This window comes from Nelumbo nucifera, chromosome 2, assembly GCF_055504915.1.
Source record: "Nelumbo nucifera cultivar China Antique chromosome 2, China Antique-T2T, whole genome shotgun sequence".
Taxonomy (NCBI): Eukaryota; Viridiplantae; Streptophyta; class Magnoliopsida; order Proteales; family Nelumbonaceae; genus Nelumbo; species Nelumbo nucifera.
The window spans coordinates 52527404-52671582 of record NC_142650.1 but is presented as its reverse complement, the minus strand read 5'-3'; the positions used below and the strand labels follow the sequence as shown (position 1 = coordinate 52671582).

Sequence of the window (144179 nt, the reverse complement as noted above, 5' to 3'; positions counted from 1 at the left end):
TCTGTGCTCATTGGCAGTGCAAGTTTTGCCTCCAAAAACCTGATACAAAATTTGCACCACCATCTTCTTTATTTTTCACAAACAAAGAACCTAAAGAAAAGTCAAAATTTACACTCAGTCTATTTGCACTCCCGTGCATTTCCACCATATAAATCAAATTTGAATTACAAACTGAATCATAGGCTGTATTTGGTTGCAATGCAAATAAATTTGTAGTGATGTAAAATTATGACAGCGCAAATGATTTTAGTATAATTTCTGATCTATTTTTTTTCTCAAAATTTAGCTTATTTTGTTTGATTGCAGTATAAATGAAGTAAATTAAGATGTGAAGCAAAATTAAGTAAAACCTAAAACAAAATTAAATGAGAATTTGCATTTTTTAAGACAAATTTCTTAAAGTATTCTCAAATTTTTTGACAATTATCTAAAACCTCTCCTACCGTTAACTTTCTGTTACACTCCATCACATATGATATCACATGACTGATATATTTTTAAAAATTCCTAAAATACCCTTTTACCTCTCACTCTTTTTACCTCACCAACGACATCTTCTTTACTCTCTTCTTCTCCATCAGCCTACTTCCTCTTCCACCATTGGCATGACAAGTTCAGACGCCTACCCCTCTCCATGTTCTTGTAGCAGGTGATATCGAATCGCATTCCATGCTTCTTCAGACTAATCATTGCCACGTTCGTTAATCTCTCTCAATCTAAAACCATAAAACTTTTCATAGAGAGAAACCATATAGAAGATAATATCAAAAAATTAAGGATTTATGAGTTTTACAGGGAAAGGAGTCTAAAGACAAAAAATTGCACACAGATTGAGTTCCCCTGTGTATGGCTCAAAAGCTTCACATTACTTGTAGGACAATATGTGAACAAAAAACTCCAGAAACGAAAATCTAGAAAATGTAGACAAACAAGAAATTTTGTAAAACCATTTTACAATTTCCTCTCATTAACTGATTTTTCTCTCCTAGTAAACATCCATTGACTGGTTTTTCCTTCCAGTCTTTCTGTTTCATTCCGTGGTGTCTGATCTGCTTCATAAACATCCATCCACGTCATCAAACTCAGGCCATGTCGAATTGTTCTTCATATATCCACGCATGAGAATGAAAGACTTTCATCTTTTCCTCCTTATTATGCTTGGTTTGAAGGAAAGAATAGTGAAAGGAAAGGAAAGGTAAAGATTGTATAAGTTTTGTTACCTTTTCCTTCCTTTCCTTACCTTTTCCTTCAAACCAAACATAGTCAAAGGAATGGAATCGGACCCCTGAAAAGAAGATCCCCCTCTCTGCAGACAATCTGTCACAAACACACACACCCATATTTCAGAAATGCAACCCACCGCTGAAAATGGGTTTAACCTAATCAGTGACTGCCGAATCTTCAAATCTGAACAAAAAAAAAAAAAACTCCAGAAACGAAAATCTGGAAAATGCAGACAAACAAGAAATTTTGTAAATGCATTTTACAATTTCATCTCATTATAAGGTATGCACACCAAAAACAGTTAAAATAGAAACGAGAAAACCATTTCATCCTTCTCCTAGAATCCGGTCAATCCCAAGATAAAATTGTTGCTCTATTCTCAGATTTTGGTACATTTTTACCCACCTCTTTCCCCTTACACCACCATAGAGAGAGAGAGAGAGAGAGGGGAGAGGTCCAAATTCCTTTCCCAAAAAGGAGTTGGAGAGAAATAGGCCAGAGGGTGTGCACCCACTTCCAGCCCAGACGATCATACACCTCCTTCCCCAATTTACCAATTGGTGAGGGATAATTTGGTCATCCGAATGACATTATGACACATGGCAACCAATTGACATCTCGGCGTTGAGTAAGTAGATCACCTTGGCAAGTCAGCTTGTAAGCACCTTGTATAGGCCGATCTGGAGTACCTTGGCTTGGCTGGACTAATAGGCCTCCCGAGCTAGGAGTGACCTACTTTCGAACTGATCGAGCTATGGGAAGTGCCACCAATGACCTATAAGGAAACTTGCTGACTTGTCGCATAGATCCGTTGCCAGATCGGGGTCTCTAGAGTATTAATGAGTCGACTGTTAGGCCAGTCTACCTGCATCTCGCGCATCAGAGTTAATTGGATGGACCTCAACCCCCCACACGGATTACATAACCGATGCCATTACTCTCTCGACTTAATGAAAACGGTTCCACAATAACCTGAGACCCGTTGCAAGAGGTCTCTGATCACCATACCTATATAAAGGACTCATGTTCACCTGAAGAGGTACGTGCGATTAAGCTCTCGCACTCTCTAAATTCTCAAGAATCCCTAAAAAATTCTTCGTTGACTTAAGCATCGGAATGCTCACCTTGGGTACAAATAACCCAGACACTCTAACTCTTTCTCTTATAGAATAGCACATCTCGGCTAGCTTTAGCTCAGCCCAAACTCAGCTCAACCACCGACAAGGCAAGCATTTGATTCGGCATTTGAGTCATATGACATGTGAGAGTCATCAGGTCGTGCACCATCACCAATCTTCCCAAAGTCTAAGGTCTTGTTATCTAAACTGACTCCCTGTGTTTGTTATATGTTAACAACCGAATGATGGCTGTTTAGTGCATGTCGTAGCCCTCTCCATGTAAAATTTATGCTTTGTTGCAACCACATGGAATTCACAAGTCTGTTACATGGGCCGATGGTCCATGCTTGAATATCAGATGAAAATTTTTTTATCAGTTGGGTTTTGTTTTGAGAATTTAAGAAATAATGGAAGGTAAATTTGACATTTTCCTTTTTTCGTCAATATTTAATGATGATAGTAATTGTCAGAAAACTTAGGGGTATTCTAAGACAATATGTAAACAATAAGAGTAGAGTTAGTCAATTTTCTAAATCTTATGATTTCTTTAAAAGTTTTGCCCTTTTTTATCCATGCATTTATATTAGTGCAAATTTGCATTGCAACTAAACAAAGCCTTAGTCTCAAAATTTTGCCAGTGGTCGACAGTAGCAGAAAAAGGCAATTGAAACTAATGGTAAATTGCAATAAGAATAAAGTAGAGGAGCTAACAAAAGGAGTAGGGATGCCGATCAATGTTTTTAAAACCAACTCGGAGGTTGATCCGGTTTTCCCAATGGGTCACAGGTCACCGGTTCGACCGGGCGGGCCGAACGGTTCAATCCAATGATGTCATACTTAAAATAGTAAAAAAATTATATATTATGTACACACACATATATATATATATATGTATATATATATAAAACCTATATAAATATCTAGAAAATGATATAAAATTATAAATAGCTAAATAAATGTCTGAAATATGTTAAAACTTATAAAAATGCCTAATATCTATGAAAAATATATATCCAAAAATGAAAAAAAAATGTGAGAAAATTTGAAAAATGTAAAAAGAGAAGGGGGCTCGAGTTGGGTCTTTTGGGGAATTTTTCAATTTTTTAAACCTAAAAAATGGACTAAAAAGTATAGGTCGACACTTGAACGCCTGCTTACCGGGTCGCCAATTTGACAGTTCAACCGTTTGGATTGTCCGGTTCACTAACTTGTCAACAGTTTTTATCAAATCACAGGTTTTATGAGAATCAGACCATGAAAATTGACCGGGTGACGGTTCCAACGATTCGACTTTGTGAGTCAACAACGGGTTAAAAACCTTGATGTGGGATTATGTGGTAAATCAGTAAATCTGACTTGATCCGATCGATCAAGTTAGGGTTGGGTAAGGTTTAACTGGATTTTTGGGTGAGGTTCAGGTTGAGATTTCTTTGTGCTAAATTCAACCAATTCACACAGTAGCATTGAAACATAAAAATACCCACCACTGTATTGTTTTGGTTTTTCTTTATTTTGTTGTAGGTAGTTTCCTTGGGTTCTGTTGGTTCCTTTATTCTCTTTGTTTTGTGTTGGTTTTTTGCTTTTGCTTTTTCGTTATTGTCCTTCTCTGTATAACAAAAATAAATAAAAAATAAAGCCTCCACTGTGTATGTAGGTATTATTTATGGGGCAGGTTTGGTTGGATCAAGTTTGATATCCATTCACTTAATCACTTAAGCGATATTTGGTATCGATTCGGTTTTTCAAAAAAAGAAAGGTACCACATCAGAGTTAGATCGGCATTTCCGTTTTTTGTATAAATTAGAATGTTTGGTTCAGGCGTTTTTTAAAAAAATGCTAAAAAACGGTATCACCTCGTAATCGAAATAAGCTCAATACAAGAAACGCCAATATTGACCTTTCATGTGTCGGTCAACCGTTTTCCAACGGCTGGATGACGAGGGGCCCATATGTATCCCATGTGTCAGTTAATGTTTAATGAATATGAATGTTCCGGTGCTTCTCGGTGCACTGATTCTTTTTTGTGCAACAATTTTTCATAGGGTTTTGATGGTTTTCCATCCATACCTTGTATTGTGTTCTTCACCGTTAAACCCCCCACCGCTGCAATTCCTCACCATTGTCATCACTGGTAAATATACATACTATTTTTCTCCCTTTCTATTTTAACATGAAAACCCATATCATTTCATTGTACCTTCATTCTAGGTTTCTAGAGTTGGAACGAGATCACTGTAATTCTTCATTGTTCGGCCATCACGGTAATGGCAGTAAGCATGCATACTTCTCTTGTTTTTCCTTCCCATTTTCACGAAGAAACTCATCTCACTGTACCATCACGGTAATGGATGAGTTGAAGAAACTCATCCATTTTTTTCTTTGCATAAAGCCTTAAATCACAGGTTTAGGAGGTTGGAACAATTGGTAACTGAGGAGGAATCAAACTTATGAGGCTGAAAACACTATAAAAAAACTTACTAGTCTGAAACCACTAATTAAGGTTAAGGTTTTTGTTCAAAATACTAAGGAGCAGAAAATGGGAAAAATATACGAGTAATGCATGCCATTATTCATGCTGAGGTGTTGGATCTAATCCAACAACAAATTTAACCATTGGATTTCAATTTTATTGATAAACAATGTAAATAGTCATATGAAGAATCTAGGCCGTTGGATTGGCATTAAAACAAGTGGAGGATATAAGACTCACATGCATCGCCATATTTCACACCGCCTGGTGAAAACGGTGGTAAAAATCACCATACCAAACAGCAAAATACTTGAAAAACAGATGATACATGTTAGTTGTGCGTGGCCATTTTTTTTTCGAAAATCAGGCAAAAAACACCCACGCTACCAAACACCATCTTCGATGAATTCAGGTTGGCTCAATACAACCCCTTGACATCCACAAATAAAGGCAACAACTGATAGGTAGCGTTTACGCTTAAACTTTTAAAATGTTAATGTGTAAACGTGGTATGCTGTCAATTTACATTTAGTGGTATAAACCATTAAATGGGGATGTTTTATGCAGATATCTATCTATCTATATTTCTACTACTTATAAAAGTGCGAATGATGAGGTATTGACTTCTGAAATTTTTCTTTACTAAAATACCCCTCCTCTTGAATTTAGTTCATCTCCATTGAGAGAACAAAAAATGTAATTAAAAGAATACCATTAAGTACATTCAATTATGTCTCATTAAGCCTCATATTTAAGTCATTAAATAAATCACATTCTCTCTCATTGAATCCAACATTCATACTTTTGTTTATCATCATTAAATTACACCAACAAATCAATACACAATAATTATTAATAGAATGAAGTTCTATATTTTAAAATAAACATAGAAATGAAATCATATTTTTCATCTTGGTGGTGGGTAAGTAGTTCAACCATTTGAGTCAAATGGATAATTTCATGATGTCATAAATAAATAATACAAATTTAGAAATATAAAAAATACTTTTGTTTATCATTATTAAATTCCACTAATAATCCATACACAATAATTATTAATAGAATGAAATTTTATATTTTTAAAATAAACCTAGAAATGAAATCATATTTTCCATCTAGGTGGTGGGTAAGTAGTTCAACCATTTGGGTCAAATGGATAATTTCATGATGTCATAAATAAATAATACAAATTTAAAAATATAAAAATATAGAAAAAAGAAAATTTGAAAAAATTGGACATGTTTCTATTATTATAGATTTGTCATATTAAAAAATAAGTATGATTTGATAGGCATAATTTTATTATTGATAGGCATCAAATATACAACTTAAAACTGATGGGAAATTAGACCATCTTCCTATCTAGGGGTGGGTTAGTGGTTCAACCTTTCAGGTCAAATAGGTTAACCTATGATATATAATTATAATAATATAAACAAAAATAAGTATGATAAATAATAATTATTTTATCAGTGATATAAATGAAATGCAAAATTTAAAACCAATTTGAAAATGAAACCATTTCAATATCTAGATGGTGGGTAAGTCAACATTTCGGATCAAATGAGTCAATCTATGATGTCATAGCTAAGTAACGAATATTAAACCAATAAGGTCATTTGGTCGTTAACTATTATCATCATCATCATTTGATATTGCCATATGCAATGCACAAGTACTTTTACTATTACGGTACAAAGATATATAGATCTGAATAAATAATGGAGGCTTTGTGTACCAGAGTTCTAGGCCAGGCCCAGCCTGAAAAATAAAACACCTTAGAATTCTAGTCATAGGCCCAGCTTGATCAAAACTTTAATCCCAGCCATGTAAATTTTCAGGTTGAGTTGGTTTTAGATTTGGATTAGGTCCACCAAAATTGAACCCTTAAGCCCAATCTACATTATCTACTTAGGTTATGTTTGATTGCAATGCAGATCTGAATCAGATACAAATTTTTGCATCTAGTTGAGTATTGCATTTGTTTGTTTGTAAGTATGATTTGAACTCCAATGAAATTTGTACCTATTTTTTTTTTTTTTTTTAGTTTCATTTGCACTCACCAGTATTGTAAATTTTACATCTCAAAAATTGGTGTAAAATTTGTACTGCCTTTTTTCTATTTTACCACTATTCTCTTACATATAAAGTGGGACCATATGTTTTACATTCTAATTTAGTTTTTACAAACAAACCAGACAAAGTTAAATCTAGAATAAAAGTAAACCAGAATTTAGACTCAAGTTATTTGTACTCTCATGCCTTTACACCTTTGCACTGCAACCACCAAATGCAGCCTTATTTTCAGACCCTTTGTCAAGTCTACACGGTGACCTAGTCTAAACCATGCATCAATGTGATCCTTTTCCTTAGGTCGCATGACAAACTTGTTTCAGCCCTAGCTGGCCTAATGAGGTCAGTTGTTAGTTAGCCACACAAACAGCCCTTCAACTTAGCTCACATGACATAGCTATGATTATTATAGTCGACCTATAAGCATGGCTTGCATATTTCCCCTCTTTTCTTCGTTATTTTTGTTATTACTTTTCTCTCCCTAATCAACTGAAGTTTTTCTGAGATAACCCCTAGTTGGGGCTGCGTTGCAATGCAATTAAGACTTTTCTCTAGCCCATAAAGGATCTCTCACCCACATTTTCTGTTTGTGGACCTAATATGGTCTCTCAAATAATTATTCTTATCGACCTCTAGGACTTAGTTCACTTTCTAGTAATTGACAGGCTAGTAGCTTCATTCCTCTTCTCTGCAACCCTGTAATCAAGCCTATAGTGGTGCAATTTGGGTTGGGCCAACCTGAACCCAACCCAAAAAGGAAAGGTTGGGTTGGGATTGTAAAATGCAAATCCAATATAAAGTTGGGTTAGATTAGGGTGATGGTTTCGGCAGTTTAACCAACCCAAATCCAATATGTTATATTTGTAATTATAGTATCACATATTATTGTACACTATGTATGCATATGTATTGATGTGTATAGTTTTGTGAGAGGGGAAGAGAGATGACGATGATGGTTTACTGTAAAATATCATTATATAATATGATATCTATGTATCACTTTTACATGTAACATGTAGGCTTGTATGGATATGATATTGGCCCTGTTTGCTGTGTCTTTCCATATGGGCTGTCGATTGTTTTGAAGTTCACTAGTCTATATTTTTGTTTTTTCTCATTTGGTTGGGAAAAAATCTATTCGTCAAAAGATACCACCCATAAAAGACGTGTGAAACCCGTTTTGGGCTATTTTTGGGAAGCTCTAAATAGATCATTTAAATTTTTTTTTTCAACGTGTCTTCAATCTGAAAGACACACAGGAAGACGTACCTTAACCAAAGGGTCTTCAAACTACCAAGGTCTTAATGCAAAAACACATATCGTCTTTTGGCTGTCAGATCTACCGAAAGATCTTTCAAAAAAGACTTGCCAAAAGACACCATTGTTATTTGATGGATAGGGTTGCAAATTGAACCCAACCTAACCTAAGTTACAGTATTTTTAAAAATAAAATCCAAAACAAGGCTTATGATGGTACAAATAAGCTCCATGGTTTAGAAGTTTATGTAAAGTTGGCCCCAAAGAAAAATTTCCTAGCCCTGCCTCTCAACTTTTGCTCGTTGTCCATTTCTCCTGGTTGTATAATTTCCCACTCAGCTCATTTGAGAGGTCATTTCAGAGAAGAGAGGTGTTTTAAAAATAAGGTTAAAAAATGCAACAAGATAGAATCATTTGGTTGGGTTGTTGGGTTTGTATGTTGAAGCAGGTGTGTTTTATCTGAAAAAGTGAATAAGCTGCCTCAACTGCCAGTTTTGCATGCATGGTGGATTGAACACTAGTGCTCAATTGATCCAAAAATGTGTCCATCAATACAATCAGCATAATTAGATCAACTTAACTGTTCTGTGAAAATGCTTTTGTATATATCATTTGGCCTTTGGCAAAGATTTAAACAAAACTCCAAATATAAGCTACAAGTTGGACGCTTTAGCAGTTGCTGTCTTCTCATTTTTCTTCCTTTCTGATCAAGGCAGTGTTGTATGAGGCTCATTGGATGAATACAATCTGTTTTTATTTCTTTTTAGGCAAGCTTGGAGATGCTCAAGGCATCAACCATTCAATGATAAGACATGTCTAGGGGCCATTTCATAAGCGTTAGGGCCTCGGGATCTGCTGATTACATATTAGCAGGATCCAGCAAATCCTCTAATTGAAGTTCAACATGACAACATGTAAATTCAAATCGCATGTATAGTCGCATGTGATATTATTCAGCAATATATATTCAACTCACTCCAGGTGAATTATTCCTATCAGGGATCTGTTAATATCCATCAAATCCCCAACAAAAAGTCACCGTTCAGTGTGTGAAATTCAAATAAATTAACTGTTAGGGGTGTTCGACAATATGATTTTTATTTTTTTTTGCTTTTAAAAACAAAATTATACATATGGGATAGCTTTCCTTTATTAAATAAATGTTTAGATTTGATTTGTTTTCAAAATCAAGAAAAGTATTTGATAAATCATTTATTGATAACTTATCATTTATTGATAACTTATCATTTATTGATAACTAGCTGTTATAAACAAATGTTCAACTATTGGGGAAGCATTAAAATGAAGATTCCCTCAATGGTAGGTGCACACATAAATCAAGACTTACTTTTATAAATGTTTATACGTATGGATCAGCATGATGGGATAAATGCTGATTTAGCAATGACATGACACCATTTATCAAATAAACGGAAGCCATATATCCACACATGGGATAAATGCTGATGTGGCAGTTGTTTTTGTTTTCAAAAATAAAATTAACCCGTTATTTTTGTTTTGCCATTTTTTGTCAAGCAATTCAGTTAAAGCATTGTTTGATATCAAAGCTATTGTAGGAGGCAACGAGTTTATGTAGAAAATCGAAAGAAAGGCTGAATCAAACGCAAACTCCCAATTTCTATTTTCTGCTTATTCCCATTTCAAAACATATAGGCTCCGTTTGGTTTGTGGGATGGAGATGAGAAAATGAGAATATTCCAAAATCACAGATTCGGGGTCGCACCAAAACAGTGCGACTCCGGTGAAAAAACTCGAGTTTTCATTTCCTTTCTCCCTCCCTCCTCCTGTAAAACAACCATACTAAAGGTCTAACACGCATTAACAGAGAAATCCGGCAACACAGTCCTGTTCAATAGCACCAGCGCAGGTGTCCGACACCAATGCTGCCGCCAACATAGGGGAATCGACACAACAGCAAAAATCCCTCCCAACGGCCAAAATCCAAAGCAACTTCCCCGTTCGGATGGAAAAAGTCAACGCTGAATGGAAACTTACAAAGGAATCCACTGGTACGCCATCACCGCTCTTGTCATTTCTGGTTCAGTGGTGACAGAGTAGTGGAGACAAAAAGTGAAGAAGAAAAAGAAGCAAAAAAAGAAGACAAAGAAAGAGAGAGAGAGAGAGAGAGAGAGAGAGAGAGAGAGGGATTAGAGAGGGGACGCACAGATCTATCACTGCTTGCAGCAGCGGTGGCAAAACTGAGCGAGAGAGAAAATGAGGGAAGAGGGGAAGATCAAGGAGAGAGAGCGGGAGAGGGAGGCGAGAGATGGGTTCAGATCCGCCGCTTCTCTTCCTAGTCGCTGCTCTGTTCGGTCGAGAGGAGAACGAGGGTGAATAATGAATTCCTTCATAAACTTCTCCCCCTTTTTACATTTTCCCATCCCATCGCATCCCAATAAAACCAAACAATAAAAACTTAAATTTTTATATTTTCCTATCCCATCCCACCCAAATCATACAGAGCCATAGACACCAACACCATGCTTGTAGAACAAAAACACTTTTCCTAACAACAAACATGAAAAAGATGATTTGACTTTTTTTCCAGAAACCATTCAATGAAATATAAAAATAAACGCTTAAAATACCCTATATAGAACTATCATATGACATAGCAATTTCTGTTGAGAGAATGACTCAAATACAATTAATCGGCTTCAGTTAAGGCCCATTTGAACACCGTTCAAACAGCATAGCGAATATCTCCTTAACTGTACTTTATTTCATGGGGAGATATTCCCAGCTGTGCACCGACTTAAGCCAAGTTCCAAATACAAAATATAAGATATGCTAATCAACTCAATTATAGTTTTAGTGGTTAAAATTGGAATGATCCAATTATTTAGTTGGGCAGAATTGAAATACCATTCCCATTCCCCCATCCTTGCCAATAAGAATCCATTTTAGCTGATTATATTCTAATTCTGATTCTAATTCTCATTGAAGGAATAAATTGTCCCAATTCCAACTGCAAAACCAAATGGACCATCAAAACTTCTCTAATAAATAATTCATTTAATTTATAATTTATTCATTAAAAAATAAAATAATGTCGTTTTGTTGAACCACTTCAACTATTTTTGTTCCCCTTGAATTGAGAGGGCATTGAGACTTTTATGATTACTAATAAGTGAGCACATGCTTTGCATATTACAATTCTAGATGATGATGATGGTGATGATAATAATAATAATAATAATAATAATATCCAAAATGCTTTGTAAATTTTATGTATTTTTTTTTATTAATCGAATGCAAATTGCAAAATCGAAATCTAATTATATAAACACCTCATCCAAAGTTGTTATAATTTGATCGAGTTGTGAAATTTCAAGTATCATTGACAAAACTATCTACTTGGCTTGATTCTTTTTTTGTAATGTCTTATCTTTTTGGTGTATCTTTCTTTTTGTTCATTAATAACGTAAGACTTAAATAGAGGGAAATGAATGAGGTGAAAAGTAGTATTTCAATTTACAATTTAAACCTTACAATTAAATTGAGATTAAATTCAAAACTGAATATTTTAATAAAAAAAGTTCCACAATCTTATTCATATTTTTATTAGTAGTGTAAATATAGAATTATAGATGCGTTCAATTTTTCTATAATTTTTTTTGTAGTTTTGTGTGTAAAAATAATTCTGATATGTCACACTTATTTTATGTTTAATATGATAAATATATAATATTATATATGTGCTTGAATGTTTTCTTTTGGAAAAATTTATGTATTTTTTTATATTTTTATATTTTCTTAATTTTTATTATTTATTTATGACATTAAAAGTTAACACATTTAACCCAAAAGTTGAACTATTTATTATTATTTTTTATATTTTATTTTTGGCCAATTCTAAGATATGTATTTCATTTTCATTGTCAATAAAAAATTATTGTTTATTATACTTATTTTTTTAATTTAATTGATAAAAATATCATAAATGTGTCTATTTTTTTTCTACATTTCTGTAATTTTCTATATTTATTTCTATTTTAAAAATTTTATTACCTAACTATGACTTCATAGGTTAATCAATTTGGTTTGAATTATTGAATTGCTTAGCCACCACTTGGATAAAGAATGGTTTTGTTTTTGAGTCAAATTTAAAATATATGGGTTTATATTGTTAAAGTTATTGACATAGAACCGATTAATAACATTTATTAGTTAAAAATAACTTAAATATAAGATTTAATAAGAGAAAATGAGATTTAATTCCTTAAGTATAAAACTTAATGAGAGGGGATTAAATGAGGTGGAAAGTAATAATTGAACTTACATTTTCAACACTTACAAATAGAAATGGGTTAAATAGATAAATATGAACATTTTAGTAAACATCAAATTGGCATTAAAACTTTTATATCTTTTGTCAAACAAAGAAATATAGTATAATTTTAATGTAAAAAAAATTTTACACTGCACTTTTATATATAATATATAGGGTAAATTTTTTAAACTATCCTTATAGTTTAGCTAATTGATTAAATGTAGACTTACTGTTTGAAAATTGATTAATGTATCCCTTTATGACAATTAATTAATACTTTCCTTACATTAACATTCCGTCCTAAACCATTCAAATGTGTCTCACATTACTGTTATAACTTCCGAAAATATCCAATTTACCCTTTTTATAACTTCCACTACCAGAACGAGCATCTGCATCCATAACACGAGAAGGAACGATGCACCGGCTCCGGCATTGACTCCGAAACTGCAATAACCGTACCTTATAGTTTATTAATGCCATTTTTAGTTGACACTCACAATTGGCATCTGTGACAGTAGTTGCATCAGAAGATAGTCCAGCTTAGATGATCATCCAAATTCGCTGATCGGAGAGAGAGAGAGAGCAGTGCCTAGGAGGGAAACGTTTTTTCTGTTAATATATGAAGCTTCAGCCTTAGCAATGGTGTCGGACCAAGAAATAGCAAACGGGGTGGAGACACTGCTCCGTCAGTCTTGCCCTAACACTGTTACTTCCGTTAATGGCGTCGTTCAACAGTTGTAGGCGAAGCTAGGGTTAGACCTCTCTCACAAGGCAGGATTGATTAGAGCCCAGATCGACCTTATCCTCCAATCACATGCCCAACCCCATCCTCATCCCAAAGACCATTTTGCTCTCCAGCACCACCCTCAGTTTCAGACCACCCACCCCCAAATCCCTCACCATTTCGCCCTTACCCACCACCACCCCGGGGAGCTCAACTTCGGATGTCCTCCCCCGCAGCCGCACTCGCACTCGCAACGGTCCCCGCCTCCGCTGTATCTTCCGGTGACAAAGGCTGATGCTCTTATTCAGAACGTTATTGCACCCGTTCCCGAAATGCCGAGGAGGCGTGGGCGACAAAGTGGTGGAGGTGGAGGAGAATGAGATCAGAAACCTTCACGGGGTTCACGAAGCCCCATCACCGTCGTCATGTTGCCGCTGCTGCACGACATGAATGAATCAAGCGATTCCACGACAGTGGAGAAGAGGGCTTTGACGGTAGAGAACGAGGGCTGCTGCCCAAACTATGGTGGCGATATAGGAATGGACCAGGCGGTGGTGGGACGGCAACCAAATGATGGTAGAGAACGAGGGCTCTAACCTTGCTATGCCGCCATCAGATCCTCTTTTTCGGTGCTTGTTCTCCTTCCCTGTGACTTACTTAATTGGAGAGCTTACAAGAACTTCGAAGGAGTCGGTTTGGGGCTTTTTCTTTTCCTTGTTTTGGATGAAAATGCAGGGAAGGATGGGCAAAGGAGGAAGAATCCGAAGGAAAGAAAGAGGAGAGAGAGAGAGAGCTAAAGAGATGAGTGGTGGTTGTCATGAAACAGGGGAAGGGATATGCCACAATCTCCACATTTGAGGGATAGGCCCGCCATTGGAGAGCTTCGGATGATGATTCACTATAGAATCCATTTGAGAGGCAGAGTTCATCATAGGTTCAACCGTGCAAATGAAACGTTTTGTTCAGGTAGTGTTACCTAAAACCGGTCTTTATCAACCAACCGGTCTCTACCATCGACGACAACGATGAAGATGATCCCGAGCAAGAGATATCGGCCGAAGATAAAAGGGGACGACAACCAATCTCCGCCGTTAACAACACTTGCCCACTCGTATTTTGGACATGCATTCTCTCTTTTTTCCCTTTTTTTCATTTTATTTTGAAAATTTAAAGAATTATAAAAGGCAAAATAATCTTTTTGATATTAATGATTGTTAAGGAACGCTAATGGTAAGAAAAGTATTAATCAATTGTATTAGTTAATTTTCAAACAATAACCATATACTTAGTCAATTAACTAAACCATAAGATTACTTTAAAAAATTTACCCTAATATATATCCTCGAGGTCACAGGTCAATGAGCCTCCGATGACACGTTCTCGGGCCAATGCTAATTGACAAATCAACCATGCCGAAACGTATTCGGTTTCATTTGTTGCTAGTATTTGGATCCAATGCAAACAAACAACTGTTCAAAATCTTGGAGAATTTGAGAGAGGCCCATTCTCCCTTTCTATCAATCTCTAAGTAGACCTAGCGAGAAGACATTATTATCTGTCTACACATGATTTTTGTGCGGTTCTCAGACATGGTTGGCCTCCTACTTTATTCCAGGGCGCAGAGGAACGGGCACAAAGATAAATCCCAGTTCGGAAGACGGCTGGATGAGACGATTGATGTCGTCAGTGTTATGGGCCAAATGGCCAACTTGATATATCACATCTAATCTATTCCTTAGAAAAGCAACCGAACGTGTTGTGAATTGTGATGATGATAGTCATCACTCCAGACTCACCACTCACCGGTCACGTCTATCCTCCACGGAGCCACATGGAGAAAAAACAAAAATAAATTGTTTAGAGAATTGGAGGTGTCAATGGGTCGGTTCTATAAAACTTAACTAATTATCAGTTATGCTAATTCTTTAATTAAGGTATCCAGTTTATTTATTCTTTTTCTTTAGTTATATTGTATTGTATGTAAAAGGACAAGTTTTACAAAGAGTAGGGTCCATTTCCTTTACGGGAATAGGGGTCTGGAATTGAAATCAACTGTTTGTATGGGTGAAATTGAAATCCCATTCCCCCATTTGAGGGAATGGCTATTCACTCCCCCTTCATCCCTTCCCTTAGGAATAAGAATCCATTTCAGCTGATTCTAAATTCAATTCTGATTCTCTTTTGAACCAAACAGGTGGGAGGAATAAATCATTTTGATGGATTTTAATTCCAACTCTGAATCAAACCAAACAGACCCTAAGATATATAATTTTATCAACATATAAACACTTTACTATTCACTGGCGTTTTTATTAAGGTTATATTATCAAAAATAAGAAGCTCCAAATTGTTATATCACAAATGTCATATATAATCATTATTCCCATCAATAATCGTTCAGCTAGCGTTAGGTCTATTTTATAGAATCGATTAATAATCGGTGCAAAATTTATTCAATCACCATCTTACAACCTAGAGTTGACTTAGTGACAGCATTATGAATTTTTAGATATGCATTTTTTTATATAAAGGCTTAGTTTGGAAAGAGTACAAATACAAATATGTAGAGTGTAAATCATTGTATTTTATATTAATTTGTATGTATTTGTACAGTACATATTTTATTAATTTGTATGCAGAGTGCAATTTTTTCCCTGTAATGTAGATATGTTTTTTAATTTGATTAAAAAATAATCTTATTTTTAAATTAGTAAAATAAGTATATTTTTATTAGTAGATTGACTAATTAGCCAAACATGCCAAAACCTCTTATAAACTCTCTTAAAGTTGATGCTTGCCTTAGGTTTTATGTAGATCACAAAAGTTAAATCTAACTATCATAGCACGCATTTTTACACTAATACAAATAAAAATGGTTAATGAGTATGTTTTTATCTAAATAAAAATGATTATTGGTTTTTTATATAAATATCCTATATATTACAAAACATGATAGGAAGGAGGTTTTCATTAATGAGTATGTTTTTGTCATCGTAAACAAAAAACAAAAATTTTAATTACACATTTCTTGTATTAATTTTTAACATAAAAGAAAAAAAGCATAACCACTAACGTGTTTTATGTTTCATTTTTAATTTTAAAAGTTTATTCTTGTAGATTGCCTCACAGATGAGAATTTGATTCGATCACATTTACAAAGAGGCGAATGGAATTGCAGATGCACTAGCTAATGCTGGGTATCAACAAATGCACTGAGTTGTGCCTATCTATCTGCTAACCAATTTAGCTCTAGCTCTTGATAATTGCATTGGTCTACCAATACCCAGGTCCCAGGTATAGTTAATTAATTGTTTAGATTTTCTTTTGTATTTTGGTTGGGATTTTGTGGTTGCAGGAGAGATAATTTGTTTCTTGGGTTTGGGGCAAGGTGGTCTATGTCGTCACTGTTTTTTTTTAATTATAATGTTTTTATTAATAACATTTTAAGGTGGGCACCCCTCTACCTAGAGTAGGGATGATAATTTTTTTCCATTCACAACAGAGACCCGATTTTCCCGATCCGATAGGGTTAGGGATGGGAATTTCTTTGGTAGGTGGGGATGGAGACACGAATTAATAGGAATCCCAATCAAGTCGGGGCGGGAGGTTAATTAAGGTCCTCACCCCACCCTATATATAATTGTGTGTGAGAGAAAAAGAGAGCTAGAAATTATTTATATTATTAATATATATCAAAATATATTTAAAATACTATTTATATTTTAATATTTTTATTTATTTTTCAAAAGATACTGTTATCTAAAATATTTCGGAATTCAGGACCCCATGGAGAACTCGTCCCCACTGCGATTGGGGATAAAGAACAACTTGACACCCATCCCCATCCCGAACCCACTCATTGCCATTCCTAACCTAGATTAAAGTTTGGAGTAAAAAAAAAATTGTTTTCAAACCATTTGTATTGCCCGATTTTCTTAAAATCACAGCAATGAAATCAATTTTAAAAATGAGTGGATCACGATATTTTGGCTAGAGATAATGTTTCTCAGGCAAAATTTGCATCAAACATTAAAAGCCATAAACACAGCTGGGAGGACACCTATGCATATTAAATGCATGATACCAGCAAAACTAATAATAATGAATCAACTGCTATCCTGAAAGTGGTTACCAATCAGGTGGCATTGCTCTAAACTCATGGGGGTTTGATTGATCAAAACTTTTCGTGTAGGATACCCTTCTCGACATGGGAAGGGCCATTGGGTAGGGTAATCCATACTTTTTTTTTTCTCCAACTTGTCCAAGTTAGGTCAAATCAAATTATAGATGCCATCCAAACACCCAGACCAACGCAAGAATGGTTAAGCTGCACCTGTTAGCTGTTTTAGGGGCTGTTTAATCAATAAATATTAAATAATATTATCCCACGTCCATCATGCATGCAAAGTGAGAAATTGGATAGAAAATTTTTTGTCCCATCCAATTCTATTCAAACACGTCATCATTTTCAAATTAATTTGAAATTGACGGACTTTGGTTCTAATGGCAGATGGACGTCAAAATTTTATCAAAAACAATTAAACTGAGCCTACCTCTCCTTTCTACTGCTCTCTTCCCCTCCCTCCCAACCGCCCCATCACCCTCACCGACTTTGAAACCCATTCACCGATGCTGCCATCCTTGCTGTTGATAACTTGATACCCCTCGGCTGAGGTATGTTTCACATAATTATGACTCAGATCAGCCTATTCTTCAGAACAACCTGTCACTCTTGGCTTCTTCCTTAGTGAGTGGCTGAATTCAAAATACACAGGGATATGTGATGAATAGGCACGGTGTTAACATGTTATATTAATAGTTAAAAAACATATAAATTGTATACTTGCTAGCAGTTGATTTGATCAGATTCATTCTAACTCTGATACACATTGTGTTCATCTTCATTGCTGGAATACTCCCTTACTACTCCCCAATAAATTAAATACAGGCAAGTCGGTGATAGAATAACACGAAACTTAGCTAATTATATATCTTCTTTTTTCAATAATCAACGAAATCGTTCAGGTCAATAGTGTTGTTCCGGGATGTGATCCGATCAGACCTGGTTGTCCCCATTAATACTTGGTTTTATTCTGGGTTTGCGTATTGGAGATTGAAACAAACACCCTTCCATCTGACACCATAGAAGTTGTCCAAGTTACAGGCTTCAGATGATAACTGATCACGATTTCCACGGTTGGCATAGTGAAGCTTTTGACATTTGAATCATGCATCTAATTTACCATTTGTTTATTGAAAGAAATGGCAAATTGCTAACTACACCGCATTAACAAGTCTACAGTCACCAAATAAATGTAGTAGAAGTGTTTGTTGTTATTGTCGTTATTTGGTCAATGACATAATCCTTCATTACCACTCTAGTTTTGTATTTCCTTGATAAGGATTATTATTGAGAATCAATAACAATATAACTCAGCCTGGTTAATCCATTAAATGGAACTCATCCATGGCATGTTTAATCATCCAAAAGTCACAGAAATGCAAGATCACAGTTATATTTCAAACAGAACCAGGCGTTGCCGTCAAGAACCAGTTTATGTTTGCTATTGCTGACCCATATTTATAGTGGAAGATTCCTAAAACGATAATTTGTTTGGAGAAAGTTCTTAGAAAAAATGGAGGACCCAGATCAGATTTCAGCTTTAATAGGCATTGTTGTCAACCAAAATTGAAGTGGTTGGCAAAGTCATCTTCCACTATGGGAAGCAGCTCAGTTGCAAAGTTGAGAGTATCAACGGCAAGGATGGAAGCGGCTTAGTTGCAGTGTCGTCTCCGACAACGGTGAATGGGTTTCATGCTATGAGGTCAGTGAGGGTGAAGGGGCGGTGGGGAGGGAGGGAAAGAGAATAGGAGGGAGGGGAAGAGAGCAGCGGAAAGGAGAGGTAGGCTCAGTTTAATTGTTTTTGATAAAATTTTGACGTCCATCTACCGTTAGAAACAAAAGTCCACCCGTTTCAAATTAATTTGGAAAAAGGTGACATGTTCGAATAGAATTGGACGGGACAAAAGAAACGGGATTCAGCCCGTTCAAACAACCCTCGTAATAAAGTATAGAAGTACAGAGATATTTAAGATGAAAGCTATTCGGAACATGTCATGAATCTTAGATTTTCTCCTCACAGAATCGTCCCACACCCACGTCACAGCATTGGCAGCCCTAGACCTGTTCATGGGCCGGGTGGCCGGGTCGGCCCCCAGACGGGTTTAAACACGCATATGGGCCTGCGGGCTTAACCTCGGGCCAAAAAGCCCGTCCCGCAATAAATTCGAGTTGGGCTCAGAATTTGTCAAAATAATCCGGGCCGACCTATAACTAAACCTAAAAACTCAAGTTGAAGATCCCCTTTTTTTTCACCTCTTTGCCTTTTTCCTTTCTTTTTCTAATCGAACCATTCTTCTCCAATCTCCACATCCTCCACAGTTCTCATCTTCACACTCTCAGGTAGCCACACAACCGGCGAGGCGGCGAACATTCACCGACGCAACAACTCCGGCAATGAGTCCTCACTCCTCTCCTTCTCTCTCCCTCTCTCTCTCTCTCGCTCGCTCTTTCTCTCTCTGACTCTCTCGTTCCTCTTCTCAAATCTCACTTTTCTTTCAAATCTCAAACACCGATGACAGCAAGGCGGCGAATATAGGCACCGGCTGCGATGATTAGTTCTCACTCTCTCTCTCTCTCTCTCTCTCTCTCCCTTTCTCAAATGTGAACACATTTCTAACGAACACAATCGGGCTTCGGGCTTTTTATCAGGGTCGGGCTTGGGCCCAAGTTGTAGGCCCGTTGGTCAGGCCAGGCTCGGGCCCAAGTTGTAGGCCCGTTGGTCGGGCCGGGCTCGGGCTCAGGCCTAACAAATTTTCATTAATGAAGAGTAAAAGCCCGACCCATGAATAGGTCTAGGCAGCCCCTAAAACAGTCAGAATATAGTTTATATGGACTTTGCCAATGCATGGATGGGAGTTCATATTGGCACCCTAGAGAGAGGGCCCAAGACGAGCCCCAGAACATCTCAACTGTGTAATGAGTCCCAATGCATATTGAGATGTACATGTGGAATGCCTTTGGCATAAGCTCTGCGGGGCGCCAATGTTAACTCCATGGACGGATGGATAATAAATTGTACCAATTGGCTGAATTGAATGGCATCGCATTCTCTTTTGAATAAGTTATTAAGCTATATGAGCTCTTTTGTGGGTGAATAGCATATTGGGCCGATTATTATATCTCTACATATTTTATTATACACAATTATTTACGAGATAAAATGTTAGTCAGTTCTAGGGCTATTCATAAGAAGGCCCAACCTGACCAAACCGACCAATTCGGACCGATTCAATCCGAGTCGGCCAAGTTTTCATCAGCACGGGTCGGTTTCGGGCTGTGCAAATACCTAAACCGATGATTCGGGTCGGTTTTGGTTTTCACACAAGAAAATCGAAACCAACCCGAATCGAACTGACTTAGTTCTAGTTCAAACATGAAGTTTCAAAGCCCATTAGGCCACTTAGTTTTTGAATGGTTGCAAGAAACTTTGGATTAGTGAATAGTGATTAATGAACAACTTTTGTAATTAACTTTTCGTTTAAATTTTATCATAAGAAATGGCTGAAATGATGTTCAATTTATGACTGTTTTTAAAATTAGCAAAATTTTATCACAAAGATGAACTTAGAACCGAAACCGATCCAACCTGACTCAAATCGACCATATCAGTTTTACTTAACACTGGGTCGGTTTCGATTTCTATATCAGGTAACCCAATGGCTGAAATGATGTTCAATTTATGACTATTTTTAAAATTAGCAAAATTTTATCACAAAGATGAACTTAGAACCGAAACCGATCCAACCTGACTCAAATCGACCATATCAGTTTTACTTAACACTGAGTCAGTTTCGATTTCTATATCAGGTAATCCAATAAAATCAAATCAGTTGGAAAAAGTACAATAAACCGACTCAATACAACCGGTAAACAACCCTATTCAATTCAACCACTTCAATTGTTATCAGATGCCTCTAACCAATGATAATGAAGTAGGACAAAATGCCTGACTTTGAAACTTGGGAATCAGTTGAACAATGGGTGGACTCAGGTTAGGATTTTTTTTCTAATAAATTATGGCTCTTCCAAAAGCCCAATTTCTTCAAATCAAGTATCAGGTTTTCACCCCCAAGGGGTGGAGGCCAAATTCTGAAATCTATATTAGATATGGTGTTATTTTTGAAATTGAAATTTTGATTTCATTCACCATCTGTTCCAAACTTCCATCATCACTCTCTGTCACTGACCTTTTCGTGATGTAACATGTTGGACCCACTTGATAGAATTGATTCACATTGATTAATGCAACTAGAAGAGCTTTTCAACTTGACGAGACACACGAGCCTAATCAAGTTTCAACTTGATTAGCTTAGCTTGCTAACTGAGTCCAGTTCGAGTCTAATAAAAGTTCAACTTGACGAGACACACGAGCCTAATCAAGTTTTTACATATACATATATAATATTTTTATTTTTATATATAATAATAACTAATTATCATAATTAATATTTTTTAAATATCAAATAAAAAATAATATATATATATAATTTTTTACTTTTATAAAGTATTTGACTCACAACCAACCTAGGCTGAGCTTAAGGTCAAATTGACTTGAATCCACCCATAGATGCAACTAATAATTTTATTTATTTATGAGCGATCACTAGTAAAATTAGAATTCTCATCAGCGCCCACAGTCCATCCCAGCTGTGTCTGGAAAACATCTACCCATGACAAATACAAAACATGCTTACAATGCATGATGAGATGTGCATGTGGGGGCCTGTGGGGTGCCAATCTGATCATGTGAAATCACTTGGTGGGGGCTCCAAGGTTTTGGCAATTGCACACCAAAAATCGCAAAAACTGCAATCCAGATTTCATACCTACAAAAATTGCAATAACTGATCATGGGCAGGGTTATTGTGAATAGGAGATCTGAATTGCAAAAATTGCTATACATTTGTAAAGACACCCTTAAGATTAATCAATCAATTGAAATTAGACTTTGATACTCTTGATGGTTCTACATAACAAAGTGCCTTATCTCAGAGTCCAATCCCTTGGGTAAGCAAGTAATTCTCATGTAAGGGAGCCTTCAAGATATACTTTACAATCAACTTCTATCATGAATCATCTAACATCAAACTAAAGTGATAATTAGGATATGCGAATCACCCCATTAGGTATAGAGGTCATGTCTGTCATAGACAAATCAAATGAAAAGAGGGGAAAAAAACATGCATATGTACAAGAGGTTAAAAGGAGTGTTATGTAGGGCGGTAAATGGGTCAGGTCTGGGACAGACCCAATCCCAACCTGGCTGACATAGACCTCAGGGGGTCAGTAAGGTAAAAGACCCAAAACCGACCCTATCAGTAATTTGGCTTTTGAGGTCTACATGATGAAACCCAATTTTAATTCTTAGTCCCTTATTTTTTTGCCTTTCTTCTCAAATTCAAATATCTTATATATTTTCAATGAAATGACAATTTGAGATATTTTGTACGAAATTATTATAAATAAAGCATGAAAAATACACCTAAAATGTTGGAACAGTGAGGGAGCCAGGAATTTTCTCTTTGTCCCGATTTATATGTGTAACTGTATCCAAGGTGTGAATATGCACTCCAAAACACACTTGTTGGGTATTGTGTTTTTTCGGCTGTTTATTTGGATAGTTCATCATCTGCACTTACATAAAAACAGGGTAAATTCAAAAAATATAAATCCGTATTTAAATTATAATCCTTATCATGATGCAAAGTCCAACTTTATCCGTGATCATCCCTAGAGAGAGATAGCTTAATTGTTTTCATTTATATAAGTTTGGAGGTGGGGAAGGACCCCACCTTATTACATGGCTTCACCCTTGGTAGAAAAAATTTTGAGGGCAAAGGACCCCTAATGTAACACCGCACCTGGTTGGAGGCATTGCGTATGTTTATATACGTAATTGCTATTTGATTATAATCAGGACTAAAATACATATCCAAACCCTCTATAATATGGTAATGTTGGTTCGGGTTTTTTGGGTCGACCCGGACCATTTGCAGGCCCATTGTTACGTCTTATCCCACTGTGATTTCAAGGCCCGCTACCATTCGTCTTTTTGTAATCAGACCCTTTTGAACCCATGTGATTCTAAAGATAAAAGGGTGTTGCAGTGATCAGTCACATCTCTAATTCACCTGGCATTTAAAAAATTAATTTAACAGATGGAATGATTTGGGAGGCAGTCTGGAGTCTGTACCCTTCCTTTTTCTTTTTATATTCATTTACTCTTTTACTAATGCTGTCAAAGAATCATTAAAAATTAATGCATGTATTTAAGTAGAGGTGTCAATAGACCAGTTTTGAATTGGACCCTTTCAAATCAAAATCAATTTGGATGGACTGAAAGGACCAACAAGATATATTAAATTGGACTAATCTAGACTTAATGGTTCAAGGTGTTTATTAGATTAGACCTGGTCCATCGGTAATGAATTTATAATAGATAGGGTTGGATTGAGCTAATATCTGATCCATTAATAGAAGATAAAAAATATAAGTATCAATGGTTTAGGTTTAGATTTAAACCAATCTAAATTAAAATAAATTTGAACAGATTGAATAGTCTAGACATTGAATTGGATCGACCCAGAATCATCCAAAATATTCATTGAATTAAATTGGACCTACTGTATGTATTATGGACTCACACTAAATCGGATTCAACTAAATCCAATCCAATTGATACCCCTATATGTAAAAATTATGCAAAAAAAAATACAAATATGCATAATTAATTAGTCACAAAATTGAGGGGTTACTAGGGCACATCACACATGGGACACGGCCCTTTTTGTTTTCTTGAACCAAACATATTAATTTATTTCATTAAGCATTGATACAATAAAGTTCTACAAACATTAGTGTCTTCTTGTGTTCCATGTTTATATACATATTATTTCCACATGCCATTTTGTGTATTATATAGCAAAATGGTTGGTCCATGACCACCTGGTGGATGGCCTTTTTGGTTGCATGGGTGCTTCTGTAACCCCTTCTTTTAATAATTTTTTATTTACTTCCAAAATTTATTCACACTGCCTGTCCTAAATTAATATGCTGCATCTAAAAACACTATCAGTTTAAGTTCTTTTCATGGAGCCTTGGATGCTTCCCTACTGATACAATCGATGCATCTTTTTGAAAAGTACCTCATTAAAACTAATGCATTAGATGTTTCTAACTTTGTCTTTAAAAATTACTTTTGGACTAACCAGCAAAGGAAGTTTTATTTGCTACAATGAATCTATATTCAATATCTAGGCTCCATTTGTTTGCTCCCTAGATTTATTCCAAACTTCCAGTAGTATATAATTGCATAAAAATATTGCAAATTCTGGTTCACTTTTGTTTCGACTTTTATTTCACTTTGCTTCATTTCCAGTGCAAATCATGTTTTTTTTTAACCGCCATTGATCTGAACAGTCAGACCATTCAGCCTGTAAACTGTTCAGACAATTGGTTCCATTTCATCAATAAACCGTTCCTTTGCCAAAAATTATTGGTTTGATCAATGACCCACTGAACCGAACAATCGAATCGGTGACCTGTTAGACTTGAATAATGATTCTTGACCATTTTTTACTTTATTTATTTAGGTTGTGTTCAGTTGCTATAAAAATAAATTTGCATTGATGCAAAACAATGTCAGTGCAAATGATTTGAGTGTAAATTCCATGGCTTTCAAAACTGGACCGGACCGGATGGTCGGACAAGAAAAACTGGGAATTAGTTAGGTAATCGGTTTCGATTCACCTAAAACCACTTTTTGATCAAAAACTGTTGATTTGTTCTGTGACCTGTTGATTGGGGTGGTCGAACCGTTGACTCAAACAATAGTTTTTTGCCATTTTTTTTAGTAAGAACGAACCATCTGTTCGAACTGGATGGTCGAAAGGTTTTACTCGGGAACCAGTCCCTATAAAAGTTCCTTGTCTGATCCAATTTTAAAAACCTTGGTAAATTCTTACCTATTTTCATTTCAAATTTTAGTTTATTTTGTTTGATTGCAATACAAACGAAGTAAATTAAGACGTAAAGGGGAATAAAATAAAACCCAAAACAAAATTAAATGAGGATTTGCATGCTTTTCATTTACACTTTCCATGCATTTGTACTAGTACAAATAAAATTACACTCAAACCAGAATTTGCTTTGAACTCATTTGCAATTGCAATTCCATAGTTTTGCATTAGTGCAAATGGAACTGCAATGCTAACAATGGAAAATTCAAAAATATAACTTTTTGCACACCAATCGTTGATTATTGGTGCACCATTAGTTGTGGGACCTTTTGGTTTTTGAAATATAGATCCAAATAAAAGAGAGAGAGAGAATTTTCATTAACAATTTTAATCACATGATCTCAATAATCAAGTTAGGTTAAAGTTTTTTTCTTTTTTTAATAAATACGTAATTTAGGTTAAGTTAGGGTCGACAAATTTACGTGTAGTGTGTGTCGTGGTGATGGGGTATTTGTGTTAGGGTTGACGTCAACCTGATCCAACTAGACGCAATGGAGGCAATCAAGGTGTCCCTAAATGGAAACGCTTACTTTAGTGATCAGCGCCATAAATAGAAAAATGCAAATAGAAGAGCTGAAGAGCCTACCTCTTGGCTGAACTGTTCGGGTTATATCTAATTATCTATACCTGTGCGACTTGTGAGTGTTTCCTCAAATTGACCAATAAGATCATCCCACGTAGACAACCGTACGTGAACAATAAAGCAGAGTCCTCTATCAAGATTTTAGAGGCTCCAAGCGGTTTTCCGCTTTTTTGAACTAGAGACTAGAGAAATTGCTCCATCAGCTCTAGCTAATCACATGCGTTGCACGTGAGGCTGCTGACGTGGCGCAACCCCATTTGCGGGAACACAGTGGTTCCTGTTACTTAGGTCATAGAGGAGCATTCAGACTCCGTCTTTAAATACTACCAAGAAGGCATCATGACTCATGAGTGCAAGCAAGATCTCGTGGTTTTCTGGTGCAACTTTATTACAAAATCGTTCTGGTTTTAGATCTGTGGCGGATCGCACCACCTCCTGAAATCCGTGAAGATGTTTCCTCGAATGTGCGTTAATCTGGATATGCATATACTACAGCCAACCAAATCTACGTAAGTCTTATTTTTCAGAAATTTCATACTACTTTGTAATCCGTTCTCCCTTATTGTTTATTAACTATAAACAGATAAGATACTAGATAGAGCTGCTGCTCATCAAGAGCTAAAGCTCGAATGATCTGAGCCCAAACCCAATCTGTATCTCTTCAGGCGATCGCGAATCGATCCTAGCCATGGAAAAGTAATTACCTTGAAGCTGAAACTAGCTAGGATGGGGATGGGCTCAAGGTTAGCTTAGATATTACATTATCCGTGTATTCTCTTCATTAATCATCTGGGTTGCTCTGCGCTCTACACAAACTTTTCTCTTTGTTGTGATTTTAAGAAAAAATTACGCCGGACAAAATGGTCGGGAATTTGAAAGCGCTGTTTTCTTAAAACAAAAGCACATAGAGAAACCTTTCAGCCGTATATATAGTGTTTATATCTTTTCCAAAATGAGAAAACAGAATTCAGAAATCCATTAATTCTTGCATTTCTAGATCAAAAACATGATTTCTTGGTAGTTTGAAGCCATGCTCCATCATCCATGAAGCCAGAGACCCACGTGTTGAGTGAGTGAGAGAGGGACTCAGCGGATGGAGTTCCAAGTTGAGTTGAGTTATCTTGGCTTCAAAGCACTATTGTAGGGGTTGCAGCCTTGCAGGAGATCGATCAAGGATATATACATAAAATAAGGAGGTGGGGGGTTCCCACTTGCTTTACCTCAAACGAAGTTAAGAGCTGCATGCCATGCTCTGCTGCAGTGGACATGCAAAGCAAGGGCAGGCACGTACGACTGGTGAATGACCAGACTTTATAAAGCTCAGATGCACAAGATGCTAAACAGGGCAGACCCTGATGTTTTAGCGCCTTGTTCTTTTGTGATTGGGTCGTGTGATCACGGGCACTGATGTTACCATTTGCTCCTTTCTTGCCTTATATATGATTTTGTTGTCTCTTGCATTTGACTGTTGTTGTAGTGTTACTAGCGAATATCTTGCAAGTATGTTTGGCTGGGAATCTCTTTTATTATTATTATTATTATTATTTACATTAATTTATACTAAGGGGTATGGGGGGTATGTGGACAGTGCAAGTCCATGTGTAGTCTACTGACACTGACCTTACCACGGAGAGCCTGCATTTACGCGGCTTTGATTAAGGCTCCATTTTTGCGAGTCCGGATTTCCTGCACTCCGTTGGTGTAAGAGGGGATGCTCTTTCATTCAACTTTTAACACATCAGCCACACATAATATCCACGTCTCACATGTACGAAATCATCAAAAGGTAGGTCATTCCTTCCGTTATGCCTTTTTTTTTCATTTTTCAAATGTAAAAAATAAAAAAAAAAGAAAGAAAACAGGTTTGAATGCCCAATATGAGTCCGATGATGAAGAGAAAATTGGGAAAAGTAAAACCATTGAAGAAAAAAAAAAACCTACCTCTTTCGTCAGCAGATCTCACTTAGCCAATGGATATCTCATGCTCTTTCGTCATTCATTGATACAGTGGAATCAGTAAGAAACAATAGATACCTCATATCTATGGCTGGACCAAGATTTCATTTTATCACTGATTGTAACATCACCAATCAGGAAAAGAATCACCTATAATTCCTATTTTGTCAAAAAGGTTACAAGGTTGTAGAGAGATTCATTAAATCACCTTTTGAAGCACTTAGCTTGTTTGAGCTTCTCATCTTATACTGCAACTTGAAGAAGAAATAATTAGGGTTTTCTCTTCAATATTTTTTCCTGTTTGTTTTTTCCTCTTTGTCAAAAAATGATCAGCCATATCTACTTTTAAATTTCTTTTTAATTTTTATATTTATATTAAATAAATAAAAGTATAATGGGAGGGGCAATCAGCCGTTTAACGACTTCACCAATATGAGACGTGACTGTTGTAGATAAGTGACGTGTAAAACAGTAAATAGAAAAACACCCCATCCATCTCACACCAAGAGGAGTGCAGGAGATCCCGCCTCCATTTTTGGTGGGACACGGATGACCATCTTAGGGGTGTTTGTTAGTCATTCAATTTGATAGTGGAATGCATATACAGATAGGGTTGTCAATGGGTAGGATCAGGTCTGGGTGGAGACATGGTAGCACCATAACCGACCCGGAAAGAAATGTCAAGGTCCCAAAACAGAAGTAGTCCCTATAGGATTTGTAATTATAGATTTAGAACCAAATTCATTGGGTCTAATTTAATGGACCCAATTATAATAAATCTATTGAAAAATATTATATATATATATATATTAAATTATAATAATCGGGACAAAAAAATGAACTGGAACCAATGCATCGATTTAAATTTTGGAACCAGAACTGAAACAATCGATTCGGTTTCATTGGATCTATTGGGTCAGGCTCGACCCATTGATAGCCTTAGATGCAGAAAGTACACTCTTTTTAAGTCGTGGTGCTTTTTAGATGGTGATGATACGCATTTTGGCAGCTCCCGACTGTCAGGTGACTCGGATGCCTGGCTGAATAAACCCTACCTGGTTGAATAATCCCTACCTGGAATGTGGCTTGGAGGCCTATCTGAATGGTTCTTACCTAGAAGGTGGCTTAGATGCCTACCTGAATGGTGACAAGCTGGAGAGGTGCTCTGATGCTTAACTAAATAGTGACGAGCTGGAGAGGTGGCTCTGATGCCTAGCAGAGTGGTGACGAGCTGGAGAGGTGGCTCTAATGCCTATTTGAATGGGGATGAGCTGGAGATGTGGTTCTGATGCCTAACTGAATGGTGACGAGATGGAGAGGTGGCTCTAATGCCTAGCTGAATGGTGACGAGCTGGAGAGGTGGCTCTGATGTCTAGCTGAGCGGTGACGAGCTGGAGAGGTGGCTCTGATGCAACCCGCATGGAAACAGTGTCAGAGTGCCTAGGTTGTTTTACTCGGGGTGGGCACTCTGATACTTAAGTTAGCGAATCAAAGACTTTAAGATAGCTAAATGTGAGAGAGTTGGAGAGCTGCGAGAACTAAAAATTGTGCATCTACTTGGGTCTTAGGGGCTTATGCCCTTATGTAGTTGGGCTACCATGGCTCTCGCAAAACGCTCTCGAAATCCTCGACCTACGACGTAGGGATCTGTTCCGCTTTGGAAGGAGGATAACGTGCCAGTTAATAAGGCTTATCCTTTCCCTCCGATTCAGGCAGGATAAGGATAAAGTCTACGGTTACGCGGTGTGATCCCGAAAGGTTAAGAGACAACTGGCAAGCTTCTAGAGAGGTAGGTCGCCAGGTCAGCAGCAGAGGTAGGTCGCCAGGTTGGCGGCAGAAGTAGGTTGCCAGGTTGGCGGCAGAAGTAGGTCGCCAGGTCGGCAACAGAAGTAGGTCACCAGGTCGGCGGTAGAGGCAAGTCACCAGGTCGTCAGGTCGGCGGCAAAGGTAGGTCGCCAAGTTGGCAGCAGAAGTAGGTCGACAGGTATGCAACAGAGGTAGGTTGCTAGATGGGACCCCATTTTGACTAATGCAAGTTGTTGCCTAGGTGATGTTGAGATGTAGTCCAACTGTTCTAATATACTATATGTCATAATGTCAATGAAGGGTCAAATCTGCCCTCATCAGATGGGTTACTAATAAAACATTGATTCAATATATTTTAATGAAAATATATATATTTTAAATCTCAATTCTTTTAGAGTATACTATATATACAACTACAACATAGAACATGTGGTGAAGCAATACATAGGAATGACAAGTATAATCTCGATCCTCTGATCACAAATTAATTCTTGCACTTTTTTCTGTCATTAGATGTTCCGGATGTGTAGTTGTGGCGTACGTCTTGTGATATATGTGATCAGTAGATCCGGACTCATTAGTATAGCAGCTTTCTAGCTAAAAGCCACGTTCAGTTGGTGACATTTTAAATGAGCTTTAAAGTTGCTTTGGTGAAAAATGGGGAGAGACCAAATTGATCGACTGGGCATTTGACATTACTGTTAGCGATGTTTGGTGAAAAATGTTGGTCATTTATATGCTGTTAAAGCTTCTTTTAGTAGCTAGCTAGCAAAAGCGTGTGTTGGTAGGGATCAGCTTCCAATAAAACACTTTCATTACTGTCCCAACTTGCCATTGCAACCCTACAGTAGGAACATCTAAGGGTCTGTTTGAATTAGCCAACAAAACATATGTTTATATTCTCATGATAAGCATCCGAGGGTCTGCTTGGTTTATAGTCAGAATCAGAATTGGAATCAGCTTGAATGTATTTTCATTCCCAAAGGAAGGGGAATAGGGGAGGGAATGGTCATTCTCTCAAAAGGGAGAATGCCATTCCACCAGGATGGGAATAGGATTTCGGTTCTCATGAGAAGCATCTGAGGGTCTATTCAGATTCTGATTCTAGACCATTATTCCTGCAAACCAAATGGACCCTGAGTGTTTTTTTGAATCTCAACACCAACCTCTACGTGGGCACGTGTGTGTGTCTAACGTGCCTCCACCTAAACCTTGTATGGTGATGATTATTTAGAGAGATGCATAAGTATATATAGACATATATTTTTTTACTGTTTTTTATTACATATTACACATTACAAAGCATTAGTGTCTTATTTGACGAAATTGTATATTTATCACTTTTAAACTTTAGAAAAATTTGAAAATTATAAACATAATTTTTTATCCACCTTAAATGATGTTTTATTTTACAATTATATGTTAAAAATGAAAATATATTTATTATTTGAAAGAATAAAGTTATTATTTATATAAACATATTAAATAAATATTTTTATAAAATTTAATAAAACTTCATAAGTATGTACACGTTTTAGGTTGCTGGTATTGTTGATTGTTATATCTCTCTTATATAACCTGTTAAAGTGTACATTTCTCATGTGTTTATACCTTTTTTATATGATTTTTATATATTTTCTAGTGTATCCAAACATTTTGATATTTGTCGTTACTCACTAGTATTCATACATTTTGTGTGTGTGAATATTTATTTCTACTAGAGAAACATTATTTTGACATTATTATATGTAGGGCGCACATGAGGTCCCTCACCTTACCATGATATTGCAGTTAGCCAATTATGATCCTGCACCTCAATATTCGACTAAGGTGAATTGACCCTATCAACTATTGCTTCATATTGGGGTGGCAATTGCACCAGATTTAGTCCAAATTGATCCGATCCAATATGAGTTCAGTACCGATGGATAAGGTTCAATCCTGATAAATATTTTGGACCAGTTCAATTTAATGTTTTAATTGTCTAATTTGTCCAAATTAATTTTATTTTAGATCAGTTCCAACTCAAATCTGATCTATTGGCACCTGTATTCTTATCTTTTATCAATGGATTGGATATTAGTTCAATCTAATATAAATCCATTATGGATGAACTAGATCCAATCCAATCCACTAAATATTTTGGACCATTAAATCTAGGATTGATCCCCATCCTGTATGTCCAAATTAATTTTTATTTGGATGGGGTCCAACACAAAACCGGACCATTGACACCCTAGCTTCATCAGGTAAAGAGTCATTGGTTCAGGTTTCATACATATTATTTCAATATATTAAATTCATGATATACAATAAGAAAGTCACCTTTAATTCATTTTATTAATAATATATAATATTTTAATATTTTTTAATGTAATCTATCAATATATTTAATGCCCTGAATTCGAAGATAAACAAATAAAACCCGGATCTAATTCGATGTGATCCGTTTGCAGCTAGTCAAGATAATATTTCACATTTACACCACAAAAGCTACACTTATATCATTATCTTTATTTTTTAGAGCATTAAAATTGGTATAAATTCTCTGGTTTTCAGGCAGAAGAAGACCGAAAGAAAGAACACCGAAAAGAAAACAAAAGATGAACAGATTCTGCAGTCCATCGCGTTGAGCAGGAAGTCGATGGAATGCCAAACAAGATTGCCATTAAGATCCGATGACAAGTTGAGGTCAGCTCTACTCTTTCTCTATCACATTCTAGAATTTCGAATAATAGCATTTTAATTTTAAATTGAGATGATGTGGTTTGAATAATATCATTTTAATACTTATCGTAAGGAGGTGTTTGATAACACTTTTTAGATTTTTGAAGTCCGAAAATGTTGCTTTACAGACATTAGAGGTGTTTGGAAATATATCTGAATTTGGGTTTGAAAATTATTTTCAGATTTAAAATAATAAGACATGGGTCAGACACTGAATGCATTTAGATGCATTTCAAATCTGGCCAAAAGTCCAAAATACCCTTGAAAATATTGATTGCGCTTCTACTTCTCACCATTCATCTTTTCCACTTGACGTAGAGGCAGCGAGTTCCAGCCTTCTCTCTCTCTCTCTTTCTCTCTCTCTCTCTCTCTCTCTCTCTCTCTCTCTCTCTCTCTCTCTCTTTCTCTCTCTCTCTCTCTCTCCTTTTTTCTTCTTTTTCTCTCGCCACTGCAATCGAATAGTCGAATTTAGGGGTAAAATAGTAAAATTAGTGAATTTTAGATGTTGAAGGTTTGATCCAACAAAAACAACATTCTTTATTTAGGGCCTCTAAAAAGTCAAAAAAAAACTTGTCTCTTTTCAGATTTCAAACACTTTTATTATATTTTTAACTTTTCATATTTCAGATTTCAGATTTATCAAACGCCACCTAAGTATCTTGATCTATCGTGGTCTATCAAACTATTAAATGAAAGATTTCAAGGTGGTGTTTGACAAGTCTTTTTGAACAGTCTTTTAGGGTTCCATAAGCTTGGAAAATCGAAAATTGTTTTTTTTTCCTTTTTTGGTAATGAAAAGCTGATAAGACTAGCATGTGTTTGTGCAAAAAGACCCAAAAAAATAAGGCTGCGTTTGGCATGTCTTTTCGCGTGATCTTTCGGCTATTTACAAGCCGAAAAGATCGATTTTTTGTCTATTTCCATTTGGCACGCAGAAGATTTAACCGCTAAAAGACGCAACGTTGAAAACACGCGAAAAGCCCATTTTGGACTGATTTTAGGAAGGTCCAAATGAAACTTCTAGCAGTCTTTCACGTTTTAATCTCGCATAAAAAGATGCACATCTACCAAACGTGCTTCGGGCTGCTGAGATCTTCATGCAAAAGCTTAATGTGTCTTTTGACTGTCAGAGTTAAACAGGCCCTAAAACTGCTAAATTTTGAAAAACTTCAAATAATTTTTTTTTTTATCTTCTCGAATGATAAATAGCCTCTAAGCACTTTTTAAAAGCCCAGTAAAATGAGCCTCTTGCTAAATGATCTTTGTTTTTTAAAGACAGCCCCAAAAATTCAATACATCTTTTGGCCATCATGCTGGAAGATTTTTCTACAAAGATTTGCCAAATAGAACCAAGTATAGAGGATTTTCATCCATTTTAGTTTTTCCATGAACTTTTTGGGGCAAGTCCATACCTGTTCTAGCTGCCCGTCTTTCATTGCCAAACATGAAAATGCCAAACTTTGGTCTACTAAATACTGGAAAACCTGAAAGATCCTATAAAAAGACTTTCCAAACACCCCGTAATTAATTGATCCCACCATAGAGATTACTTGTACCAAAATAGGTGATTGCCACAAACTCTAACCAATAAATCGTCAATTTTCGCTTCAAGCAATATCAACGTCTAAAGAAAATCATCAGATACCTGGGCCCCACAGTACAGTATTCCACATTAACGGTGGTGATTGTACCCGTGCACCCAGACTAGAATTTTTACGTAGCAGAGTAGCAGACCACAGACGGATGTGTTTGTGTATCTGTGATTTTTCAAATGATTTCATTTTTCAGGACTGAAGGTATTAAAGCGAAGAAAAAGTCAGAGCCGGCGGCCAAAGCCTCTAACTTTTCTGATCTGATTCACCGAGCCGCATCTTCTTGCTTTCATCGTCCACCCAACAGAGGGCGCAAAGCAGGACCAGGGTTGGAAGATAGGATTGTATACAAGGAAGGTGAAGTTGAAACAGGTAGCGAAGTGTATACAGATGAAGATGAATCAGAAGCGGGGCTTAGGGTTTGGGAAGAGAATACTGAGTTGTTGGTGAGCTTGGAGAGGATGAAGGAAATGGAGGTGTTGATGGGAGAGGTATTCGAAACGGTGGCCGCTTTGAGGAACGCGTACAAAAGCTTAGAAGAGGCTCAGTGTCCGTGGGATCCCAAGAAGTTGAAGATGGCAGACGTGGTGGTAGTGGCGGAGCTGAGGAGACTCATTAGGTTGAAAGAGGAGTTTCAGAAGAGGTTAAGTAGAGCTGGAAAAGGAGGATTGCTTGGCCAAGTTTCCCTGCAGGAGGCTATAGCGCCATACGAGTCTGCAATGTGGGAACTTAAGAAACAGGTGGAGACCAGAGAGAGAGAGGTGGATAACTTGAAGGAGAAGCGGCGCAACGGTGGAAAGAAAGGGAGGTTTCACTCGTTGCAGTCTAAGAGGAAAGTCAGTTGCATTCATAGTCAAGGTACCATTCTCTTTTTTCTAATATTACAACAATGAGGATGTGTTTGGGAGTGTTTTTTTTTCCCTCTAAAAAGGCTTATGAATTGAAAAAACAACATTTTGATCTAGGCTATTGAAAAAAGCGCTTTTATTAGTGTTTCGCTGACCACCACATTGGAGCACTCTCAAGTCTCAAGCCTAAATACATTTGAGTGCGTTATAATTGTAAGCTGCACTCGGATCTGGAATTTGGGCTTTTTCTGGCCTGTTTTACTCGTCAGAACAGTGTTGGATTAAGCACTTTGATCTCAACATAATCTCATCCTGTAAGCCTTTGCTTTTGAGCTTTGGGATTGTGAAAAAACAAAATTGAACCAAAAGTAAAACACAATTTACTTTTTGTGCTTTTGGACTTTGAATGCACAAATCTTCAAACCTTGTCCAAACGCAACCTTAGTTCATACTTGACTGACAACGCATCTCTCTCGGACCAAACGACCTGCAGTTGGGGTGGCGCCTAGTGTGGAACTGTTCGAAGCAACAATGAGGCAGGTGAAAGACAATTATCAGTCATTCACGGCGCTCCTCCTCTCCCTCATGCAGTCCGCTCACTGGGACATTGCGGCAGCCGTCCGATCCATCGAAGCGGCCACCAGCCCAAACACCACTAGCATCGTCAAAGCTCATCACGCCAGCTACGCACTGGAGTCCTATGTGTGCCGGAAAATGTTTTACGGTTTCGACCACGAGACGTTCTACATGGACAACAACGTCCCTTCATTTCTCCACCCCGACCAGTTCCGCCGAGACTGTTTGGCTCAGTTCCAAGATATGAAGGCCACGGACCCGGTTGAGCTCCTGAGCATATTTCCCACTTGTGGCTTTGGCAAATTTTGCTCTATGAAGTTCCTCTCTCTCATTCACCCCAAGATGGAGGAGTCTCTGTTCGGACATTTTGAGCAGCGTCGAGTGATTTCGACGGGCAATCACCCGAGGAGTGAGTTTTACGAAGAGTTCTTAGCAATGGCGAAGGCGGTTTGGTTGCTTCACTTGCTGGCCTTCGCTCTCGATCCGGCTCCATGCCATTTTCAGGCAACCAGAGGAGCTAAATTTCATCCTCTGTACATGGAGAGTGTCATCGAGTTTTCCGGCCGGCGGGAGCCGCGTGATTGGATCGTAGGATTTCCGGTTACTCCTGGGTTCAAGCTTGGAGACAGTTCGATCATAAAGGCTGAGGTGTATCTTGTCCCCAGAACGTGATATCCAGAGACTAGAGTCTAGACAGCTCGGAATTTGGAACTGGTCCGATGATTCAGTGTTGCATAGGTAACCGGCTCGGGTTTTTGACTCGGCTCGACAAGGTGGAAAGTAGAGTCAACTAGGGAGTCAGTGAGTTGACTCAGGAAGTGAGAAGTCATGTTACAAATTATTATAGATTATGTTATACTTTTTCCTACTGTAGCAGAACTCTAGGTAGTAGGAGTTTCTATAAATTATGCTTAGAGGGAAACTAGGGGTGAGCATGAATTGGTTAACTTTAGTTTGGAGGTAAAACCTGAAATCCTAAAAATTAGGGGTGAGCATTAATTGGTTAAGTTTAGTTTGAAGGTAAAATCTGAAATTTAACCTTTCAAGGTTCTAGGGTCTATTTGTAGAACTTTTTCATCATCCAAAAAATGGAATATGTTCTTTAAAAACATTTTAAATTTTGTAAATATTATGTTTCATGTTACTTATTACATACATTGAAATATTAAATTAAGTGATTTGATGTTGCCAAATTTGGGGTTGAGGGTAGTTGAGTAATTTTCGAGGTCCAAAGGTTGATGGTCCCACTTGCTAAGAGTGAAAAGACGTCGGAGGCCCGCGAGTGTTTCTAGGGGCAAAGACTCCAACGATCAAGTTAGTTGAGGGATCAAAGAGAGTAAAGATCACCACAAGAGTATAAGTGATAGCTCAAGTATTCATGCCTACCCCTGGTTGTAATGTCCCTTTTATGGTAAGAGTCGCCTGGAGGGGGAGAAATACATAATGTGTAACTGTCCCATATATCATGGTCACTTAGGGGGATCTGGAGAGGGATCGGTCAGCCACGACCTCATGTCATTGGCCTAGGAATAAATGTGCGTAGGACGTGCACCGGCATTAAGTGCTCATCAAATTGCTAAAGGCAAGAATTACTTGAATACCCTTAGAAAACAGTTGCTAGTCGATAATACCCCTAGCCGATGCCACGTGTTAGAATCCAATGAACTGACCAAATATACCCATATCAATTGCCCCCTACCCTTGAGGCTGAGGCCACGACCTCATATCATTGGCCTAGAGTAAATGTGCCTAGGACGTGCACCCGCATTAAGTGTTCTTCAAATTGCTAAAGGCAGGAATTACTGGAATACCCTTAGGAAACATTGCTAATCGATGCTACGTGTTAGGAATAGTCTTGTGAAGCTTTATTATTCATGGACCGCGATCAAAATTGATCGGTGTGATCATGACTGAATCACCGTGTCTCGTACGGATGCTCCTTGGTTGATCTTAACCTCCGTATACAGGACGGACATTGGATTTATTGATCGAAAAATCGTGTCCAGGACAGACCTGGCTTCTACAGCTCAGAGGACGTTTTGGAGTGGAGTGAGATAGCGCTAGTTCAGTTACTCTTTTGTTAGTCTGGAATACGTGAAAGGTTGTCCAAAGTCCAAAACGCTTGCGGAATTTTATGACATGACAGTGGTGAAACCTATACGGCTATACCCAAGGGCCAAGAGTTCTGGGAGGGGCAGAACTGCAGAAGAGGCAGGGGAAGGTTTGTGCATGTTGGCTGATTCTTCCGCATGTTTCCTCGCTGTGTTTAGTTGCTTGCACAGTGAGTTAGAGTTTATAAGGGTTTTGTGTGGTTTCTTGCTCTACTTTGGTCTAAGGTTTGGTGTTTTGGGATTATTACCTAAAGGGCCTGGGCCCATTTCTTGGAGGTTTGACTTAGGCCCTTTACTGGGGTTTTGGCTAGTGTGTAGTGTCCTTGTGCCAATGGCTTGAATGCTATTCTCAGTATACATCTTGTATGTTCTTTTCTTAATGAGTAATACCTTACAATATTCAAAAAAAAGAAAGAAAATACAGCCCACAGTTCATCATGAATACAAATATCCACAGTTCATGAAAATGACAGAATATGTGCCAACTGCCAACTCTTGATATCGGGCCCGAATTTATAGGTGGTTTAGAGAACTAGATTCAATAGATGTGGCTCTAATATGCCATTTGCCCACGATTTTGGTCACTTTAGACAAGCAGACTAACTCATAGATTACTAGGGGTGCAAGACTGCAGCCAGACAAGCTGGGCTGGGTGTCAGCTTCTTAACCTAGGCCCAATTTTAAGAATTTGATAGAGCTCCACTTGAGTTTAAAGTTAAATCCAAACTATCAACTCCAGGCCCAGGCCTAACTGAAATTTGATGCAGTCAAGTTGGGCTCAGGCCTGAGCTGGGCTCAAGTTGGTCTGTCCGTTCACACTAAAATTTAATACAAATGTGTGTATATGTATGCCTGTATGCATATGGTTTACGAAAAAAAAGGTATGCATATAAAAATATATATTTGTGCGTTCATATATGTATCTGCATAGTGAGACTAGGTCCAAACTACTTAAGAGCTAGGCTCAAGGCCGACTAAAAAAATAAAGGGAAATTGTCTAAAATTCACCATGAATTTTCAGCATTTCTCTTAAATTCACTACAACTTTTCAAAATGTCTAAAACTCATCATGTCATCAAGCTTTTATTTTCCAAAACTCACCTTCCGTTAGTGCACTGTTAGTGCCTCTTAATAAAGGTGTCCACATCAGCATAAATAACAATTTTCATGACCAAATTACCCTTGAATAGCGAGTTGGAGAAAAAGGGTCTTTTTCAGTTTTCAATTTTTTGCACTTTTAGTGTTTTGTTATAATTTCCAATGTTTTTTATAATTTCTGTTTTTTTACATTTTCTATTTTCTACAATCTATAAATTTTCTTGTCTTTTTTGTTATTTATTTGCAATTTCTGTGTCTTTCTATAATTTTCGGTGTTTTTTCTACAACTTTTCCTATATATATGTATATATTTTATATTTTTCTATGAAGGCTAAAATGATAATATATTAACACCATTAGTCTGTTTAGTGTCGAGTTAGTGACATGGTGAGTTTTAGACATTTTGAAAAGTTGTGAGTTTAAGAGAATTGCTGATAACTCATGGTGAATTTTAAGACAATTTCCCAAAAATAAAAGAAAAAGACCAAACTTTTGGGCTTAGGCCTAACTAAAGGCCCGAAAATCCAATCCCAATCTGTGTAAAATTGTAGGTCAGGTCAGTTCAAGCTCGAATTGGGCTTACCCAAATTGCACCCCTATAGATGACCTAAGAGTGAAGCAAAGATCCCTTTATTGTCTACCACTTCTTTTTTTTTTTTGAAGAATTAAAAAGGAGAAAGGAAAGTACTTTCCACCCAAAGTACTTCATTTTCCTATAGAAAATTTTGCACCCACTTCGGTTTTGCATCTGTTTATTTGTGTCAATCATTTGCACTCTTAGGCTATGTTTGGTTTAAAGGAAAATGCAGGGAAAGGAAAGGAAAGGTAGGAAAACCTTTACAAACCTTTTCCTTCAAACCAAACATAGCCTTATGGTCTTACCTAATATAAAATTTGCTCTGTGTCTCACTTGTACCCATTGGCAATGCATATTTTGCATATGCAAAAATGATATAAAATTGGCGCCACTTACTCCTACCTTAATTCTTTCTCATACAAGGTGGAGACCATATTGATTTGCTTCCTACTTTACTACTTTCAAACGAATATCCTTTCACCCCATGTTCTTTCATATAAATTGGGACCATACCATTTTACTTCTTAAAGACAAACAAAACAAAGGCAAATCTAAAGCAAAAGTGAATCAGAACTTACACTTTTAATAAATTGCTTTATTAAAAGAATGCATGTAATACTATGGTAAGATAAATTGAGATACGCTTTTAATAAGTTGCTTTATTTTTATTTAGTAATCTTATTCGAAGGTTATCCCACTACATACATTTCAATCTCAAATCAAAGGTTCAAGAGAGAAAAATATTATATTGTCAAATAAAAAAATCCCAACTTATCCGAATACATTTAGCAAATTAGTATATTTGATTACAGAAGAACAATGTAATCAAACAAAGACCAACAAGAAAATCAGTATATTCCCATAACAAAATGATCCAACAATAAATCAACATGATGAATTTTGAAAGGGACTTTGAAACCAATAAGTGACGAAAGGGATCAATCTTACTCTTTTGAATAACTAGACAGAATGTTTTCGACCTGTAAAACTTGGCTCCTTACTAATTTTGCATTATATTTTTAGTTCTTTTTAATAATCTCCGTTTTTTCTATATCAAGTATAATATGGATAACTGCATTATCCTTATCATATAACTATTTGGTGATCATAAGAAGAACTTGGGGTCCATTTGGTTCATAGTCGAAATTGGAATCGGAATTGGAATGGTCCATTCCCATAATTTCTTTGGTTTAGACAGGAATGATTCTCAAGGGAAAGACAAGGAATGGCCATTCCTTCAAATGAGGGAATGTCATTCCAGTAGGAATAGGAATGGGATTTCAATTCCGCCCAATCAAACATTTGAAATCGGAATAGCCCATTCCGATTCCAATTCCAGATCCCTATTCCTGCAAATCGAACGGACCCTTAATTAGCTATGAAAACGTCAGCAAAAGTTGTAGAAGTGGTTCGTTATTACTTATATCTTGCAATGCAATATCCTAAAATCTGTTTGCATGAACAAGGATTTTCTTTTGTCTTCTTTCGGTATTACATAGTATACACATTATAGGGAACTCAGGGATGAGGACAAAGCAGGGTGCAAGTACGACTCATTGGCCATACCATGAAAACCCTACAACTCCGCAGGTTTGATCCTTCTCTTATTAAGGACATCAAGTGAACATCTAAACTATTAGGTCATCTGCCAAGATCTAAGTGGACAAACTACAGCGTTCGGCATGGACAAGCTTAGATTTGGATTGTCTCGTTTTGTTGATGTGTAGTGCTTTTGTATCTCTTTGAATTTATTGTTTATAAGGGGATGGGCTGAGTTTGAAAGGGAGAGCTATTTGTTTATAGTTAATAAAATTTCAACGTGACTCCCTCTCCAGTTGAGTAAACAAATGAAAGATCCCATGTCTCAAACCCCAAACCTACTGCATGCATGAAAGTGGATTCCCACAACCATGTCCATAGAGAGGTCCATGCTTGATTTGTAAGATATCCTCCAAAGGTTTGATTTAGGGGGAATTTGGTTTCAGAATTAATTTTTTAATGTTCAGTCAAATGATCATCAGTAGAAAAGTAAGAAAGTGTGGTTTTCCATCTTATAAAACAGCCCCGATAAGTAAGTTTAAGAAATCACTCTCAGGTAAAGTTATTCATCACTAATGACATATATTATTTACAATATTGGACTACTGCTTAGGGGTGTTAGCGAGTACGACCTCCAATATAGGCCGTGAACTGCTATCAAGGTCCAAACCTTAGCAGACTTCGTCGAAGAGTGAACTTTCAGCTCCGAAGTCCCCAGGCCGGTTAAGCATGAGGCCCCCAGTTCGGGCGAGCTCAGAGCTCCCAAGCTGGTTGAGTCCGAGCACCGTGAGGTAGTAACCAGTACGGCATCTCTCCTAGTTAGGCCAAGCGCGAACTGGGATGAGGAGCCCTGGATCGTTCACATAGATGGCTCCTCGAACCAGTAGAATACGAAGCTTGTGAACCGACTATGATAGCCTACTTAGCCAAAGTAAGAGAGGCTCTCCTCAACTTCCAATCACACTTCATCAGACAAGTCTCGAGGTCGAAGAAAGCTTAGGCCGACACCCCGTCCCGGTTAGCCAGCACCAGTGATAATACCATGAGAGCAGTGTACATAGAGAACCTGCTTAGGCCTAGCATTCTCGGGGGGGGCAGAGGAGGTTCGCTCCTGTCGGTCAAGCAGAGCCGAGGTGGATTGACCCGCTCGCGAGCTTCCTGCTACACAGGACCCTCCCTACAGATCGCAATGCCGCCAGAAGGGTAGAGCGTCAGGCGACCAAATACGTCATGATTGACGAACGACTGTACTGAAGATCCTACACACTCCCCTACCTGCATTGCTTGCGACCTTCCGAAGCCGAGCTCGTACTCCGCGACACTCATGAGGGCCTGTGCGGCGGACACTTGGGGGATAAGGCCCTCGCCCAAAAAGTGCTACGACAGGGGTACTACTGACCAACAATGAAAGCATATGCTATTGAGCTCGTCAGAAATTGCGACAAGTGCCAGAAGCACGCCAATATCCACCATTAGCCCGCTGCTGACCTCAAGTATCTCACCAGCCCGTGGCCTTTCGCACAATGGGGCACCGATATACTCGAACCGTTTCCACTAGCGACAGGCCAGAGGAAGTTCCTAGTGGTAGCAGTGGATTATTTCACCAAGTGGGTAGAAGTTGAACCTCTCGTGACGATCACATCTCGAAATGTCCAGAACTTCTTTTGGAAGAACATAGTGTGCCGCTCCGGATTACCTCGGGTACTGATTTCTGAAAACGATAAGCAGTCTGAGGACATTAAATTCCAGAACTGGTGCCAAGACATGGGGATCCGACAGAACTTCACTTCAGTTGCACACCCTCAAGCAAACGGTCAAGCAGAAGTCACGAACAGAGATATCCTTCGTGGACTGAAGGCACAGTTAGACCGAGCTAAAGGACTATGGGCAGACGAGCTACCCAATGTTCTATGGGCTAAACTAACCACAAAGATGACCGCCATAGTAGAGACCCCCTTCAACCTCACCTACGGCACCGAAGCAGTCATCCCATCTGAGATCGAGGGACCCTCGCTACGACTGGAAACATTTGATGATAAGGCAAATGAAGATGAGCTATGTACCAACCTCGACCTACTCGACGAAGCAAGGGACCTCGCATATATCAGGACCACAGGTTACTAGCAAAGAGTAGCTTGGTACTATACCGCCAAGGTCAAGAAGCGGAACCTCTGCGTCGGCGACCTGGTCCTTCGTAAAGTTATGGTACCTAAGCCCAGCGTTGGCAAGCTCGGACCGAATTGGAAAGGACCCTACCGAGCGAAACGGGTGCTCAGGGAAAGAACATATGAGCTTGAAACCCTTGAAGGGAAACAAGTACCTCGGGCATGGAATATTGTCAACTTAAGGCAGTATTACCTGTAACTACTGAGTAGACCACGAGTCACTCTCAGAGCCTAAGGGCCAAAAATGCCAAGCTAACAAAGACCTTGGCGCGATAAGACCCAGTCACCTCTATGGCATGGGCGAACTACTGAGTAGACCACGAGTCACTCTCAGAGCCTAAGGGCCAAAATGCCGAGCTAACACGACCTCGGTGCAATAAGACCCAATCGCCTCCATGGCATGGGCGAACTCCAAAAGTGGACTATAAGCCACTCCCTCAGCCTAGGGATAAAACACCGAGCTAACTAAGACCTCGGCACGATGGAAGACTTAGTCGCTTCACAGGTAAAGGCAGAGTATTAAGTATCAGAGGCGTAGGCAGCTCGGGTCTGAACCCTATGAAGCATAGCTCGTCTCAGTATATTGGCTAAACCTGACGAGGAACAACCTACGAACATACAGTTCGGGCATACATGGTAATTACTTTGGGGTATACTATAAAAATACCTCAAGCATTAAGGGATAGCTTGGGGTAACAACTACCGAAAAATCCTACTTCGGGTATGTAACTCTAACAGCTCGAGTGACAAAGTTGCTTCAACAAAAAATAAAGAGCATACCATATTTAGCAAAAAAAGATAAAAATTCCAATACTAATTCATAAATAAAAACCGGGCTTAATAGCCCAGAGAGAGATCAACAAAAGTAAATAGGGCACAACCGCCCAAGAAAGAGATTTTAAAAACCGGGTTCTGACACTCGGGAACCTCCGGGGAGTCAGGCTCCTCCTCCTCCGCCTGGTCTGCCGTCTCAAGATCGAGGCCCTTCATCGTTATGCCATCGTGGTTGAGCCCAAAGAACTTCTTTCGGACCAACCAGTGGCAGAGCTTGAATCCGGAGCAGTACGAGCTCGAGCCATACTCCACTTGGAGGTCGTGATACTCCTGGGAGTCCTTGAAGTCCCAAACCGCTTTAGCCCGCTCGGCCTCCACCATGGCGTCGAAGTTCCGAGTTTGGTTCTGAAGTGTAGACTCCAAGTCTCGAACCTGTTGGCGAAGAAGCTCCCTCTCTGCCGCCACCCTCGATGACTCCTCCCGGTAGCGAGCGCTCTCCTCAGAAATCTTAGCGATCTACACCTCTTGGTCCCAAACGAGCAGCTCCTGGGCCTCGCTCCCCTTTTGAGCCTTGAGGACTTCACCTCGGGCCCGGTCGAGCTCGCCCTGGAGCTTCTGCACAGTTGACCTCTGATTACGAGCATCGCCGGAGTGGATGTTGGTCTGGAGGACCATGGCGTGGATGGCGGAGTTCACCTGCCAACAGGAGACCAAGGTCAGAAAAGAAAAAAAAAAAAAGAAAGAAGAGAAAGGACACTTACCACCATGCAGTGGGTGGATGCAAACCTGGCGAGCTCCTTGGGGTCCATCTCTCCCTAGCTAGAGACCTCCTCGTGGCAGATCGCCCTTTGACTCTTTCGTGCAGCCACGATGTAGTCATTAACACCCTCCCAGTTCCCGGTAGGAAACTGCAGGAAGGGGAAGGGGCGGGATGGCCCAGACGAAGGAAACTTCCCTTGCGTCGGGAGCTCGGGCCCTTCTACGCCACCTTTTGTGGCAACTCCCTCGAATGAGACAGGTGGAACCACAGGTGGTGGAGAAGTGAAGACCGGGTCACCAGACTCGAACTCACCACCCCCAGAAGTGGAGGCTTGGTCAGGACATGACCTCTTGGCCTTGCACTTCTAGTTGCTGGACAGAAGGCGGCGTGCATCAACACCAGACACGATGGCTGCCAAAAAATCACCAGGTATTAGTCCAGTAAAAAAAAAACTTACAAGGCACTACGCGACCTAAAAGCCAACCTACCCGGGCTCAGACCGGCCTACGCGAGCTTCTCCTCGGTCAAGTAGTCCGACCAATGGAAGCCAACTGCTGCCCAGGACTACAGCGTTTTCCGAACTTCGGGGTCCAACTCAACCCCTGAATCCTGGATGGCGGCCCTCCAGTGAGTTGGGAAGGGTCACCCTTCGGGGTTGCGAACAACAAAATAGTATAGCTTCCAGGCCGGGATCCTGTTCGGAAGCTCGTATACGAGCTTGAAGTCGCGGCGGGGAGAAAAATAGTAGGAACGCCTTTCTGGAGGCACTCCGGGAGAAGCATTCTTGATATAGAGGATTGTAGAGAGGATATCAAGATTGAGGGGAAGATAGTACTCATAAAATAGGGAAATAGTCCCAACTACATTTTGAATGGAGTTGGGGTGAAGCTGGTCAATGGTGACGTTGAAATGATTCAAAACCTCCACTATCAGAGGATGCAAAGGAAGACGCAGGCCAGCCTCGAGCTATTCCTAAAAGATCACTATCTCGTTGGGACCATGCTCCCAAGGAAAATTACCAGAAGGGAGACTGTAGATGAGGTCTCCGGGAAGGTTAAAGTGAAGAACTAAAGATCTAAGTCTCTCAATCGACATAGAGGAGGGACCGAAGCTGTCGGGCTCCCTGCCCCAAGAAGTGGAAGTCGTCTCACCGGAGGCCTCCTGAGCCTCCAGAGCCTGCCCCCAAGCTCTCCCTGAGCTCGAGGGGGCGTAATCTTGGTTACTGTCCCGGGAATAGACGTGGTACGGATATCCAAACATATTGACAAGATGATAAGACTCGCCAGAAAATAAGAAATGGTGTGAACGGGAAAAGAGCTTGGGCAGCTAGATGGAGATGCGACCTCAGAATCCGAAGACAGGGCAAGTTAGTGTAAAGGAAAGTGAGGCCTGGGGCCCACCTATATATAGCCACTGTGCCCTCAAATCAATGGCTCGGATTGAGACAGATCTGACGGTCCGCAGTCAAGATGACCGCACATCTTCTGAAACTGACAGCTTTATGACCTCCGGAGTTAAGATCTGCTTTGGTGCGTTTCTCGGCATTCAAAAAGTTAGAAATCCCCTGACTTCCGTGCGCACATTTAATGTGAGCAGTCAATCAAGTTTGAACTTCGGTCAAATCCACCTATCACACTTCATGAACTCCTCACGCTAAGGTAACACTCTTAGCCCGAGGAGTGGGGGGCAATTGATGGAGGATGATTTGACCCGACCCCTTGAGACAGTGACACGTGGACATGACTCAGCACAAGTAATGGCTTAGCAACACAGCCTGACCGCAACTAAGTAACGAGTCCGCAGGACAGCTCGCTACGTCATAGCTCGCTACAGGGGAAGCCGCTCCAACGCGAGCTATAGGACCCCCAATGTACTAAAAGGGTATACTCCAAGACAAGTCTATCCCAGCTCGCTCCAATACTTAGGTAGAAAAACTGCCTAAGGGGCCACTTCAGGAGGAATCACCTTGCAATACCCTCAGGAGCTCGCTACAAGGTAGCTCGCGACAGGATAGCTCGCTACAGGGCAACTCGCTACTAAGCGACGCGATGTTTTCAGAAAAGTTTCTATCTGACAAGACCGTACCCGTCAGACTGCGTCACGTCTCCTGACCGACGGCGCAGCCCCTGCCAGCCCGACAAGTCTGCGCCCACATCTCTTGACAGGTGGTGGCGTGTATGTCCTTCCGGGACGTGTCACTCATCTGATTGGGTAGTACACTGCAACGGTTACCTACGCAGCCCTGACAGATAACGGCTGCGACAAAGGCCCAGTGGCGGTTACACCCGATTTGATAAGAACGCTCATATATAAGAGCCCCTTAGTCGAAGGGAAGGTCTCTCTCGAATATCTAATATCTTATCTTGAACTTACTCGAACATTATCTTGAGCTAACTCAGTGATCTAGCGTGACCTACACTCTTAACCTTCTTTGCACTCTTTACTGTTCTCTCCAGTGTTCTAACTTAAGCATCGGAGTATTCCCACCGGGCAAGTCCCCCGGGAATCCTTCACCGTCTTCTTCTCAGGTACCGTCCGTCGCCAGCGAGGAGCCAGTCAGCTGCCAACGAGGAGTGCCCGGATTGCACAGCATCATTTGGCACCATCTGTGGGAATAGACGCTTCAAAAAAGCATTCTTCTAAGTTTCTACATTTTTCTTTCGGGAACTCAGCATTCATGGCCTCCTCTTGCAACGCCGGGCGTGGTGCCAACCAGAACGCTTCTGGAGAGCAACCCCAACTTCCCACTGTATGTATCGGACAGTTCACCGTTCCCCTCTCTGTGGACGGGATCCCCAGCCTGAACGTGCCTCTCACAGCGGCACCCAAGAACGCTCCACTCCCTTCCACAGTTGGAGCGACCTTTGCTGAACCTTCGGTTGTGCCCCCAGTGACCAACTAGAATCAGTTGGAAGACTTAGTGCAGTGTATGCGAGCCATGCAAGCTCAAATGCAGCAATTCCAGTAGTTCCAACTCTACCAGCAACAAGTGCTGCATCAGGTCTCTCAGTACCAGTATCAGCAGTAGTTCCCTTCCTTGCCTCAGGCCCAACAGCCACTCCCTCTTAAGCACCCGGCCTCAAAGCAAGCGAAGCCCTCCCGTCGGAGCGGACAACCTCGCCGGGGAGAAGCCTCTCAGGCCGAGGATCTCTCCAAGAGCCAAGTCTCTTCCCATGGCAGGAAGGAGAGGCCGGCCACCCCCGCTTCGCAGCCTGTGGGCAAGTCGGGGGCCTCCCAGCCAGCGAAGCCCGTATTGCCCCAACACTCGCAGTTCGAGCTCCCGCTCGCAGAAAATCCGTTTGAGGTCCTAGCCGCAGACATCAGGCAGGACCCTTCGGTCCAGAGCTACCACCAGCAGTCTAAGCCCATCGAGCTCGATGATTGGTTCTGTTTTATAAAAAAAATGTAATTAATCTATGTAAGGGATTAAAAGAATGTAATTAAAAGACTATTAATAATTAAGTGTAAAAGGAAAAGCAGAAAATGAAAGAATAATCATAAAATCAATCTATGTAAGGGAAATCATGGTTTTCAAAACCGGACGGTCGGACTGGAAAAACCGGGTGATTGGTTCTGTTTTCTTCAAAACCGTTTTTTTTCCTAAAATCGTTGATTTTGGTCAATAAACCGCTGAACAGGCTAGTTAACTGTTCGAACCATTCGAATGGTTTTGACCGTTTTCTAATTTTTTTAAAAAGCATGAAAGAAAGACATAGTATCGAAAGAATTTTGATCAATCAAAATCCACCCATGAATTTTGATGACACTTGATTGGATGCCAGATTTATAATTCTAATTGATTGGTTAGAAATTTTTCAATATCAAATCTTTTCGTATCATAGTCAAACCCTATAAAATTTATAAATTAATAATTTGTGGGTCAGATTGGATTAGTATTGGACTGAATGCTTTAGGGTCAGGGCAGGTTTGGGAATTGTATTTTGTTAAGTCGGGTCGGATTGGATTCAGGTAAACGCATTGAAGGGTTCTGTTAGTGTGGAGGCAACCCCATATCAAACCTGATCTCTTAATATCTAAAAAAACTAAGTGGGGATATTGAGGGAGATAGCAAAGAACCAAGAAGCATGGGTGTAGGACGAAGATAGGCATTAGTACACCCTGACAACTTCTTACCTGTTATAGGTGTGCAAATTCCTCCTCGTGAAGCTTCACTTTTCTTAATTGATTCAATTTGTTAAAACCTTTCGGACATGACATGGAGGCCAGATTTATTAGAGACACACCATCCTCACGCAGTGAGAAAGGTTTTAAGCTGCTGGTCTATATCAAGTGGGTTTCGGGTGAGGATGGAAGAGGAATTCGGATTTCCTCCTCAGGATTTGCAGGTGTAGCTATGCATTGAAAACATCTCTCCATTAAGAAAAACATAATTTTAATATGTAGCTTGCAACGTGCTGTAAGATGGGTGTGAAAAAAAAATCCAAAATCATTGAAGAGAGATAGGGAGGTGGGAGTGGTGAACGATGGACTTAAAGGAATGGTCATTCCCTGCCCCTCTGTTAGGAATGAAATCTCATTCCTGCTGATTTTAATTCTCATTCATATTCCTGTCTGAACCAAACAGATTATAAGAATAGACCATTCCGATAATAATTTTAAAAGGTTTCAATTCCAACTCCAACTGTGAATCAAACGAATTCTTAAATCTCATAGATTCGATATATTTCCCCTTGCATTTCCTTGGCAAACTGGGAATTGGGCTTCACTAAAATTGGGTGGTAAGCAGCAGGTGTACAATTAATTGTTATCACTGTGAAAGAAGGGAGAAAAGAGGTCATTGTATTTGATTGAAAGAAGATAGATGAAAAAGGAAAAGATGAGGTGAAGTTTCTTTTTCTCCTTTTTAATAAAAGGTTAACGAGTTGATGCTCGCACCAGAGTGCATAATACACGAGCAAAAAGACAGCAGTTCAGATCTAATTGGGAATATAGCTTACAGTCCACAGCATACTAGACACCATAGGTCGTCCGGACTTCTTCATCCAGGTCTGAAGGATAAAACGGCCACATTTAAACAAGTAACTTTTTCTAAAGCGCTTCTTCTAGAGTACTATGATTTATGCACTTTATGTAGTAGTTGCACTATGATTTTTAAAAATCAATTTCAGTAACAAAGACATAGGTCAATAGAGTACCATTGATTACTATTGATTTATGCCCTTTTGTCACTGTTATTATCCTTTGGCATCACATCATCACCAGTCACTACAGTCGGCACCTCCACTTTTCTTCATATTTTGTATCTATTAACACATCAACAATCAGAACAGTCCACCCCTATATATATCCTTTGATAATAGATTAAATCTAATCTAGTTTCCTTAATTAAAAAAACTCAACAAAAGCACACACAAAGGCTGTCAAGCCATTGCATACATTAATGCTTCTATATAATTTCAACTACACATTGATCTAATCTCGTCTCCAAAATCAGATACAAATAAGAATACAGCTTACATGTAGTCATTTGCTAGTATATTTACAGTATATGATACTATTATTTGTCTTGATTAATTTTTCGTGCAGGTAATTAAAGTCACAAAACTTTATTACTATCACCATATATAAGGTTAATACCATGGTTTTTAAAACCAACCCGGTGATCAAATCAGTCAGGGGTCCGGTCCTTTCGATCCAAACACTTGGCCCGTTCTGATAAAAAATTAAAAATTTCAAAAAAATAAAAAACGGTCAAAATCGTTCGAACGATTCAAACAATTAACCGCCCGTTTCAACTGTTCACTGACCGAAATCAACAGTTTTGGAGGGAAATCCAGTTTTTGGAAAAAACAGATCGATTCCCGATTTTTCCGGTCCAACCATCCGGTCTGGTCCAGTTTTAAAAACCATGGTTAATACTTATAAATGACAGTTGTTCAAAATTTCAAATGTTTTAGGGTTCAACTGTAATACTAAAAGTAGAAAGACATGATATCAAAAAACCTTACAACCAATTAATTGGAGGTGACCAATCAGATGGTATTCATCAAAACTCGTGAGGTATTTTGATCTGTCAAAGCTCTTCTAATACCATGTCTTTCTGGCATAATAGATATTTCCATTGTTTTAATAATTTTTATTTAATAAAAGATTTTCAGTCTTTAAATCCAAATAATAAGTAAGGTTTGAGGAAGAATAATACAAAATTTCAAAAAATGTCTTTTCATCCTTGGAGTTTTGGTTTGTGACCTTTATATATTTACTCGCCATGGCACATGCCCTTGCTTAAAGTTAAAATGAGAAAACTTCAGCTGTGCGCATTTGACAACTTATTCCGCTGTCAATAGGGATCTCCCGGCATTATACATCATTTCACCCAGTCATGCAGCTTAGAGATTGTATGAAAGTTAGAAACAAACATGTCGTAGGGGAGAGAGAATCTGTTGACAGCCCAGGGTGTGAAACTTGGACAGCCAAAAAAAATTCTCCCATTAAACAAAGCTCTCATATAAGAGGTTTTCTTCAAAACAACATGGCTAGCCTCCTATAAGGGTCTCATTTTAGCAATCAAATTGTTCTTTTTATTAAGGGTTAATTCCAATTGAGATGTCCAATTTTAGTTTCTTAACTCAAATTAAAAAAAAAAACAGCATAGAGGCTTTAAAGCATGGTTTTTGAAACCAGACCACACGGTCAGACCAAAAAAACCGGAAACCGGTCACCTGATTATTTCCATTTTATCCTAAAACCGTCTTTTGCCCAAAAACCATTGATTTGGTCAGCAAATCGCTGACCCAGGCAGTTGAACCGTTCAAACCGTCCAATTTTTTTTGGCCATTTTTTTTTATTTTATTTTTTTTAATTTTTTGTTAGAACAGGCCATCCATTTGGTTCAAACAGTCAAACCATTCGACCCAGAAACCGAACCCCTGAATGGTTTATCGTCCAATTCAATTTTAAAAACCTTGTTTTAAAGGGCTACATTTTGTGGGTCTTATTTTTCTAGATAAAATGAGTTGCTTAGGGTGTTCGACAATAATGTTCAATATTGTAGGTTTCATTTGTTTTTGAAAACAGAAACAACTTCCACGTCAGTTGTAAAAGTTATACTTTTTTACAAACTTGTTTTTTATTTTTGTTTTAAAAAACAAAGCCAACCATACTATCGAACACCCCATTTAATTATAAATCAAATCAAATTTGGTGTCCCAAAAATCTTAGCCTAAATGCTTCGAAACCTACAACTGGGATCCTGAGATTCAAACAAAATATGTTATTTCGTCAACAGGGAGGGGGTCTAAATAAATTTCAGTTTCATGCCGGAAAACTTATAACTAATCAACCGGCATCATAAAAGTGGTAAGGGGCGGGGGCACTCAGGGACAGATCTATCATGCTGTGGGTCAGGTGGCACTTCCTAATAGGAAGAACATTAAACAAGTACACTTTGATAATTCTACATATGTGGTTCTCTCTTCACTTGCCATCTTTCCTATCACCCAATGAATACTCATCTTTCCTATCAATCCCAATAACCTAAATAATTTCTTCTCCTAAATTTCTCCTAAACTACCTCCCCCTCTTTTTCCAAAATTATCTCTAATTTAGTAGAGAGTTTCTCTCCTAAATTATCTCTAATTCCTACTTATCATCTCCTCTACTTTTTATCTAAATCTATCTAAAGAAAGTTTGGACTAAAAAATTTAAGAATTATTTAAAAATTCTAACAAAACTATATAATAACTTTAAAATATTTATTAAAAACATAAAAAAATAATTTTATATTTTTACAAAATATATCACGAAATTATGTACTAACAATTTAAATTATGTTTTTATGGATTATCAATTTAATTTTTTTCAAATATTTAATGATATGTAGTAAATTTAAATAAATAAAATATTTATCATAGCTAGATTTTAAATAGTTAAAATAACGATATTATGTAATTAATTTAAAAAAGATCTAAAAAGTAGAAAAATAATAATAACATAATATTGAAATTAATAATAATTTAATATTTTTACATAATATTGTAAATAACTAATTTCACTTATATCAAGTAGTAATTTGCAGAAATAGCTTTCAAAAAATTAATATTTATTGTTAATAATTTTGAACTCTTAATTTGTATTTATTATATAATTATGTATATAAAAATTATTATTTATTGTATTTTAGTAAGTATTTATTGTTTTTTGTGATAAATGTATTTTCAATGATTATGTATAAATTTATTTTGTTTTGTTATTTAATAGAAAACTTTCAATAATTATTGGAGATTAAACGACTATTATCGAAGTTTTTAAATTTAATTTGTTGTACTTATTGTATTTATTGTATTTTTGTTATAACTTATTGATTAATATTTATTAAAGATTAAACTATTATTTAAGATTATACTATTTATTGACTAAGTTAATATATTTTAGTACTTATTGTATTTTTGTAATTATTGTATTTTTTCATTATCAATATATTTTCAGTAATTGGGTATTTTTGCTATAAATTTTCAATAATTATTGGATATTAAACTATTGTTATTTATTAGAGATGAGACTATTAATTTAGCTGAAATTATGAGTGTTCATGAGTTGGTTTGGTTCGGTCATAGGCTACTTGGCCAACCAAATTGACCTAGTCAAGTTGGGGAGTTGGTCAGTTGAAACCAATTGACCTTTTGTAAAAACCAACCCACTCAAGTTGTATCAGTTTGGGTCAATTTTTTTGTTTGGTCAATCGGTTCAAAAGACTTAAACTTAAAAATTTAATTTAATTTTAAAAATTATAGTGCAATTATTAAAAAATAAATTTAAGAATTAGAATTATGATATAAAACATTTTAAACTAAGAAATATGGGAAATTTCCCACTTTTTCATATTAAAAATTATATTTAAAATATAAAATATTAATATATATCCATAGTTAGGTCCTTCGATTTTGGTTGATTTACAAATGGCCAAAGTGAAACTGATCCAACGTGGTCGAATTGAGAAATTTTTTAATCAAAGTCGACCTAAAATACTAGAAAACCGACCAACTCGGGTCGAGTTGATCGGGTTGGTCAGTTTCATCAATTTGATGAATAAACCTAATTAGAATTAATTATTGTTATTTTTGTATTATAAAAAAAATTACTAACAATAGTATATAAAATATGAATAATTATTAATTATTTAAAAAGTTGAAAATATAAAACAATTGTATACTCTTATGTGTTTCTATTAAGGTCATTTACTAGAACACACCTTATAGTTTTACATATTTACTTAAACTTACCGTATAATTTTCATTTTACTAAAACACCCCATATATTTTACAACTTATTTACTTAATCAACATTTCATTAAGGAGTGTTTGTTTTTCCATTAGGCCCATGATTTTTTATTACAAAAATACACTTAATGATTTTTTTTTGTACAGAAAACAAAATTGACCAAATATAGCCAATAGAATGGTTGTTCATGTCTTATTAAGGGTAAAAATGGTATTTTTATTTTTATTTTATTTTTATTAAACTTATTTAAGTGAACATTAGGATCAACATTATTATCTAATGGAAGATTGATTAAATCCATTGCAAATTATAAGTGGTGTTTTAGTAAAATGATAATTATAGGATAGATTTTAGCAAATCCAAGGAACTATAATAGGTATTTTAGTAAATAGCCATTTCTATTATTTAGCTTTCGCTTAATAAATCCTGTGTGCCACACTGGTCCCCGCTAGTATATTATTAATAAAGTGAATTAAAAGTAACTTAATTTGACATCGTTCCTACTTATAATATAAACACAAAATCCAGACCAATTCAAAACGGATTGTGTATTGGATTGGGACTATTCGATCTAATTATAAATAGATTGAATTTAGATCATCCTTAACCGGATCAAATTTGAATAATTGGATACCAATTGCAGCAACCCTAGCATAAGAAGCATGTATTCCTTACAACAACTCTAAATGAGACGCATGCCATCTCTAACTCAACAATAGCAAGGATTCTCACACCTCTGTTTTCATTCAGGGTATGTTTCTCATCATGGGGTTTTGTGTAAGGTTTTCCATGGGATCTTTCTAACCATTTTAAAATATTTTTTTAATTATTTTTTATGCATATAATATCATAGATGGTGTTTGGTTTTATTGATGTTTATCAGTTAATTAGCGCCATTCAACACAACATGTGTTTTCCAATGAGATTCATTTTTTTTTAAGTCATTAAAAAACATTTTTCTTGAGTTGTGTGAGAGTTATCCATTGGAGAAAAGAAAAGTCATTTTTTCACTATTTGGCACACGTGATGACTAATGGAGCCTACATGTCAAAAAAACATTGTACGATATGTCTTTTTTTTTCTCATTTTTAAAGAAAAACATTGTACAAAATGTTTATTAGGTATATGTTTGGGCATCGATGCTATCAGAAAAATGGTAATGCTGATATGTGGGTTGAAAGCACCGTTTTTTCAAAAAATTGTGTCTTTTTTTTGGAAACGTTACTGCTAGTTAAGACATTTCTTGGAGTAACAACAGCGCTTTCTATTTGGTACCAATGCTCCAGAAAATGTTTTCAGCACTGGTACCTATTATCCAGTGCCATGTCATGTCTTTGTCACTACCACCTCATGTCCCTGTTGGCAACAACGAGGAGATCAAATCAGCCCCCCACAAGATTGACCCACACAACATCCCACAACACATCCCCTCCATGTATTGGGAACATCTCCCAATGATGACATCATCATGTCTGCTATTATCATTGGGAGATGTTTCCATTAATACATGACAGAGATGTGTTGTGGAACGTTGTGGGGGGGTATTCTTGTGGGGGGTTGATTTGAACTTGCAACGAGCTGCAATTCCAAGAAATGCCAAATTTGGTGTTGCTCCAAACCATACCTTTTCGATTTCCAAGCTATGGTGTGGAGCACCATTTTTATAGAAAAATGGTTCCAAACAAATAGACATTTCTTGGAGCACCATTTTTTCTGATGTGTCACCGTTTTTTGGAGCAATGACAATGATGCCAAATAGAGGCTAGATAAATGGCAGTGAAACTAAGTGGCGTTTGATAAATCTTAAAATTCAGATCTGAAAAGTTAAAAAGATATTAAGTGTCTGAAATCTGAAAAGAGGCATAGTTGCTTTTCTACTTTTTAGAGCATCTGAATCCATAAGTTTGTTTGTGTTGGATCAACCCTTTACCATTTGAAATTTATTGATTTTACAATTTTACCCCTAAAATATACAATTTGGAAATGTTGAATTCAATTTACATTATCTCATAAAAATTAAGTTTCAACCTCAAAATAATATTGAAATAATATAAATAATAAATAATAAATTAATAATTACTTATTAATAGATGAAATGATTAAAATTAAAAAAAATAATTAATGATTATAAAAATATTAAGATAATTAACAATTACTAATTAAGAATTTATACAAATAAAAATTAAAATAATTTTTAAAAATTAATGAAGTAATTAAAAATTACTAATTAATAAATAACACAAGTAAATTCAATAAAATAATTAATGTTTAATAAAAAATATTAATATCATTTATAATTAATAATTAAGAGAGGCATTATTATTATTCACCGAAGTATTGAACCACCACTACTGCTTGTTGTAGTGGTAGTGGCGGTGGTGGGAAGACAGGGGAGGGAGAGAGAGAGGGAGAGAGGGAGAGAGAAAAGACAGGGGAGAGAGTGAGAGCGAGAGAGAGAAGAGAGAAGACAATGGTAGTGGTGGTGGTGGGAAGACAAGGGAGGGAGGGAGAGAGAGAGAGAGAGAGAGAGAGAGAGAGAGAGAGAGAGAGAGAGAGAGAGTACAACAATCTTGCTAAATCTAGGGTTCTGAATATCTGATTCATAAAGTTTGTTTTGATTTTCCTTTAGAAAGGAAAGATTGGTTTTATTGGTGAATGGCAACACCACTGATGGGCCTTCAACATAGAGATGGAGGTCTATCTTTAATGGCTAGTCCCGTGAATCCGGTGGATCCTTCTTCACCCAAGGCTTGCTTGAATTCTGCTCTAAAATCTTTGTTTCTTATCTTCCTCTTCTTCCACAAGGCTATCAGGTCTGAGTTGGATGGGCTACATCAAGTTGCCTTGGCTTTTGCAACTGACCGGAACGGCGATATCCAAAGGTTGTTGAAGCGATATCATTTTCTTCGGGCAATCTATAAGACAGGGAGAGAGAGAGAGAGAACCACCGCTGCAAGTTGCAGCGGCGATGGTGGGAATACAGGGCGAAGAGAGAGAGAGAGAGAGAGAGAGAGCCAAAGAGAAAGAGATGTCGAATGTTTAGGTTTTTTGGGTTTGGGGTATCAGGGGTCACTCGGGTCATTTATGAAAAACTGTAAGGATATTTTGGACATTGGATCGGCTCTGAAATACGTATGAGCGCATTAAGAGTTTGGCCAAGGTCTATGATTTTCAGATCTGAAAATCAGTTTCAGACCCAGTTTAAGAGGTACAACCAAACAAGGATGAGGTCTGAAAAGTAGTATTTTCAGATTCAGACCTCTAAAAAGTACAATCAAACGGCACTTAAACATCCCCTTAATCCTTCGAGATTAGTATAGTGATGGTGCATATAATTTCTCTTTTCCTTTACCCACTGCAAAACTTTTTTTTTCCACTGGGCCTCTCCAATTAATGGAGAAAGCCCTCCAAAAATAGTTGTATGCAACTTTGGTTGCACAGCCGCGTTAATTGAAGTAGTAAATTGTAGGGCTGTCAATGAACCAGATATTGGTCTAGTCCAATCCAGTCCTGTATGAATCCATTATGGATGGACTAAACTGGTCCAATTCAGTGTCTGAACTTTTAAGGGCTCAACACAAACCTGAATCCATTATATCAATAGACTGGACATTGGTTCAATTCGGCCAATTCCAATTCATTACAAATGGATCATGTCCAATCCAATCCAATAAGTAGTCTAGAGTCTAATCCATTAAGTCTAGATTAGTCCAATTTAATATATCTTATTGATGTTTAATCTATTCAAATTAATTTTGATTTAAACGGGTCCAGTCCAAACCTGATTCATTGACATCCCTAATAAATTTTAGTGTTAAAACGGTCCATTAACTCAAGTGGTGGCTTAATGGTCAACAGAGACACCGCGCCACTGGTCCGGACTCACTAAACCAATCCAGATTTTTGTGATCGTACGACATTAAGACAGTCGAAATTAGGAACAGGAGCACATGTTGTACGGGTAACAATGGACCTACGGTTACAGGAAACATCATTTCCATGAAAAACAACCTACATTGTGTGATCCAAAACCTGCGACGTCGCATTCTTCCTTTCCTTTTGGTCTTTTAGGAACTAACCCAGAAAAGTTGGGGATGAGATCCAAACAGATAATAATAAAAGAGCAGTCCTGATGCCTGTCCTACGTTTACAGTGATCTAATTGTCACCTTCTATATTCATATTACTACGACGGGTCAATAATAAAACATCAGTCTTCATGCCTATCCTACTTATTCCTAGACCAACCCAATATTTTTCGGGTTAGGTTGGATTTGGACTGAAGTAAATGGTTTATAAAATTTAATGATCGTCCCTTAGCCTTGAGTAAAGCTTCCGACTAAAAAAAATATGGGTTCAATTATGATTTTAAAAAATAATTTGAAAATGGAATCATTTTGGTTACTGATTTTCGGATCAACGATTTGACTGTTCAGTTTGGATGGATGAACTGTTTTAACCAAATAACTAAAAATAAAAAATAGTTAAAAATTATTGAACGGGTCGATAATTCGACCACCCAGATTAATGAATCATTGAGTGATTTAACTGTTTTTTACCAGAGACCGGATTTGGGATAAAACAGAACCAATTACCTGAACAATTCTCGGACTGAACAATCTGACCGTCTGAATCACAGCAGTTCAAAAACCATGGGTTCGATTATGATATATACCAAAAAACTTGATAACCTATCAACCATTATTGTTATAAAAGTAGGAACCAGTTAGATGGTTATTTATCAAATTGAGAGAAGGGAGGGATTAATTGGTTAAAGTCTTTCCAATATCATGTCTCTTATGCAGCAAAAAATTTCACACACATATGTATATATTCGTATGTATAATTGCATATATGGTTCAAATGGGGTTGATTTGCCCAAGAAAAACCCTAACCCAAACTTCAACAAACCAACCAAATTAATTAACCTGACCCAAGTTTACTCTTTATCATATGCCCACACAACCAGTCGATCGAGGATTCCAATAGCAACTCGTCTAGATAAACGGGCATTGGATTTCCACACCCAAAACATTTCTTCACCGAATATCGTAGCACAAAGACATCTGAATCGGTATGGGTCTCGCCAATTTTCATTTGTCTTTTGGAGAAGGCTATATGTCGTTTTATAAACAATAATCGACCGTGTCGCTTTATAGGCAATGGTTGTATTCTTATCAACAAATCACAGAATACTGATTATAACAAGAGAAAATAGACAAATAATAGACCATTAAATCATCCGTTACGTACGTTGAATCAGCATTCAGACATGATAGGAGCCTCAATGGGGTTGGGGGCCTATATTTTTCAGCACCTTATAATTGGTTGCATTGTATTGTGCTCTGTAATTGTTTATCAAAACAATACTTTCCACAACTACAAATGGGCTCTGCATTCTTTTTCTTTCTCTAGTTTCAGTTTTAGTCATTACATTTAGCCCATTTTTTCTGCCAAATTCCAAGTTCCAACAAATTAAATCATGGATACCATCCAAACACCCAAGCCAAATCATGGTACCAGTGGTGGACGACAAACACATCAGAGAGGACTCTCACTTGAATTGTTTTTTTTTTTTTTTAATTAATTTGCTGCTTGATTTGAATTGTATGAAGGTTGCTTTTTCTTTATGGAAAATGCTCCCCCTTGAGGTGTTGATTAGAGACCAACACTAGAGTGACCCCTCCGCTAATTTGTCCATTAATGGAGCATGTCTTTGTGTCTGGTTTACTTTGATTCATGAACCGTTGTCAAAAAAAGAGAATAGGCTGTCAAATGGAACCAAAAATGGAAATCAGAAATAAAACAATTAAGGGTGTTTTATAATGTGAATGCTTTGTTTTCATTTGTTTTGGATATCCTTACATCAGCAAAAAATAAAAACATATTTTTAATTGAACAGGTGGGCTAGGCTTAACATGAGCCAATAAAAATTAAACATATCATGTGACAACAATTTTAGTGTGATTGGTCGAAAGTTTGATTTAATGTGTTACAAATATTTATTAATGTGTCATTCAACGATTTCTATTGAGACCAGCCAATTAGTGGGCTGGGCTAGCTAACTTGGTTGTAATCAAGAAAAAGGAAAGAAAACACTGGTTTGAACTTTCATCCATACCATGGTTTTCAAAACTGGACTGGTCGGATGGCTGGGCCGGAAAAACCAGAAACCAGCCAGGTGATTGGTTCCGTTTTACCCAGAACCATTATTTTGCCTTAAACCATTGACTTGGTCAGTAAACTGCTGATCCAAGTGGTCTAACCCTCTGAACCGTCCAATGGTTTGGCCATTTTTTATTTTTTTATTAGAATGGCCCATCCATTTGATTTGAACGGTCGAACCATTCAACCCGGGAGCCAGACCCCTAACCGGTTCATTGTTAGGTTCAGTTTTAAAAACCTTGATCCATACGTGAACCATGTCCCAACCATCCTGTACCACTACAAAGACATTGAAATTTTGATATATGTCACAAAGAAATGAAAAGAAAATAGAAAAAAAAAAACTAAACTCATGTTTGAGAGTAATTACTTGATAAATAAGTGCTTATTTGATACTTGCTTAAAAATAAGTGCTTATCTTAATAAATATTCGAATTTGGTGAAAAAACACTTTATTATTTCAAATAAAGGTAGTATAAGTATTTCCAAAGTGATGTGACGGGCCAAGACTGTATTTGGGCTTGTTGAATAATTGCTTATTTTCAGGGATTAGTAATTATTTGGATTTATTTCTTAAACACAGATAAGTGCTTATTATAGGTGTGATCCGTCTCAAATAAATGCTTATTTGAATAATCACTTCCGGGCTAAATATTTTTAATTTCTCCCTAAATAATTAAAAACGATAAATTAAAATTTACTTTCTTTTAGTTTCTCTTATTTACAAATAAATTAAAATTTTAGTTTCTCTTATTTACAACCTAATTTATCTCTAATTAATTTTAATTTTGATTTTTCTCCTTTACACTTCCCTGTATATCTCTGCATTCAAACTCAAGTAGTCAATCATCCCCACGTTGATCTACCTAATAGCATATAAGGGCAACTTTTGGGGTTTAATATCAATAAAAGTAATATATTTAAAAAAAAATACAAAAATAGGTTAACTTTTTAAAAATAATATCAATAAAGGGCAAAAATACTGTTCATCTTCTTCTTCTTGCCATTTGTTCACTAGAGCCGCCGTCCACCGCTGCCGCCTCCACCCACCTCCACCTCTGGCAACGTTGCTGGAGGTGATCGGAGGCAGAGGTAGCTGCGGCAGCACTAGTGATTTCTCTGTCCAACGCCGCCACCTCCGCCTCCACCTCCAGCAACGTTGACGAAGATGGGTGGAGACAGAGGTGGCGGCGGCGGTGGGCAGAGGAATGACCACCAACACCGCTGCCGCCACCTTCGACAACGTTGCCGGAGGCGGAGGCAGAGGTGGCAATGGCGGGTGATGGTGGGTGACGAACGATGGTTCTGGTGAACAAATGGCAAGAAGGAGAAGATAAAAAATTTCAAAAATAGGTTAAATTTTTAAAAATAATATCAATAAAGGGCAAAAACATTGTTCATCTTCTTCTTCTTGCCATTTGTTCACCAGAGCCGCCGTTCGCCACCGCCGTCCACTGCCGCCCGTTGCCACCTCTGCCTCCGCCTCCGGCAATGTCGCTGGAGATGGGTGGAGACAGAGGGGGCGGTGACGACGAGTAAAGGAATGACCACCAGTTTCGCCGCCGCCACCTCCGACAACATTGCCGAAGGTGGAGGCGGCAGCAGGCGGTGGCGGGCGGCGAGCGGCAGCAGACGACGGTTCTGGTGAAGAAATGGAAAAAAGAAGAAGATGAACAGTGTTTTGCCCTTTATTGATATTATTTTTAAAAAGTTAACCTATTTTTGAATTTTTTAAATATATTATTTTTATTGATATTAAACCCCAAAAAATTGCCCTTTCTAAGGTACTGGAGCTTAATTAGTTTCTATTAAAAAGATAAATCAGCTCAACTCAATCAAGTACATGAGTTCTGTTCCGCCATTTAGCTCTGTCAGTGTCGTATCCAGTGGTAAATTGTGGGCAGTTAGATTATGGGTTCTAAATCGGAAATATATATATATATATATATATATATATATATATATATATATAGCTTATGTCCATAGCCTTTGATTTTGATAAATCGACTGAAAAAGAAAAAGAAAGAAGGGGACGAAGAGATTGACGTTTCAGCTTACGATTCCCTGAAATGGAATTAACTACTGCCTTTTGAACAAGTCCGGATCTCCTGCTCACAAGAATTATGTTCACGTTTATCGCAGCCACACATGGAGAATATCTCATCCTCTACATAATATGTTCACGGAGGTAGTGTGTTATGAGTAGAGGTGGGCAGAATTTTCGTGGGCAAGAGATCCGAAGTCCCTTTGAACTTACTGTTCCATAAAAGGAAATAGTTGTTTTCTGCTTTATCAATCCTCGGATATGGTGAGAACAAAACTGGGTTGTCTTCTTTGTAGTGGATAAACAGAAAGCGACGAAGCAAGACGCCGAGGAGGCCCGGTTGGAGCTGTGCGGCGGGGGAGACAGCAAAGAGTGGAATTCTCTCAACTTGGGACGTGGCAGATCACCGTCAAAACCTTTCAAGCACAAAAGCTCTCCGTTCTCAATCCAAGTGGCAACATCTTTAAATCCCCCCTGGTTCAGACGTCGGGCATTAGCAGGGTCTAGCTGTTGTGGTTCTGCCGGAAGCTATTTCAGAGTGATCTTGGTTTAAGGTCTTTAGCGGAACGAAACAGTCGAGATGTTTCCTCGAATGTGCATTAATCTGGAGATGTTGCAGTCCAACAAATCCACGTAAGTCTTTTCACAAATTAACTGACTTAATTACTTGTTTCGATTACTGTATCAGTTTTTCTTCTTGATTATTCTCTGTGCATTCATGGTTGATAGTAGGACATGCGAGCTGAGATTAGGTTCAACCCCAGCTCATTTTACGTGGTAGCTATATGATAATATCATATATAATACATGTTCTAACAATATTAAGATTCTCCTCGCCCGCTGTTCTAGGGATCGATTTTCTACCGATTTTGCAGAAATCAGCAGAATCGACCAACCAAACAGGATTATAATCAGTGATTCTTCCGTGGCTGACGTGAATCCCACGTGACGTCGATTACTGGGAAATCGGCATCGATGCCAAACATCACCCTAATTGTGTAATTTTATGTTTTAGAGTTAAAGTTGTTCGACATGAATCAAAATTATTTGAATCGTGTTGCAGCAATTTTGATAGAATGAAAGAAGGAAGCGGTGCAATTCATCGATCATTTTGCAACGTTGCCTATTAGAGGAGGGGAAAAGATTGTTCTGCGACTGTGGTCGCATGACAGTGTGCGTCACTGTCGTAGCAAAAGTGAACCTGAGGTTCCCAGAGACGGAGCTCATGTCATGTCATGTGAACCTGTCCCGTCGGTCTGAGCTCTGAGGGCCGGAGTGTTCCTCCTCCCAATGCAGCCATGAAGTTTTAACTTCACGTCAATGGAGCCAAAGTGAAATCCAAGCTATATCCTAATCCAATAGCTTCAATCTTAGGATCACAACTGAGACTCTCCTCCTCCAATCACTCCACGGGTTCTTGTCAAGTGGGTCTAAGTCGATGAATGACTCTCTTCTGCAGAGTAGCTTCATGCTTTCATCAGCTGAGGCTCTACTGGTGAGAAGTATTATAGAATAATAGACATACAGAGTATCTAACTCACCCAGTGATCACAAATTTTTCAATGTCAATACCAAACTTTCATAGAATTCTCGTGATATCTATCAGCAGAGTAACATCACAAATTCACAAATCACAATGGCTGTGACACAGTATCGTACTTGAATTTGATATGGGTCGGTTTTACCCTCCCCATACCCAAACTGACAATGATTGAGACTCTGACCTGAACCCAATTTTTATTGTACAACCAAAAAAAAAACCATTACCATTTATAGGATCAGATTAAGGCAGGTTTAATCATTTAACCATATTGGTCTGGCCAGACAAATTGACATCTCTAAATCTGACATGTGGGGTCAGTCACCATGGATGGTTTGAACTCTTTCCACTGTCCTCTACCCATAAAACTCTAAGGCTGTGTCTGGAATTCCATAGAAATCCTTGAAAATTTTCCCTCAACGCCAAGATAGGCAATTCCCCTTGATTTTAGAACTATAATAAAATAAGAGTAAGTTATTAATCATGCATGTTGTGGAGCTTTAAGTAGGTTCTGGAGCCAAGGCTCTTTTTGTCTAAAGTGTCTGAACCAAATATAAATTTTGTACGTGGTTCAATATTACACCCATTTATTTTGTAATTATAATTTGCACTCTTATCTGATACAAAAAGTAAACTTTTTGTTGCATCTGCACTCATTGACAGTGCAAAATTTGCACAACTTTCCTCCCATCTCAATTCTCTCTCATATAATGTAGGGATCACATCATCTTCCCACCACTCCTAAACAAATAATCATCTTCCTACCTCCAAGGTGGGGACCCTTTCATTTTAATTCTCACAAATAAATTAGAATTCCATGTATTTACACTAATACAAATATGTACCGTTCATGAAATATAAACTTAATTTAATTTTGCATTGATAAATTTTATATTCTTACCAAACAAATTTGATTGTGATGGGTACAAACACCAATTCCACAATTGAAATTTAAACTTTTATTCGCCAACTTTGCTCCTATTTTGAATGCAAATATGTTAGAAAAAATAATTTTCAGTACAAAACATATTCTTATGCTGAAAAACTGAACTAAAATATAAATTCACTTTCATTAGAGTTTGCACTCTTACTAAACACATGGAAAAGAATCTATAATTAGTAGGTATATGATTTCTTTAGGAGAATGTGGACACTTCTCATAAGAATATAAGATCATCAGCAGTTCTGCCAGTCCAATCACTAAAATGGGCAGGGATAGGACTAGGTTTCTCTACCATGGCTAAAGTCAAAAGACAGCCCAAAGTGGATTTCACATATACTGTGTTCCTTCACCCTTTGTCTAACTGTGTGATGTTATCAAATGTTGTATGGTTTGGGGTAAAAGCTTGGAATTTGGGCCAAAAGAGTAAATCAATCTTGGGCCGTACTACTCTATGAGTTGCAATTTGTCTTTAATGGGTAGGAGTGCAATTGGATAGTCACAGGTTGGGCCTTTGTCAAATTTTGAATGGACCTGACTTAGAGGTCAGAGCCCGAAATAGTGTAAAATGACAACTGGGGCTGGCCCGAGTTGCACCCCTAGAGGGTGAAGAGCCCAGACCGAGTGACCGGCCATTATAAAGGTGCTTTAGCCAAACGAAAATAAAATTGGAAATGATAGAGTAGTGTTTGTTTATCCATATTTTTCCAAGGAGACGATTGAAGAAGAAAATCAATGAAGCTTTTACAAAGCTGAAAAAAATATCCATAGATCTGATGATGGCTAAAAGATTAAGTGACCTAAAGTCTTTTGGTGGTATTGTTGTAAGTTCTTACGATCAATTTCATCCAATGATGGCCTGAAGCAGGGGTAATAAATAATAATAGGCCGGGCTTAGCACCTATGATAAGAGTTATAATCCAGGCCCAGGCCAGGGGCCTGGTTCCAGGCCTATGACTTTAAATATAAAATATGAAATATGTATTATAGGTGTAATAAGTACTGGTCAGTCTGGGTTCAGTGGGCTCGGCATAAAATCTAGGCTGAAGCAGAGAAATTTCTAGGCTGGGGCTGACCGCTGAACCCCCCTATAAATAATGACCCTTAGTCTGACTGTCTAAAGTCATCCATTTTTGGCATGGTCTGGGATCAAATTTTTTGGCTTTGGGTTGGACCTGATCTGAAAACTCGGGCTTGACCTTGTTTTCTATATTTATTCCATACATGAATGTATATAGTGTATTCATGTCATGTATGCATTAAAACATATTTACGCTATTATGTATATTTTAGAGTGTAATAATATTTATGTCCTTATCTGGGGCCCACTTTACATGCCAAAAAACCTATGCTATAATATCTATTTTTTAGTGTTTGTAATACACATATTCCTTTTCGTATATAAGAGATGGTTTTCAACCCATGCCCAAATCCAAATGAACTCCCTTAAGCCCGAGCTCAGTCCCAATTTTGTTGGGTTTAGTTTGGGTTGGGCCATAGTTGGCAAACTCAGGGTTTGAGCCCATAGTACTCATCTTAGAGATGGATTTGGGTTGGCTTTAAATCACACCCAAACTGCCTAAGTTATACATCCTCAGTCCCATGTCCTCAAGTGGTTCCAATTTATTAATGTGCATGTCTATACACAAATGCAGGCAGAAACATGGTGACCTGTGGTGTCATAATTCCTAGCTGAGTAACTATTGCTATTTAGCCTATTTTGCTATCAATTAAAACCGAAACTGAGGGGATGTTCTCCAATCTGTACTGTTTTATTTTTTATGATTTCAAGAAAATTGGGCCCTGTGGTTTTGGTTTGAAAACATTAGTTTCTTAAAACAAAATCGCAGAATAGATTTTCTTGGCTGTATACCATTTTTTATTTATAAAAACGAAACCACAGACATGTTCTGAAAATTTTGGATTTTCAAAAACAATTTTTTTTTGTCTGGTACTTCTAATATTTTATTTCATAAAGCATACAATAATTAGACAAAGATTCTGATTAAATAGATAATAGTGCATTTTCTTATTTTTATTCTGTATTTATATATCTATACTTTTGAACTAAGCTTTAGTGATGATCATTTTGCAGCCCTGCCCACAAATATATGTGGATTATGATATACATTTCATATTATAATCTAAAATTGTAGGCCTGGAACCCGATCCAGGCCCACGTAGGCCTAGCCCTGGGTTCATAATTCAGGCCCAGATTCCAGGCCGGGCAGGACCTGGGCTATATAGCCCTTACCATATATATGCGCTATGCCCGTTCCATGACCACCCTACTATGCTTGTTTAAAATTGGATTGTATAATCCAAGGAGTTTTAGAATTGCACTTTGAAGGGTCTGGAGAAGTCTAAAAGAATTGAATAATGTCCTCAACAGCCAATATGACCTCTCTGAAAAGTAAAAATCATGTACACACCCTGAGAGTAAAAATCAAAGAACAAGGTTAAGTAGGGTTGAACTTGTGTGTTTTGTGTCTGCACTTAGGGGTGCAAGTCGAACCAGGTTAAGTAGGGCTGATGTCAACCCTAACCCAATTCAAGTTGTTGAAACCCCCAACCCTAAAACTTTGGACTGGGTTCGAACTAACCCAGCCCGAGTTTGGAGCCCAGTGTTGTATTTTGTGTGTGTCTTGATTCGAGCAAGATTAGGGTTGGGTCGAGGTCAACCCTAACACTTTGGATTGGGTTCGAACTAACCCAGCCCAAGTTGCAGCTGTGTTATATTGTGTGTATTCTTGATTTGTTGGTTCACATACCCATGTCTTCGGCTCTTTGCTGTTGTATGGAATTCATATGAACTTACGTTAGACAGTCAATTTTTTCCGCTACTTGGTATCGTTAGCGGGTGCTTGAACAATAATGGGTGAATATGCTAACTGAATGACTTATTTCTTTGCCGTTTTACAAAGAAATAAGCTTTTCAATTTGGCAACAGGCCAATAGCCTCTAACCTCACTGGACGGTTGGATCAAGCTAGAGACTGAATTGAAGATTCTACCTGCCACCACACCATTTGGAGAGAATGTTCCTGAATAAACCAATGGGCTTGTTCAGTACAATTGGATCTTAAATGGGGCCCACAGTAAACATTAGTGTGTTCAATCGTGATAGATAGTTCCGCCGGGTGTGTATAATTTTATCTCCAGCTCATCGGGACCGCATTGTCTTAAGATCCACCGGGCTTTTATTTCCTTCTCTAGATTCTTTTGCCGTGTTGCACCCTTCTATCAACAAACATCTTTTGAGAGTTGCAACTTTTTTGATGAACATGAGTAGACCCCGTGGACCGATTTCAAAAAGAAAATCAGTGGTTTGTCATGGTTGAATCAATTTGAAAGAACATGTCAGCACTCGATTGATGTCTTGAATTCTATATTGAGTCTAGGCGAGCTCTGTTTGGCATCGATGTCATTGCTCCATAAAATAGCGATACATCAGTGTCACGTCCGAAAAAATGGTGCTGCAGGAAACGTTTATTTGTTTGGAACCGTTTTTTCATAAAAAATGGTGCTCCAAATCATGTCCTAGAAATCGGAAATACATGGAGAAGCAACTTGTTGCTACCAATAGAGACATTAGGTAGTAGTGACAAGGACAGGATGTGGCATTGGTACCAAACAGAAAACGTTGTTGTTGCTCCAAAAAACATCCTACCTGGCAGCAACGTTTTCAAACAAAAAAAAAAACACCATTCTATCAAAAAATGGTGCTTCTAACCCACATATCAGCAACACCGTTTTCTGGTATTGTATCTGCAGTATCGATGCCAAACATATACTATATGTTAGGGGCTATTTCATTGAGTAGCCAGGCCTTAGATTGACCCTACGAGGTCACCAGTTTTTGAAAAAATAAAAGCGTGAGGTCGAAACACCCGATTCACCCTTGAATTCACATTGGCACCCCACGGAAGCACGCCCCACAGTTCCCGAAGTTGTCAATGGGAGATGTTTGGGATAAAGTGTGGGGCGCATATGTGAATTCTACACACTTGTTGGGATGTATCGATATTTAGAACTTTGGTTAGGGATTAGAGATTATTTAGCCAATAACAATGTCCCACGTCATCCACCTAAGTGTAATACCCTACAACCACTAAAATCACACTTTCGTGTGCATGGCTAACGTGGGGCATTATTATTGGTCAAAATGCCTTCAACCATTAAGTGCAGCTCATCTGGACTCCTTCAGGCACTGTTTGTTGAAAGGAATTTAAGGATCCAACCATCTTCTCACAGACTCCATTCAAAACTCCAAACGCCCATGCCAAACTCGAAGAAACGATGAATTCTACCCAACCTCAACCTAAGCTTCCTTTCTTTGATCACCATTCACCTCCACTCGTATCGCTTTTGAGTATTCAATTATTAGCGGATCGACAAGGAAACCTCGAGCTTTTTCTCCCTGGATCCTTTCTTTCCAGTGGCAACTCTCAGAAAGAATTTTACGCTAAAAAGCCCAGAGAAAACATTCTCTTTCAAAGTATATCCATCGAGCTCCAGACAAAACGGACCTTCTTTTGCTACCAACCACCAAGAGAAAGGCAACAGAAATACAGCTTATGGTGTCGCGGGGTCTGCTCTCAAATCTTATCCAGATTGCAAACCTGGAACTCAGAACTCAGATTCCAATTTATTAGCAGATATCATAGGTCATTTTCCTCAGGGAGATAAATTGATCGATCGATACTGGAGCATCAGAAAGAGAAACAATTGATGTATTAAAACTACGTTAATGGAAATGCCACCCTTCGTGTGTGTTCAAGTGGACAAGCTTCTCCTGAGCAGATCGAGGTAAGCTACGCTAAAGAACGTTCTTCTACTGTTTCTTTGTGCTTCTGTTGTGCTTTTACATGCAGATTTGGTTTATGTCAGTGTGTATTTTAGTACATAAAGCCCTAGTGTCACCCTCTTTCACATGACACGTAGGTTGGGTTTCACAGCCTACCACCATGGAAATTCAGTCCTTTTTTTTAGAGGTACAATTTTGGGTTGGGCCATCACTCACCCAACCTAACTTGATGCTTTTTCAGGTTGGATTTGGTGGGGTTAACTATTTGGAAATTACATCTATGTCTATCTGCAGGGGTAAGCCTGAGTACATCTGTCCCTCCACTCCACAGATCCCCATTGTGGGAGTTTTGTGCACTGACCTGTTCTTTAACTATCTGTTAGGGTTTAAAGAAGCCAACCTTATATAAAATTGGGTTGGCTTAGGGTTAATGCCATGGGTAACCTGAACCCAAGGCATTAGCATGTTTATGAAAGAGGGGTTGGGGGAGGAGGGTGAAGGATTATTTACTGTGAAATATTACCATGACATGATGTATAAGTCTCATTTTCATATACAATATGTCTGTTTGCATGAATAAGTTAGTATGTGTTTATGCCATGTTCCTGGCCCAATTAGGGGAAATACTATATATATGATGCTAGAAAGAAAAGATTTTGACCAATAAAACCCACCTGATTGATTATTTGTGATGCCTGTTATTTGATTAATTATAAATTTTTCCAGTATAATATCTTTCTCGCATCATAGTCCAACCCCCAATTAGATGTTGGGATGAATTAAGTAGATCAAAAGGCTAAACTCTCTTGTGCATAAATATTATCCACATGTATACAGATATAATTAGAGCTATTTATTTGAAAATCAGAGTTCTTTCTTTGAAATCAAAGTTCTACTTCTCAAAGGTCTATTTTGTAGAAAGTTTTACCATTTTCCTTGTGGGAATTATGGAGTTGGATATTAGGCATCTCAGATTTTCTTCAACCAAAAAACTGAAGGAAAGAAAGGGAAAGGAAGGGGAGACATTGTTCTCTTTATTCTAAAACCAAAAAACAAGGGATTTGATCAAATTTAAATTTTGGTTTCATTTAATTTCCCTTTTTGGGATGGATCTGCTGAGCTGGATTTCCTGCCAACAAAAACTCTGCCCACATGGCATCCAGCAGCAGGTTGGGAATATCTCCCATACGTATATGTTATATTCATGGGGGAGATGTTCGCAATGTGTGGCTGGATGCCCACGCTTCCAGAGTGTGGCAGAGTTTTTGTGGGCAGGAGATCCCTTTGCACAGATCTGTTAATCAGTTATTTTAGTGAACTTGTCTAAACAACCGAGGAATAATCTTCTAGATCAGAACTTGTGTTGCACGCCAAAAGGGCCCTCTCAAGTTGCTGTTTTTACTTTCTACCCTTGATCCCTTCGAATAATTTGAGTAGGATGGCATTTCTACCCTATCCAGTGGGTACCCTCCCGACATGGTGGGTTTTCTACTTGAAGGATGGGTTTTGGGGCAAAAGGACAAGTTTTGGGATTCTACAATCAGTACAGGTATGGATAGGGTACGGTATTAGGCTAAACCCAACCCTCTCCGGTCCACATATTGTTGGGATGCATATAAATTTTATATACTAGGTGTTGAATTTAATAATATTTTGAATTTTACATGAAGGATAATTGATAATTTATGTGTTTTCCACATGTATTAATCAAATAGTTGAAAATTTTGTTTTTATTTATTTAATAATTGCTTATATATGACAAGAAATAATAAGAAATTAGATGTGGGTTCTAAACCCAACCTACCCCTGTCCTTGAATGCGGGGAGGGTAGGATCAGAGAGGGTTTTGCATTTTATTTGGGGAGGGTTTGGATTCTTAAAATTGAACCCGTTACGGGTTTTGGGATGGATACGGGTTGGGAGGTTTAGGGAGGTGGGTATGGTCTAGAATTTACAAAACCTTCCCCAAACCTACCCCGTTTTCATCCTAAATTTGAGGACAAAAAAATACCACATGTCAATGGTATTATGAACATTTTTAGATTATAAGGTACGCATCTTGATTATAAGGTATAGGACTGATGTGGACCACTAATCAAGTGAACCCATGGCCAATCTAGAGGGCCTCTTATGGACGTTCTAGATTGGCCACAAGACTTCAACATGTAGCAGGAATTAGTGGAGTTGTCTAGTAACTAGTAAGCTTGCCTAAGGATACATTTAGTTTGAGGGAAGATTTTGGTGGGATGGGAAATGATGGGTTGGGATGAAAAAGGGAAATGCATGGAAAATTTTCAAATTCCATTGTTATTGTTTGTTTGCAAAAGGGAAAATAGTGGAAACATTATCCCTAATAACAATTATTAATTAATTAACTAATAATCCTTAATTAATGTTTTAATTAATCAATTAATAGTTAATAATATTTTACTAGTAATTATTTTATTAACTACTTTATAATTAATTATTTAATTAAGCATTGATTATTTTTAATTAATTAATGTTTTATTTATTATTTGTTTTAAATTGTTAATAGTTTCTTTTTTGTATTATACTATTAATTTTTATTAAATAATTAATATAATTCATGAGTCTAAAATTAGCTCTTTTTGTTTTTGCATTTTTAGCCTTTTTCATCATTAATAAAATATAATTCTTATTCATCAAATTTATTTTTGTCAATATAATAAATATATAATATTAAAGGTATGCCAATTTTTTGCTACAACATGGTAGAATAATATGGCAGAGTGCTTTTGTTTCTTTTTTCTACATTATGTCTATAGTTGTTTCCATGTAAGATGGATGGAATTGTTTTAGATGAAATATATGTCATATTTCATATATTGTATGGTTTTTATTTTCCTTGCCATATAAAATCAAAACAAATTATACAATATCATCATCATCATTCAAGCCTTGTCCCAACTTATCAAACTATATGGAATCGACTATATGAATCTTGTTTCACCGTTCTATTATATTTAATGTATCATTCACTAAAATATTAACACTTAAGTAATTATTTATTACTTTGGCCCCTGCCCTTTTTTGTCTACCCCACCCTACGGATATCAACGAGTTAGTTCTATCTGATAGACCCAAACCATCTTAACTAATTATATCAATTCTAGTTCTGTGACTTTGTCCTATTAATAATTTGATGGATTCTTGTTTTTGCTTGTTCTGAACCAATTGTTTTGTTAATAATATATAAAGGCTCCCTAGTTCTTTTGTAACTTTTATTATATTTTGTGTAAAAGTGTAAATTAGATAGATAAGAAAGATATTTTTATTAAAACACATGAATTATTAATAAAATTTTTATTTTACAGTCATTTTTATTAAGATTATATTATCAAATCAAGTTTTAGTTTCTCTTTATTTAATTAATTATAGTTGTCGATATAATTGGGTCTAATCAGATCAAATCCAATTATCCTAATTATTAATTGGGATGATTTTGGGTATTTGCATGGTTTTGTCTCGATTAAAGAATCAAGATGGGACTAGTACAGGTTGTGCAATCCATTGACAACCCTACTTCTAGCCCCTTCAATTTACATCAGACCACTTCTTCATATGAATGTTGTTAAAGGTTTTCTATGCACATAACAAAATCATTTTAGCCTACTTTCTCTCATTTTATTATTTATTGAAACTTCTAAGTTCCTTTAAATGATTTCATTTCTGATCCTATCCTTCGTAATTTTTCTATTCATCCATCTTAGTATATGCATTTATGTCATTCATTTTTTAGGCATATTGCTTTTTAATTACACATCACATTGCTCCATACGACATAACTAGCCGGCCTTATAACTGTTTTATAGAATACAAGATGATAAACAAAAGTTTCACCATATAAAAGATGGAAATAATAATTGAAAATATTTCAATTTGAAAAAAAAAAAAGCCATTTTATAAAGAGACAAGTGCAGATATAATAAAATTTCTCTTTATTTGTGCATTCATTGAACTGTTCTTATTCTTGGAAGTCTAGCTCCAACCTAATGCTACTACGTACACACTATTATTTTCAGGGATAGTGTGGTCTGGTTAAACATGAAACACCATAACTCGGACTTACGACTACTAAATCTGTGTCATAGCCTTCCTTGGAGAATCCCATGATCATGACCATATGGATGGAATTGTTGGTTTTATTTTGGACCAATTGATTTGTAGACTTTATTTGAATCTTCTAACCTTTCTTTATGTCTTCCTATGAAAAAAAAAAAAAAAATCATTTTGCATGCCTCAATATGTCCATTGTTATGGAAACTGGAATGGTACCAACCAGCTGGTTGGGAAGGTCTCCTATTGGTAGTAGTGGAAACTTGAGTCAAATCTCACCTATACCTGAGTTGAGGGGTTATGGGTTGAGGAATGGGTTACATGCCGTAGTCCTTCAAGAGAAATCAAAACAAAAAAAATAAAAATAAAAAACTCGAATGGCATCACTTGAGACATCTTAGACAATGTTTGATAGGCAATGTTTTTACCTTGAAAATCAAAAGAATAGGTCAATTGTGCACAGCCTCAATGCAGATTTGTTTATTTTGTTTAGGCTCGATTTGGAATGAGTACAAATACAAATATGTACACTACAAAGGCTCAATTTGAAAGGAATACCAATACAAATTTGTAGATTGCAAAACCTTATATCTTGTATTATTTTGTATATATTTGCAGTGTACATATTTATATTTATAATCTTTTCAAACTGAATCTTAAATACACTTAAAACACTGTTAGTTACCGCATAGAACCAAAGAGATTAAAAAAAAAAGGGGAAAAGTATGAAAACACACATGCAGAATTCTGAATTCCAGACCCTTCACAGTCAGGATGCATTCCCCTTGTACTTTGGACCTAGTAAATTCTGATCTGGGCTGATTGATACTTCTCCCAAAAGAAACCTCCAAAAACAATAAACATAAGAAAGTTGTTTTCACCCGATTCCAGAAGTTACTTTCAAAGAAACCACGGTAAATTAATACAACCACGTTTACTTGAATCATTGCCACCAAATAAGAAATTGCTCAAAATTATGATACGGAAAAGACATAGTACTTCTTTCCAAAAAAAAAAGAAAAGACATGGTACCAAACAGAAAAAAAAAAAAAAAAAACTGACCAATCAACCTGTAAAACGTGATAGCCAATATACAACAGTGACATAACATCGTTGATTTGTTTCATGAGAAAACGGCCACACTACTTACTTAACGAGACCAAGCAAGAACATAACAATTAACAAAGCACAAAGTCGCTTTTTTGGACTCTAGTACCCCTAGTGTTTGTCGTCTTCACATATGCTCTGACGAAAAGGTCCACTAGAGTTATTTCTTTTTACCAAATATTTTGGCTGGACACGTATGTTTATCTTGGAAGTTAGATGACATTTGATAACCTAAATAGTTTGGCTATACCTAATCCAGTACAATATGTTTGGAATAGTACGATTTCTATTGATTGTTGATGCCCATTTCTCCTCTACTTGTTGTTCCATATTATTATTGGTGTTGGTGGGCCATTCGTGGTCCGTTCCGATTCTTTGTTCCACACCAATGGATCCAAGGGCTAGACCAAAGTCTTTGACCTTTTGCATTTGTAAGAACTAGCGTGTGGGCCGTGGGCGTAGTCCATGCTTGGATATCACTTGTAAATTTCCCTTATTTTTAGGTAAATTATAGACTGTCACTGTCGTTGAAACTTGAAGGGCTTGATGGTATAGATAAAATTGCGAAATTGTCCATTTGAATTTTGAAGTTCTTTATTTTTTTTCTATTTTTCTGTGCTTTTATCGCTTTTTCTTTATCCACAATTTTTTGTTGCCTTTTTTGGAATTTTGTATTTTTTTTCTCTGTATTTTCCTCTCTTTTTTGTTATATATATTTTTTTACAATTTACTGTACGTTTTATAACTTATTTTATTTTATTTTTCTCTTTTCTTTTTTGTTGTTGTATTTCTTGTTTTTGACTTTTTTCTCAAACTTCTTTTTTTATTTTCCTTTCTTTTTAATTTTCTAAAAAATGATAAGGGCAATTTGGATTTTAGAAATGTCTAATTACGCAGTTTGTAATTAGTTAACTCACGGAATATACATTCAAAAAAAAAACTCACGGAATATTAACAACATGGCCAAAGTGCTGGTGGGCCATTCTTTGTCCCTTCAGACTCCTACTTCCACACCAATGGATCCATGGGCTAGACCACCAAAGTCCGTGGACTTTTTGCGTACGTAAGGACTTCTGTGGGCCCAGATCCATGCTTAGATATCTGAGTATGCCCGACATACAAAACCGGTGCCTTCTCTCTCTCTCTCTCCCCCAATATGCATGATATGCGGTTTGCCACGTGATTGGTAATGGATGAGCTTTCCAATAAATGTTGAACTTTTTTAATTCACTCCCCAAACTCTGAGGTCCAGAGTCTCTTCTTTATACGGTAAAATAAAGCCCACTTGATCGGAGGTTGAATGTAGAAAGTTGAAATCCACACATACAAAGTGGTTTTCCGTTCTCAGTATCAGTAGCCAGTACTAGTACAACAGCGGTTTCCCGGCACGAAACTGTCGGATTCGAGCAATAAATTAACAGCGGTTTTCTGGTTCTCCAGGCAGAAGAAGGTGGAGCGCAGGAGCATCGAAAAGGAAACCAAAGACCCACAGGCCCCACAGTCCATTCCGTTTAACAGGAAGTCGACGGAAAACCCTCCAAGATTCTCATTACGGTCTGAGAGCAAGCTAAGGTCAGCTCCTCCACCCTTTCTCCATTAGAATTCAAAGTCAGAACTCCAGCTTAATTGCATCTTTATTTTAAAAAGAAACATGATGGGCTTTTCACCTTTATTTTTTTGGATTACTTAAACCCCTCTTGGAGTTGGAGATCTTATTAATTTATTATCCTCTGCGTGCCCACTGCCCAGTGCCCACAACGTTCCTGAGTACTGACAATTTGGTTTTGGTCTGAACATTTATTAATTGATAGTTGAAACTGAATAAAAATCCTTTTTCATATCATATTCCTCTTTTTTCCCAACTCTTTTTACAGAAACGAAGAGATCAAAGTGAAGAAAAAACCTGAAATGGCGACCAAGGTCTCCAATTTCTCTGATCTGATTCAACGAGTGGCGGCTTCTTGTTTGCTCCATCCACTAGCCCGAGGACGGGACGTAGTAGAAGACCTGGACGATCAGAGTGAATATGAAGACGGTGAGGTCGAACCGTTCGGCGAAGAAGATGTGGAGGAAGAAGAGGAAGAAGAAGGATATAAGGTCTGGGATGAGAAGAGTAAGGTGGTGAGCTTGGAGAAGGTGACGGAGATGGAGATGCTAATGGGGGAGGTATTCGAAGCGGTGTCGGCTGTAAAGAGGGCTTATGTTAGCTTGCAGGAGGCGCATTGTCCTTGGGATCCGGAGAAGATGAGGGTGGCAGACGTGGCGGTGGTGGCGGAGCTGAGGAGACTCGTCGGTCTGAAAGAGAAGTTCCGGAGGAGGGTAAGAGGAGGCGGAAAAGGAGGACCGCTGGGGCTGGTTTCGCTGAGGGATGCGGTGGCGCCGTACGAGGCTGCAGTGGATGAGCTTAAGAAAGAGGTGAAGGCCAAAGAGGTGGAGGTGGAGAACTTAAAGGAGAAGCTCCGCAACGTCACTACGACTGGTAGCGGGAAGAAAGGGAGGTTTCACTCATTTCAGTCCAAGAGGAAAGTCAGTTGCAGTCAAGGTCAAGGTAAACCCCACAATCTCTCCCTCTCGATTTATAAAATCACGAAAATAACCTCATCTTTGTTGTCAGTCGTGTGTGACCTCAGTAAAGTCAGTAGGATGAAATTTACTTCTCCCTGAGCTTAAAATTACCACGTGGCAAACCAGTTTGATGTGGTATGCCCTACCTTTCCCCATCCCCGTTGGTCACATTGACCATCTGTCTTGTCATCTTTTCGGACGGTTGTGATAAAGGCCAAGCATCATGATTGCTGGACATGCCACGTGCGTGAACCACGTGTAAGACTGTGAAGCTGGAAGCAGACAGCTTGTTGTTGTTGCCCTCCCCCTACATAGATGCTCCTCGAGGGTATTATGGTCATTTCCAAATGACTGACGGACCTTTTTCTCCGACCACTGATTGCAGTTGCAACAGCGCCCGGGCCGGAGCTGTTCGAATCAACAATGAGCCAGGTGAAAGAGACATGTAAATCCTTTACAGCTCTCCTCATGTCGCTCATGCGGTCTGCTCACTGGGACATCGCCGCCGCCGTCCGATCTATCGAAGTTGCCACCAACCCCAACGCCATCGAAGACCACACCACCGCCATTGTCGAAGCCCATCACGCCAAGTACGCGCTCGAGTCCTACGTGTGCCGGAAAATCTTCCACGGATTCGACCACGAGACCTTCTACATGGACGGCAGCCTCTCATCGCTTATCCACCCCGAGCAGTTCCGGCGAGACTGCTTCGCTCAGTTTCGTGACATGAAGGCTATGGACCCGACGGAGCTCCTAGGCATCTTGCCAACTTGCCCATTCGGTAAATTCTGCTCCAAGAAGTACCTCTCCATCGTTCACCCCAAGATGGAGGAATCTCTTTTCGGAGACTTAGAGCAGCGTCGTTTGGTCATTGCCGGAAACCACCCGAGGAGTGAGTTTTATGGAGAGTTCTTGGGCCTGGCAAAGGCGGTTTGGCTACTTCACCTGCTGGCCTTCGCACTGGAGCCGCCACCATGTCATTTTCAGGCAACGGGAGGATCTGAGTATCACCCTCAGTACATGGAGAGTGTAATAAAATTTACCGGCGGACGAGTGCCGGTGGATTCAGTGGTGGGATTTCCGGTTACTCCTGGGTTCAAGCTTGGCAATGGTTCGGTTATCAAGGCCAGGGTTTATCTCGTCCCCAGGGCTTGAGAGTTGAGATTGGGACTTGGGAGGTGAGGTGGTCAGTGTGCCCATACTCATGGCGCACTCGTTCCTTTCGCTGCCGGGGCATCCCGCATCCGTATGACGACTGGTGAAACTAAGTGTACGGTGTGTAATAGACATTTAAGACAGACATAGTTTGGTCGTACAGTATGAGTTTGGTCGTTGCTTCGTCGTCTTCTATGGTTCTATGTATCTATTGTGAACTGGGGTTTGAAACTTGAACTTTGAACATATGTTTGAATCGGAATCTTATTTATATTCACTACTTAATTAGTAGTACCAGAGTAACAGTGTTTAAAAACACGGATTATCTGGATTGAAAATGGTCGATCCGGACCCATTTCTGCCGGTTCTGGATTAATTGTTAACCAGATATTTTTCTGCCACGGGACAACCCGGATTGTTGTATCGTACCGCCAAGATTGGGCTGGGCGGACCATATGATGTAGAGGTGTAAATAGGGCCTATCGGACCGGTATGACATGACTTTGCGGGTTACCATGTTGTAAGTACACGTGGTCCTTATGAAGGTATCTTAATAGAGTCACATATATACTTGCGCCAACCAACTGAGATAAATCTAATATATTATTAGCACCTTGCGAATGCGATGGACACAAAATAATAGTTATGTCGTAACAAATAGTAAATAGACCCCGATATCAGCGACACCTACTTATAGATGATTGAAATCTTTTTTAGTCACAACAAGCTGAGATGAGGCACCCCAAAGGCGATCGGGTGGACACTCGAGCATGTCAATCAAACCCAAAACCTTATCCTTGACACATGGTCGTGAGGAAACCCATGATGGGATGTAGCCTGTACATGTTGGACGAGAATCCTCAAGGAGGAAAAGGGAACTTAATTTGCCTTTAAGGACCTCATTGGATATGTGGCAAACCCCTAGAGGCATTCCTAAGAATCAAATCCCTTGTTAAAGTCTCGAGATTTTCCCTATAAAAGGACGTTCCAATTCTGTTGAGATTCTTCAGAAGCGGAAAGCCTACCCTTTATTCTCCCTACAATTCTAATATTGATCCATCTCCCAAGGAGACCACCCTATTTATTCCATCTTCATACTTACACATGTTTTGGCAGGTTGTGTCGGGCCGTGATTGCTTCCTCAAGGATACTTTAGAGGTTAGGCTCAACATAGCCCATGGAATGAGCCCAAGTGGGTTTGGGCCAAGCCATGAGAGGTATATTTAAAAAGTGAAATAAATAATAAAAATTAAAAGAAATTAACAAAATATAAAAAAAATGAAAAAATCTTAAAATTTTATTTTATATGATTTTTTATGTATATAATTGTTTATATATCAAATAATAAAATGAAATTAAAAATTATAATTTAATTGAAATAAAATAATATAATACAATTGAAAATAAAAATTTATATATTATATTATAATTATTTATATATATATATATATAAATATATAATTAAGGAGAATAACTATTCAGCCCACCTCAAAATTCTTAACCCACCCTACAGGAGGGATAAATCCTGATCATGGATTAATACCAAATCTAAGAGCGGAATGCAATTTATAAAGGGAAGGGGGTTACTAAAAAAACAGATGATCTAATTTCAAAATTCTTCCGTGAACTGCAGTGTACTTCTCGTGTATAATTATATATATGGTCGTACTACGGCCTATGCCATGGTAATTGTTTACAAATATAAGTATATAACTTTGATGTGTACGAGGACTGACTTGTTTACAAATTCTAGATTAGAAATTGCCCTCTCCAAACCATCACTTTTGGTATGCGTGATTATTTGTAAGCCGGCCTAGAACCCTGGTCAGGTCCAGCGGTCCAGCTCGAAATACAGATATATAAAAATGTATACACAAAAACTTATGCTGCCGGGAAGATAGGATACCAGAAGGGTTTTAATTAATCAAAATCCTCCATAAATTTTATATAATATATGATGTAAAATATTATATATATATATATATATAAACATAATATATTTCAAGTTATAGACTTGAAAGGCTGGCCTAACCCATGATCACCCCTAACTGATAGCGTATTTAGTAGGGGTGTGTGACTCGTCCATAAAAAAAGAAAAAAAAAATGTTCTTGCTGCTCTCAGCAGTAATCACCACTATATGGTATGGTATTAGATTGCAGTATAATCAAGTAATCAACAAGCTTTCTTGATAAGGGGGTATTGGCCGATGTGTATGGTTTCATTTTCTAAAGCAAGAACAATTATAACATCAGCAATTCTTTTATTGTTTATGAAGTAACAGCTGTTTTTTATTTTAGAAAATAAAAACACTCACATTGGTGAACAGTAAATCCTCTAAGAAATTTGATTATGATATAACCACAATACGACAATGTATAAATGCTATGTTTCTTTTTATTTATTTATTAGCGGAGCCCATGCGATGCATGGTATGAGACACCTTCTTTGTCCCTCGCCCCATAAAAGACACTCTATTAGATTATGACAATATGGGGGTATTCTGTAAATGAAATTATGGGATCCTGTGATTATATGAATATGAGGAAAACTTAGAGATATTTTAAGAATAAATACTAAATCTATAGATATTTTACTAATTTATCATCGGGTTCAGGGAATTATATGCAAACTCCATCCCTAATTTGGGGCAAAAATATTTCCCTTGTCCCCACCCCATCTCTTTCCCATCCCCGTTTAAGATTTGAGAAAACTTGCCCCATTCAGGGCGGGGCAGGGTAGGAGCCCAGTTTTACAGAGAAAATTGTAATCTCTACAATTCTAATAATTTTCTATAACTAATTAACTAATAGTAAATTAAATGATAATAAATTACAATGTTTTATGATAATTTCCCAAAAAAAAACATTGAAATTTCTATTGATTAATAGTAATGTATAGTAATTAATTATTTACAATAAAAATAAATTGATGTAAATTGTTTACTTTTTAAGCCTAAATTATTTACTATTAATAAAAGTAAATGTAATTATGGTATATTACATCATTTTTAATTAAAAGTAAACCATTTGTTGTTAATTAATGTAAAACCAGGTATGATCGAAGTCAACCAAGTGGTCTGGATCAGTGTTAATTATGGATTTTATAGAAATTAGTTAAAGAGTTTCCCTAAATTATTTGATAATTGTTAACTATAACTATTGATTTTATACAAATAAAATTATGTTAATTAGTAATATCTTTTATCAATAAATTATGCTAAACGTTGAAATTTTGAACATTTATTAATAACTAAAAATTATTAAATAATGGATTGTTTATTAATTTTTGGTAGATTATTAAATTATTTAATATTTGTTAAATAACTGATTATTTCTAAAATAATTATTTCATAATTTTTGGTAGAATATTTTCTAGAAATTGTTAATAATTTTCATAACTAATGGATTATTTAACAATAGATTATTATTTAAGAATAGATTATTTAACAATAATGGAAGAAGCCACGAATATATAGGAAACATCAAATTCCCCTTATCCCCCTCTCTTTAATTTGCTTGAAATCACCTCTATAGATATACATATTGTTTGATTTAGAAAACCAAATCTTAATAAATTATGACCCTATTTTTATGGGGAAGTGGAGAGAATAGAGGGGAATGAGAGATAGAAGTGAAGGAAAGGATAAAACATATACTGAGCTAATTAAGGAGAGAAGTTAGGTTGCTATAAAAAGTGAGAGACGTGAGTTGTGGGGACCGGGGGGAGAGAACCCAATGGGAAGGGAGAGGAATGAAGTGAGAGAGTGCATAGATGACAAACTAGGAGTGGTAGGAAGAGGGAAAGGAGATAGATCCAAGGAGAATGCAGGGTTGGGGTAATGGAGAAAGGAGAAACAATGTGACATTGAACATCTTGCTATGTATATATGATGGTACGCGATCTGGCTACTCCTAGCTGGAGGGCGATTCAATCTCCCATTGGACGGCGAGCTGGATCAATCTGCAAAATAGTGGATCAGAGAACCCGGGGTAGCTAACCCAACAAGGTCGCTTTGATGCTTAAGTCAATACTTATGCTGTGAATGCGAGCTGAATGCTTGAGAGCTTGAGTGCTAGTGAATAGAATAATCACATGTACATTTGCCTTGAGGTTTCATGTCTTTATATACTGGAATAGTCATGGGCCTTATGAAAGAGCTCCGGGATCTTTGGGCTGTGGAGATAAGGTTTGTTCCATTTTTGAAGGAGAGTAGTATGTTACCTCCGATTCAAGCAGAGGCGGGACGAGTTCTCATCGTGATCTCGGGAAATTCGGGATCTGTTGGCTCATCGTGATCTCGAGAGATTCAGGATCTGTTGGGGAGGCCTTTGGAGTCGGTTATGTAGCATTTCAGCTCATTAGCTCCGAGTTGGAACTTTGATTCTTTAGTCTCGAACTGGATTGGGTGTTGAGGTGCCTCTATATCGAGGTGGGTTTTGGGTCGAGGTGGCTGAATACCCGAACTTCGAATGTTGCAAACTGGGCTTGCCTGGCTGACTTGTCATCCTTTGATCAGATCGCGCCTACGTGTCCCCTTCTTGCTAGGTCGTGCCAAATCACCCTTCATTAATTGCTCCCCACTCCTCATGCTAGGGGTGCTAACCCAGTGCGGGGAGCTCATGAAGAGTCCAGGTGGATTTGGCGCGAGGTCCAATCAATTTGGAGGGCAAACCATTGGCCGGGCCTGTTCAACCATCTGGCTCAGCCATGAAATGACCCAAGTCGTGTCTCGGGCACGCGTGGACGTCACACTATTTATAGATTCCGCGGACGCCAAAACACGTGCTAAATCGATTTCAACCTCAGGGGGCATGCAACTGGTTTCCTTAGGAGTCATCGGATCGTGTTGATCTTGACCATTGATTCCCGAATATACTAGCTATAAATAGGGGCCAAAAGGGGCTCATTTTCCTTGCCACAAGTCCGCAAGTCCGCAATCTTTGAGGTCGCACCCAAGTCTTCCAGTTCGGTATCAGCCTTTTCTGGGTCCGAGGTCGCTTTCTTTTTTTCGGTCTTCCTTTTGGTGAGTCCCCCTTCCTTTGCCTTTGCCTTTTCCTTTTGATTCTGTTGTCTTTTTTCTTGAGTATGTCTAGCCCTAGCTTAGATAGTCTTTTAGACGGGAGCGGTGAGTCCGCTGGGGCCGATGTGGGTACCTTTGCTCAGGCCGTAGATCCCCATCCTACTAAGGTGGTCACTTCGGGACAGGACGCAGTCCTTAGTCCGCTCGGGGTGGACTCACCTCGGCGAGAGTGAGAGGCCTCTAGTAACTCGGCTTCCACCTCGCACCGGTGTTGGCTGCCAAACAACTTCGGCTCGTCGATAATGACGACGGACAGGCTCCTAGCCTTAGTAGCCTGGTACAGACTCCCTAACGACCTTGTATATAGCATCCCCTTAGGCAACTTTCTTTGGGATCATGATCACAACGAGATCGTGATCTTTGAGGAGCAGCTCGTACCTGGTCTGCGTCTTCCACTTCACCCCCTTATAATTGAGATCGTTAGATTTTTTAACATTACCATAGATCAGCTACACCCGAACTCTATCCGTAACATCGTAGGGACCATTTCTCTTTTCCATGATTACAACCTTCCCCTTAACCTCGACGTCTTTTCTTCAATTCTTTCCATAAAAAAAATTCATCCTGTGTTCTGCCCGAGCACAGGCGAACTTAATACTTGTCACCTCGTCCTGGATACAAACTGTTGCACGAGCTCCCTAATAAGGTCATAGCCGGGAAGAGACGTTACTTCGTGGTCCGCAACACCGAGGGGTGGCCCTTCTCGACTCATTGGAGGGCAACCATTCAAGACCCCAACGTTAGACTGGACCTGAAGATAAGGGAGGAGGTCCAATCTTGGGCGGAGCTCAGCCTGAAGTTCGAAGACTTCGTGGCCAAGGAGAAGCTCGTGCAGGCCGGCCTAAGTCCTCCTGGTAGGTCGTTGTTTGTTGTACTTTTTTTATTCGTTTCTTTGGTAATGTATATGACTTAGCTCATTTTCATCGCAGTTGCCATGGACGACATCCCTGCCGATGAGCTCTTCGAGAGCATGAAGAAGGGGAAGAAGAAGAAGAGCCTCCAAAAAGGCTCGCGTTGAGAGTGAAGCAGCCAGGGTTGAGGCTGCCGTTCCTGAGCTCGAGCACCCACGAACTACCGTGCAACCTCCCGTGATCGATTTGGTTGAGGAGGACTCGGGCAAGCCCACCCCACTCTACATGCCCGAGGAGGCTACATCTTCAGAGCCCGTCCCAATGGCCGCCACTTCTTCGGGCAGCGATGCTCCAGTTCGGAGCATTTTGACTCCAAAGTTCGGCATTCTCAAAAGCAAGGATAAGGTGTTCGTTGAGGAGGTGGCTCATTGGGATGACTTGCCAGTCGCTCAGCTCGGGGCTCGTGTGGATACGCATTGTATGGTGGTACGTTCTTGAACTTGTCTTTCAAATTGTCTCATACTTAGATTTTCTTTTGTATACTGATACTCGTTTTCTTCTCTTGGCAGGTGAACTCATCTATCAATGCCTTGGCTTATCAGTCTGAGGTGAACCTGAAGTGAGCTCTCGAAGCCGATGAGTCTTTCCAAAATGCCCACGCCAAACTAAACTTAGCTCATAATGAAATCAACCAACTGAAGAATGACGCACGAGCTAAGAAGGAGCTGATAACTCTGTTGATGTTGGAGAATGAGCTTGAGGAGCATGAAACGGCATTGAAGAGGGAGGTCGAGAACCTCGAGGCCCACGTGAAGGAACGAACCGAGCTACTGCTTCAAGCGATGGAGGAGGCCAAGGTTAAGGCTGTTGAGGAGTGCAAATCCTCAGTGGAGCTTCAGGAAAGGCTGGTTGAGGCAGGGACAACGGGTTACCGCAAAGGATTCAAACTCAGCAGGTGGTTGACCCGACGTGAATTCCCCACCTCGACCTCAGCGCCATAACCACATCGAAGATCACCAAGGAGATGGCCATCGAAGTTGCCAAAGATCAGGACTCCGAAGTGGAGAGTGATGACGACCTGCTTGACGAGGAGGAGGTGACTGGTGCTGGTGAGGACCGTATGGAGACAGATCCTCCTGTCGAAGTCTCCAGTAAGGATGAAGAGTCCCGAAGTGATTGAATGCCTCTTTTCTTGGACCCCCCTACATAAAATGTATATCCTAGGCCTCCGAGCTCGGTTATAGTAGTTTTTTTTTTTTTTGTACTTGAAGCTCTACATCAATGAAATACAAGTGTTTTGCAATCTTTGTGTGCAAATTTTTCTAAGTATAGATTACTCCCGAGCTGGCGAACTAAACCAAATAGGAGCGAACTAATTGCCATTGTATGCCAAGGCGATCATACACTGTAGGGGACATACCCGATCTGTCTATGCCTGTGTTGCTAATTTGCCTAAATGTTGGTTATCCCTAAGTGTCGAGCTAACAAGCTTGACTCCATGTGGGATTAACATCACATTGTTGTACACCGAGGTGAATTAGACACCGTAGGGTTTGCATCCGAGCTGTCTATGCCTCATAGGCGACTAAGACTTGTTTGCCTATGCCGAAGAGGCGACTAGGACTTGTTCGCCTAGGCCGAGGAGGCGAATAGGACTTGTCTGCCTATGCAGAAGAGGCAACCAGGACTTGTCTGCCTAGGCCGAAGAGGGGACTAGGACTTTTCAGCTCGTTAGAAGCGAGCTGGCATTCTTCAGTCCATTCGAAGTCCTTACTCTTTTTTATAGCTTTAAAAAAGGGTAAGCACCATTCTGCCGATTTGGACATGAAGTGGCTCAGGGCGGCTATCCAGCCATTCAATCTCTGAAACTCTTTAATTTTCCGGGGAGGTCACATATGTAGAATGGCTTTTATTTTGTCCGGGTTGGCCTTGATGCCACGTCGGTTAACTATATAGCCTCGAAATTTACTTGAAGTGACTCCGAAGACCCACTTATTTGGATTTTGTCTGGGTTGGTCTTGATACCACATCGGTTGACTATATAGCCTAGAAATTTACTTGAAGTGACTCCGAAGACGCACTTATTTGGATTTAACTTCATGTTATATTTTCGTAAAATTTGAAAAACATTCTTTAAATCATTCAACAAATAATTTGAAACTAGGTCTTCACGACCATGTCATCAACATAACATTCTACTTTATTGCCGATTAACGGCTCAAAAATCTTATTTACAAGGCACTAGAATGTTGCCCCAACATTTTTTAATCCGAAGGGCATGGCCTTGTAACAGTATAACCTGAGCTCCGTTATGAAGGCGGTCTTCTCCTCGTCATCAGGATCCATCCTAATCTGGTTGTAACCGGAATAAGCGTTCAGGAAGCTCAGCAACTCATGCCCTGAGGTCGTGTCCACTAGGTGGTCGATCTTGGTTAGCGGGTAGCAATCTTTCTGGCAGACTCTGTTCAGGTCGGTGTAATCGACGCACATGCGCCACTTTTCTTATGAAGTCTGCCGCGATGAGCTTCCCAACCTCTTCATTGACTACCTTCCAACATTTCGGGGCGAGGTTATGCTTCTTCTGCCTTACTGGCCTGACTGAAGGGTCGGTATTCAATTTGTGAGTTATAATTTTTGAATCAATTCCGGGCATTTTTGCCGCAGAACAAGCAAAAACATCTAAATTTTCAAATAAGAAACTTACTAGCTGGGAGCAAAGTGCTTCGTTGATCGAGACACCGATCTGGAGAGTCTTGGACGATTTGTCAGCAGAGTTGGTATGTGGACCATCTCCTCTTTTGGGGCAGCTTGCTTGTCGGTATACTCCGCTGTCGCTCGAGCTTGACATCCTCTACTAGCTTTGCTTTTCCTTTTGCAGCAGCCACGTAGCACTTGCGTGATTTGAGTTGGTCACCTCGCACGACTCCCACTCCGTAATCAGTTGGGAACTTCATCGCCAAATAGTAAGTGGATACTATCGCACGTAGAACATGCGTGATGGGCCGACCTACTATGGCGTTGTAGGGGGAGGGAGTCGCGACTATCGGGAACGTGTGCTTAAATCGCACGATGTTTGGCCACGTGCCGAGTTCCATGGGTACTATGATTTGACCAAGAGGTTTGACCTCCTCGCCGGTGAACCCTACCAAAAGAGTATCTGCTAGTTTCAGGTCGCTCTGCTGTAACTGTAGTTTGTCGAAGGTCTCCTTAAAGTGTATATCTGCTTAGCTGCCTGAGTCTACCAAGATGCGCTTACCTCAAAGTCATTATTTCTTAGCTTCACTACTAGGGCATCATCATGAGGGTACTAGATCCTGCGCGCATCGTCCTCAATGAAGTATATTAGTTCTTCGAGCCGAGGTCGCTTTGGCAGGTTTTCCTCTTCGTTCTCTAACTCGAAGACCGAGGTCCTCCCGGCTGCTGATGTACATCCGGCGATGATGGACCTGCCAGTGATCATGTTAATTACCCCGCAGATCGGTCTTTCCTCTATCAATTGTCGTAGTGGTTGCTCGTTCTGCCTACTAACCTCGGGGCCATTCCTCCTCTGGTCCCCTTGTCGATCTGCTTGCCGATTTGCTTGTCCCCTCTTTTCTCGCAAGATGAAGTTCTTCAGGTATCTGCAGCGGATAAGTTCCTCGATCTCGTCGCGGAGATTCCTGTAATTCTCTGTGCTGTGTCCATGATCTCGGTGGAAAAGGCAGTAAACATTTGGGTTTTTTGTTGTTGGGTCTCCCCTTAGCCTGTGAGGCCATTTGACAAAGGAGGAGTTTAATAGCCATTAAGATCTCTTCTCGCTTAGCGTTCAGAGGCGTGTAGCTCGTTCTGTCCACAGGTGGGGTCTTGGAGCGCCGACCTGACTTGCAAGTTCGCAAGGGGGACCGACTTCTTGACTTGCTTCTTCCCTTGCTCGGGGACTTGCTTTTCTTCCTTTTTCTACCCCTCATTGCTCGTTCCTTCACTATCTCCCTTCCTCTTTTCCGACGGTGGTTTGTCGATCTTTTGATTGATCTCCTCCTCGATACCGATGAACTGATCTGCTAACTTAAGAAATTCGGTGATGTCCTTTGGTTTGTTAGCTACCACATGCCACTTAAACTCTTTGTGGGTGATTCCTTTCTTTGCTGCAATGAGTCGCACCGATAGGTCGAGGTCCGGTATCTGCAAGCAAGTGTCGTTGAAGCGCTTTATATAGCTTTTGATTGATTATCCTTCTCTATGAACAACGTTCAGAAGGCTTTCCTGTGATTTTGGACACTTCTTGCTGGTAATGAAGTGCGTAGTGAACAAGTCGACGAACTGGGACCAGTTTTTTATGGAGCCTGGTGCAAGATTTCGGTACCAAGTTCGGACTACCCCCTTAAACGTAGTGGAGAAGGCCACACACACAAAGGACTCATCAGCTCCAGATAGGTGCATCTGAGATTGGAAAGAGTCCACATGGTCATTGGGGTCAAACGACCTGTCATACTTGTCTAATGGGGTCATCTTAAAATCTTTTGACATTGGAGTTGCCAAGAGCTCGAGAGACAAAGGGGATGACTGACAAAGTAGTGGAGGCGCAACTTTTGTAGCCATCGAGCTCGCTTCTTCCTTTCCTTTGATTTGCTCTTCTTCCTGGCTTGGCTTCACCAGCGGGCTGTTCCTGGCCGAGGGGCGGCATGTTTTGCAACGTCACTGCTGCTGCTTCTTCACCGACTCGGCGTTGGTGCTATTGACTTTAGTCTGGTCTGGTACTTCGGCCTTGTCGCAAGGTAGATCTTGGTTCCTTATTGGATTCTCTTGGTTGTGGGGCTTGAACTAGCTATCACGAGGGATGGAGAGGCCTTGTCTCGAGTTCGCACCTCGAACCCCAAACTGGTTATTATCTACTCCCGAGCCATCATTTTCTTGCTGTGAGTACCGAGGCGGATTGGGCTGACTATCCCCGGACCTATTTTTGAGATTTCCATGCGAGACTAGAGGAGTGTGCTGACCATCTCTCCTCCCACGGGGCGAAACTTGACTCCTAAGACGAATCGGAACTTGTAAGGTCTCTTCTTCCCGATGGGGAGATTGGATGATGTTCTGGTTAGTTCCAGGCCGATTCGGGTTTTGGCCCTAACGGGGCCCTATGTGCCGAGGTGGAACCAGCTGCTGGTTTGGCTGTAGTGGAGGGAACTGGTGTTAATACTGCTGGTACAAATAATACTATTGGACCTGCTGCATCTGGATCTGAATTGCCCGGACGCACTGAAGGAGGTCATGAAATTGGGAATGCCCTATTCCGGGGGGAACCACAGATGGCTCAGAGAAAGTTGTGCCTACAACCGGGGGAAGTGGGATGCTCACTTGCGTGGTGCTCGGTGGTGCGGACAGTGATGAGACTTCGGACGCTGTGAGCGGAATAGTGAACTGGCCGATGCATACCGTAGGACCTTGGGGGAAGGTTGATTGCTGGGCTTGCCCCTCGGTGACGTTCATCTCAACTCTTTTTCCAGTGTGGCTAGAAGATGCCATTGAGGTTGAGATTAAGTTTGAAACTGTAGAGAGATAGGGATGACCTTTTGATCGTTTCCCACAGACGACGCCAATTGATGGTGCACGATCTAACTACTCCTAGCTGGAGGGCGATCCAAACTCCAATTGGGTGGCGAGCTGGATCAATCTACAAAACAATGGATCAGAGAAACCCGGGGTAGCTAACCCGGTGAGGTCGCTCCGATGCTTAAGTCAGTACTTATGCTGTGAATGCAAGCTGAATGCTTGAAAGCTTGAGTGCTAGTTAGTAGAATAATCACGCGTACCTTTGCCTTGAGGTTTCATGTCTTTATATACTGGAGTAGTCGTGGGTTTTACGAAAGAGATCCGAGATTTCCGGGTTGTGGAGATAAGGTTTTTTTCGTTTTTGAAGGAGAGCAATATGTTGATAAGGTTTATCGTTTACCTCTGATTTAGGCGGAGCCGGGACGAGTTCTCATCGTGATCTCAAGAAATTCGGGATCTGTTGGCTCATCGTGATTTCAAGAGATTTGGGATCTGTTGGGGAAGCCTTTGGAGTTGGTTCTGTAGCGTTTCGGCTCATTATTTCCGACCTGGAATTTCGATTCTTTAGTCCTGAACTGGATTCGGTGTCGAGGTGCCTCTACACCGAGGTGGGTTTTGGATCGAGGTGGCTGAGTACTCGAACTCCAAATGTTGCAAATTGGGCTTGCATGGCTGAATTGTCATCCTTTAATCAAATTACACCTATGTGTCCCCTTCTTGCTAGCCTAAAGGCGGAGGCGAGACGGTTTGATGCTAAAGAGGCAAGGCTTAAGCCTTAAATTAAAACTTAATGTTCAAATCTTTTCAAGATTACTTGTATGAACTATGAATTAGATCTTTTCAAGATTGTTTAACCATTGTTGATTGTTCAAATATTTTCGGAAGTTTCAAATAAATATTGAAATGAATTAGACTCATTTCCATATCTGTCACGATAAAACTTGTCGTAACACCACAAGAGCTGTTCATGGAAGATGACAAAACGGATCCAGATTCAATATATACTATGAGTTTCACAACATCGCAACATATATCCAATCATCTCATCATTTATCGTAGCACTTACTATCCGAAAGTGAAACTGAAAAAAACTAGCACGCCACCACCTTTGAGTCTCTCACCTCCCTCAAATCTGCCACCCAACATCTTTGATTTCGGGGGTTATTTGCTCTGCGAGAGCAACTCCTCAACGATGGACTCCTGCACACGCAGTGTGGGACACTGACCTATGTGGCCCTCGAGATTCTAAGGAAAAAAGGGTACAACGGATCGAAAGCGGATCTCTGGTCTTGTGGAGTCATTCTCTACGTGTTGCTCACCGAATTCCTTCCTTTCCAGGACGAGAACATGATGAATGAAGATGTACCTGAAAGTTTTCCGAGCAGCACCTACATGTTGCTCTGGGTGAAGGAGCGAGCGATGGAGGCTGAGCAGATCTGCAACACCTCAAATCCCTCCGATTCATTGTCGTTTGGTACGGGTGAAGGAGATCCAAATCTGCAACACCGATTCTTATATCGGTGAAGAAGCTTGCGACATGGAGGCTGAGTAGAGCACCCAGATTGAAGACTGATCGGAGAAGGGGGAAAGTTAAAGACCGATGGTAGGTACGAATAGACGAGAGTGAAATCGGGAGGAAGAAGAAGAACAAGGAAAGAGAAGGAGAAGAAGAAGAAGAGAGAAGGAGAAGAGAGAGAGAAGGGGAAGAAGAAGGAGAAGAGAGAGAGCGCGAGCGAGCGAGAGAAAAGGAGAAGAAGAAGAGAGAAGGAGGAGAGAGACAGGGAGAGAGTGCGCGATGTAATAAATACATCGAAAATTTTCGACGATAACATGTTTTCGGTGTAAAATTACATATTTACCAAATGTTTGTAAAATCCAATCGGAGTGTAAAGTTTATCCCGTTCGATTTTACACCTCTACAACGCAGCCTTAAAATTAAAAGATTTCTTAAGGTTCTTAATTTTCAAAACAGGTTTTTTCAGTTTTCAAAATCACCTCAAATTTTCAAAACCAGATGCGACTGTTTTTCCAGTGGGCATTCATGAATCATGACACAAAAACGCTCTTTTCGTTTCGAGAACTCAAAGAAAACAAAAACGATCCACGTACCGAATACTCTCCAGAATGAGTCTAGACAAAAGGATTCTTGTTGTGCTGGCTCTGCAAAGCGCTCCTCGAATCGTCAAATTCGAAAATTTCAGGATTAGGGCATAGATAGAAGGGAAAAACACTTTGTGTTTCCCATGGCGAGCAAGCCTTCGAACGGTAACTTCTACTGACCTGCGTTACTGTCTTCTTATGCATTTAGTTTGCATCACCTGAGAAGCCATAAGTTTTACTTCTCAGTTTGCTGGTAATGTTTCCCGCCTTCTTTAATCGAGCTCTCCTTTGTCCCAGAGGTTTTCCTGCAGCAGCTGAAACAGGGAATTGCTGAATTCGAGCTCGCCTCTTCGCCGGTTACTCCGATTTCTAGTATGATATGTCCTAGATATCCGTCGCCGTTTCTCGGTGGTGGTGGTCACCGGTTCTTCGCTAGAATAGGATCATCTCTGTAGGTTTTTTCCACTCAATTGTTCTTCAAATGGTTCAATTAGCTTTTTGAAACAAGTCAAAATAAAACTGTCTCAAGTTTTTAAGCTCTTTTTCCTGTTTATTTTCCCTTCTATACACTTTATGAGCAAAACTGGCTGAACTCATTTTGTCCATACGAATGCGTTTGAAGGGGTGGAATTTCACCAGCATTGAAGAAGGTGGAACATTTCTCTGTTCAGAAAGTTACTGGGGATGGCCGTTGTTTGTTTCGAGCACTGGTAAAATCTCGATTTTTCTATTACAAATATCAGTGGTAAGGTGTGGAAAGTTTTAGAATATTATACCATGAATTGACCATTTCTAATGCATATGTTTGATTGTCTATAGCGAGAGAAATTTATTAGATTGTTTCCCATGAGATTTGCGGCGGGGTGGGTGGTGAAGCAGAGGTGTATATCTGGAGTTTTATGTGACTGAAACTTACCAATTTAACCAAGATTCTATTTGTTTCACCCTAGAAGGGGTGGAAATCTTTTCAACCTTTTAAATTTCAGTTATATTTTTGGCCCTTTTACGGTCAAATTCCACCCCTTTACGCGAAGCTGCATTCTTTATCCAAAAAATGGACACAAAATTTTCCACGCTGAAATATTCAAGCTATTATTTTTTTCCTTCTTTTTGTAGCAAAAACTTTGCTTTTCACCCATCTTAATTTTGCTTTGAAGTGATAAGGAAGACAAAGTTTCCATCCTAAGAAAGGCAAAAATATACCATGACGTTTCAGAATGAAAAACATCTCCATCCATTTTGTGTTGAAATAGATAGAGCCTAAAGGGAAAATTTTACCTGACCACTATAAGACCAGCTGTTTTCTATCGTACAAAATGTTGGGGAACAAAGAAACTATAATGTGCGTATATCGAGCATAACTAAAATTAGGATGTTGAGATGATGAATGCCATATCTTGATTCTTGAAACATTGTAAGTGAATGTGCTTGGAGAAACCCAGAGTTATCCTCAATAGGAAATTAGATGAGGAAACTTAGCAACAGATGAATGTTGATGTGCAATAAGCAGTGATCAGAGGTGTCTTGATGCAACTTGATGATCAGAAAGATCAACAATGAGTTAAAACTTTTGAATGTTTCGAAATTGTATCGAGCATAACTAAAATTAGGATGTTGAGATGATGAATGCCATATCTTGATTCTTGAAACATTGTAAGTGAATGTGCTTGGAGAAACCCAGAGTTATCCTCAATAGGAAATTAGATGAGGAAACTTAGCAACAGATGAATGTTGATGTGTAATAAGCAGTGATCAGAGGTGTCTTGATGCAACTTGATGATCAGAAAGATCAACAATGAGTTAAAACTTTTGAATGTTTCGAAATTATCGGTCATTCAAGACTTGATTTTATATTGTTTGTGTTTTCTGCAGCAAATCGGGTTTCTTGTTAAATACTCCTCCTTTTGGGATCAGAAATAGTTAATCACAATTTTATTAATTTATAGCATTGAAACAACTCTCAGCATCCCATAATGTTTGGGAAGGAGAGAAGAAGGGAAGCATAAGGCCGATTAAACAAACACAATAATATAAAAACCAGTCTTACAAAATGCCTGCCCCCTAAACAAAATTCTCCCTTCTAACCCCTGCCCTGATCAGAGAGTCTGCCATGCTTTTACTTCCCTTGGAATCAACTTGTTAGATGCTTTGTTTACATATTTGTTGGAGTCGGTGAAAGTACTAGTTGTAGATTGCCTCATTTCTTGATACTTCTATTCACCTTAAGGTTTATTTAGACCTGTACTTTATTTAAGCAATTTTCATTTCAAAAATCTCCCTTTATATTCCAGAGAAAGTTACTATAGTTTATGGAATCTTATGCAACTGACAGGTGAAAGGAATGGCTATCAACAAGGGCATTACTCTTACTCATCGGGAAGAGAGAGATGATGCAGGTAAGATGGGAAGCTTCTGTACTATTTTTTTATAGTTGTAATTCCCAACTGATTCCTCCTCCATGATTTTGTCATTTTAGAATTCCGTTGCTCTAGCATCTACTTACAGACATTCGTTATGGCATGTGCATTTTTGTATGCAAGCATGGTTCCTATACACTTGACCACTAGAGATTGCAGCTTTGCAGAATTGGAACTCACTCTTCTATAAACAGGTTGAAGTGGTGATAGTAATTTTAAGTGACGTCGGAAGAACACTATATGCATTTAGTTTGACTATTCCTTACTTATGAGTTATGTCATGCAAGTTTCTGTTTCACGTGAGTAATTATGGTGGCCAAAGTGAGTAATTATCATGCAAAACAGCTGAATGTCTAGGGTCATTATGTAATGGCTGCAACCCTCATAGTATAATGCTAATCTCACATTAAGGGAAATCTAATTGTGTTATGGACGCATTCCTCGGGAAGACATACCATCGCCACCGGCAGCAGCAAAAACCTGACCCACTGCCAGCAGCAGTAATGATTCAGTGATTCTCAGTCTACCCAGTTTGGCAGCAACAGTCTCATCCAGATTAGATTAGCTTATCATGCTTGTTCTTATCTTCTTGTTCTTGTCTTATCTTATCTTGTTAGTAAGTTATCAGATTAGGATTAGCTTATCTTATCCTTAGCAAGATAGAACTGGAAGTCTCCCTATTCAACAAGGAGACTCCCTCAGATTAGGACTCTTGTAATCTCCTATTTAAGGAGACACCCTTATTGAATGAAATCATCAGATTATTCAGTCAACGAGTGAGTTAGAAGAGTTGGTGATCTCTTGGACAAATCACCAAAGGCACCAAGATAGGTTCATCATGAATAGGAAGGAACAAGGGAAAACAGGAGGTTTTCCCCATGGACCGACCCGTGATGAGATCCTATTCTCGGGCCCTCAACAACTTGGTATCAGAGCAAGGCGTCATGGGAAATCTGGAACAGCTACCATCCAGGGTCCACGATCTCAAGCACCAACTCATTGAGACCAGCTCCGAAGTTCGTGAGATCAAAGGCGAAGTGAGGGAACTGCGACGTCTGATGGAGATGTTCCTTTCTAGCAGGGAAAGGAACTCTGAAGGAGGGACAACCGCTAACGACCGCCGACCAGATTTGCCGGAGTCTTCCGGTGAACAGCAGTCCGTTAGCCATGGAGCAGCCGTCGTCCCCAAGTACAGTAGGCTGGAGTTCCCGTTGTACAACGGCAACGGAGACCCCCTAGGCTGGCTGTATCGCTGCGAGCAGTTCTTCCGGAATCAATGGACAGATGACCGGGATAAGGCAAGCCTAGCCACCTTTCATTTAACAGAAGAAGCACAACTTTGGTTTTATCGGATAGAGCAAGAAGAAACCGGGCTCAGTTGGCCCCAGTTTAAATCCTATTGCCTTCTTCGGTTCGGACCCCCACTGACCAGCAACCCACTGGGCGAGCTAATTAACCTTAAACAGACCGGAACAATTGCTGAATACCAGCGACAGTTCCAAACCCTCATCGCGAGGGCATCCTCCGTGCGACCCGACCAGCAAGTGGATATGTTCACAGCATGGCTAGCAGAACCCCTGCGATTGGATGTCGAGATGCAGAATCCCCCAAATTTGGTCACAACTATGAACTTAGCCCGCACATTTGAGCGCAAGCTGCAGCTCAGCTGCGGAATTTTTAATGTGGGTCGTCCACCAAACTCGTGGGTGCCCTCAAGATCAGCAACAACGACCCCCTCTTCTGCTACCAGCCGGGAACTGAAACCTCACACGACCACCACCTCTAGAGAAGTGACAAGTACAGGCAGTAACATGGCCACTCCTCCCATCAAGCGTTTGACCAAAGCAGGAATGACAGAACGTTGAGCGAGAGGTCAATGCTTCAACTGTGATGACCTCTACTCGGCAGGGCATAGATGCAAGGGGATTCCGCCACATTCGAGCCAGAGATCTCTCTCCATGCGATCACCGATATTAAAACCTCTCAGACCATGCAGTTACAGGCACAGATCGCAGGTCAGCCAGTGCGCATTCTCATCGATTCAGGGAGCACACACAACTTCATAAGTGAACATGCCGCCTTGCAGTTAAAACTACCAATGGAACTCCGGCCACAACTACAGGTAGCCGTCGCAAATGGTGAGAAAGTTCACAGTCCGGGGATTTGTAAGGACGTCCCGATACAGGTCAATTCTGAACTAATTCTTGTTGATTTATTTGTACTCATTGGATGGGTTCGATATTGTTCTTGGGGTCAAGTGGTTAATCACCCTAGGGACGATTTTATGGGACTTCAGTGCACTCACAATGACATTTCACCTAAATGGGAAACAAGTTTCATGGCACGGTTGCAGGGTTAAAGAAAAGAGACCACAGGTCCATATTCTTCAGACAGAACTGACAGCTATGGAAAAACTCCTCGCCGAGTTTTCAGATTTATTCTAGGAACCCAAGGGACTCCCTCCTCCCCGAGCTTGCGACCATCGCATCCCTTTAGTGGCAGGGTTAGTGCCAGTCGTTGTTTGGCCTTATCGCTACCCTCACCTACAGAAAGATGAGATAGAAAGACAGTGTACAACGATGCTGCAACAAGGAATCATACGCAAAAGTCACTCCCCCTTCTCTTCACCGGTTCTATTGGTGGCAAAGCAGGATGGAACGTGGAGGTTCTGTGTTGACTATAGAGAACTCATTGACCGGACGATCAAGGATAAGTTCCCTATTCCCGTTGTGGACGAACTACTGGACGAATTGCATGGTGCGCAGTATTTCTCTAAGTTGGACCTCAGATCAGGGTATTTTCAGGTTCGCATGGCTTCCGGTGACGTGAAGAAGACTGCCTTCCGCACCCACCATGGCCACTTCGAATTTTTGGTCATGCCATTCGGTCTCTCCAATGCCCCATCCACATTTCAGTCATTAATGAACGAGGTATTTCAGCCCCATCTGCGCAAATTTGTTTTAGTTTTCTTTGACGATATCCTCATTTACAGCAAATCATGGGTAGAGCATGTGCATCACCTGCGATCAGTTTTCGAGCTCCTGTGCCAACACAAATTATTCCTCAAAAGGTCCAAGTGTTCCTTTGGGGAGCGACAAGTTCTTTATCTCGGCCATGTCATCCATGGGCAGGGTGTGACAGTTGATGGTTCCAAGATTCAGGCTATCAAAGAATGGCCCAAACCTCAATTAGCCAAGGCCTTGCACGGATTCCTCGGATTAACGGGTTACTACCGCAAATTTGTTTAGAACTATGGATTGTTGGCAGCACCGTTAACCAACCTGTTAAAGAAAAATTCTTTCCGCTGGGACGACACAGCAGATGAAGCTTTTCTGGCGCTGAGGACTGCCCTGTCCTCCACCCCGGTCTTGCAGTTACCTAATTTCGCCCTCGAGTTTACTGTCGAGTGCGATGCTTCTGGAGTAGGTATCGGCGCCATATTACAGCAACAAGGGCACCCAATTGCTTTCTTCAGCCGCCGACTGGCCGATCGGCATCTAAAGCTTCCAGCCTATGAGCGCGAACTGATCGGCCTCGCCTGAGCCGTCCAACACTAGAGACCATATTTGTGGGGGCGGTCGTTCGTCATCAGAACTGATCATTACAGCCTCAAATACCTATTAGAGCAACGTCTCACCACTACCCCTCAACAGCATTGGGTTAGCAAACTGCTCGGGTTCGACTTCCGGGTGGAGTACAAGGCGGGGTCCTCCAATCGCGCAGCTGATGCCTTATCTAGGCGAGATGAAGACGCGATGACTCTGTATGGCATTTCCCAACCCCAGATCTCTCTGTTTGACGACATTAAGAAGGCAGCACCACAATCGTCGGAATGGTCACCCTTGGTCCAGAAGATCCATTCAGGCACTGCCGACCCCAATTGGTCGCTTCAAGACGGGTTGGTACTATATAAGGGACGGGTCCATCTTCCGTCCGACTCCCTGTTGATATCCACCATCATCACCAGCATCCATAACTCCACCCATGAAGGCGTTCAGAAAACACTACACCGCATCCAGACTGATTTCCATTGGCGAGGTATGAAAACTTCTATTCGAGATTTTGTCCAGAAATGCTCCACATGCCAACAACATAAATGGGAAAATCTACACCCAGCAGGCCTCCTTCAGCCCCTTTCCATTCCGTCACAGATCTGGGCCGACATCTCCATGGACTTCATTGAAGGACTACCCAAGGTAGGTGGCAAATCAGTTCTCTTCGTGGTAGTCGATCGTTTCTCTAAATACGCCCACTTCATTCCTCTATCACACCCGTACAGTGCCACTTCAGTTGCCCTCGCCTTCTTTACACATTTTTTGCTTACATGGGTTACCAGAATCCATTGTTAGCAATAGGGACCCGGTTTTCACCAGTGCCTTCTGGAAGGAGTTATTCCGGCTGCACGACACCACCCTGGCCTACTCTTCAGCTTACCGGCCGCAGACCGACGGTCAGACAGAGGTGGTCAACCGCACCATCGAAATGTACCTCTGTTGTTTCATCGGCGATCAACTGCGACGGTGGGTGGATTGGCTCCCTTGGGCCGAGTACTGTTACAACACAGCCTACCATTCTTCCCTCGGCATGACCCTACCCATTTGGATGCAATTGATCACTCCTTACAAGAACGCAACGCCCTCCTAGCCGATGTCCACCTTCGCTTGCAGCAGGCCCAACTCCGCATGAAGCTCACCTATGACAAGCACCATCGGGAACTGTCGTTCGATCCAGGACAATTTGTTTGGTTAAAGCTCCAGCCCTACCGGCAACGCTCCTTGCGCCATAGGGTTGCCCTGAAGCTGTCCCCTAAGTTCTATGGGCCTTTCAAGGTTCTACGACGGATTGGCAGTGTGGCCTACCAGCTGGAACTGCCAGCGACCAGCCGGATTCATGATGTCTTCCACATCTCCTTACTGAAGCCATTTACAGGTGTTCCTCCGGACCAAGTTCCCCCCCTACCACCCCTGAAAGATGGCAAACGGGTCCCCCAACCTAAAGCTCTCCTCCGCTCTCGTTTCAATCGAGGAGTTCTTGAAGTCTTGGTGGAATGGTGTAACTTACCATCGGCCGAAGCCACATGGATCCCATTGATAGAGTTCTAGGCCACGTACCCGGAATTCGAGCTTGAGGACAAGCTCTTAGTCCAGGAGGGGAGTAATGTTATGGACGCATTCCTCGGGAAGACATACCATCGCCGCCGGCAGCAGCAGGAACCTGACCCACCGCCAGCAGCAGTAATGATTCAGTGATTCTCAGTCTACCCAGTTCGGCAGCACCAGTCTCATCCAGATTAGATTAGCTTATCTTGCTTGTTCTTATCTTCTTGTTCTTATCTTATTCTATTGCTCTTATCTTATCTTGTTAGTAAGTTATCAAATTAGGATTAGCTTATCCTATCCTTAGCAAGATAGAACTAGAAGTCTCCCTATTCAACAAGGAGACTCCCTCAGATTAGGACTCTTGTAATCTCCTATTTAAGGAGACACCCTTATTGAATGAAATCATCAAATTATTCAGTCAACGAGTGAGTTAGGAGAGTTGGTGATCTCTTGGACAAATCACCAAAGGCACCAAGATAGGTTCATCACGAACAGGAAGGAACAAGGGAAAACATGAGGTTTTCCCCATGGACCGACCCGTGACGAGATCCTATTCTCGGGCCCTCAACAAATTGTATCACTGATTTTCATAGAGACTGACTTTGGTCAATGTGCTGGCTGCACCAATCGAATATTAAGTCATAGTAGTTATCATTTTATCACTTATTAATTGCTTCATCTACTGTAGCCTTTCCTATTTCAATGTGTAGGAATCTATTATGTTGTTGGCCATCTGAATGAACTTGTTGCAGAGATTATTATACATAGTATCTAGGAGTTTGTTCTTGATATATTCAGTGTAGCTTCTCCTCCACATAAAATCTTTTGCCAATGCCTTCACATAAAATCTGCAGAGTTGTACACCTTATGGTTATCAAGAGTAACATCATGAGATGGTTATCCACTATAACATAAGCCATAATCTGTATTCTAGAATCTTGTTGTTGAATGGTTGAAATCACTTGATCACTCACAATAACTCCAACTACACATTTTAAATTGAGTAGATTCAGAAGGGTGTCCATTTATTGATAAACTTTATATCTAACCTTTGGTTATACACAACTTGGGAAGTTGGAACTTTTAGAAGTTATTTATGTATAGTTTAGTGTCTGGGCATAACTTTTTTTCTCTTATTACTTAAGCGAGGGTATTTTTGTAATTGCAATTCATAATATGAGATTAAATAAATATGGGCGGCAGTTAGGAAATCTGTCTGGTTCAATCTCCTCTGCTTTCAGCCCTAATTCTCTTTCTCTCCTCTTCCCTTTTCTCTTCTTTTCTTCTTATTTCTTCCCAGAAATATTTGAGACATATTTTTCCTTTATTTTTATTTTATTCAGGCTGATTAAAGAACTGCCACTGGAGTCTTATTACAGGATCTTATGCAAAGCTTTGTTCTTTGTTCAAGTCTTGCTTGTTGATCTTGATAGTCAAAGGAATCCTGATAGCATAGTTAAATGGTGGACACTGGGGAAGGCAGAAATCTGTTACGTGTTTGCTTTTTTTTGTTTTTTTTTTTTATTTTCTGAAAAACGTAAGAGTGTAATAATTGTGCTAGGATGATAAGTTTTGTTTATATCGTGGTTGTACCTTTAAATACAAAAAACCATAGATTGTAGACAGCCCTTTCCCATACAAAATTATGATTCCCAGGATTTTAGAAACTAAACCTACAAATGCTTGATTTAGAAGCTAGAGCCTAGAGGTAGAGGAAGGCCATTTCTGGGCTTTCAGAAACTCTTGGATTCCTGGGATTAATCACCGAAGCAAATAAATTTGTACAATATATTCACGTCTATGAACATAAAAATCGGGATTCCTGATCTTTCTCATCCATACCTTTCCTATTCCATCTCATGCTTTATTTCCTCTGAAAAGCAAAGCATCATTATAAGAATCTGCTTGCTTGTCAAGTGTTTTTTTCTTTTTTTTTTTTTTTTTTTGGGAGGGGGGGTTGTTATTTCCTTTCTTCGCCTCCTAGTCTAAACAAGGATGTTCTTTTATATATACTGGGCATTACTTCGCATGAATATATATAATATGCCATTTTCCAAGCAATGGTATTTACCCCTTGCAAATAGTTGTAGCAAGCTATTTTATGGTCAACCTCAAAGCAAAAGGTTCCTCTGCTTTTATGATAATAAGAAACTTTTCTTCAGAACTGCATGTGTGAATGATTGTACAAAGACGACTTACACTTTCCTTTGACAATTGACACCTGAACTACCGCTAATTGATCACTCCTTCAGGAAAAAAAAAAACACCTTAGAAGCATACCTTCCATGTTTTCTGCCGTAAATCATTGTTGTCCACTCTGCCGTGTATACACCCCCACTTATCTCAACGCACAATATATCACTTAGTTATTCTTTTGTTTCCCCATGGAGGGCTTACTAAGGACAAGGTCCACAAAACTGGTTGTACACTCAGCAGCTGGATATGGTTCACACTGGTTTAGTTCTCTCATCAGTCAGCTGTAGTATTCTGTTCTCTAATTCTAATTCTTTGGTGTCATATTATGAGTACTTTACTTTGTCTTGAAATATTCTTTAATCTTCACCCTTCTTCTATAACTTGCCTACCGTGATCTGCAACTGTTAGATGACCTTCCCTTCATATCAAACTTTGGGCATCAGATGGAATTATTTAGATGGATGAATGAAGCTACATACACTTGCTTTTTCTGGAAAACTTTTAGCTAGTCTTATCATCTATATCAACTTTAGTTTTGGTAACCTCATTTGTTATTACATCCATTTATATCTGTTTTTTTGTCGTTCTGATGATCAGCATACCATTTAGTCAAGCCCCTTTATCTCCAATGTTTTAGGTGTTTAAGGCATGGAGGTCCTGTTTCTCTTGTAGGAATGTGCAACTAGGAACTAAAAAGTCCCTTTACACAGCTCATTGAAATTAAATTATTGTAAACTGCCATAGAAAGTATATAATTCTTTTAAACATGATGCAGATGAATTGCGGATGGCTGTGAAAGAGGTCATATGTTATGATGATAAAGAACGGAGTCAGTATGAAGAGGCATTGGTTGCAATTACTGTAGACGAATCGCTGAAACGGTGAGCATGTCTGTTTTAGAAGTTGTATAACCATTCTCATTTTTTCTTGAATGCCACTTCATAGGTTTTTACAGATGTTTATGATGAGAAATGGCTATATAATTTTCAAATGCCTTTATTTAGATACTGCCAACGCATTGAAAAATCTGATTTCTGGGGAGGAGAGTCTGAATTATTGGTGAGTACTCTACATGTTGATGCTTTCTCTTTCTAGTAAAAACTATTCTACAATATATCCTAACCATTCTTCACATAAATCATAATGACATGGAGAGTTAAGTTTATGTAGTTTTTCTTTGTTCCTTGTTTGTTCAATTTTGTGCTTTCGAGCAAACTCATCCTTAAAGTTGGTAGGTAGTATGTCCCCTAGACCATTGCTATGTGCTTAAGGCCAGTGATTCATTAATATCAAAGTTCAGTGAAGTTGAATTTCCCGTTATGGAATGTCAAGTGTCAGCACTTGATTTTGTGCCGTGTCCTATAAATCAGGCCTCTGAAACTATCAAAGCACCATTTCCCTTTCTCATCAGAAGCACTATTTCCCATTTAATCACCATAGAATTCCCATTTTGGACCATCCAAGCTCACCAAGGATAGTGGAAAGGCAGTCAACATCTGATGGAGCCCAAGCTGCCTATCTATTCTCACCCTTGGGTGCCCCATATCTAAAACCCCTCAAATGATCAACCATGTTTTATATTATGGCTAAGCAAACGGTGTACATGCATGAACTGATATATAAGGCTATTGTGGAAAAATAAAGAGGAAGAGAAGAAGAAATGAAGAGGGAGAGAAGAAATACTTCTGTATTGATAATGTGTTGATAAAACATGTTGAGCTTACAACTTAAATAAGAAAAGATAGGAGAGACAAACTCCTAGAATCTCTCTCAATTACTCCTAGAATCTCGCTCAATTAGGGATTGATTAAATCTTTCCCTTAATCCTAGGATATGACTTTCCTAAATTTATTCAAATCTGTAATCAATTAAATCAAATCATTCTAAATTTGCAGCAAATCATATCTTTCTTAATTTGCCGCAAATCATATCTTGCCAACACTCCCCCTCAAGTTGGTGCAAAGATATCTATCATGCCCAACTTGCTAACTTGAAGTTCAAATGGCTGCCTCAACAAGCCCTTAGTCAAAACATCTACAACTTGCTGCGTGGTTGGTACAAACGGAGTGCAAATTATTCCTTCTTCAAGCTTCTCCTTTATAAAGTTTTTGTCAATCTCAACATGTTTAGTCCTGTCATGTAGAACCGGATTATGAGCAATGCTGATAGCTGCCTTGTTATCACAATACAGTTTCATAGAAAAACTCACTGGTATCTTAAGATCTGCTAGCACCCTCTTTAGCCAAAGAACCTCACACATACTCCTTGAGCCATTGATCTGAATTCAGCCTCAACACTACTTCTAGCAACTATACTTTGCTTCTTGCTTCTCCAAGTAACTAAATTGCCCCAAAGAAATGTGTAGTACCCCAAAGTTGACCTTCTATTAGTGATCGAGCCTGCCCAATCCGCATCTGTATACACTTCAACCCCTCTCTTCTCATTTTTCTTGAAGAAGAGTCCTTTTCCTGGTGTACCTTTTAGATACTTAAGAATTCGATACATAGTTTCAAGATGTTCTTCGTACGGGGAGTGCATAAATTGACTCACCATGCTCACAGCGAAGGCAATGTCAGGACATGTATGTGACAAGTAAATCAATCTTCCTACCAGCCTTTGGTATCTACTTGCATCTACTGGAACCCCATCTTTAACTTCTCCGAGCTTAGCCTTAACTTCTATCGGAGTGTCTGAAGGTTTGCATCCACTCATTCCAGTTTCTTTCAAGAGGTCTAGAATATATTTTCGTTGCGAAACCACAATGCCCTTCTTTGATCTAGCCACTTCCATTCCAAGAAAGTACCTTAGCTGGCCTAAGTCTTTAATCTCGAATTCCTTGGCTAAGCTCTGCTTTAGTTTGCTCATCTCTTCAATATCATCTCCAGTCAAGATTATGTCATCAACATAGACAATCAGAACCGATACCTTGTCTTTGGTGGATCTTTTTGTGAAAAGAGTATGATCAGATTGTCCTTGACTATATCCTTGACTTTTAACGAACCTTGTGAATCTTTCAAACCAGGCTCTGGGAGACTGGTTAAGTCCATATAGAGACTTTTTTAACTTGCATACCTTAGTTCCAAACTTCTCAGTGAAACCAAGTGAAGGCTCCATATATACTTCTTCTTCCAAGTCTCCATTCAAAAAGGCATTCTTCACATCCAGCTGATTCAGTGGCTAGTCAAGATTAGCTGCAACAGATAAGAGTACTCGAACTGTATTTAGTTTCGCCACTGGAGAAAAGGTCTCAGAGTAGTCCTCTCCATATGTTTGAGTAAAGCCTTTAGCTACTAGGCAAGCCTTGTATCTCTCCAAGGATCCATTTGAGTTGTACTTCAGAGTGAACACCCATTTACAACCAACAACTGTCTTTCCATCCGGCAGATCCACTTTCTCCCAAGTAGCATTCTTTTCCAAAGCTCTCATCTCCTCAAAAACAGCTTCTTTCCACTCAGGAACATTTAGAGCCTCATGGATACTGTTAGGAATGGATACACTAGACACTTGTGAAATAAAGGCACAATATGAAGGTGAAATATTTTTGTAAGATACAAAATTTGACAGAGGATGTTTTGTACAAGACCTAACACCTTTCCTAAGAGCAATGGGAAGATCAAGCTGACTGGAAGAATTAGAATTACTCGGAGGAATATTTTCAGGCATTTTTGGAGAATTATCATGAATTTCATGATCTACCCTCAGATCAGATTCTTGTTGATGTTGCGGAATAGTGCCTCTCCTTTTCAGTGCTAGATGTTCCCTTGAATATACAAGGCCTTTATACTGTTTCACACACATCTCTGTTGTTTCAGCTTTTTCATTTTGAGATGGCATCACCGAAGGTTGTTCATTTTCAATATTTAGTTCATTTGTTTCCACTGATTTTGTATTTTCTGCCTCACTTTCTTTCGGTGACTGGTTGTGAGGAACATCATTATGGACAAATTCAAACATTAAATCAGAACCATTTAAAAGACCATCTTCACTAGTGTTGCTCTCCCCCTGAAGATGGGAGTGTCTGTAGTATGAGGTTCCTTTAAAGAATGTGACATCCATAGTCACAAACATCCTTTTCAAAACTGGATCAAAGCATTTGTAATCTCTTTGATTAGTGGGATAGCCTACAAAAATACATTTATGTGCTTTTGGATCAAGTTTTGAACGTTTAGGATCATGGTTATGAATAAAGGCCACACTTCCAAAAATTTTTAAGGGAATGTTTGTCACTATCCGAGAGTTTGGAAAACAGTCAATGAAAACCTATATGGGTGTTTTAAAATCCAAAATTTGTGTAGGTAGTCTGTTAATCAAATAAGTGGCTGTTAAAACGGCTTCTCCACAAAGATACTTAGGAACCTTAGTTTGAAAACTTAGGGCTCTAACAACTTCAAGGAGATGTTTGTTTTTCCTTTCAGCCACCCCATTTTGTTGAGGTGTATTATTACACGAACTTTGGTGTACAATTCCTTTCTCAGTAAAAAAATTCCCCAACACATTGTTAAAAAATTCCTTTCCATTATCACTTCGAAAAATTTTAATTTGAGTCTGAAATTGTGTTTGAACCATGTTATAGAAAGTTTTAAATACAGTTTCAGCATCTGATTTCTCTTTTAAAAGGAATACCCAAGTGACCCTAGTATGATCATCAATAAAAGTAATGAACCAACGCTTTCCAAAAAGAGTTGCTACTCTAGAAGGACCCCAAACATCACTGTGAATCATGGTAAATGGTTTTGATTTTTTATATGGTTGGGATGGAAAAACAACACGATGATGTTTTGCTAATTCACAAGATTCACACTAAAAACACGAATGATTTTTATTCATGAATAACTTGGGAAATAGATGCTTTAAATATTGAAAGCTAGGATGTCCTAATCGATAATGCCATAACAAAACTTCACTGTCACTAGAAACAGAGATAGAGCTGAAACAAGTTTGTCGGTCTTGCCTTCCAAAGGTTGATTCTTTATTAAAGAGGTAGAGACCACCATCCAGTTTAGCACCCCCAATCATCTTCCCCGAGGTTAAATCCTGAAATTCACAACAAGAAGACCAAAAATTAACCCGACAATTATGATCAAGGGTTAGTTTGCTGACAGATAAGAGATTGTATGATAGGTTAGGAACATGTAGAACATCTTTAAGGTTTAGAGAAGGAGAAATAGACACAGTTCCTTTCCCAGCAACAGTAGCAAAGGAACCATCTGCAATTTTAACCTTTTGATTCCCTGCACAGGGTGTATATGAAGAGAAGAATTGTGAAGTGCCACTCATATGATCAGTGGCACCTGAATCTAATATCCAGGAGCCATTAGATTTGGTACAAGCAATGGCTGCAGTGAAAAAATTACCTGACTGGGCTAGAGAGCAAGATGGGTTAGAATTTCTTAACGATTGAGATTGAAACATTTTATATAAGTGCTCTATTTGTTCCTTTGTGAAAGGAAGAGACTCTGAGGATGATTGCTGCCCTGGATCTGAATTGCTTATTTGAAGCGTGCGGATATCTCCCCCCGACTTGTTGTCACTGTCTAATTTTTTCTTCCAACCTGTTGGTTTCCCGTGCAGCTTCCAGCAGGTTTCCCGAGTATGCCATGGCTTTTTACAATGATCACACCAAGGCCTTTGCTTTCCTCGTTTATCTCCGTCTACGTCTGCACCTCGGGCCACAAGAGCGGACCCTTCATTCTCAGTTTTTGTTTCATTAACATTCTTCAACATCACTTGCCGTCGTGCTTCTCTACGCACTTCTGAAAAAACTTCTCTTATAGTAGGCAAGGACTTTCGCCCTAAGATATGTCCCCGAACCTCATCGAGTTCTTTATTCAAACCAGCCAAGAAGACAAAGACCCAGCCTCTTTTTATCTTCTTTTTGTACCGAGCACTGTCACTCGGACTTTCCCATTCTTCTTCTTCAAATAAATCCAACTCCTGCCAAACAGCCATCATCTCATTATAATAAGCAGTTACTTCACGCTTACCTTACTGCATTTTCCACATTCGGGTATTCAGTTCGAGCAACTGTGAATGATTGTCCAGATTTGAATAGGTTTCCCTAACAGCTTCCCACACATCACGAGCAGTCGACAGGAACATGAATGGTTTTTCAACCACAGGATCCATAGAGTTGATCAACCAGGCGGCAACCATTGAATTTTCAAAATGTCACTACCTGTACTTTGGATCATCAGTGGCTGGCGGTTTCACTTCGCCATTCAAGTAGCCGAGTTTCCCTTTGCCGTCGATCACCAACCGCACGGACTGAGACCACTCAAGATAATTCTTTCCATTCAATTTGTGAATGGTAATTTGAAGAGAATTCTCAGAAAGAGAGATTGTCGCTGACTGAATACCTCCCTCCGAAGATGTCACACCACTGGTAGCATCCGAAGAGGCTGAACCAGAGCCAACCATGGCGGCCTTAAAATTCATGATTGGACCCTAAAGCTCTGATACCATGTGGAAAAATAAAGAGGAAGAGAAGAAGAAATGAAGAGGGAGAGAAGAAGAAATACTTCTGTATTGATAATGTGTTGATAAAACATGTTAAGCATACAACTTAAATAAGAAAAGATAGGAGAGACAAACTCCTAGAATCTCTCTCAATTAGGAATTGATTAAATTTTTCCCTTAATCCTAGGATATGACTTTCCTAATTTTATTCAAATCTAATCTTTCCTAAATTTATTCAAATCTGTAATCAATCAAATCGAATCATTCTAAATTTGCAGCAAGTCATATCTTTCTTAATTTGCCGCAAATCATATATTGCCGACAGCTATACAGATGAAAACCACAATATACATCATTGCTCATACTCACAGATAATGGAATTAATTTGCTGCTTAGTTGTTCAATAAGATATGTGATTTTTATTGGAAGGACTTTAATGTCTATGTTTCTTAATAAGATATTGTTTGCTTCATATGAATATTTCCATATGGCTTTGTAGGTTTAGCATGCCTCTTGACAATTAGTTCCTCTTTCAGGTGTTATCAAAGTTGTGCCAGCAGCCAATCATTGTTTACATACCAGAGCATGAGGTATGTCTTCTGTTTTCCTGAACAAAATAGTTGAAAATGAATGTCAAATGTCTGTACAGATTATACACAATTGTTGCACCTTGCTGCTAAGATGGCAACTTAGAATATATCCATCTGGTTCTCCATGCCACCCTTATGTATTATTTCAGTCTTATAGCACTTTTCTATCTGCATCAAGTACCATATTTTCACCATGTTTGTTTAAAGAAAAACTGAAGAAAATTCAATGGATGTTATCCTTATCAAAAAAACTGTAATACAGGGCCAGGGATCTGTAGATTGGACAACGAAATAAATATATAGCTAATCTGTACAGTCCCTCATTGGATGGATGGTCTGGATCTGCAACGTTAGGCCCTGCACATAGTAGAAAAAACCCCTTCATTGCAGGCATCAAGCAACAATTGCCTTAACAATAACATGAGTTCATAACTTGGGAGGTGATTCAGAAACAAAATTATCACAGTTGAATGATCTTAATCTATCAATTTGACATGCAAATTGGCCATCTCTGTCTGGTTTCTCCAAAGAGTGCATGGTATATGTTCAAGGCTGAGCCCTCCCCATCTTTCACTCCTTGAGGCTCAATTTGAGAAGATGCAAATACAAATATGTACAGTGCAAATACAAGGTTTTGCATTGAACATATTTGTATTTGCACTCTTCCCAAACTGAGCCTAATGAGCAACAATCTTCCCAGATAAATTACCGAGCAAAAGTTTTTGCATCTTTCTGTACAATTTAACCAAGATCCTCATCAAGAATCTAAGAATCACCTTGGAAGCCTCCCTTTCTTTACTGTGCTTGTTTTCTGTTAGATTATGGCTCTTTTAATAACTGGGTACCTTGTACATTGAGAGAAAATGTTGCCACTAGTTGATCTCATCACATATTAATCAATGATGGAATGGGTTTTGACCACAAAGTCCTAGTTCAACTCCATCTTTACCTTTTATGACATCGACTTAAAACTATTTGAACATTGAAATAGTGAAGGCTGTAATGATACTTGTGCTTGAAAATGATCATACAGTTAGTCCCTACTCAATTGTTGAAAAGGTGTTTCTTGTTGCTTTTCATTTACTTATTGTAGACAATATCTACCAAACTGCAGCATAGGGTGGGAGGACGGGGCACTGGTTTTATTCCTATCACAGAGTACGGAGTTGAGTTCAGTAAGACATCAAAGGGAAAACCAAGGAAGGTAGTAAGGCTTTTGTTCAGTGGTAGGAACCATTATGATCTTCTCATTTGAGGGATTTTTTGTGAGCTGGAGGACGAGGTTGTGAAATGGTATTCCTTTTGTGTTGATGCAGACCAGAATTATAGATACACTTGTAAATTGTACACATGAACAAGGTTGTCCATTTCAAGGTAGAACAAAGGATGCATACAATGTATTGGATCCGATTTTTTTTTTTGGAAAAGTAAGTTGCAGCTCACTGCAGAATTCTGAATTGCACTGCAGATCTACAAAATTCAAAATGTCAAATACCCCCATCCTATACACCAATGCCCGCCTGTGAATTGGCATCAATTCCGAGCTGACACCTACCCCAACTGTACTTTGGGCTTAAGAATTCTGACACTGGGCTGAGCTGTCATTCTCCCATTTTTTTTGGGTAACAGACATTCTTCAGTAGTGTGCTTGTGCAAGTTGTGCGAATCCATATGGGCCTTGCTGTGTCTATTGCTTTAAGGTGTAAAACGGGCGGGTTGCCATCCTGGCCCAGAAAGATGTGGGCTGTGCTCCGCCCATGTGCTACAGTACCATGCTGTAACTGTCAAGGTCCTCAAGGATGGCCTACACATCTGGGCCGGCATGAATTAGTGCCAGCCCACGGGCCCGTACCCCTCCCTAGTCCGGCCGGTAGTCCCTACTCATACTCTGGTAATGCTTAATGCTTTGTCAGCATGGCACGGGCCAAGGCCATGCAGGCGGCACAACAAAAGTGGGCCGGGCCCTACTGCCCCTACATTACATCTATACGACTATACTATCTATTGCTTGATACATACCAATTACCACATAGGCACTTGACATGTCAACAGTTGACCTTGAGGAATAAGGATCACAAAGATCATGATAAAGAATCCTCAGAAGGGAATCAATCGGTTCAGCTGCAATCTGAATCAGCAAAGAACTTGGTCATGTTTAGTGGTATGTATGACACACATCGGGTTCATTGAGGATGCAAGTTGCTCTTAGCATTTCAAGAGAACGTTTATCAGTTGGCATCTCTACTCGTGAAATAATCTTCAAAACCTCTTGAATATTTGCTCAAACAAACTTGAGATAATACATTTTTCACTTGTATTTAATATCATATATTATCAGCACCTGTGTATGTTCGTTGGAGGGAGAGCATTCTAGTGTAGCACAAGAGGGTTAATGGAAGGACTGGCAAATTCCACTGCCAACATAGAATGTAGGTAACCCATCTTGAAGTCCCCAGAAACAGCATCTTGTCTTGTGAAATGGAAGGACCTAATGGCTAATCCAGGAGGAACTTGTCTGTATCATCTCGTCTTTGTCTTGTGATTTTAAATATTAAATAAGCAAGTTATTCTTCTTAGTTTCATGAGAGCTGGTAATTTTGAAGTATTTTTTTGGGTTTTAAATATTAAACAAGTAAGGCAAGTGTGTTGAGTTGAAGCTCGAATAAAATATGTGTTAGCTCAATATTAAAGAAGAAGAACCTTATGGCTTATACTATTCTGCTGAACCAAGATCGAACTTCGTATTCAATCAGCTCGGCTCTGCTGGTAAGTCGTATCCACCCAACTGTGGACTCCATCTTCATGAAGGCTCCTATACGCCGTGGCCGTGCAAAGTGTAAACTGTAAACGTATTCATCTTCATCTTCTACGTGGCCAACCTCCGCCGCTGTCCGCTGGGCTATAAACAAATAACGGGCATACTGGATAACAGAGAGGAATTGGTGAGTGGTCCACCGTCCACGTACAACGTTCCTCTCTCTTTACTTTCAAAGGCTTACACGTGCACTACTGCACGAGCCACCCGCTATTCAATAGTCAATAAAGAAGAGGAAAACAAAAGGGGAAAGAGGTTAATAGAACTGCTCCCGCTCCCGCTCGCTTAGGCCTTAGAGGATTAACTCAGTTAGTCCTACTCCTACCGGTCATTTTCACTTGTTTCTTCGTCTTCTCTCCGCAAAGAGACTCAGTAGAGAGAACGTATCCTGTTTGGAGCCACCATATCTAGGGTTTCCACTCTCTAGGGTTTCTATTTGTTCCTTTCCCCACAGAGAGAAGCAAGAAATGGATGTTCCGAGCAATGGTGGACTGTTGTACCACGAAGTGCAGGAATCAAAGCTCTGTGCGGTGCATTGCGTCAATACCGTGTTGCAGGGGCCCTTCTTCTCTGAGTTCGATTTGGCCGCTCTCGCCTCCGAACTTGATCGAAAAGAGCGTCAGATGATGCTCGAGGGTGGTGCTGTCTCCGACGATTTCCTTCGTTTCGATTCCGAAGAGTCGCATAATGTCTCCATGGATGGCGATTTCAGCATCCAGGTTAGGATTTTATCGAATCTCTCTCTCTCTCTGTTTCGAATATTTTAGTGATGGATTATAATTTTCCCGGCTTCACTTCTTATACTAAATCCTCTCTGAATGGTGTATCTTCCATTTGCAATTAATTTAGGGTGAGAAATCTTTATTTTCCGAAATTAAAATTTCTTGGTTTTTAGAACGGAAAGAATCAATTCAAGGGGGAAAAATAGATAAGAAATGCAGGAAACTCGATTGATTTGATTCCAGGGAATTGTTGGATAAAAGGTCAATCAATGTCTATGTTATTGATATTTGTACGGCATTAAGTTGCGGGTATCGGTTTTGTGCCGGGATGTCAACTTCCAATGCATTATTTTTAAATTTTAGGTATTGAGTGGTCAAACCCATCAAACATTGCATGAGCCCTGCCACTATGCATACTCGTAATTTAGTACCATTTATTCAAAGTAAGGTCAAAGATTGATTAGCAGCATCTATTCAAACACGAACTATTGTCTTTTTGGTCCACTTTATTTGCTGTTGACATTGCACTAAATCAAAATTATTAAACAACAAGTAATAGGCATTTGGAAGATAATCAAATTTGCATTGACCTTATTAATTTGGTTGGATCTTTTTGTAGGTCTGCAGTCTGCTTTTAATGAAACTCTGCTTGCAATGTAGTTGTGTGGGTCTAAGTTGTAGGACATGACTCCGGGAATGGAACTTTTCTCATTTAATTTTCTATTCAAAAGGGGGAGGATTGGGAAATTATAGCAAGAATGTTTTGCGTAAAATCACATAAAAACTACTGTAACTCGAAGCTACAGATTAATTTTTGTTTCAGGATCGCTATAATATTATATTTTATTTTCTAATTTTTATACTTTTAAATTCAAATATTATACCAAATTTAAGATGCGTCTGGTTAATATAGAATTCTGGGAATGGTCTTATTGCTTTAATAAAGTACTATTATGATAGTTTTGTAGGATGAGATTTTGTCATTAATGTTTCTTGAATAAATTGGTTACCACACTTAAGATGTTACAAACATTGCATTATCATTCATTTTATAGTTCAGTGATGTCATAGAGAAATGCCCGGTCTACATTTCTCCTTCTCCCTTTATCATTCTGTTATATTATGTTCATCACTTGGTCTATTTTGCCTAACATCAAGAAAAAAGAATGGAGGATTGAAAGTATCCATCTTATCCTTCTCTACTATATTGATGATTAAATCTGAGTCCATCATTCAATGTTTCAATGGGGTTAAATGTTTGATCCAGAATGATGATTCACTTTTCTATTGAACTTACAAGGGAGATTTGATTGTTAGGATCATTTGATCCATCCTATCTTCCTCTTTTCTAGATATGATAAATCTGAGGCCATTTACATGTTCCAACTTCCAACCAAGTAAGAAGTTTAATTTAGAAGGTCGATTCAGTTTTTAACTGATTGTATAAAAGAGGTTTAATTGTTGGGATCGTTTGATGAGGTTGATTTTGTCTAAGAAACTTCAATGCGGCCAACTGGCCAATTGGATGGTATGTATCTTGTCCGAACACATGGTGCTTAGGTAGAGAAATTATTTTTGTCCTATCCTTCTCTCATGGTTCCCTCTTTGTGTGTGTCTCCTTACTCTATACTGACTGCACTTAGTTGTATGGTTAACATGAATTACGATTGTTGCCTAGTTGAAGGCTGGGGAAGTAATTGTTGTCAAAGATGTTATATTAAAAGGAAAGAATACATATATACTGACAAACCATCTTTCTTTTTGATCGTGCTCTCAAGGGGTATATTCTCAACAATATCAGCATGTGACAGATATCCACCATGACAAAATTAATGATTTCACTTCTGATATTGCTGTCATTAATTTGAGGAAGATGGGAAATCATGTGATAAGTTATGTGGTTATTTCGGAGTTAGGACAATGAGCGGAATGAGTATCATACCATGTAGAGAGCAGTTTCTTGTTTCTCAGTTATAAGCTTGTAGTTTCTTGTTCCTATAGAAGAATGTTAATGTAGCTCTTCTTGCTCTTGTTCCCAATCTATTAGTGTTTTCCTTGTCTGGTACAATCTATTAAGAGGGTCATGTAACTTATATTAAGGAATACAAGCCGTGTATTATCATGTTGTTGGGCCTGCTGGTATAAACACAACACACTTTTTTGTTTGAGGATTTCCGTCTTTCCCTTTTTACTCCCTCCTTATTAATAAATATAATGATGGTCGCAATTTGATTGTGTAAACATCTGATGATTATTATTATTGTTAATATTTTTTTGCTCATTAACCATGTAAAGCCATTGTATTATGGGGCTTAAGAGTCATTTTCTATCTTTCTTGATTTATATAATCAATATGAAGTACCTTTACCTATCAAAACAATGAAAAATGGTCATTGAACGTTGCTACATTCATTTTCATCCTTTGCTTGCAGGTTTTACAGAAGGCTCTGGAGGTCTGGGATCTACAAGTTATCCCCCTTGACTGTCCAGTTGCAGAGCCTGCACAGATTGACCCCGAACTTGAGAATGCATTTATCTGTCACTTGCAGGATCATTGGTTTTGCATCAGGAAAGTAGATGGGGAGTGGTATAACTTTGACAGTCTGTATGCAGCTCCTGAACACCTCTCTAAGTTCTATCTTTCAGCCTATCTTGATTCTCTGAAGGGCTTTGGCTGGAGCATTTTCCTGGTAAAGGGAAACTTCCCAAAGGAATTTCCAATTTCATTATCGGAAGCTTCTAATGGCTTTGGGCAATGGTTATCACCTGAAGACGCTCAAAGGATCACAAAATCCTACAACATGGCACAATCTGCCCCTAACAGAACCGACTTGCCTCAATCAAGTTCAGATCCTTCTATGATTTATAGGGAAGATGGAGGATTCTCAGACATGGAAGATGAAGATTTAAAGGCTGCAATTGCTGCAAGTTTGATGGACTCTGCTCCAGCTGGTACTGCGGTCGATACAAACAAAGATCAATGATACCACTGATTATATGCAGGAGAAATCAGTATAGTGATATCTATTTTCAACTCAAGAAGAAGACAAACGTTCATTTGGATGGAAATGGTTGTTTTCCGTCTTTACTTTGTAGCTCTACTACTGTGCAGCATGTATTAACTTTCAATCCATACTCAATAGCTCTACGAAACGAAAGCCTCTGTAAGAAAAACTTTTCAAGGATCAAAATAGATGTTCAAAGTGATAAATGTTTCCTTAAGAAGAGTACCAAAGGATGAAAATAGTTTTTAACATATATAGGAGCTCTGTAACTACCGTACTGAAATTACTCTTCCTGTTTGAGACTGCATATGCATTTATGATCTGCCACTTGTTTGCACATGCATGAAGTATAATAAGCATATGGCGAATTTCAGTTCTTACAAAATCTATAAACCTCTTGATTTCTATAGGCCGGTCCCGGTTATCCAGGGATCTGGGTCATTCCGAGGTTAATTTTCTCAATTTGCGCTGCTCTGAGTCTTGAACCCAGGGCAGGCAGCAGCCTATCAAATATTTTATATTTGGCTAGGATTATTGAAATTAATCAGCTTCATTTGTTTCAAGTGCAAATTTTATTTGCACTAGTACAATGCATGAGAGTGCAAATGATAAGGATGCAAATTTTGCTTCGCTTCTGCTTTGGGTTTTATTGCAATGCAGATAAACAAAGTAAGGCAAAAGCAAAAGTAAATCAGAATACACCGACTCACTCTCTTTCTCTCTCTCTCTCTCTCTCTCTCTCTCTTCAAGAGATACACTGACCAGGTTCAAAACATGAAATTGCATCCACTACTGCCGGGAAGCAAAGATCCAATTTTGTAGCGTTTGAAAAAAATAAAGTTTGGGAAGAGTTGGTGCAAAACCTTGTATACTGTATTTCTAAAGCTTGTATTTGCACTGTACATAGTTATGTTTGCTTCAGTCATTCATTCTGTTTCCTCTCTACACAACAGTAATAGAATGGAGACTATGGTATCCGTGGCATTCGATCGATCGATTATTCTGTTAACGGAAGAAAGGACTACATGCACGAGTCATCTTTTCCACTCAAGACTCAACAACAACCAGCAAGCTAGAAGGATTATGAGCACACCATCAATTCCACCAACTCTTACTGAACCAGAGAAGTCGAACCCATACTTCTTCGTCATATTTGGATACAGAATTCCCCACTGGTACTCTGACTCGGCTCCTCCTTGCTCCGTATCCTTATCGAACAACTCAAATACGTACGTCTCCGCAACTCCTTCTCTTCGCAGTGGTGTTCCTATCCCCGCCTTCAGATGCCGCACCAGTCCGTCCACGTACATTTCCGCATAGGTCATGCTCGCCTCCACTTCGTTTGCTCCACCACGAGTCGGCCATCCTGTTTCCGTCACAATCACCGGTATATCCATATAGCCTGCCAATTCCATCGCACTGATCACTGCATCGACCATCACGTCGAAGAGGTTACGGTACCGAACTCCGGACATCATATCATCACGAAAATTGAAGGGCTGCTCTTGGAATAATGCAAACCCTATCGGAATCTCAGGGTCCGAGCGATACAATTTGTACGGATAGAGATTGATCAAGAAGGAGGAATTGGTTGCAGCTAGGAAATCCAGAACCGGCTTCACCAGCGACTCCGTGATGGATTCTTGAAACTGAGCCGCAGAGGGAGGAAATGCTGTAGTGATTGCGTTGCCGAAGGAAAAGGTCGTGGAGACAGAGACCTTGCGAATGCCGAGCTTATGGAGTGCTTCGTGGACGTTCCGCATTGCATGTGGAAGAAAATTGGCGAGGCGGGGCGAGGAGTCGAGGACGTCGTTGCCAACGGAGATGGTGGTGATGCGGGAGCGTGGATAGAAGGGAAAGACGTGGTCGGAGAGCCAACGCTGGGCGTTGGACTGATTCGAAGCCATTTCCGGGATCAGGGAGTTCGGGATGGAGAGGAGAAGAGAGATGCCTGAGTACGAGAAGGCACGGATGACGTCCGGGTTTGGCACCTGGATTCTGACGCGTTCGAGATTGAGTGAATGAAGTACAGTAGCAACGCGTTCTGGGCGGTGAAGATGAGTAGCGCCACTGTTGTAGGTGACGCCTACGGCCGGATTTGAGGGCTGGCCGGAGATCGGGAGAGAGAAAGAGAAGAAGGGAAAGTAGAAGAAGAAGAGGAGGGGAGGGAGATTCACAGTAGAGAGAGACATGTTTCCTGAGACAATGACGGGTTTGGACTTTGATTTTGAGCTCAATATTGTTATTCTACTACAAGATTCAGTTGTGTTCCACTTACCTGGGGCTGGGGGGGAGGGGACTGCGTGTTTCGCATTCGGCGCATATTAAGAGGACACAGGGGGTTACTTGATTTTTTGGCGGGAGAACCTCGGAGTAGGGCTGCAAGCCTGTAAACGGATGTAGTTAGATAACTTAGATCCATATTTTCGTTTATGTTTGAATTTCGAATTGCAATTAGATATTAAATATTTAAATAGTGTTATTGAATTAAAAATAATGTGGTATTACTAAATAAATTTAAAAAAATGCGTAAAAAAACAAATTAAAAATGACTCAGATATTATATTATATTTCATCAGTGCTGGTAACACCATTACACCACACCGTTTTCTCGTAAAGGCGTGTTGTTGGGCTTGGGCATGTGTGAGTTGTAAGAAAACGGTGCTTAATTTTGGAAGCAGCGGTTTTGTTTGGTACCAGTGTTATATAACCATTTTCAGTACTTGTTCTATTATTCAGCGTCCAAGATGATACCACATGGATGCCATATCATTGCACTATTGGCAACAACGAGCTGTTTTCTGAGAAAACATTAAATTAGACGTTACTTCATACTATACTTTCTTGATTTCCAAGGCATAGTCTTAAGCAACCTTTTTTATAGAAAAATGATACCAAATAAGATATTTTCTGAAGCACCACTTTTTTTGATGTAACGCATACATGGTGTCATTTTCTCAGAAAAATACATTGATGCCGAACACTCATAATATATATGAAACTTAAACTTATGAATTTGTCCTTAATATAATATCTATTTATAAAGTTAATATATATATATATATATATATATATATATATATATATATATTGATGATGGATAATTTGGCCCGACTTGTGGAGTGACCCGTTGACATCGTGACATCTCAGCATCTCGGACACCTTTGCAATCCAAGTCACCTCAGGTCACTTAGCTAAGACCGAGGCCTGAGCAGCTCGTCACACAATCGACCTGCCGAGGTGCCACGTAGCCTTCTTCTAAAAGCAAATCAGCTAGCTATCTTTGATTTCTTAAGGATCACATTGCATGCCCATGGATCTTATCGCTATCTCACCCGAACCGGACGAACTTGGATAAACCTTATCAGCAGCTTACACGGAATCCATCTTCGGGTGCAAAATGGACTACAGGGTGTGTAGGCTGGTGATTGTGGACACATTTCGTGAGGCCCATGGCAACTCACCTATATAAGGACATCGCCTCCAGCCTCACAAGGTATGCACGATTTAACTCTCTTACTAGAATTCTAAGCTCTCAGCTCTCACAGAAACCTCCTATGCTAACTTAAACATTGGAGTAGCCACACCAGCAGGACCTCTGATCTAAGCGATCATGATTAGACTATTCCAAAATTTTAGGAAATGGACTCGCTCTATCCTATTGTTTACAAAACCCTTGAAATATCTCTAATTTTTTGAAAATTAACTAAATCCTTCCTCACCGTTATTCTATGTAATAATCCATTCACATGGTACATCACATCATTCATATATATATATTTTTAAATGGCAATGATATCCTTATGTGGTTGACATTCTATTCCAAGGAGTATAATGGTCTATTGGAGATGGTCAAATAATTGACTTTTATAATGATCCATGGTGTGGTAATATGATTCTTTTAAAACATCATTCTCTTAGGCTCAGTATATACATACAAAGTAATACAAAATACAAGGTTGTACATATTTGTATTTATACTCCTTTCAAATGGAGCCTTAATTCCAACTGTCACTGTTTAAACGTCGCAGATTTCATTGATCCAAATAGTATTCAATTGAGGACACATCTATTACACTCTACAATAGAGTCATTCACAGCCACCATGATCACCAAAATACATTTACCTCAGCATTGTCCTGATCTACAATGGAAATGGTATTAGCCATCAACTAGTACCTGGTCTCATCCTCCTGCTAGAGCTACCTAAAGATATTAATGTGGATGCTGCTACCTCTTCTCATCAAACAGTAGTAGGCATGGTTTGTTCGAGATCATCAAGGAAGGTTTCTTTTTGCCAGAGCTTCCCAATATCTATCTGCTCACCTCTAGAAGCAGAAGCTCAAGCATTTATTCATGGTTTACAGTATATTTCTCCTCTCACCATTGAAGGTGAGCTCCTATTGGCAGATAATCCTGACCCATCGTGACGACTTCGCATTTGTATAGCCAATTGCAAACCTCTTATGCATCACTTTACTTCATGTTCATCAATTTTTTTTTGTCCCTAAATGTGCTAATAGAGTAGCTCAACAAAGTAGCAAGGAAAGGTCTTTCCTTTGTTTCTTCTATCATTTGGTTTGTAATCCCTAATTCTCTACATTCCACATCTAATATATATTAAATGAATGATTTCAGGCCAAAGCCCCCTATAGTAAGTCATGTGATTCATCTACATTTAGATCCATGTCATTCCAAAGATTTAAACAAAATAGATACGTGTCAAATTCTGATTAGTGATAATTCAAAAACAGAGCCTACTATACATGTGTCAAATTCTTAGTGATAGTTCAAGAAAAGAATCCACCACCATACATAATGGAACCCTGTCAAATTCTGATGCATAATGTTAACTACTAAACTGACTAATTAATACTCTCTTGGCGATGCACTTCCCAAAGCCCTCAGCAGCACCGCCTCATCCATTGTTATCGGTATCCTCTTTTATCCATCAGCATTGGATGCGACTAGGCGCTATTTCGAAGAAGGTAAACGGTTCGTCGGAGATGTAGCCTCAAACTGACCTCTACAGAGACGTCCTCTTTCCGCGTCGTCTCTCTTCGCTTCGGTGTCGTAGGAATCTTGGCAGCCCAAACACGCCTTCGATGTCACTCTCAGTACTGATTACGCCGCCAAAACGCTCGCTGGGACTTCCGTCTATGCTGTCAGTAACTCTAATAACGAGTTCGTGCTCATCTCCAATACCAATAGCGTCAAGTCCCTTGGTCTGCTATGCTTTCGACGAGAAGACGCCGAAGCACTTCTCGCCCAAGTTAGTTTTTAACTTTTGTTTTTATTGCTATTTTCCCCATCTCAATTTGATTGTGTATAGAAGTTAAAATGTTTATTTGATGCATATTCTGTTCTTGGTGGTGTCCAGGTCCAATTGCGACAAACCGTTTTAGGACGGGGAGATAGAGTTGTTCCCATCACCCTCGATCAGGTGCCCTTTACCTTCCTTGAAGAGAGAATTTTCCTAGCATGCGGGGAAATTTCTTCTATCTCTGAGTATTTAGTTTAAATCCGAAAGCCCATCATCAAATTACTAATATCATGCAAAATTGGCACAAATTGTAATTTAGTTGGAACCCATCTTCCTGTAGCATGGAAAACAGAGAGTTCTGATAGGGCTTATTGGTATTACAAAAAATACATCTTCTATTAATAAATATTTTTATAATGGTAATTAATAATTCGTAAATAATCATTTTATATTTATATTAACTCATGTTAATTATTTTGAAAATAAATATTTAATGTTAATTATTTATATTATAATTATTATCAGAAATTGTAATTCATACATTTATACGAAAATATTAATTATATTATTATAATTAAATATAATTAATAATATTATATTAATTAATGTAATCATATTATTATTATTATCAATAATTATAATTAATTATTACTAATACTAATTATGATAATTATTACTCCGGAATGTTAATTAATGATAATTAATAAGCATTTTAATAATGTTAATTATTAATTGGGATATAATCATTTTATATTAATATTAATTCATATTAAATATTTTATAAATATATAATTAGTGTTACTTATTTACATTATTATTATTATAAGTAATTATAATTAATACTATTATTATTCTCCAATAAATACTTCATTTAGTGAAAGTTAAATTATAAAACTTTCAATTATTCAATATCGTTAAACATAAAGAATTATAAAAGAAAATATTATTTTATGAATTAACTAAAAATCGTAATTATAACAAATTAATTAATAAAAATAAAAAAAAATAATAATAATAATACTTTAATATTACTGATTTCAAAACCAATACACACATAATAAGAATATATTATTAGTTAATAATAATAATAATAATATACTTATTATTATTAATGATTTCATAATTATTAATCTATTAATAATACTGATTATTATTAAAAAATGTTAATAGAAAAATTTAATTACTTAAAATTATTTTCTGAAATTACCCATTTTGATTCAGACAGATAATTAATTATTAATTCTATTTTCTTAAAATTATTATTTACTGAATAATTTTAATTACTCTTTGATTTAACGACCTTATTTTTGAATAATTGGTTTTTTATGTTCAATATTTTTTTTTACAAAAATCCAAATAATTTTTCATTTGCAATGCTAACCATTTTATTTTTCTCTTATTCAGTTTTCCAAATGATAAAAAAATAAATTAATGATATTTACCTATTTTTATCAAATTATATATTTATCAAGTTGTTGCCATTGATGATGATGATGATGATGATGATGAATCAACTTTTTGAAAGAGAGGGTTATTAATAATAATTAATGACTTCTAATTAATTAATTTCAGCTATTAATTACTAATAATAATAACTCACTCATAATAATTAATTGCTGATAATAACTTCTTATAATAATTACTGCTAATACTTAATTTCTGTTATTAACTAATTACTGATAATTTTTCTCATTATTAATTCGGAATGATAATTAATAATGATTCTCATAATGGTAATTAATAATTCGTAAATAATCATTTTATATTTATATTAACTCATATTAATTATTTTGAAAATAAATATTTAATGTTAATTATTTAGAGTATAATTATTATCAGAAATTATAATTCATACATTTATATGAAATAATTAATTATATTATTATTATCAATAATTATAATTAATTATTAATAATAATAATGATTTCTGATAAAAATTAATTACTGATTATAATTACTTACTGATAATTAATTCCTTAATTATAACAATTATAAGTATTACTTCAGAATGTTAATTAATTAATGATAATTAATAAGTATTTTAATAATGTTAATTATTAATTGGGATATAATCATTTTATATTTATATTAATTCATATTAATTATTTTATAAATATATAATTAGTGTTACTTATTATTATTATTATTATTATTATTATTATTATTATTATTATTATAAGTATTTATAATTAATACTATTATTATTCTCCAATAAATATTTCATTTAGCGAAAGTTAAATTATAAACTTTCAATTATTCATTATTGTTAAACTAAAAGAATTATAAAAGCAATTACTATTTCATGAATAAACTAAAAATCGTAATTATAACAAATTAATTACTTCATAATAAAAATAATAAATAAATAATAATAATAATAATTTAATATTACTTATTTCAAAATCAATACAAACATAATAAGAATATAATATTAGTAACTAATAGTAATAATAATATACTTATTATTATTACTGATTTCATAATTATTAATATATTATTAATCTATATTACTCAATAAGGACATGGAATAAAAAAATTCAAATTACCACTAAATGAATGAACTAAAAATGTATGTGTTGTAATTGACTTGAATTTGACACGCCAACATGCCCAAAATTATAATTTCAACCTATATTTCCTATTTCTATCTCTCAATTCCCATAATTCAAACATACCATTAGGTTATGTACAAGTTTCCCTACCTTTTTCCAAAAGATAAATTCTAGCCAATCTACGTACACCGTGGAGAGCTTAGACTTAAAATCCATAACCATGATTGACCAAAAGAAGTGTTGCCACCTAACTTGGAGGTGACTTCCATACTCAAGATGACCCCATTATTCTCCTTTCTTTCATATTTCTTCTGTTGGATGGGCTTTAGAGTCCTGATTATATTATTAGTTGATTGTAGCCACACATGATGATGATTTGATTGTAGTCATATATTTTTCATCTATTACTTTAAAGGATGGATGCATCTGAAAATGTTGTTTGGCATGGATTGTTTTTCTTAGCAACTCTTTGAATAATTTTCTTTCTTCTTTGCCTCTTTGAATGAATTTCATTTAAATGCTTTTTATCCATTCATATGTCCCTAAATATTAAGTAGTATTGGTGATATTGTTGTAAACATCCATCTAATTTTACTATTTTATAAATATATTAATGATTTCAAAGTTATTGATACTTTTTTGGGGGTGGGTTGCTCAAGAAGACATTGATTTTTTATTGTTAAATAGTAAATTTCAAATTAAATGATACTGTAGTTGCCCCTTACTTAGTATGGGGTCATTGTGTAGATAAACCATGGTAAGTCTCTTAAATCAAATAAAGAGCCTACCCTAAATGTCTATTATAAATAATTAAAAATTGAAATAATTCAAATTAAATGAAATAATTACTTGCTAAAAATTACTTGATTAAGTAAATAATAATAACAACCAATTATTTATAGAAATAATTAATAATAATAACAATCATCAAGTACTTAATTAAGTAAATAATAAAAAATGAAATAACAATCATCAGTTTTCATTAATGTTTATTCAAAGCATGCCCCATAATAATTACCAAATACAGTAATTAAACCTTAAATAAGAATCAATATTTATTAACAGTCAATCAGTCATTAAAATTGTTAAGCCAAATCATTAATGTTTATTCTTAAATGCAAAATATGAATTAACAAATCTATTATATAATAATTATACTCGGTTGGAAAAAATAATTTTAAGTAAATATTTAAATAATTACAAATTTAGTTATTATTATTATATAACAGAAATTTTAAATTAAATACTAAAATAAATTAATAATAAGAATAAAATGGTTAAATTAAAGTAATAAACGGTTCAAATTGAATTTAATGACCCATATAATTTTATGGGCTTGACATATAGGGATCAATTTATATGGACCCGTAGACTATATGAATGTCTTAAAAAATAGCAGTTTATAAATAGTTGAATGGATTAGCCTAATGGCATTTCAATATATATATCCTTTTCTGGTTGAAAATGCACCCTTCCCTTAGCTTCTTAAAACCTTGGGCCATTAACAAGGGGTTCAACTTGTTAATGCTTCTTGGAACCTTGGTCCTGGTTTAGTTTGTTTCCCAGGCCAACCAAGACCAGAGTTTACTTGCTAGCATCAAACTCAACGAGCGATAACTTGCCCAATGTCAATTGACTATATATATATATATAGTCAAGTTAATTTGATTTTGATCAGTTTATAAATGATTAAATCGAAATTGATCCAATTTATTAATCAAGTTGAGAAATTATTGAATCAAAGTCAACTAAAAATACTAGAAATCGATCAATTCGATTCTAATTGGGTCAAATTAGTCGGTTCATTAATTTGATGAACAACCTATTAAAATTAATTATTATTATTTATGTATTATACAAAATTATTAAAAATAATATATAAAATATAAATAATTATTAATTATTTAAAAAACAATATAATATTTCTATTATTTAACTTCTACTGTATAATATGTATATATATATAATGGGTCCCAGTGTTATGAATTATGTTGTGATGTGGCGATACAGGTCATGTTGGAATAATGTTGCGACAATATTTGCTAGAGGAGGTCCCAAATCGTCGATCTTAGATAGCCAAAATTTCTCCCGGATCAAGTAGGGCCAGGTCAATCGAGTCGGCCTGAGGTGTCAAGCTTTCGAACGGTCGTGATCCAATAGTGCCCACGATTGCGTCAAAAACAAAAAGGAATCGGAGGATTGAGGATATACGACGATTATGGGAAGGAAAATGACGGGGAGTGGGACCTACGTCTGATCATCGGTGGGCTCCTCGGACGAAAAGGGCCAAAACCCAATGCGCTATTCTATTCACCGGAGTAAACGCCTTTTTTCAGTTTTTCTACATTGGAGGGGGACCTCTCTTCTCCTTGTTCGCTCTAAAGGACGATAATACCCTTGTTCGGTAACAGCTGGTAGTACTCCCTAAAATCAGTGGTCACTGGGAAAAGCTAAGAAAGAATATAACAAAATGGGAAAGACATGATTTGAACCAGAACTGCTGCCCACGTTGAGTTCAGTCATGGAGGGAAAGTTTTGACAGGTTCTCTCTCTCTACAATTCTTCTTTTTTGTTCGGATTAAAGGGAAAAATAAAGGAATTAGTGGGTTAACGCTTTTAGGCTGGATTCTGAAACTGCCAACCCCACCTCCCAACGCCGACCGAAAACCATTATTATTACAACAAAAAGGTTAGAAGATGGAGATTGGAGAAGGGCGAAAGAAAAGCTCAGAGCCGCTGTTCTGCGGTTTTAATCTCAAAGTGGCTGGTTATCCCTTTAAGATCCCAAAACTGGCGGCAATTCCACGGTTTCCACCAAACTCTTTCTCCATGGAATCATCTAATCGTCATCGTCTGTTCAACAGGCAGAGGACTGTGCATCAGATCCTCGGAGAAGGCTACGGTAATATTTTTAATGTAATTATCATGTTCAGTTTTTTGATTATCGATTTATCTGGTTTTGAGTCGATTTCACCCGTGGAGTGGATGAGCAAATATGTAAATGAGATTCTGGTTTCTTTGGATTGGGTTCTAAACGAACTAGGAAAATTGATATGTACAGAGCCCTGATAGATGTGAGATTTAGAATTTTATTTGTGAAGTTTCAATGTGGTACTACGCTTTCCTGGTGTTTTAGGGATCTGCGCCGATTCCGATGTGACTGTTTTGAATGTTTTCTCGGGGTAGTGATTTTAACGATTGATGAATTCGGTTTTGGTTCATGAATTACGACGTCCTTTTAATGTTGAATTGGGCTGTGCTTTGAAGTATTTGAATTTGAGTAGTTTAGAGCTTTAAGTAGACATGTTGAAAATTCGTAAGGAATTTACTGGACGATTCATCGCTTCCATTTTTTAAAGTTTAAGGGGACTAAGGATTTGTTTCTGTTGGTTTGCATATTAACAGTTGCCGATGTAATGCTCTGGAGGCGGAGAAATGTAACTCTGGGGATACTCTTTGTAACTCTTTTTGCTTGGGTGGTTTTCGAGAAATCTGGTTATACACTTCTCTCTCTTGTATCCAATGTCCTCCTGCTCCTTGTTGCCATTCTTTTTGTATGGGCAAAATCTGCTGCTATTCTTAACAGGTAACATGATAGTAACATTTAGCTTCATTAATTTTGTTTCTTCAATTATGAACTACATGACGGCTGAACAATACGACATCACCATCTATGGGTGTTATGATCTTTGTTTTCCTTTCTATCATATAGCAGGTGAAATGAGTAGTAGATTTGGACAATACATACTAATAAACTAGAAATGATTCTTGGTGTTATGTGCAGATTTGGTTTACCCAATTCATGGTTCTTTGTTTCAGTTTAATGTTATTTTAGTTCGAGTCTAGAAGGGAAGGTGAAGGTTTTTCCTTTTTTGATTCTATAGATAATAAATCTAAACTTTTTCTTCATATATCTCAATTATTTCCAAATTCTGACTGGTTTGCAAGTTCGCTAAGCACCTAAAATACCAACTGACATAAAAGCTGTATCCATATGGTGCAATGGGAATGGAAAGGCACACACAGCTAACAAGAAAAAAAATAGGAAATCTGGCGAACATGGGCTACAAACCTCTGGTGATGGTTTTTTCAGAATGGTTCGGGTCATTTACCAAGTGAGATTTGGTTCTTGTTGGATGAAATCTCTACTCTCCTTATTTCCTTTAGGTCTATCTCCTGGTCCTGGATTCATGTTAACAGAGGTTTAAGTGCTGCTGCCCACTTCCTTGCCAGCCCTTCTTGTCCTAAGGGTGTTTGGTCTTGTTCTTTGCCTGAGTGGCTGGCTTCTTTTGTTAGTTTGTGTCGTTTGGACAGTTCTGATCCTCTTGTATTTGCTTCTCCTATTAATCAATGATTTTGTTTGGTGCCAAAAAAGGGGAAATTCCTTTAATGCATTTGTCTTTCTAGCATAGTCCTGTGGGAGATTATTCATATTACCATGCATATATGAACTAGCAACTCCATGTGTAGAGTGTTATCTTTCCATACTAAAATCAACTTTTAGCAATACATCACTGACTTGTTGGAGATTATTCATATTACCATGCATATATGAACTAGCAACTCCATGTGTAGAGTGTTATCTTTCCATACTAAAATCAACTTTTAGCAATACATCTCTGTGAAGTAACATTCTTGCTCCTAAAATTGAAGCTCATTTTGTGGATATCCATTTCAAGCAACCTGCAAGCTCATAATCAGTTTAGCGTAATGACTATAGTTGTGTACTGTGTTGTGTGTTGTGTGTGTGTGTATAAAAGTTTGAAGGCTTAAAGGTGATTGAAAAGGATATTGTTTTAATTGCCAATCCAACACTACATTTTACATATTTAATACGGGAAGCAGCTGTTTTCTCTGGTTTTGTAATGAAAGAAGATCAATACTCAATCAAGTTATAAGTTTCAGAAACCAATGTTTTTTCTTGCCACTATTAAGACAGGAAATGGTTCAGCTAATTAACATTTTCCACCACATACTGTACCAGTTGAAAATAAATCATTGATCTATTATGAAAAGGTTGCAACGAATATTTCTCCGACAAGAAGTCCCCTTCATGAAAATATGAAATCATCATTTAAGTTACCTTGGGGACATTAAAATGTGGAAGTGTTACTTTGGCAAGACATATTTTTAAATTTATGTTTTTGGGACATAATACCTGATTCATAGCACACAAAATTTGGAAATGCAATCTTACATAGTAAATGGTCTTGATTTCAGGCCACCTCCACCTTTACCAGAACTACATCTCTCAGAAGAAATGGTAATTCAATCGGCAACTTTTATTCGCATCAGAGTGAATGCATTGCTCTCTGTTTCACAGGATATTGCCCTGGGAAAAGACTCAAAGTTGTTTCTCAAAGTAGCTGCTTACCTTTGGCTGATCTCAGTTATTGGTGGTTTGACTGATTTTCTTACTCTTGGCTACACCAGTGAGTTTCAATTGTTAATTCCATTTATTGATCATTAATTGGTGGAATGTGTACATATCTTTTTCTGATGGATTTCAAGCCTGCAATGACAGGGTTTGCCTTCTGCTATCCCTAGGGGGCTTGCATGGCAGGACCTCTACTCAATAAGGAGCTCATATCTGTATTTCTAGTTTGTACATCATTCCATATCATACAGTCTATACTGTATTGTATTTTTCCCCTGAAAGCAATAACTCTGGAAATTAAGCTGATTTTCTGTCCAAAGAAAAATGAACATCAAGTGGGAAAAGATGACAAAGAGGCCTCCTTTTTTTACTTGGAAGAGGGCTATTAGAACAAATTTTCCATATGGAAAATGGTTTTCTGGATACGTACATCAACTTCTTATGCCACATTAACTGTGGATATAAACAACTCTGCAAGTATGTTTCACCTAAACACTGTAGTGTCCCCATATTAGTTTCACAAAAATGAGGATATACTTATCCGTTCTTGAAAAGGATGAAAGAAAATCACATTTTTCCTGCTTTTCAGTTATAATTATATTTGCAGAATGAATCGGAACCAACAAGATGTCGAGTTGATTGGAAAAATGAGTATCAGCATATTTCCTATTTTCCCTGAATTATTGTTTATATTGATATTTGCTATTTTTTGGTCATGCAGCCCTTGTTGTTGTTCTTACAGTTCCTGCTTTGTATGAGAGGTATGAGGATCAAGTCGACAGATATGTGTTGATGGGTTACAGGGAATTGCAGAGACTGTATGTGAAATTAGATGTTGAGTTTCTCGGAAAGGTCAGAAAATTGATTTTGGAGAGGAGGAAACTAAGCTAATCAGTTTCTTCCTGTAAAATTGAATGTTCGATGCACGTTGATGTGTTCGAGTGTTTTTCCCCTTTTTCTTTGCTTTCTTTATTTTATCTCAGTTTTCATGCCATGGCTCAGAGATTTTGACGAAGCAATGGCAGTAGTTCTTGGTCTTAGTTTGTGAATTGTGTGCGTTGGGATTTAGAGATGCGGCCTAGATTGTTCTTTTGAATTTTGCTGATACACATACAAATTGTAGAACCTAAATCCAAAGAACAAACTTTTATTTTTTATTTTTTATTTTTTATTTTTTGGTGAGAACAAACGTAAAGTGGGAAAGAGGAAAAGACGACTAGATTTTATTATATGAAGGGTTCATAAATTTCACATTTCTTTTGTACCTAATTGTTGGCTATTTTTTGCGAGAGAGATCAGAGCCTCTCCTTTCTGATCCATCTTTGTTTATTCTATATCCTATTGATATATGCTTTGCTGATTTCTATTCTATTTGGAAGGTTTGGAGCGAACTTAGAGCAGTCCCGTTAAGGGTGTCATACATCACAATCCAAAGATCCCACGTCAAATTCCAAGTGTATATTACATGTAATGATCGGAAGGGTCCTAACCCCTTTTACAAGAGTCATAAGATTATCCCGGGAAATTAGGGGTGTCAATGGATTGGGTTGGGTTGGACCTGTTCAAATCAAAACCAATTTAAACAATTGAATCGGTCCAGATTTAATGGTTTAAAGTATTTATTGGATTGGATTGGACCTACTCTATTATGTAAAGAATTTATATCGGACTGCATCAGAGTAAATCAATATCCAGTCTATTAACAAAAGATAAAGAGTAGGGGTATCAACCGATCAGGTTTGGGTTGGACGCAATCTCAAAACCAAGTTGAACAGGTTTAACGGTCCAATAAGACATTAAATTAGATCAGTCCAATCCAAAATATGAATCAGATTGGATTGGATTGGACCGATTCATCTGTAATGGACTCATGTTGGACCGTATTAGATTGGACAAATATCTGATCCATTGATAGCCTTACCGGGGAAATTGTGTAGTGCCAAAAAGTCAGGAACTTAATTCAGTAACCTGACAGTTAAAGCTGCAACTCCATTTACGAAGAGAACCGTCATGGTTAAGTAGTGGTTCATTGAAGACTGAAGAGAACCGTCAAGCCATACAAAAATTTCTGAGCCCGGGAATTCCATTTACGAAGGTTTTGTAACTAGTTTTTTATGCAACTGCAAGGGACATGGTTTTTAAAACCGAACCGGTCAGGGGTCCGGTTACCGGTTCGAACGGCCCAACTGTTCAATCAGAACGGTCGGCCCATTCTAACAAAAAATAAAAAATAAATAAATAAACAGTCAAAACCATTCGAACGGTTCAAACAGTTAACCAGCTAGTCCAGCGGTTTGCTGACCAAAATCAACGGTTTTGGGGGAAAACAGAACCGGTCCGACCATCCGATCCAGTCCGGTTTTGAAAACCATGGCAAGGGATAACCTTTTCAACCAAACCCGAGAAGCGACATTGAATGTCGTTCTCAAGACTGCTCCACTGAGGCACCGACCAACTAGTAGCACTGACCCATGTCCATGGTCCACCAAAAACAAAATATAAAGATACCATCAATTCGCTTATAAATTTAAGGGGGCATTTTTTTTCCAGATTTTGAGAGGGGAAAAGTTGATCAATGAGATTTTGGTTCCTATTGACCAAGAATCCCATGTTCTTTTTTCAAATTTATGTGAGAACCAGCGAAAGTTTATTTTCCTGAGTATCACCCATCTCCTAGGTGGATAAATAACTTTCCCACCTAGGGGAAAAGTTGCCAACACTTAAATGGGACAAAAATACCCTTTTTAATAATGGATTTTTATGGCTAAAATGGTCGTTACCTTATTTACATGAGAAATAAAAGAACATGGGTAAATACACTTGCCCAGATAAGTGTTTCCCATAAAAAAACTTACCCAGATAACTGCATTTACCCGGATAAGTAACTTACCGAAAAACGAACAGAGCCTAAATAAAATAATGCCAAAATGTTACAATATACATACATTGATCGCCAGTATTCAAATCCTCAACTGAGTACTGCTAACCGCACCAGTTGGTGAAGCTATGGATGCATCTGACGCTACACATCAACAATATCTTATGAGGTGAGGTGGGTCTTTGGCATGCCGCATGTGTAGTTCCTCTGAAAATGTTCACGTTTTAAGGTGAGGCGAATTACTGGGGGAAGGACGATTCCACCGACGGTGGAAAAACTGCAGTGTTTACTGTGCTGGATGGAATCTGCAATCCGGTGGTATCTGCTGTATTGTAACAAAGAGATAGCCAGTAACAAGTATATCCCAGCGAACTGATTGCCACATTCAACCAACCATGTCCACTATCACACGGATATGACAACCTGACGAAGGGCCTTTAGGTACGATGTCTCCCTGTGCGTGCATGTGTAAGTGTAACCTTATGCCAGGCTGGGTTATCCCCAAAGTCCACTTAACAAATTGCTGAAATTTTGTTTGTCCACAGGGTCAGGGAGACAAGTACTTATCTTATTGTGATATAGATGCGCACTTTTTAACAGCAGCTGGATCTGTTATGCCTAAGCCTAAGAATGCGGTCAGAGAGGTCAAGTTTGGATCATCCCTATGTTTCTTCCAAGCTTCTTCAAACTGTAGGCCCTTGCATCTTGGCAACAGAAGAAGAAACAAAAAAAAAAAAAGAAAATTAGACCAAGACATGTGCTATATTTAGAAACCTCGCTACTAATTGAAATAAACATATTCCTTACTGCTGGAGTAAAATTAGTATCTGGACAATATGTGTTCTGATTACTTCACGACCCCTTCTCAAAGCAGCTTCCTTGTATGTTACAGTGAGCTCATCTACCAATCTGACGCCCAAAGACATTAGAACTGCAATCTGATAAACATAGTAGAAGTAATGCTGAAAAGCAAAATCAATTTTGGAACCACAAGGGAAGAAGTTGCAGTTCTTAAAGAAGTAAGAAATGCAATGTAACCGGATCTCCCGCCCACGTCTACCCACAAAACATCACAGCCACACATGGAGAACATCTCATCCTCCTACATGGTATTATGCACGGGGAGATGTTCCCAAGGCACGGGAGTAGTGTTGTGGGTAGACGTGGGTAGAGTTTTTGTGGGCAGGAGATCCGGAGTCAATAAAATCAGCGGTGGTGATTCTTTCTGGCATATGGTAGAAATAAATCCAAAAGCAATTTGACCACCAACTCCCAAATCTTAGTCAAAAGGCGTGACCATCATTAGTCTACAATGAACAAAAAGTGATGCAATAGGATACAACAATTGCATATTCCACGTGGATAAAGGCCTGATTATTCACCTCACCTTTCTACATATGGTGTGTTCCTGATCCATGTCAATTTTATAATTGTATAGATCCGTTGAAGAACCTACACAAGCATGGAAATTATCATTAATTTATCATACTTTGTATAAGTATCCCCAATTAAAACAGATTAACTAAATCAGCTTATTTTTCTTTTGCCCAAGACACATATAGTGATTTCCCCAAATGAGAAAGAGAGGAAAATGGGCATAGTCTTTATAACACTCATGCTTCATCTAGGTTATGATGCTTCTGCCTGTTGCAATGAGAAGCACTTCAACAATTTTCTTACTCATGCGGTCTTTTATTTTCAAATCAAAACAAGAAAAAAGTATGAGTCATTCTTTCTTCAGTATTGCACACTTGTCTCATGGGTCATGTTAACATTAATATGTGCCTGATAGCAGTTAATGTGTCTTCAGAATATCCTTACCTTATGGAATTCCACTTTCAAACTCCCAAGAAAAAAGTAATTAAATTAATTAAGGAGGATTTTGATGGCCCAGTAATCAACTTCTCTCATGTGCATTCTCTGCTTAGGTCTCATACACCCATCCTCCCACTTACATCTCAAGAATAATACAAGAAAGGTAATATAAGGGCTGATTCTGTGTACCATACCCCAACATTTACTTTTTCTTTAAAAAATGCAACATTCATAATTCAAGAGCCACCATTGCTCCTAAATAGCAACCAGACTTACTTACCCTGGAAATAACAAGGCTTCTGTGTTTAATAGAGTGAAAGGACTTCCTAAATCTTTCCTTCGCCTCCTTGTCAAAGGACCATCTACCAAGTACACCTCGATGTAGTCCCTACTGAGGACTCATTATCTACTTTGTTCAACAGTTCATCTTTTGCTTCTGTTTGGAGGGTCTAATTTTACTTGGATAATGTGCCCTTTTTTGGAGGTCCTCGTTTCTTTGACCAGTGATTTTCTTGGTGGATGCTCAAAGACCTTCATCAGAGCAATTTCTTTCCATTCTCGTGGTTAAGTCATGGAAGGACAATTATCTACCTTGAAATAAGTCAGATATCACAGTCAATCACTGCACAACACAGACTCCTTGGTGGGATGGATAAGTTCCCTTCTTTGTAATGGACACTCTATTTGTCTAATCTGTTTTTTGGTTTGAAAAAAGAAAAGAGCGACAAACAAGGATAATGTGTCTATCAGATAAACTTCTCCTTTTCTCAAGAAAAGGCGTTTTCTTCACATTTAACTTGTTTTTCTATTATGAGACATTTAGGAGTTGGAAACTGAAAGACTTTTCAAGGTAAGGGTATTGAGAACAGACTTTGTCTCCGTTAAGTGATGTTGACATGTGCAGAGCAAAAAACAAGTTTGGCATGTCCCTATTAAGCATGCACTAGCAATGGCCCTTGATTTTTAATAACTAAGGACTTGATCATTAACAACCATTAGGTGTCATTTCCAGAATTTTTATTATATTCTTTTGTATTTCACTGTTACATGTAATTCATTCTGCAATTTGAGTTAGAAAAGAATAAGCAGTGCATTTCTTAGAAAAAACAAAGAAATAATTGAAGTCTAAATGTTAAAAAGGTCCTGAAATAACAGTATGTTAGGCATCACAAAAGGTGCATATATTTTAATAACTGCCAAATAATTACACATATCCAACAACAGCTATCAGGATGAAGCAATTACTTGGTGCATGTAACCTAAGACAAAGGACTGATAAGTGATAACCATTACATTGCCATATTCCATTGTTACAGTACTACCAAAATAAAACCATAGAAGAAGAGGGCCTTAACCAGAAACATTGCCCTGAACTAGTGTGGGCTCTACAGTGATGCACAGTAATATGAATCCAGCCCTAATGTGCTTGATCACTCAAGAAGAAGTGAACACTTAGATTTTTTTTCTGCTTTTAATGGGTAAAATGAGTGTTCAGGATCTCACCAACAAATTAATTTTATCATCATCAACAATTAAACATGAATCTATTGAAAAAAAAAAGTGGAAAAATGAGTCTAAAGTAAGCTAATAAAACAAGTCTCATGCCATGTGGCTCAACCAGAAACAGTGCCCTGAATTAGTGCAGGCTGTGCAGAATAACACTATAATATAATCCAGCCTTAATGTCATTGAAAACTCAAGAAGAAATGAATGTTTAGGATGAGTAATCAGATCTCACCAACAAAACAAGTTCATCATCATCAGAATGCATCCACTGAAAAAGAAGTGGAAAAATGCGCCTGAAGTGAGCTAATAAAACAAGTCCCATGTCATCAAGAACTGGCTCAATGAGTTGAAGCCATGCAGTAGAACGTTCCTTATTCCTTGGTTGGCGCTCCAAGTGACTTAACATCTCATTTAGCATCCTCTCAAACCTGTGAAACCAGAATGTTGTTGAAACATATAGCAATAACAGGAAAAGTAGCAACAGATCCAGAAGAAGGTATAAACACATCCAAAGTCCACAGATGCAAAACCATGGATAGAGGAGACAGGTGAATTTAAAACCAGCATCCTCTCAAACCTATTAAATCACAATGTTGCTGAAAAATATAGCAATAACAGGGAAGGTAGCAACAGATTCAGCAGATGGTATAAACACATTCAAAGTCCACTGATGCAAAACTACAGATAGAGACAGGTGAATTTAGAACCAGCATCCTCCAAAAATGGTCTATGTCAGAAGCACAGCACTTTATGTGGTGTAAAGATAAAGGGTTGTAGCAGTGGTTTAAAAGGCACACCTAGGTGCACAGGCAAGGCACATTTTAGGGTATGTGCCTCACCTACGTCCCAGGTGCATCACTTTCAAAAGGCACACGCATGGTGTGCCTTGTGCTTCAGCCCAGGCACATGCCTTTTGAAAATTTGCACTTTTTTTTGTTTTTTTTTTTATGCCTAGAAGCTAGGCTGGGGGCAGACCCCCAACCAAGCCCCTCAAGGCAAGCCCAAACAAGCCCAAATCAGGGTCTTAAATTCTTAATTATAACTTTAATTGTCTTTTAAAAATACCTTTTATTAGGATGAATGAGTGAACAACATTAGCAAATATGGGGAAGGTAGCTCGTAAAATTAGGAATGCATAATGTTTAATATCAAATTAGCTATTTGATGTAATGTGATTGGGGAAAAATTAAAGAGATTGAGAGTTTTACATGGTTGAATATGTTTTATATGTTATGCTTGACTTTATTTTTAAATTTTCATTTTAAATATGTTTCACATGTTATGTTTATGCATTTTAATTTGAGATAATAGTTTTTAAACATTTATTTTAAAATTTAAGTTTATATATTTAATTAATATTTTTTATTTTTTGCATTGTTTTTTTTTTATTTTTTTGTGCCTTGCTTCAAAAAGGCACACGCCTCACCTTGCACCTCAGGTGCAAAATGCCCGTTTTTTAAAACACTAGGTTGTAGTAAGTCTGTACTGAGGATTCAATCAGTTTGTCCTTGAGGCTTGGCTTCACCCTTTTGACTCCATTACACTAGTGAGGAAACAACCAAACCACGACAAAGTCTAATTTGATCAGCCAGCTTAAATCTGTTACCAGGATTCAAAATCCCACTAAAATACCCTGAACTAACCTCATCTGAGGTGTTTTGAGAACTGTAATGGGCATCTCTTCCAAGGTTCAAGATATTGGAACACGTATCTTATCAGCAAGCTTGGATAAGATATATATCACAATACACTTTAGATATGATTATGCTTGGATACATTGGGAAAACTCTTAAAAATCCCACAAATACATCAATAACACTAAATCTAAGGTTGAAAACTTGAAATAACCACGAACAAGGTATAAACACATGAGAAATGCACACTTAAATAGTTTATATGAAGAGATGCATTACAATCACAATACCAAGAGTCCAAGAGTCTAGAACATATAAATATCATACAATACATCAAACAATTGAGCTTCCAATCTACTAAAAATTCATTAGAAGACACGTTAATTTGTTGTTACATCAATAAGTTTGATAGATAGAGCCATCCTATAGTTCTTCCTTACCATGAAAATCATTTGGGTAAAATACAAAAACCTCCCTTCAAGTTTTTGACAATCATAAAAATTTCCCTTATAGTTTCATTTTAGCAAAAACCTCCCCTGAACTTAAAAAAAAAATTGACAAAAACCTCCCTTCCGTTACTAACTCAGATGGAAAACGTTTACCGATGTATAATTTTTTTCCAAATACCCAGTTTACCCTTTTGTAAAATAGATTGTGTTTAAGGTATCCAAATGCAAAATTTTGCCATGTCAGCCACCATGAGCTGCGCATGAATTTCGCCACTTTAGTATCCAACTCCATTTAGATTTCAAAGCAGCTTTCTTCTCTGGTTCCTGAAAATCTCTTGCTTTTACGAAAACTTGGAAAGCATTTCCCTATCCTTGTCAGCTTCGTTACGAAAACCTCCCTGTAGTTAATGAAGTTTATTTGAAGTTTTCGTTTAGGAGATGGGCTCTAATCAATTCGAACGTTTACTATTCATCTTCTTTGTTGAGAGAATGGCAGCGAATAGACTTTCCAACACCAACTAACAGGAACGACCCCCTCCAACTCTCTCTTATCTTCTCTCTCCCTCTCCCTTTCTTCCTCTACTTTTTTTTTCTCTTTCTTCTTCTTCATCCCACTCCCCACCACTGTCACCACCCCAGTTTCGTCCCACTCCCCATCATTCCCTTTTTATTTTGTATAATTTTACTAATTAACAGGACACAGGAATGGAATCAAGATAATGTTATTTTCCCAAGAAACAGAATATTATTCTTTGCACTTGCAGACAATAAACCCCTTCAAATATAATTTTGCACATTTTAAAGATATTTTCTCCAACGCCTCTCTCTACTTGGACTTGCATTATGATGAACTCCATAATCGGATTGGTGGAGGAAAAACAAAGACAATTGTAATCAAGTATAAAAGCTGCTGCAACTCCATTAATGGATTCTTCAAAGATACTCTATTGTAATCAAGTACAAAAGCCCCTCCAATGCCATGGCCCCACAAGACCCCTCTTCCTTGTCACAGGTTTTCTGAAGATTTATTTATTTGGGTGTTCATTTTCCAAGTAACTCAACTGTTCCAATAGGTTCTAGCTTCAGATTCCACAACGATGCCATTTCAGGCTTTTGCAGCTTCAAATCCCCTCTCCATGCCATGCCAGGCATCTCTTCCTCTTCTCTCTCCAACTTTAATGGCTGAAATTGCAAAACCCCAGAAGACCAAAACCAAGAAGATTAACTCCTATGTCCCGTTTTGCTTCAGGTTCAAAGGTCGAGTCTTCAATCCCAACTGACATGAAACCAGCAGAAACTAACAGTGGTGATGGTGGTCAAAGAAGAAAGTGCTGGTTCTCCTGGTCAAGTCGGTCATTAGCTTCAACTTTCTTTGGACATTATTATTGTCTGATCTCTCCATTATCTAATCTAACCATCTTACCCTGAATCTGAAAAAGGCAAGCAGCCAGGATGAGAGCAGTGTCGATTCTCTTTAATGGAAGCCCCGCATTGGCGGTGAACTAGTTGCTTAACTCCCCCGAGACCAGCATAGAGCTCATTTTCCTTTCGTTCGCCTGCTTGTCCAAACTATCAACAACTGAAGGAGGTGCATCAAGCATCCCCATCGACATCCTCGAAACCCCAAGGCATATGTATTCTATATGGACGTCCTCGACGTCTCCAAGTCCAATATCCAGCTTACAGTGGGGGATGACTTTATGATGGTGATACGAAGCACCAACAAGAGAAGGGGGAAGAGGGCGGAGTTGAGGGAGGGTGCAAATACACGTATGGTTGGAGCCTAGAGATGAGGGAGGGCACTTCACTGAAGACCATATTATGTTTTTTCGTGAGGAGGAGCATCGACAGGAAAGATTTTGGTGGCGCTGGGTTTCTTCATTCGGAATGCATGAAATGGTAAAAGGGTAAAATGGGTATTAAAAAAATAATGTATCAATCAACTGTTTTCCGTCTAACATATTAACGGAAGGGAGGTTTGTGTGTAGTTTTTCAAAAATTCAGGAGAGGTTTTTATGATTGTCAGAAACTTGAAGGGAGGCTTTTATATTTTACCCAAATCATTTAGAAGATATAAAATACATTATTTTTCTAACCTTCAGATTGTTCCCAAAAGTTAGAAAAATTCATTTTTCACATAAATTATTGCTAGATCAATGAGTTTAATGCATCATTTATAGATCCATTTTATAATTCTTTCCTACCATAAAAATCATTTAAAACATATAAAAAAGATTGGACATTTCCAATTTTTGGAGAAAATCCATAGATCTAACAAGTTTGGACCACCAGTATAATTGGATATGTTGGCGATCCAAACTGCCAGGACAGCCTATAAAAACTGTCAAACAAAATTTGGATAAAAACTGAATAACAATTCTTTGACCTATGACAGTGGCCAGAAGCTTTTAACAGCGGTCATGACTGCCACCACAGGTCTATTTATACAAAAATGGCATGGGGACCATTTGCACTTATGCCACCTGCCCAGGCTTTTGGATACCAATATGATACACCCTATATCAGGCGTATTGTATTTGTGCCGATATTTTGAACCTTAATCTCTTCTAACATTATTTTACTTAATCACGTGATTCACATCTTGAATTCTAAAGCTGCAATTGTTCATCCCATCCTAACCTTACAATTTATAAGTTTCCCAACCATATGTTTAACTTGTCAAGTAGACAATGGCATCCTTTGTTCAATGCTCCATTTGTGCCCTTTCAATTTTTTGATTTCCTACCACTTAAACAAAGTTTTGCATAGATATGTCTTTGCCATCAACCTACCATCACCAAAGTCCTGTCATGGGAAACTTATCTATTGAATATCATATTAGCACCAAACAATAAGACTATGCAGGAGAGCACTATAATGAATAACTAAAGGAAGACAAACTTACCATGGGCTGCGAGGGTTCCTCCGCTGGGTACGAGTCACTAAAAGTACAGACATCTCAACTACAAGGTGCCATATCTCATCACCGAAAGCAATATTTCGACAGCATAGATCAAGGATCACATCTTCGTACACACCCAGTTCAGCAGCATTCACATTCTTCACTAGATGTATAATGCTAATCATTCCTTGCCCCTGAAACAAGCAAAAAAGGATCACCTGTCTTCCTAAAGTGTTAAAAAGCAAAACACACACACACAAACTTCGTCTAAGCTATTACCGTGTTCTTCCTCAAGAAAATCTCAAAAGTGTGCATGGATGTGCATGTGATGCCCATTCCTGTAGCATAGAAATTTCTATATGACTCAAGCATAAACCAGAAACTCAACCTGACCAAGTTTCTTATTGGACACAAGCATAGAGGACTGAGTAATTAAGCTCATTTAACTTGTAACAACAAAAAGACCATTCTAAAAGTCCTAATAAGTACACTAAAAGAAGTAATTAACTAACAGATGGCCCATAGTAAAAGAAAAATAATTGGCACTTGAATAGCCAACTAAGTTAACTCAACATCAAGAAGAATGGGTAGGCCTGCTAGTTAGACTTGAAAATATTATGGCCATGGTCCTCCTTGAATTACATTTTTAGTAGAACAGGATTCAGCATTTGATGCAAAGGATAGAAACCTCTATTCCAGCACCTATTTGATTCTCACCAATTCACCTCCAAAAAGATCATTTCAACAGTTACATAGGCCTAATACAAGGAAGTTCTTTTGTCTCCTGTTGTGTCAAAAGTAGGGGAAGAAGCACTAAAGCAAGTATTTAAAGTTAGGTAAAAAGAATACAGCATCTCATACCTCCAATAATGTCAATATGGATGCTTCGATTGATTAAGTAGATAACCTTTAGGAAATACTTAGATGCTATATGTATGTTTAAGGACTCGTATTAACACAGAAAAGTCCAACAATAAGTATTGAAGAACAAAAAGAAGAATTCTTTCTTTAAAGATCATACTAGAATATTAGGTTGATAGTCAATGATTCATCTTTTATTTTATGCTTCCTCTGGAGCTAAATTGATTTTAAGAACATACGAGAAAATGAATAGTGTGCCAGCAGACTGGCAGAGCAACCTGACATGGCGTAGAACCCTAGTGACTAGTGAATGCTAGAGTGATCATCTGATCCATTATTCCTTCTTCCACATATGATCTACCTCCAGCCTTTTCACTATTCAAAAAGAAATAGAGGAATTCCTTAGACTCAGTTGAATCTCAACTGATTTTTCTTATTCTACATTATTGTCCAGAAAATCAGATCAGAGTTGTTCTACTTTATTTTCCTTATTGACAGATCCATTTTAAGCCGTGTCTGTGCACAAATAAGGGAAAAGTTAAGTTAAAATTTGGAGTATATGTCATTCTAATAGAAGAAAGAAAAAGAAAAGAAAAAAGAATATCACTTTTATGAAAGCATTTGCATCCTAGGAATTTGCAGTACAAACAAACAAGAAAAATGCTTTTCTCAAAGCAGAGCCTTCTCTTAAGAAGATGATTAAGGATTATTCTTTTATGTCAATTTTCACTCTTTTACACACATAAACTTGAGCCTATTGCCTCTCGGCTATCTAGTATAACTACGACTCTTATTTCATCAAAAAATGATAACATGTAAAGTTTTGGGCCTGTTTTGTGGTTGATGATATGGTATTAACATCTGGAATGATTTTCCGAAGAACCACAAAGACTTTAAAGGTGTCATGTCAGTAATATATATTGATAAATTTAAACTTGAACAATGAATGGTGGAGTGGGAGGTTAGTAATTTGATATATTAAAATCTGTTTTCTGCCAAGAATTTGAGAAATAATGTTATTGTTTTATTTTGTTTGTGGTCAAATTCCAGAAGCTACTTGTTAGAGAAAAATACAAGGATTTCTAGACAGTGCCTCTATTCTAAGGTGCCTAGACATTTTGGCAGGAAAAGGCACGATGCCTAGTTGACACACACACACAAACTTGATTTAATTGGTTATTTGCTCTAAGATCTTTATATCTATACTGCTCCCATAGTTGATCACATAAGCAATGGGCCTCCAAAACAGTAAAACACCTATGTTATTGCCTAGTCAACACCCAGGAAATGTTTTAATACACTGGTAGTGCCTAAAATGATACTTTCAATGTTTTCCTCAGAAGGTTTCTTCAATAATTAACTGTATGGTCAAATATGGTTAAAAAACTGTATGGTTAAAGGGTCCTTTCTGACTTCTAAGGAAAATCTGCATAATAGGATACAACAGACCATCAAATCAGATATAGCAATTTCTGCTTTGTACATGATGCATCAAGAAACTGTCAAGCAAATTTGAGATAGAACTGATATCCCTTTTTCACATCATTTAGGCAGGGTGTGTACAATTGGATGGTTCTTTGTAGGCGAGTAGTGTTCCTTTTTGGACCAGGGGAATGATTCTGTATAAGATTCTACTCGCATATTGGGTCACTAAGAAGGAAAAGTCTGTACTCTTGTAGTATAATTTAAAGTTTGAGATGGAATGAGCATTAGCGTGGAGGAAGTTCAAAACCGTCCAAAGTTTTATCTTTTCTTTCTCTTTTCCATACGATAAGAAGAAGAAATAATATTCCAGACACCAGGGCAGAAAAATGAAGAGAAAGAAACGCAGATGAGGGGAACTAGTTGGAATTTAATATGCACATGAAGAATAACGCTGAGTACATTATAAACGATCAAAAGCAAGATAATTCCAATTAATGCAGAACGAGCATTGAAAAATAAGAAATTCGCCTTACATACCTTAACTTCCGGCGACCAATGATCGAGAGCAGTCAAAGCACAAGGAATTACCAAAGCACATAACTTCCCCAAATGAGGGTAATCAACCTGAAAGACAAAGAAAGAACAGCATAGCACAACGGAAAACCAATATACCTTCCAACTATATCCCAACGAATCATCTAAGCCGCCACAAACCTGAGTAACAAACCATCTAAACTGATAAGCAGCAATGATAGCATATGCAACCGGAGTTCTAGCAGAAGCAGCATATATCTCATCGCCGTCGTCCGTAGCATCGATAGAACTTTCTTTGATAGTTCCCTTCAGCAAAGGGATCACTTCAGGCATTAATTCCACCACCAATTTCCGCTCATCCGGAACTGAAGCAAAATCTACGCCTATCTCCCTTATTCTTCCCAACTTGTTTTCATCTAAATCGCGGAAGTAATCCCTCGAAAGTTGCTCTACAGTAGCCTTCGCGGCGGCCGAGAGTTGTCTGGGAATCCATGATAGTAAATCCCCACTTTCAACTTGAGCTGAAGTCAATGCAGCGCAGCACAAACAGAAATCTCTAATCTCCCTTCTGATCTCTTCTTCCGTGGTTTCAAGATTGGATGACGTGACCTTATTTGGTAATAGGGATTCAAGCACAGACTTAATGGAGACATTTGCACCCTCTGGTGGATTATACTGCGCCTCTGATAGAGACACTCTGATTGGTTCAGATAACCTAATTGCAGAGAAGAAGTGAGTATACGACCGAGCAAGCGAGCGAAAGAGACTCAGAGACTTACCGAATAAGATCCTGACGGACGACGGAGCTGTTTCCAGTCATTTCCGACTCGCAAGGACTCTGAATCCGCTCTTCTTTTTGAAGTTCGAGTCGACAGATCGGGTTAGGCACGAATGCGTCACTTGCGCTTTCTCGAGCTTGTTCACGATCACCAAAAGGAGAGTTGCTCCGGTTGTAAGCTGTAAAGAGTACACGTATCAACAAATAGGGGTGTTTTCGTTATTACACAGAAACGAAGGGTGGAGAAAAAAATGCTTTCACTGGCTGTTGCCTACCCGCCATGACGATCCGTGAATTTGAATTCAGAAATTGACCATTATAACCTTTCACATGCTCATGAGTCATGATGAACTCATATCTGTTCATGAATATACAGGTAGGGAGCCATCTAATTATACGTTTATACCATAATACCATTTCCATGGAAGGCCGATTCAAAACCTCCGGTGAGACATCCAACTCCCTGCCACTTCTGAAGCTTAAGTTACCTCTTTCTTATCAATCGGATTTATTCACTTTTCCTATCCATTCTCTACCCTGTGAATTGCAGTCACATATCTCTATTATCAAATATGTGACTACAATTTACGGGGATAAAAAATAGGTAGAAAAAGTGAGAAGAAAATCTGGGTTTCTTTCTTATCCGTTCATGACTCATGAATAAAATTCAAAGCATTTGCACAAAATTCAGGAAACTCGAGTATATCAAGTATTTGAGGAAATGACTGTGAGAAATTTGTTCTATTGGACGGGAACAATAACTCATAAGATTGCGTTTGGAAACGATGCAAATATGTGTGAATGTAAATATAGGTTTATATAAATTGTAAAGTTGGGTTGGTTTGCATTGACAAATTTGTCTTCTTAGATGCAAATACGAATTCCAATAAAGCATATGTTTTTTTCAAGGTTCAAAGTATCTATACAATACGAGTTTTGGCCATATCATATCGGCACTTAAAAACGGCCAAAACTATTTTTTTAGTTTTTTTTCAAAGTTTGGTTTTTTGGAAAGCTTATAACCTGTTTTTTATTATTAAAAAAAATTGGGGGTTTGAAACCCTGGAAACATGTGTTTCAGACCGTATCATTTCAAAAGATATGATACAATATGCCCGATACGGGGTGTATCGTATTGATAGTTTAAACCATGCCTTTTTTTTATCAAAAGCCCACTTAAATGCAAATTTACTTATTTTTTATTAATATACTTTCATTTTCAGAAGTGAATATCCTCTAAGAAAACAAACATACAATTTCCAAAAAATGAAAAAAAAAACATACAATTTCTAAA

The 144179-nt window shown here is 38.4% G+C and overlaps 7 protein-coding genes across 16 annotated transcripts; 5 read left to right on the top strand and 2 right to left on the bottom strand.

Annotated features, from left to right (window-relative positions):
* The first annotated feature begins 26211 nt into the window (after window positions 1-26211).
* On the top strand, window positions 26212-36570 carry LOC104601191 (protein GRAVITROPIC IN THE LIGHT 1-like). Of its 2 annotated transcripts, XM_010264443.3 has the most exons (5): window positions 26265-26396; window positions 31402-31479; window positions 32209-32340; window positions 34165-34826; window positions 35310-36570. In XM_010264443.3, the coding sequence occupies exons 2-5, from the start codon at window positions 31451-31453 to the stop codon at window positions 36062-36064; spliced, it is 1578 nt and encodes a 525-aa protein (XP_010262745.1). In that variant the 5' UTR covers window positions 26265-26396; window positions 31402-31450; the 3' UTR covers window positions 36065-36570. The 2 variants fall into 2 exon arrangements, with proteins under 2 accessions (XP_010262744.1, XP_010262745.1); XM_010264442.3 differs by lacking the exon at window positions 31402-31479 and having other exon boundaries at window positions 26212-26396.
* Window positions 36571-62313: 25743 nt separating this feature from the next.
* Window positions 62314-78338, top strand: LOC104601190 (protein GRAVITROPIC IN THE LIGHT 1-like). 3 transcript variants are annotated; one of them, XM_010264440.3, is made up of 4 exons: window positions 62314-62497; window positions 75774-75905; window positions 76208-76881; window positions 77284-78338. In XM_010264440.3, the coding sequence occupies exons 1-4, from the start codon at window positions 62445-62447 to the stop codon at window positions 78051-78053; spliced, it is 1629 nt and encodes a 542-aa protein (XP_010262742.1). In that variant the 5' UTR covers window positions 62314-62444; the 3' UTR covers window positions 78054-78338. The 3 variants fall into 3 exon arrangements, with proteins under 3 accessions (XP_010262742.1, XP_010262741.1, XP_088754911.1); XM_010264439.3 differs by lacking the exon at window positions 62314-62497 and adding an exon at window positions 69012-69152; XM_088898785.1 differs by lacking the exon at window positions 62314-62497 and adding an exon at window positions 75487-75602.
* Window positions 78339-90571: 12233 nt separating this feature from the next.
* On the top strand, window positions 90572-109819 carry LOC104601188 (Cysteine proteinases superfamily protein). Of its 4 annotated transcripts, none has more exons than XM_010264434.3 (8): window positions 90572-91776; window positions 91909-92062; window positions 92234-92321; window positions 93944-94007; window positions 102099-102204; window positions 102328-102382; window positions 108316-108369; window positions 109484-109819. In XM_010264434.3, exons 1-8 carry the CDS (start codon window positions 91755-91757, stop codon window positions 109622-109624), a joined length of 684 nt encoding a protein of 227 aa, XP_010262736.1. In that variant the 5' UTR covers window positions 90572-91754; the 3' UTR covers window positions 109625-109819. The 4 variants fall into 4 exon arrangements, with proteins under 4 accessions (XP_010262736.1, XP_010262735.1, XP_010262739.1 ...); XM_010264433.3 differs by having other exon boundaries at window positions 91618-91776; window positions 109463-109819; XM_010264437.3 differs by lacking the exon at window positions 102328-102382 and having other exon boundaries at window positions 91618-91776.
* A 1700-nt stretch (window positions 109820-111519) lies between these two features.
* Window positions 111520-115128, top strand: LOC104601189 (ataxin-3 homolog). The gene is made up of 2 exons (XM_010264438.3): window positions 111520-111903; window positions 114339-115128. Exons 1-2 carry the CDS (start codon window positions 111652-111654, stop codon window positions 114888-114890), a joined length of 804 nt encoding a protein of 267 aa, XP_010262740.1. The 5' UTR covers window positions 111520-111651; the 3' UTR covers window positions 114891-115128.
* A 668-nt stretch (window positions 115129-115796) lies between these two features.
* Window positions 115797-117214, bottom strand: LOC104601187 (glucan endo-1,3-beta-glucosidase-like). Its single transcript, XM_010264432.3, has one exon. The coding sequence runs from the start codon at window positions 117101-117103 to the stop codon at window positions 115946-115948; it is 1158 nt and encodes a 385-aa protein (XP_010262734.1). The 5' UTR covers window positions 117104-117214; the 3' UTR covers window positions 115797-115945.
* Window positions 117215-125083: 7869 nt separating this feature from the next.
* LOC104601185 (Reticulon family protein) lies at window positions 125084-129367 on the top strand. Of its 2 annotated transcripts, none has more exons than XM_088898907.1 (4): window positions 125084-125628; window positions 126132-126312; window positions 127947-128158; window positions 128251-129367. In XM_088898907.1, the coding sequence occupies exons 1-4, from the start codon at window positions 125424-125426 to the stop codon at window positions 128271-128273; spliced, it is 621 nt and encodes a 206-aa protein (XP_088755033.1). In that variant the 5' UTR covers window positions 125084-125423; the 3' UTR covers window positions 128274-129367. The 2 variants fall into 2 exon arrangements, with proteins under 2 accessions (XP_088755033.1, XP_010262733.1); XM_010264431.3 differs by having other exon boundaries at window positions 125090-125628; window positions 128825-129367.
* Window positions 129368-130831: 1464 nt separating this feature from the next.
* LOC104601184 (ARM repeat superfamily protein) lies at window positions 130832-143319 on the bottom strand. Of its 3 annotated transcripts, XM_010264429.3 has the most exons (9): window positions 143161-143309; window positions 142887-143064; window positions 142288-142822; window positions 142111-142197; window positions 139291-139481; window positions 134535-134730; window positions 132369-132433; window positions 131789-131890; window positions 130832-131685 (listed from the first exon to the last, which is right to left on the bottom strand). In XM_010264429.3, the coding sequence occupies exons 1-9, from the start codon at window positions 143306-143308 to the stop codon at window positions 131550-131552; spliced, it is 1638 nt and encodes a 545-aa protein (XP_010262731.2). In that variant the 5' UTR covers window position 143309; the 3' UTR covers window positions 130832-131549. The 3 variants fall into 3 exon arrangements, with proteins under 3 accessions (XP_010262731.2, XP_010262730.2, XP_010262732.2); XM_010264428.3 differs by having other exon boundaries at window positions 142111-142822; window positions 143161-143312; XM_010264430.3 differs by lacking the exon at window positions 130832-131685 and having other exon boundaries at window positions 131789-131919; window positions 142111-142822; window positions 143161-143319.
* Between the last annotated feature and the right edge of the window lie 860 nt (window positions 143320-144179).

Excerpts from the sequence above, each read along its gene's own strand:
- LOC104601189 (XM_010264438.3), top strand. The coding sequence starts at position 111,652 with ATGGATGTTCCGAGCAATGGTGGACTGTTGTACCACGAAGTGCAGGAA. Across the intron at positions 111,904-114,338 it reads ATGGCGATTTCAGCATCCAG|GTTTTACAGAAGGCTCTGGA; the intron begins GTTAGGATTTTA and ends CTTTGCTTGCAG.
- LOC104601191 (XM_010264442.3), top strand. The coding sequence starts at position 26,338 with ATGTTTCCTCGAATGTGCGTTAATCTGGATATGCATATACTACAGCCA. Across the intron at positions 26,397-32,208 it reads CTACAGCCAACCAAATCTAC|GCAGAAGAAGACCGAAAGAA; the intron begins GTAAGTCTTATT and ends TCTGGTTTTCAG. Across the intron at positions 32,341-34,164 it reads AGATCCGATGACAAGTTGAG|GACTGAAGGTATTAAAGCGA; the intron begins GTCAGCTCTACT and ends TTCATTTTTCAG.
- LOC104601184 (XM_010264428.3), bottom strand. The coding sequence starts at position 143,308 with ATGGAAATGGTATTATGGTATAAACGTATAATTAGATGGCTCCCTACC. Across the intron at positions 139,482-142,110 it reads ATTGGTCGCCGGAAGTTAAG|GGGCAAGGAATGATTAGCAT; the intron begins GTATGTAAGGCG and ends TGCTTGTTTCAG. Across the intron at positions 131,891-132,368 it reads AACACACCATATGTAGAAAG|ATTGGTAGATGAGCTCACTG; the intron begins GTGAGGTGAATA and ends TTTGGGCGTCAG.
- LOC104601190 (XM_010264439.3), top strand. The coding sequence starts at position 69,094 with ATGGAAATGCCACCCTTCGTGTGTGTTCAAGTGGACAAGCTTCTCCTG. Across the intron at positions 75,906-76,207 it reads CGGTCTGAGAGCAAGCTAAG|AAACGAAGAGATCAAAGTGA; the intron begins GTCAGCTCCTCC and ends CTCTTTTTACAG. Across the intron at positions 76,882-77,283 it reads CAGTTGCAGTCAAGGTCAAG|TTGCAACAGCGCCCGGGCCG; the intron begins GTAAACCCCACA and ends CACTGATTGCAG.
- LOC104601185 (XM_010264431.3), top strand. The coding sequence starts at position 125,424 with ATGGAGATTGGAGAAGGGCGAAAGAAAAGCTCAGAGCCGCTGTTCTGC. Across the intron at positions 125,629-126,131 it reads GATCCTCGGAGAAGGCTACG|TTGCCGATGTAATGCTCTGG; the intron begins GTAATATTTTTA and ends GCATATTAACAG. Across the intron at positions 126,313-127,946 it reads TCTGCTGCTATTCTTAACAG|GCCACCTCCACCTTTACCAG; the intron begins GTAACATGATAG and ends TCTTGATTTCAG.
- LOC104601187 (XM_010264432.3), bottom strand. The coding sequence starts at position 117,103 with ATGTCTCTCTCTACTGTGAATCTCCCTCCCCTCCTCTTCTTCTTCTAC.
- LOC104601188 (XM_010264433.3), top strand. The coding sequence starts at position 91,755 with ATGGCGAGCAAGCCTTCGAACG. Across the intron at positions 92,063-92,233 it reads GCTAGAATAGGATCATCTCT|GGGTGGAATTTCACCAGCAT; the intron begins GTAGGTTTTTTC and ends ATGCGTTTGAAG. Across the intron at positions 92,322-93,943 it reads GTTGTTTGTTTCGAGCACTG|GTGAAAGGAATGGCTATCAA; the intron begins GTAAAATCTCGA and ends TGCAACTGACAG.